Genomic DNA, 144179 nt, shown 5'->3' on the forward strand with positions numbered 1-144179 from the left:
GAAGTATTTTAAAGATGGGTGAATGGGAAAAGAGTTGCAAGAGGCAATAGGTGTGAAGTCACTCAGAGTAATATGTTTATCGAAATAATTAGCATGCCCGATCTGCTGAATGAACCTTTACATCAGACTTTACCAAGAATGGTATGACTGGAGGATCAGCATTCATGGATGTAATTGAGGTCCTAGGTAAGCTAACCTGTCAGAGGAGGATGGAGAATGGCTCACAACGCAATAATCCACCTGTCCCTGATCTGGTGCTTCCTAAGCTGCAGAAAGAAATGATGGATGAAAGGTCCTGATCATAGTATTTTTAAATGTCGTCAGATGCAGCAGTAGATGCACAAAACAGCACACCATAATGCCTTTACCATCGTTTTATGGGATTTTACCCAGGCCAGTCTGAAAAAAATCACTAAGCAATTACCATCAACATATCATTTGCAATACCAGAAAAAACAACACACTGGACCATTGCTACACCACCATCAAGAATGCCTACCGCACTATTCCACGCCCTCACTTCGGGAAGTCTGATCACCTGGCTGTACTTCTACTCCCTGAGTATTGGCAGAGACTGAAGACTGCAGCACCAGTAGTGAGGACCAAGAAGATATGGACCAGGGAAGCACAAGAGTGCTGACAGGACTGCTTTGAATTGGTGGATTAGACTGTATTCAGGGGTTCATCTTTGAACCTGGATGAGTATGCTGCAGTTGGTACCAACTTTATTAAAACCTGTGTGGATGAGTTCGTGCCCACAAAGATTTACTGTACATTCCCAAACTAGGAAGAACATCGCCTGCTGAAGGTTAGGTCCGTCGCATCCAAGTCTGATGACGCAAGTCTGCACCAGTATACCGGGTACGATTTGCAGAGGCCTATTTCAAGGACAAAGAGACAATTTCAAACGAGGTCAGTGGCAACATCAGGTGTACAACAACTCTGGCAGGCTTTGCAAGATATTACTTGCTACAAAGCGAAACCCAATAGCATGATTGGTAGTGATGCTACACTACCAGATGAACTCAACGCTTTCTATGCCTGCTTTGAAAGGGAAAGCATAACTATGGCTGTGAAGATTGCTGCTGCACCTGATGACCCTGCGATCTATGTCTCAGAGGCAGATTTTAGACTGTCTTTAAAGAGGGCAAACCCTCCCAAGGCGGAAGGTCCTGATGGAGTACCTGGTAAAGTTCTGAAAACCTGTGTCAACCAACTGGCGGGAGTATTCAATTACATTTTCAACCTCTCACTGCTATGGACGGAAGTTCCCACTTGCTTCAAAAGGGCAACAATTATACCAGTGCCTAAGAAGAATAATGTGGGCTGCCTTAATGATTATCACCCGGTAGCACTCACATCAACAGTGATGAAATGCTTTGAGAGGTTGGTCATGACTAGACTGAATTCCTGCCTCAGCAAGGACCTGGACCCATTGCAATTTGCCTATCACCACAATAGGTTAACAGCAGACACAATCTCAATGGCTCTTCACACAGCCTTAGACCACCTGGACGATGCAAACACCTATGTTTGTATAGAAAGCAGCCAGTGCGTGACTGAGCCAGTGAAGGAGTGGAGCTTTGAGGCTTTGACTCGAGAGGCTTCGACGAGAAGAGGCGGAGGACAAGCTAGCTCGCGGTTAGTTCTTACAATGTCTCCTGAGACGGTGATGTGCCTCTCATGTGAGATGTGGGAGTCTTGGGGGAACTCCCCTCCCCCGCAGAGTCACATCTGCCAGAAGTGCATACGGCTGGGCGATCTGGAAGAACATGTAAAGAATCTGGAACAGCAGCTGGATGACCTTCGACTCATAAGGGAGAATGAGGCAGTCATAGATGAGAGCTACAGGGAGGTAGTCACACCTAGGCTGTCGGAAGCAGGTCATTGGGTGACAGTCAGAGGGGGGAAAGCGAAGGTGAGCAGACAGGTAGTGCAGAGCACCCCTGTAGCCATTCCCCTGAATAATAAGTTTACCGTCCTGGATACTGTTGGCGGGGATGACTGGCCAGGTGTGAGCCACGGTGGCAGGGCCTCCAGCACTGAGTCTGACCCTGTGGTGCAGAAGGGTGGGACGGAGAAGAGGAGAGCTGTCGTCATTGGAGACTCTATAGTCAGGGGAGCAGACAGGAGATTTTGTGCACGTGAGAAGGACACCCGCATGGTTTGTTGCCTCCCGGGTGCCAGGGTCCGGGATGTCTCTGACCGGGTGCACGACATCCTGGCACAAGAGGGAAAGCAACCAGAAGTCGTGATACATGTTGGGACCAACGACGTAGGCAGGAAGAAGGATGAGGTCCTGAAGTGTGAGTTCCGGGAACTAGGCAGAAGGCTGAAGAACAGGACCTCAAGGGTGGTGTTCTCAGAATTGCTGCCAGTGCTACGTGACAGTGATGTTAAGAATTGGAGGAGACGGCAGTTGAATGCGTGGCTGAGGAGTTGGTGCAAGGAGCAGGGTTTTAGATTTGTAGATCATTGGGATCTCTTCTGGGGAAGGTGGGACCTGTACAGATTGGATGGGTTGCACCTGAACTCGAGAGGGAACAATATCCTTGCAGGTAGGTTCGCTGGCATGGTTCGGGAGGGTTCAAACTAAGTTGCAAGGGGGATGGGACCCAGAGTGATAGAGCAGTGAAAGAAGTGCATGGAGTAAAGCCAGATCTAACATACAGAGAGGCTTTGAGGAAAGAGAAGCAGAATAAACGGTGTAAAGACAGTAAGGTAGAAGAGCTGAAATGTGTGTACCTCAATGAAAGAAGCATCAGGAACAAAGGTGATGAACTGAGAGCTTGGATACATACTTGGAACTATGATGTAGTGGCCATTACAGAGACATGGCTGGCACCAGGGCAGGAATGGATTCTCAATATTCCTGGATTTCAGTGCTTTAAAAGGGATAGAGAGGGCAGAAAAAGGGGAGGAGGGGTGGCATTACTGGTCAGGGATACTATTACAGCTACAGAAAGGGTGGATAATGTAGCAGGATCCTCTTTTCAGTCAATATGGGTGAAGTCAGGAACAGGAAGGGAGCAGTTACCCTATTGGGGGTATTCTATAGGCCCCCTGGTAGCAACAGAGATACAGAGGAGCAGATTGGGAGGCAGATTTTGGAAAGGTGCAAAAATGACAGGGTTGTTATCTTGGGAGACTTTAACTTCCCTAGTATTGATTGGCACCTGATTAGTTCCAATGGTTTAGATGGGGCAGAGTCTGTTAAGTGTGTCCAGGACGGATTCCTGTCACAGTATGTTGTCAGGCCGACTAGGGGGAATGCCATACTAGATCTAGTACTAGGTAATGAACCGGGTCAGGTCACAGATCTCTCAGTGGGTGAGCATCTGGGGGACAGTGACCACCGCTCCCTGGCCTTTAGCATTATCATGGAAAAGGATAGAATCAGAGAGGACAGGAAAATTTTTAATTGGGGAAAGGCAAATTATGAGGCTATAAGGCTAGAACTTGTGGGTGTGAATTGGAATGAAGTTTTTGCAGGGAAATGTACTATGGGCATGTGGTCGATGTTTAGAGATCTCTTGCGGGATGTTAGGCATAAATTTGTCCCGGTGAGGAAGATAAAGAATGGTAGGGTGAGGGAACCATGGGTGACAAGTGAGGTGGAAAATCTAGTCAGGTGGAAGAAGGCAGCATACATGAGGTTTAGGAAGCAAGGATCAGATGGGTCTATTGAGGAATATAAGGAAGCAAGAAAGGAGCTTAAGAAGGGGCTGAGAAGAGCAAGAAGGGGGCATGAGAAGGCCTTGGTGAGTAGGGTAAAGGAAAACCCCAAGGCATTCTTCAATTATGTGAAGAAAAAAAGGATGACAGGAGTGAAGGTAAGAACAATTAGAGATAAAGGTGGGAAGATGTGCCTGGAGGCTGTGGAAGTGAGCGAGGTCCTCAATGAATACTTCTGTTCGGTATTCACCAATGAGAGGGAACTTGATGATGGTGAGGACAATGTGAGTGAGGTTGATGTTCTGAAGCATGTTGATATTAAGGGAGAGGAGGTGTTGGAGTTGTTAAAATACATTAGGACAGATAAGTCCCCGGGGCCTGACAGAATACTCCTCAGGCTGCTCCACGAGGCAAGAGAAGAGATTGCTGAGCCTCTGGCTAGGATCTTTATGTCCTTGTTGTCCACGGGAATGGTACCGGAGGATTGAAGGGAGGCGAATGTTGTCCCCTTGTTCAAAAAAGGTAGTAGGGATAGTCCGGGTAATTATAGACCAGTGAGCCTTACGGCTGTGGTGGGAAAGCTGTTGGAAAAGATTCTTAGAGATAGGATCTATAGGCATTTAGAGAATCATGGTCTGATCAGGGACAGTCAGCATGGCTTTGTGAAGGGCAGATCGTGTCTAACAAGCCTGATAGAGTTATTTGAGGAGGTGACCAGGCATATAGATGAGGGTAGTGCAGTGGATGTGATATACATGGATTTTAGTAAGGCATTTGACAAGGTTCCACATGGTAGGCTTATTCAGAAAGTTAGAAGGCATGGGATCCAGGGAAGTTTGGTCAGGTGGATTCAGAATTGGCTTGCCTGCAGAAGGCAAAAGGTGGTGGTGGAGGGAGTACACTCAGATTGGAGGATTGTGACTAGTGGTGTTCCATAAGGATCTGTTCTGGGACCTCTGCTTTTTGTGATTTTTATTAACGACCTGGATGTGGGGGTAGAAGGGTGGGTTGGCAAGTTTGCAGATGACACAAAGGTTGGTGGTGTTGTAGATAGTGTAGAGGATTGTCAAAGATTGCATAGAGACATTGATAGGATGCAGAAGTGGGCTGAGAAGTGGTAGATGGAATTCAACCCGGAGAAGTGTGAGGTGGTACACTTGGGAAGGACAAACTCCAAGGCAGAGTACAAAGTAAATGGCAGGATACTTGGTAGTGTGGAGGAGCAGAGGGATCTTGGGGTACATGTCCACAGATCCCTGAAAGTTACCTCACAGGTGGATAGGGTATTTAAGAAAGCTTATGGGGTGTTAGCTTTCATAAGTCAAGGGATAGAATTTAAAAGTCGCGATGTAATGATGCAGCTCTATAAAACTCTGGTTAGGCCACACTTGGAGTACTGTGTCCAGTTCTGGTCACCTCACTATAGGAAGGATGTGGAAGCATTGGAAAGGGTACAGAGGAGATCTACCAGGATGCTGCCTGGTTTAGAGAGTATTCATTATGATCAGAGATTAAGGGAGCTACGGCTTTACTCTTTGGAGAGAAGGAGGATGAGAGGAGACATGATAGAGGTGTACAAGATAATAAGAGGAATAGGTAGAGTGAATAGCCAGTGCCTCTTCCCCAGGGCACCACTGCTCAATACAAGAGGACATGGCTTTAAGGTAAGTGGTGGGAAATTCAAGGGGGATATTAGAGGAAGGTTTTTCACTCAGAGAGTGGTTGGTGTGTGGAACGCACTGCCTGAGTCAGTGGTGGAGGCAGATACACCAGTGAAGTTTAAGAGACTACTAGACAGGTATATGGAGGAATTAAATGTGGGAGCTTATATGGGAGGCAGGGTTTGAGGGTGGGCACAATATTGTGGGCCGAAGGGCCTGTACTGTGCTGTACTATTCTATGTCAGGATGCTGTTCATCAACTATAGCTCAGCATTCAACACCATCATTCCCACAATCCTGATTAAGAGGCTACAGAAACTGGATCTCTGCAATTGAATCCTCGACTTCCTAACTGGGAGACCATAATCTGAGTGGATTGCTGATAATATCTCCTCCTCGCTGACCATCAACACTGGTGCAACTCAGGAGTGTGTGCTTAGCCCACTGCTCTACTCTCTATATACACATGACTGTGTGGCTCGGCATAGCTCAAATACCATCTATAAATTTGCTGATGATACAACCATTGTTGATGGAATCTCAGATGGAGATGACAGGGTTTACCAGAACGAGATATGCCAACTAGTGGAGTGGTGCCGCAGCAACAACCTGGCGCTCAATGTCAGTAATACTAAAGAGCTGATTGTGGACTTCAGGAAGGGTAAGACGAAGGAACACATACTAATCTTCATAGAGAGATCAGAAGTGGAGAGAGTGATCAATTTCAAGTTACTGACTGTCAAGATCTCTGGGGACCTAACCTGGTCCCAATATATTGATGCAGTTATAAAGAAGGCAAGACAACGACTATCCTTCATTCGAAGTTTGAAGAGTTTTCGCAATACACACTCAAGAACTTCTATAGATGTACCTTGGAGAGCATTCTGACAGGCTGCATCGCTGTTTGGTATGGGGGTGCTACTGTACAGGACTGAAAGAAGCTGCAGAAGGTTGTAAATCTAGTCAGCTCCATCTTGGGTACTAGTCTACAAAGTACCCAGGACATCTTCAAGGAGCGGTGTTTCAGAAAGGCAGCATCCATTATTAAGGACCTCCAGCACCCAGGGCATGCCCTTTTCTCACTGTTACCATCAGGTAGGAGGTACAGAAGCCTGAAGGCACACACTCAGCGATTCAGGAACAGCTTCTTCCCCTCTGCCATTCGTTTCCTAAATGGACATTGATCCCATGAACACTACCTCACTTTTTTAATGTATACTATTTCTGTTTTTGCACGATTTTTAATCTATTCATTATATGTATACTCTTATTTATTTATTTATTATATTTTTTCTCTTTTTTTCTTCTCCTGTATTATGCATTGCATTGAACTGCTGCTGCTAAGTTAACAAATTTGATGACACATGCCCGTGATTACTAAACCTGATTCTGATTCTGATTCTGATCATGCTGGAGGATAGAAAAATTATACATTAAAAATAGTGTAAAGATAAACAATATCTTATCCCAATGATATTGGCCCATAGGCTGATTTAAAAGCACTTGCATGGAATTGTTAGAGACAAATTGTATCACGATGTTGGTTGAGTGAAATGTATTTCATGTGGTATATGGATTTGCAAAAAGGCACTTCATTAAGGTATGCCATAAAGATTGAAAGCCATGGAATACAATGCTGTGTAGTGGGATGGAATAAAAACTTATAAAGGAACTTGTAAAGGTTCTGATGAAGAGTCTTGGCCTGAAACGTTGACTGTTTACACTTTTCCACAGACGTTGCCTGCGCCGATCAGTTCCACCTGCATTTTGTGTGTGTGCTTGGAATTCCAGCACCTACAGATTTTCTCTTGTTTGTGGAAGGAGAAAGAAACGGTGTATTATGAAGTTGGAAATTAGAATGGCTGTATTTTTTAATGTAGAGCCAGTGCAGATTCAGTCATCTGAATGGTGACCATTTCAATTGTAACTGTCCTGCAGTTCTTTGAATTTGGAAACACACTTCATTTGAAAGGGTTTCCATTCCCCAAAGTCCAAGTGGTATGTGAGTGCATCATGCATGTTAATGTTGCATATATAGGCAGCTGTCATGATGTCTTTACCCTATGATGGGCCACTCATCATGGAATTATAGAAGCTGTTATGCTTTGTAAGTTCAAAACATTAAACTAATTCAAAAGAAGACATGGGAGTCTAATATGCTGTCTAACTTTGAGTTTACTTTAAGTGAGGTACACTAGTATCACATAGTAGTATGAGTATTTTTACATGTAATGCCTTGATTAAGATTTATATTGCTATGCTGTAGGTATTTTATTTTTGCAGTTTTCTGCAAAAGCAGTGTGTCCTACTAGTAGAATGATAAGAAGCCTGCTGTTCACCTTGGTAAATTGTGCCAGCCAATCACAATGATGGGATCTGGAGAAAATCCTAGAGAGAGCAGGGCAGAGAGAGATTTGTGGCGGACCGTAGTCTGGATTGGGGTCTTTTTGGAGCTGTGGAGAAGGACAGAAGGGAGGATGCCGCAGAATGCTGTGGAAAAGCAAGTCCCCGTTGCAAGAGTGCTTTATACAGATGAATTGCTCCAAGGAAGAGGGTCAATCCTCCTGAGTGAGAGCCAATTTGTTCGAGATGGACTTCAAGGGAAGTTCTGACTGTGGCAGGTGCTTTCACACAGACTGTGGGTTCGGCGCCATGAGTAACAGTTATACCCAGCTTTGGAAGAGACGAGCTCCAACGGTCATGTGCACATTTAGACTGGTCTAACTGTAATGGGCCCTTTTATTTATTTATTCACTTCTTTTTTAAATAACTGATCAAGCTTAAATTGATAAATATACTTTATAATTTTATGCGGTGTACGAACTCTCATTTCATAACAATCGATAACTGTGTATGGGCAATGTTTACACAACGTTCGCTTAAATTGAAGTTTCTTTAATTGGAACATCATGGCATTCCTGTTTGTTTGAACCCCAAATCATACCAACCCTAGACGTATATTGTTTATGAAAGGTTGTCTTCTCACTGCTGAGTCACGTGGCTGTCAGCAGACTTAGCTAACAAGCCAAGTTTGCATACGGGCCTGTTGAGAGGGTTACTTACACAGAACCCATACTTAATTAATTAAACAAATAAGAATGCTTAATCAAACAATATATATACAAAATCACTGAAATATTACTTAAATATTAAATACACAACCCTCCTCCCTGTTTAGTTATAAACTCCAACTCAACAGAGAATGTATCTGAACTATATACGCAGTATATTATCAAATACAACCATTATACATAGACATCCACAGCACAGTAATTTTTAAATTGCCCCATTCAGACCTAAATATCTAATTGCTCTGAAGGATTTCTTACTACCCTTGTGGGGTAACATCTTTCCTGAAAAGAGGGATCACTTGTGAGACTTCCAGCTGTGAAACAATCTCAGACTCTGGTGCATCCTCCGTGGTGATTGTAGGAGTTGACTCTGTGATTGCAGGAAGTGGATCTGATAGCAGTAGTGAACTTTCTTCTCTATTAATTGACTCTGCTCTCGTCAACTGATCAATGTGTTGTCTCCTGGTGATATCAGACTCAATCTCCATTGTGTAGGACAGTGCTCCAGTTCTTTCCTTGATCTTTCCGAGTACCCACATTTATCACCTCTGTAATCCCTCACCAGGACTGTTCGTCCAGGAGTGAAACTTCAAATCTCCTTGTTTGAGGAGCCATAAATTTGTCACAGCTGTTTGTCTTGCAACTTGCTTCTGAGATTGGGTTTGAGGAGATCCATGCATGAGTGCAAGGGATGACCCAGGATCAGCATAGTTGGTGAGCTGTCGGTTGTGGAGTGTGTCGCATTACAAAGTGCAAGGAGAAAATTGGCGAGGTTCTGGTTCAATGCTAGTATGGTGTGTTCTGCTTGCAGTGCATTCCTTAGACTCTGGACAAAACTTTCTTTCAAGCCATTTTAGCTAAGTGGTATGGTACAGATGTAATATGTCTTATTCCATTCATTTTTAGGAATGATTGAAATTCTTTTCCTACAATCTGTGGTCCATTGTCACTGACTATATGTTCTGGAACACCAGTCATTGCAAAGAAGCTTCTCAATGGATCAACAGTATACAAGGCTGTAGGGGAGGCTATTGTGAACACTTCTGGCCACTTTGTAGTTACATCCACTACTACCAAGAAATCTGTGCCTATGAATGGTCTGGCAAAATCCACATGAGTCCTCTGCTAGGGCCAATGCAGGCCATTCCCCAGGATGGAAAGGCACTGCTTTTGGCATCTTCTGGCAATGTTGGCATCCCATAGAGTGCATGGCATGCTGTATGATCTGCTGCTCTATCCCAGATCACTAGACAAAACTTCAAGCCTATATTTTTATTTTAATGATGCCTAGATGACCGGCATGTAGCTTCTCCAATGTATTATCTCTCAGCTTGGATGGTACAACATCTCCCAATCCCTGTCAAGGACAAGTTCATTCCAGCGCTGGTAAAAATGGTGAAAGTGGGATTTCTGTTGCATATTCCAGCCATTTTGGGTGGCTATGGAGACCTGAGGTAGTGCAGGGTCTTTTCTGTTTTCCTTTGGATTATCTCTGTCCTAACAGGGAGACTTTCGATTTGTATTAGGGAGAATATATCAAGACGAGTGTCTTTTATCAGTGAATTTTTCCAGTACTTCCTTTTCCAAGGGTGAACAGGATAATCCATCAACGTTTCCATGACTAGTCATCCTCTTGAATTCGATCTTGTAATTGTGTCCTCCAAGAAACAGAGCCCATCTCTGCACGTGTCCTGCTGCTATTAGTGGAGCATCCTTCTGTAGATTGAAAATAAAAACTAGTGGTTGATGATCAGTAACAAGAGTAAACTCTCTCCTGTAAAAATACTGGCTGAAATGTTTATACCCCAAACTAGACTGAAGACCTCTCTCTCAATTTGTGTGTAATTATTCTCTGCAGTGGTAAGAGAATGTGATGCAAAGGCTGTGGGGCGTTCACTTCCATCACTCATAACATGTGACATGTCTGCATCTCTTCCATAAGGGCAGGCGTCACAGACAAGCTTCACTGGATGATGAGGATCATAATGTATCAGTACATTGACTGAGGTCACCACTTCATTCACCTTTTTTGAAAGCTATCCTTTGTCATTCCTTCCCAAACTGCAATAATGAGTTCATGGGGTGGAGCACAGTAGCCAGGTTTGGCAGGAACTTGTTATAGTAGGTGACAAGTCCTAAAAAGGACTGCAACTGTGACACGTCCTTTGTCCTACAGGAATCCACCACTGTTTGAATGTTCTCAGCAGACGTGTGTAATCCTTGTGCGACAATCATGTGACCACAGCAAGTGATGCTTGGTCAAACAATTCACACATAAAGTATAGAACAGTACAGCGCAGGAACAGGCCCTCTGTCCCACGGTATTATGGCGAACAAGCTGCAATGCAAATTAAGAACACCGAAACGCTAAACTTTCCTTCTTACACAATGTCCATATCCCTCCATCTTCCTCACATCATGTGCCAATTTAAACACTTCTTAAAAGTCTTTAATGTATTTGCCTCTACCACCAAACCAGGCAACATATTCCAGTATCTAAATAAAAAATGTACCCCTTACATCCCTTTTGAGCCTACCCCTTCCCACCTTCCATGCATGATATTAGACATTTCAACCCAGGGAAACAGATACTCCCTGTATACTCTATCTATCCCTCTCAAAATGTTATAAACCTCTATCGGATCTCCCTCAGCCTCTGCTGCTCTAGTGAAAACAATCCAAGTTTGTCCTGCTTCTCATGATATCACATGACCTCTAAACCAGGCAGCATCCTGGTCAACCTCTTCAGCACCCTCTCCAAAGTCCCAACATCCTTCCTATAGCGGGGCAACCAAAACTAAACACAAAACTCCAGATGTGGCCTAACCAGAGTTTTATAAATTTGCAACATAACCTCCTGACTCTTGAACTCAGTGCTTCAACTAATAAAAGCAAACATTCCTTAAGCCACCTTAACTACGTTATTGACCAGTGTAGGAGCCATGAACATGGATCCCAAGATCTCTCTGCTCAGCAACACTGTTAAGGTTCTTGCCCTTATTAGTGTACAATCTCCTTGCATTTGCCCTACCATAAGTCAAGTAAGTCCCTTCAACCACCAGCATCTGTCTTCCATGCGCAAACTAGTTCTAAAACAAAACAGATTATTTGCCGTGGAACCCATGCATCTTAATCTTATGGATTAGCCTCCTATGAGGGACTTTGTCAAATGACTTACTAAAATCCATGTAGGCATCAATCACTGCCCTACCCTCATCAATTTCTCTCATCACCTTGTCCAAAAAAAGAATCGGTCAAGTTGATAAGACATGACCTGACCCACACGGACCCATGCTGGCTCTTCCTAATTAGGCCATGGGTTTCCAAATGCTCGTATATCCTATCTCTAAGAATTTTCTCCATCAATTTCCCTACAACTGACGTGAGACTCAGTGGTCTACAGTTCCCAGGATTTTCCCTTGTTCCCTTCTCAAATAGAGGTACAACATTAGCCACTCGCCAGTCCTCCAGGACTTCGCCTGTGCCTAGAGAGGACACGAAGTTACTAGTCAAGGCCCCAGCAATCTTGTCTCTAGTCTCCTTCAATAACCTGTGGTAAATCCCATCATGCTCTGGGGACTTCTTGTGTCGTGCCATAGTCTTCTAATCTTTTTAGTACCATCTTGAGGTTCTGGAGATTTTCCTTGTCATCCAGGTGCTGCAAGGCTGCCCAGGTAACATTGAGTACATGGCTTTCTGCTAGAGTGCAGGTGCAGATGCCACTCCAAGAGTAAGCTTAATATATCGATAAAGCCCTTTCTGGGTGTTTATGGTGAGAAATACGTTGGACTGTTCTTCCATCTCCATATTCAAGTAGGCCTCAGCTGAGTACACTTTGCTGAAGTGTTTTCCCTCCAAAAAGGTTTGCCAACAAATCCTCTATCCCGGGCAGAAGGTATTGATCTACGTTCAGTATAGGATTAATGGTAACCTTAAAAGCACCACAGATCCTGACAGACCCACCCTTCTTGGATACTATAACCACTGATGTTGCCCATGAGGTCCACTCAACCTTGGAAAGAATTCCTTCAGCGTCCATGCCATCCAGCTGACTGGCTACTTTATCACGGATCATATGAGGAATGAACAGATTTTGTAAAACCTGGGTGTGGCATTTTCATTTAACTCTGTTTTATCCTTGATATGTTTGAGTTTTCCAATGCCATCCTTGAACACTGCTGTGATATCTCCAGTGACTTTCTTAATTCGGTTTCAGTCAACTCTATTGTAGGGGATCTAGCATGCAAATGGTGAATGGACCTCCAATCAAGGTGTAATTGTCTCAGCCAATCACATCCCCACAACACTGGCCCTCCTGATTTTACAACATACAAGTTCAATATGACTTGTTGGTGGTTGTAATTCACTGTTATGGATCTTATTTCCACAGCAATTATCTTTTCTCCAGTATACATTGTTAGTTTGACTTCAGTTTGGTACCTTTCAAATGCCATTCAACCCTTTTGTGGAGTGACTGGAACAGCTGAACCAGTGTCCAATTCCATTTTGATCAATTTTCTGTTCACTTCTGGCCTATTATTAATCTTCACACTGTAATCTTAAGGCTGCACAATCCTGTGCCACTCGGCATTATCAGATTTTTCATCAACGATATGCCGATTAATGCTCTTTTTGAAACTGCAACTTGACTTATCAGCTTTTCTCTTCCGTACGCGGTCCATTTCTTTTTGTCTGCCTGCCATACTCTTTACTTTGCTGCATTTTCGGCGTTTTACCTTGAGTCTGCATTGGTCCGGTATACGTGAGCCCCAGCCAGAACGGTAACAAAAATTGACTGACCAGACTGGTTTATAGTTAGGTGCTGAAATTTGGTTCAGGTTCACTTTCATTCCTGACTGCAACTCAATTGTACCTCTGTCTGTTCTTCCCATTGAAACTACAATTTCAACTACTCTTTTAAGTGTAAGTTGTACTTCAATTAGAAGCCATTTTTGAACATTTTCCTGTAAGTTTCCACAAAATAAATGATCTCTCAGTATGTCATTAAGCCCCTTACCAAACTGACAATGCTCAGGCAGTCTTTTTAATTGGGCCGTGTACATTGAAAAGGACTCCCTTTCTTTTTGACTCCACTGATGAAACCTAAAGTGCTCTGCAATTAACGATGGCTTTGGTTCTAAATACTCCTGCATTACTTTGACAACATCAGCAAACCTCATTTCAGCAGGTTTAGTTGGAGCAGTCAAACTTCATAGCAAAATGTACGCCTTTAAACCCAATGCACTTTGGCACTCGCTTCTCATGGATTATTTCATTTGCTTCAAAATACTGTTCCAATAGCTCAGTATGCATGAGCCAATTACCTGTTGTGTAATCAAATTCATCAATTTTTCTGACACTTCTGCTCTTTTTTTATGATTATTGTCACCTGGTACTGACTCTCTATGAACTATGAATACATCCATTTCTGACCTTTTTAAAAAAACTCAAAATCTCTGCAAGTGCTGGGCTGCAAACGTTACTCACCATTGCTCTTGTTGCATCGTCTTTTTAGTTCGAACATGTTACTCTGCTTCAAGTCAGTAGCCATCTCGGGTTCACTTTAAAAATACCTTGTCGCCAACTTCAGAACTTTAAACTAATTCAAAAAAAAAGACACTGGAGTCCGAAATGTGGCTCTAACTTGGAGTTTACTTTAAGCGAGGTGTGCACGTATCATATGGTAGCATGATGGTGTATGTAATTGAAAGCCCTTTTTACTGGGTATCTCTGGAAATGCGGCCTGTTAGCACCCCTCCCCCACCCCCTGCAAACCGTCACGGAGTTTCACTGTGAGAAACCCACCTTTCTCAGGCTCCGTATGTCTAGGATGCATATGACTTTGCTCCCACCAAGTCTGTGAGGTTGGACTGTCTCGCCCACCCAAACCCCAGTTTGTGTGAATGCTGTGTGATTTACTGCCCCCGGCAATCACCCATCGGCAAGAAATAACAGGTCATACACAGCATACAATTGTAAGGGAGTATATTTAAGAATATTAACTTAAGCAAACAGTTATTAAAGTAAAGAAAAAAAAACAAGGGCCCATTATACTTGAACAGTCACATGTGCACAGTGGAGCTCAAATCTTCCAGAAGCCATTGTTTTCGATGTACACACTGCACCAACTCCTATTCACCGCTTCCAGGTAAAAGATCCCCTCTTGGGCTACATTGGGTCACCCATTCCCACTGGATCCAATGCTATGGCCAGTTCTCTCGAGCTTCTTCTCTCTCCATCTCCTGCCAAGCAAAGACCTCGACCCACCTCAGTGTTCATCACAAAAACTGCTCCCCCAGTGTTCTCTCGAACCTTTTCCCAGTTCCGCTCAACTGATTGGATGACATGCATTCCTAAGCATCCCTTATCTTTAAAAGTAACCCAAACACTGCCAGCAGATCACATTGCTTCTAGAGAAAGACCATTACATGAAATACCCTACACCTTAAAACCTTTACCAGGGCATTACACTCTGATTCTTTGTAGGAAATGGCTTGGGCATATCTGGTGTAGTGATTAGTGATAACCAAGACATTTGCAGTGTCGTTAGAATCAGGCTCTATGGAGAGGAAATGCAGACATACTAAATCAAGTAGCCCCATACTAAATCAAGTGACCCTCATAGGCAGAGTCTTCCTCTGAATACATCGAATGCTCGACTTACAGTACTCTTCGACCTCAGACTTCATTTGGGGCCAGTAGAACCAGTAGAACTGATCTCAGACCAATCCATAGATCCTATCAAACCCCAAATGACCTGAATCAGCATGAAGTAATTTCTACACAATCCTCCGATACTTCTCAGGCAGAACAAAATGGGAAAACTGAGGCCTGTCTGGAGGAGATGTGATCTGGTATAGAACCTGGTCCCTCAGCTCTAGTCTGTTCCATTCTCTCAGCAATAGAGTTATGGCAGGGTGTTTCATCTTAGACCATCTGATCACCTTTTGCAACAGCTGACCCAGTAACCTAAGGCCCGTCATAAGCTTCATTGGGCTTTCCGTTGTGCCAAAAACGCTTTTTGGCGCTTGCATGTAGCCCATGGAAGTAGCAAAGCGGTTTTCTGCCTTTAAGTACCTCACTACTTCAGTAACCAGACCTCTTAGGCTCTCTCTACCAGTCTTTTCACATTGTCAGAGCACTACCACTCATCCAGCATCTGAGAGATCTGCTCCACCCAAATCTCATATTCCTCCTCCCCCTCAGGGGTGGGCTTCACACCCGAGAATATTCTCAGCCTACGATAACTTTGACTCTCTGCTGGTGCACTTTACCATTTATCCGCCAGGGATGTAAGGGCTGATACAAACTTAGAATTTTCACCCCTTGCTGGAGGACTCATTAGACCTTCCACATCAGAGCACTCTTTCCTCTCACTCCACAGAAACAAGAGCAACTTGTCTTTAAAGTCTCCACCCTCAGCTACGGGAAACTCAACTTCCAATTTGGCACACTCGTCTACACTCCACTCTTCTCTGAAAGTATGGACAGCCCATGGCCCTGCATCTCTGAGTACTCCAACGTTACCAGGCAGATCCACTCCTGTCACGTCAACATAGTCTGAACTAAAACAACATTTTTGCCTGCCATTTGGTCAAACTGCCGTTTCGTGATTGTAACTTTCCCTAATACTTCGACATTACTTAAAATCCTAATTAACAATTCATCATGGACTGCGGATATCCACCCCGCTCAGAACGCAAGCATTAGTTAAGGGCAATCTCTTTGAATCGCATCATGACTTAATACCTACCTCATCCATCGCCACGTATCTTAATTACTTTGCCAGACAATAGTTTAGCACAGGCTTAAATGCAAACCACTTAATCAATTCTTAGTGCAATCAGATAGTGTTCAACAAATTCAATCCCAGATGAGCCCCCATAATGAAACCCCTTTTAACTGGGTGCCTCTAGAAATGCAGCTTGTTAACCTCTCGCTAACAGCCACAGGACTCCATGGTGAGAAACCTACCTTTCTAGGGCTTCATAAGTCTAGGTGCATATGACTTTTCTCCTGCCAAACCTGTGAGGTTGGAATGTCTTGCCCATCCAAAACCCAGTTTGTGTGAATGCTGTATGATTTACTACCCCTGGCAATCGCCCATCGGCAAGAAATAACAGATTATACACTGCATACAATTGTAAAGAAGTATATTTAAGAATATAAACTTAAGAAAACAGTTATTAAAGGAAAGAAAAAAAAAACAAGAAGTGCCCATTATACTTAAACAGTCACATGCACAGTGGAGCTTAAGTCTTCCAGAAGCCATTGTTGTCAATGTACACACTGTACCAACTCCTATGCACCACTTTCCGGTAAAAGTCCCCTTCTTGGGCTTCATTGGATTGGATGTTCCAGCTGGATCCAATTCTACGGCCAGTTCTCTCGAGCTTCTTCTCTCGCCATCTCCCGCCGAAGAAAGACGTCAAGCTACCTCAGTGTTCGTCACAAAAACTGCTCCCCCAGCTTTCTCTAGAACCGCCTCCCCATTTTACTCTCCTGACTGGATGACACATATTCTTTATCTTTAACAGTAACCTAATTGCTTCTAGCAGAACACACTGTTTCTACAGAAAAAAAAATTACATGAAATACCCTTCAACATTAGCAGTAAAACCTTTACAGGGCATGATATAATTAATGTACTTTTACATAGAACCCATATTTAGTTATTTAAATGACCAAGAAACTATATATATATATATATATATATACACAAAATTACTCAAATGTTTCTTACATATTAAATACACAACAGATGCACAGGACTAGCAATAGATTTAATGGCTACTTTTTAAAACTGTAATGTTCTAAATAATAATTTACCCCAAAGCAGATCTTGTGTTTATGTGAATTCTCATCAAGTGGGAGAGTAGACAGGACATTTTTGATTTCTGATCTATGTTGGTGCAACTGATCTTCTTCTCCTGTTAGATGTGCACTTTATGTTATGAGTCTTGAAATGTATATTTCCACCCACAATAACCTATATTGGAGTGCAAATCTTAGAACTAGGATCATATTGTGCTAAAGCTTCGGTTTTTCATTTATTGGGATGTTCTTGCAACATTGGGAGAACTGGCTGTGCACCCTTGAAATTGCAGTGTGCTCAAACACAAATGACAGTCCTTGTGTGGCTGAACTTTGCCTACAGGAAGGCCGATCCCATTCACTCTACTTCCACTCAACCCTTGTCCTGCTCTGGCCAACTTTAGCCTGCAGACCACTGCAGGTTGTCTGGCAAACTAGTTGTGAGGCTTGTGTATCTTCTTCAGAATTAAATCTCCCATTTAACTTTAATCTTTCCAAATTGATCTGATATAGCGTGCCTCTATCAAGAAGAAAATATTCAAAATCCCACTTCTGAGTTTGCAGAATAAGCAAAAGCTAATTGTTAATTCTGGACAGATGACCCAGCAGAAAATGGATCTAAAGTGATAGGGGCAAACAGCAACCATTCATGAAAATATTTTTGTAGATGCAAATGTGATGAATGAAGGAACACCACGTACCTCAGCTCTCTCCATTTTGCCCTATTCATCACATTCGTTTTGATCTCTGAAAACTGTTTGCCTTTAATTATATTTAAATTGACCCCTGCCACTCCTTCTGCCAGATTCTGTAAGCAAGTTGTGCTCAAAAGCAGAGCACTCCCAAAGCATATTAAAACTTATGTCCTATACTGTAGTCTCTGACGCTAACTACCCTTCTGCCTAATTATAGTCCCTGAGGCCATTTAGCAACATCTGGGATCCAGCTGTCTCAGTCTCCCATGTTGTTGCAAGATTCTAAATTCGAAAATTCATATTCAAGCAGTCTAGACTTATGTGATGGCATTTACACTCACAAAAGCCGGTACATTTAAATGAAGTAGGGATTTAGCAAGCTAAAATCTCAAAAGCAACTCATACCTGTTGGTTCTGATTTTAATGGAGAACAGGGACGGTAGGAGGAAACTCAATTTCGATTGAGTTGGTTATACATTTAAATATTGAATTGAGACTCTGTGTTTCAAGCTTGACATTCATTTTAATTTTAACCCAGAAGTAAAAGATAGGTTCTTGTATCTAACAGACTGATGTCAATCCATTTATGCCAGATCCAATCTACTTTCACCCCTTCAAAACTACGTTCTTCTCCAGCCACAATGTCAAGTGAGTCATGGTTTCTTCCTTTCCTTTTCATCTTTCAACCCTTCAAACCAGCCTCTCTGATCTTACCTTCCTCTCTACTCATAAGCTATGGCTTTCAACCTTCCCTTTCCCCTTCTCCTACAACCCAATTGCTGATCTCTTTTTTCCTGAGGCTTTTTGGTACCAAGTCACATCCTCTTGGTTCAAACTGGCTAACTTGGCTGAGGAAGCGGGGCCAAATTCAGTAACGTGCAAGGGAAACCATTCTTCAAAGTTTCCCATTTGGACAAGAACCTTACAGCTCTTGCCTCTGCCTCTGGGTTAACATCAGGGCCAAAGCCACTGACAAAAGCAGTACACACAGATTATGTCTATTTGGTTCAATATACACAAGCTGCTGGAGGAAATCAGTGGGTCAGACAACATCAATGGAGGGAAATAAACAGTCAATATTTTGGGCCAAGACCCAATCATCAGTATTGGAAAGGAAGTGGAGAAAAAGCCATAATAAAAGAGTAGTGGAAGATGAGAAGTGGGAGCTAGCAGTGATAGATGTAAAGGGAAAGGGAGGAGAGTAGGGGAAGGTGGAAAAAAGGGAATAATGTGAGAAACTGGGAAGGTATTGCTGGAGGTGAAGGGACTAAACAAGAAGTAACTTGATAGGAGAGAACAGAAAACCATGGAATATGGGCAGGAGGCAGCGAACCAGAGGGAGGAAGGTGAAGGGGATGGGCTGGTCATGAGGATAGGGTCGGCGGGGGGGGGGGGTAAGAAAGAGAAATCAGGCTACAGGGATAAAGGAAAATGCGGGAAGGGTGTGGCTGGAAAGTAGAGTGAAGCGGTTACCAGAAGTTAGAGAAATCAATGTTCATGCTGTCAGGTTGTAGATTACCAAGATGGAAGATAAGGTTGGAGGAGCATCGTCTGATGTTCTCCCCTGCCAGATTTCTTCTTCATCCCTTTGCCTTCTCCATTTATCACCTCCACGCTTCTCACATTATTTGCCCTTTTTCTTCTCGTGCCACTTCACCTTATTTCATCTATCACCTGCTCCTCCCCCTCCTCCTACTCTTTTATTTGTATTTATGCCCCCATCCTTTCTGTTCCTGATGAAGGGTCTTGGACCATAACATCGACTGTTCATTCTGCCCCATAGATACTGCCTGACCCATTGAGTTCCTCCAGTTGTGTATATGCTCACTGTTTCCAGCATCAGGAGTCTCCCTTGTATCTAAATATATTCATTTGGTGTGCCCCAGTGCTTCATTTGTGTTTTTCCTTCAATGGGATTCTAACACTGACTGATTTAATAGCACTACCCAATAAGAAATGACTATTATTCTTCATTATTCAAAGATTGCTGGTGCTGAAGGGTCCTTTTAAAAAATTGCACTGAGCACCATAAGCTTGTTAAATCATAATCCTGTCATGTAAAGAAACTACATAGTCATAGAGCAATATAGCTCAGGAACAGGCCCTTCTGTTTTGGTTGATGCTAACCCCAGTGCATGTGACCAGCTCACCAGCGTTATTTTCAGTTCCAGGTGAACCGCCCACACTGCATACTGGGAACTGAAGTTCTTTATTATGTATACACGTAATAACATATCTTCCCCCTTTAAAGAAAAGCAAACACAATACTATGTCCTCATCAACCTGCAAGACACAATAATGCTTTCCAACAAAGATATTTACATTAACTTCAATTGTAATGAGCAAATACAGTCCCTAGTTCAGTTAGTTACTTTCTATCCATTTCTGTGGTGGTTTAATGATCCCTATTGGCCTGCTCTTTGTTTCCACAGATGTATTGCTTTCATTTGCTGCATTAATGTTCGTGTCTTTTTGAGAACTTTGAACAGCAGGTATATTTCTCAGGCCCTTTTTGTGTACTAACAGATGACATGTCACTGCTATGGGTTGGAGATTGTGGTCATAGATCCACACAGTTCCTTCTCAGAGGTGTTCCTCGCTCCATATGGATCTGTTAGGAATGTGGAGTAACTTCCTCTTGCATATATCCTTGCATGGACCATGTGCCGGAATCATGATCTCGGATTCGCACTTGAGCTCCAGCTTTCAGGACTGGTAGACTTTTCGCAGTCATGCCCTGATACTGTTCTGTTTTCCTTTCACTTTCTTTTTAGCCAATCTGTGTGCTCCATTTGGTGTTAACAAGCTTTATCCGCTGGAAAGTTAGTGTGTATGCATTTGGTTAGTGTGCTCAGCATTTGGGCCGGTTTTAAGGTCATTCTCAGCAGCACACTTCTGTAAATCATCAGGACTTTTGTGGAAGCCCTTTCATCCATCTTGTGCCTTCTTCATGAGGCCCTTCAATACCTTCACTGAACTCTCTGCTAGGCCATTAGGCTTTTGGGTGATATGGGCTTGAAGTTGTATGTCGAAACCCCCAATCATTGGAAATGTCTCAAGTTCACAGCTCAAAAATTGTGTACCATTCTCTGATACCACTTCACATCAAACTCCATGTCTTTCAAACACAGCTTTCAGGAAGGTGATAGCCGCTTTGCTGGATGTTGATTGCAGTGTTATAACCTCTGGGTAATTGGAAAAGAAGTCGTTTACAACAATATGACTCCTCCCATTAAAATCAAACAAATTCAACTTTGAATAATGGCTTATCTGGTACAGGGTGTGGTACAGGGTGTGGCTTACTGCTTTGGTCTGTAGGTAAGGCATATCTCACATGAAGCAGTGGTCTGGCTGATGTCTTGGTTCATTCCTGGCCAGCATATCACTTCAGGAGTTCTTCATTTACATTTTCCCTCACCAAAATGCCCTTCCTGTATATTCTGGAGCATTTCCTTGTGTAGTGACTCTGGAATCACAAACCTGTTCCCTTTGAAGGTTATATCTTCCGCTATTGATAGTTCAGCTCTACATGCCCTATAATCCTGAATACTCATTGGACAGATTCTTCATTGCAGGCCATCTGTTCTGATTTGTCTCTGAGTACTTCCACTGTTTCATCTGTCCCTGCTGCTTTACTAATCTTCTCTGTTCTGTCAAGGGATACTGGAATGGAGGCGGCAATCATGTCAATATAGGCCTGTATGTCAGCGTTAATCTTTGGTCACTCTTTTCTTTCTTGTTGACTGCTCAAGACAACACATCAGCAGCAAATATATATTATTCCAGTGATCATGTTCATATCATATTTTTGCAGCCTTATCAATATGCGCTGTATCCTCATCGACAGTCATTCAGTAGTTTGGATGTAATTGGGGCCAATGGTTTATGGTCTGTCTCCACTTCAAAAGCTTATCCTTAGATATACTGATGGAACCTTTCATATGCGTATGTGCTGGCAAGAAACTCTTTCTTTATTTGTGCTTAGTTGGCTTCCACACTTTGTTAAAACCCTTGATGCATAGGCCACTGTTTGCCATGTGTCATCACGGTGCTGAAGTAGTACTGCTCCAAGGTTGTACCAGGGTGCAACAGCCGAGATCCCTAGTACATCTTTCCGGATCGTAAAACTTCAGTACAGGCTCATCAGTCAGAATTATTTTCAGCCTTGTAAGACAAAATCTATTCATTTCACTGTGCAAGGAGTGATCCAAGTGATGCTGACACAGTAGACAGTCGAGGGATGAACTTAGCCAGGTAAGTCACCATCCCCAGGAAACGTCTCACCTCCTCTTGGTTTAGGGGCCTCGCCTCTCCATGTTCTCAACGGCTGACGTCTTTCTTGGTTCAGGCTTCACACCCTCTTCCAATATGGCATCTTCTATGAAAGTCGGTGGCTTAGTACCAAACTCAGATTTCTCTTTATTTAATTTCAAATTGTCATTCCATGTCACATCCAGCACTTGTCTCAGTCATACATCATGTTCTTCCTTGATGGAGCCCCAAATGATGATGTCATCCATCATGGTCTGGACAAAGATCATGTGGATGGTTTTATGGAGACCTCCTGTCACAGCCGCGACTGTTAATTCCTCTTATTCTCCTAATTCCCTTTTCCCCGTGTTCTCCTGGGCTCCTTAATTGCGACACCTGATTCTCATCTAAACCTGCAGCATAAAAACCCCGGCTTTGCATCCACTCATTGCCAGATTGTTGTTTCTAACAGTGTGGTAATTCACATTTCCGGCTGCTTAGGATTGTATATTCTAAGTTTTACTTCAGTACTGAGGTTTACCTGTGTAACTCTGTCTCTCCATGTCAAGATAAGTATTGCCTGCCATTTGCCTTTCCATTTAACGCTCCGTGTCAAGATAAGTGTTGCCTGCCGCCTGTCTCCCATTTGCCGTTCAGCTCCAGCAACGCCCTGTGTCAAGAAAAGTTTTGCCTGCCTCCTGCATTTCTGTTTACCCTCCTGTTTGCCGTTCAGCTCCAGCCACGCTCTCGCCCTCGTCTGCATCCTAACGCAATCTCCGTGGCAGTGTCCTGCATTTGGGTTCACCCGTTCTCTGCAACAATTCCGGTGTGGACAGAATCCCATATGGTAACTGAAGGAAGTGATATCTTCCCTCTAGTGTGTTAAAAGTGCACAGTCTCAAACTTGCCTCATTAAGCTTCATCTGCCAAAACCCAGACAGTGTGTCAAGTTTGCTAAACCACTTGGCACCTGCACACTGAGACATGACCTCCTCCCATTTTGGCAATTTGAAATGCTCTCTCTTGATGGCTTTATTGAGATTTCCTGGGTCTAGACTTATCCGCAATGCACCATTTTTCTTTTGCACAATGACCAGTGAACCCACCCAGTCTGGTGGTTCTTCAATCTTCTGTATGATATTTGATCGTTCCATGCATGTTAGTTCTTATTTGAGTTTGTCTCCAAGTGCAAATGGAACTTGCCTGCATGCATGGACAACGGGAGCTACTGCTTCATTTATATGTGCTTTCTGCACACCAGGTATGGATCCATAAGAGAAGTGTGGTCATCTTTGGACAGTGAAGCCACTACGAAAACTCTCTTCACCAGGATGAGCTTCTCACATGCACTGAGACCTAATGTTGTCTGCACTTGCTTTTCAACAATCAGTAGCTGTGCTTTTAGCTGCTACCCCTTGGGCTTAGTTCACTATGCAGCCCCCCTTTACTGGAACGTTCTCCCCAGTATAGCCTGGCACTTTTTACTTCGCAGGGTAAATCTTGCTTTACACTTTGAGAGTCTTTCTATCATCCATGGACAAAAGATTCACCAGGGCTCCAATGGAATTATTTACTCATTCACAGTCACTGGAACAATCCATTCTGTTTTAGTAGCACCAGCAGTCTGTAGAGAAACCACAGGGCTTCCTCCGCTTCCTCAACAACCGTGTGCACCTTTCTTTTGGTAGCCCCAGCTTTGCAGCTCTTTGCAAAATGATTCTCCTTCCATCAATTATTGCAGGACTTTCCATAAGATGACATGTCTTTGGGATGTGCCTCCCTCCACATTTGCGGTTTGAAACTTTCTTTCTGCTTTGCCGCTGCTTTGGGAAATGCCTTGTGCTATGTCCCTTTGTTTTAGACCATAAGATCCTAAGATATAGGAGTAGAATTAGGTAATTTGGCCCATCAAGTCTGCTCCACTGTTCCATCATGCTTATCTTTTCTTCCTCTCGGCCCCAATCTCCTGCCTTCCCACCCATATCCCTTCATGCCCTGACCAATCAAGAATCTATTTAGGCAACCTCTGCCTTAATATACGTAAAGACTTGGCCTCCACAGCTGCCTGTGGCAAAGAATTTCACAGATTCACCACTCTCTGGCTAAAGAACAATGCATGCACTCTTGCTTCTGCCCTGTGCAGCACCTTAGCTTGTGATCTTGTGGTCTGCACTGCCCTACGTATGTTAACAGCTGTTTCCAGCATTAAATCTTTTTCATGGACAATCTTTCTCTGAGCCCATTAGTTGAGGTTCTGCAAGCTGTTTTGCCTCTAATCTCCAGAATCACAGGACTTACTCAGAGTCCAAACTCTGCTAAGTATTGGTCAAAACGAATATTTCGTTTCTGATCACAGGGAAAGAACCTGTAGCTCTCAAATGTGATGTTTTTACTTGGGACAAAATAATCATCAAATTTTGTCATCGGATTGTCCAACATAAAGTCTGTCTCATCAATCTGAAAGCTGTTGTGGATGTCCAAAGCATCTTCACCAATTACATGTAGAAATATAGATGCTTTCAATTTTTCATCTGCCTCTCTAGCTCTACTCACTGCTAAGTATATATTGAATCGCTGTTTAAAGAGTTTCCAGTTATCAGTTAGATTGCCAATAACCTGCATAGTTGTGGGAGGATTTCAGTTGGCTGTTTGGGGATCTAACCTGAATCTCTCTCAGTAAATTCAGTGAACAACGGCAGCTTCAGGACACAATGTGCTCTCCTGCCAGCAGCTTCTCTCTGTTGTAACCTGGCGTCTCTTTCTTAATCGTTTGCAGTACAGTTACTTTCTGTGTTTAGTCCTCATGCCAACTTCTGACATTGTGTTATGTTTCTTCTTGATAAAAGATAAACTTAGCGTGGGTAAAAACTAACACATTTATTTACAGGACACTTCAGTCATGGCTTTAGCCTGACACCAGAGCTTGCAACCAGCTCACCAACATCACTTCCGGATCCAGGTGCATTGCACACTGAAAACAAATTCTTTACTGTGTGCACACACAATAACACAGCTACCCTCTCTGCAAAGAAGCGACCTCTTACCTCATATTGGTGACCCAAGTTTTGGACTCCTCAATGCTGGGGAAAGGACTATGATCATCCACCTTATCTATACCCTTCATGCTTTTATAATCTTCTTTGAAGTCACCACTCACTCTCTTACACTCTGGTGACAAAACATCCAGTGTGGCGACCCCAACTTAGGCCCTCAATGCCAGATAGAATTTTTGTAAATCTCTGCTCCACTCTCTCCAACTCGACAATGTCCTTTCTATTACAGGGTGACCAAAACTGCACACAATTTCTCCAAGTGTGGCCTCACTAGTGTCTTGTGTAACTGCAGCATAGCGTCTGTTCACTGAAATGCCATGCCCTGCCTGATGAAAGACAAACCTTCTTCGCCATCCTGTCTGCCTGCACAGCTGGTTTCCGTGAACTGTATGCTTGTACTGCCAGGCCCCTCTGTTCCTCAACACTCATCACTTCCCCAATATTCACTGTAGAATTCACTTGTCACGTGATCTGCAACAATGAATATATCGAGTCAGGATTTATAAGCAAACAAACATTTATTAAACCCTGATAAACAATGAAAAAAAATGAAAACCCTAACCAGAAGTAAACGGCTATGTGGCCATTCAGTAAACCACTACACAGTACTAGTTCTTAAAACGATAAATGCGAAACCAGTTCTTAAAGCGATAAATTCAAACACAGTTCTTCGAATCGTAAATTTTAAAGTCCAAGAGATTTATATAGTCAATTAGGAGGGACTTTCATGAAGTAATGAATTTCTCGAAGACTTAATGTCACTGCCACTCCCAGCCGGATCCTGCCTCGTCCACAGGATTCATGACGACAGAAATAAAACGGTTTAAAAGGCACTGACCTTCCTCCTCCGTACAAAAGAGCCTGCACAGCCTTTTCTACCACTTTTAGCAGAGGCTATCTCATGCAGATCACTCTTTCTTGAACGAACTCAATAATGGTTGATCCTTTCCAAACCCGTCGAACGTCTCCTTCAGGGTCCCGTCTTCACTCTCCAATGTTATTGAAAAGATACATTAACAAACCTGGCAGCGATTGGTCAAATTGCCGGCTCAGACTGCTGTACCTTACATTAGAACATAAAACCCCATTTAAAATCAAAACTGCATCATAATGCAAATAAGCAGCAGAATGGAGTATCTCATTGGCGTTCTAACTGGAAAACTAACTACATCATCAGGGGTCTTCCCGTTTATACCCGTGGTGAACATGTCATCACGTGACCTCACATCGGCGGGAAAATTACATCAGGTGACCTCCAAAAAAACCATTACATCATTCTCACAAGAAAGTCACAAGACCTCCATGAGGTATGCAATACACTGCCCTATCCTCATCTTTCCCCTGGCGTGAATGTCTGAACTGCATAAAACTCACACTCATCTGAGTTGAAATCCATTAGCCATTCCTCAGCCCATCTCCTTGATCAAGATCTCTTTGCAATTCATTGTAACTTGCTTCACTATCAACAAGACCCCCTAAATTAGTATCATCTGCAAACCTGCTGATTATGCCATGTACATTCATATCCAAATCATTTGCTTGAATAATGAATAACAGAACTCCTAACACTGATCCCTATGGCAAACCAAGAGTCATAAGAAACCAGTCAGAGAAATGTCTTTCAACTATCACCCTCTACTTTCTATTGTCGAGTCAATACTGAATCCACCTCGCTGGCATCCCCTGAATCCCAGCTTAGCCTGCCATGTGGGACCTTGTCAAAGGCCTTACTGAAGTCCATTTAGGCCATATCCACTGTTCTACCTTCATCTATCCCCTTAGTTATCTCCACAAAAAATTCTGAAAGATTCATCAGACATGAATTATTTGCATGAAGCTGACTTTTGGTAAGTAGCACAACAAAAGCACTCTTCACATTGAGGTTAGGAGGAATTTCTTTAGCCAGAGGTGGAATTCATTACTACAAACAACCACGGAGGCCAAGTCATTGGGTGTGCTTCAAGTGGAGGTTGATTGGTTCTTGATTATTAAGGGTGTCAAAGGTTAGTAGGACAAGGTTTGAGAATAGGGTTAAATGGGAAAATAAATCAGTCATGATTGAATGATAGAACAAAATCTGGCCAAATTCTGTTCCTATGTCTTATAGTCTTTTCACCTCCCATGTGTAAAACTGTGCTGAGTATTGCTGAACAAGTGATAATAGATGTGATCTTCCCTGAGGCAGAACATAAAGGAGCACAGTGGCACCTCTTGCTGTACTCTCCAGTACAATTTCATCCTCTTAGATCTCTTGAATTCAAACCAAATAGCTTACATTTCTTGGAAATGCTGCACTTTAGTTTAAGCAGGGAAAGTCAATTGATTCACTGTAATCCTTCATTAAAGGGAATCCACCACAACTTCTTTGGCCGATTTAGATATATGGCTTCTGTTTCATTCTATGAGACAAATTTATGGGGTAAAATTGACTAACCTCTCCTCAATAATGGAATGAATGGGATCCACAGTGACTTTGCCATTTGGATACAGAATTGGCCTGGTATAGAAGACAGGGATCAATAAGTTCTATTCTGGCTGGAGGTCTGTGACTTGAGGTGTTCTATGGGACCTGTCTTTGTGAAATGTACAGTATGCATAACTTGGATGGGTGGGTTAGTACGTTTGCTTGATGGTATAAAGGTATCATTAGATCACTATCATTGTGGTATGTTATGTAGGACTAGATGTTAATATCCCTTATTTGCACTCCTGAGACATGCTGCCTAGATGCTGTGGGGTGCCCAAGTGAGTGGCGGCATCTTCTGGGTTATCAAGTGGGCGGCCTCTTTTCTCAGTGTTTCGCTGATAGGCCCACGACACCTCCGGAGGGTTCAGCAGTGAATCATTGTGGATAGGTTGTCAAAGGATTCAGTAGGATATATATTAGTTCCAGATATGGGTAGAGAAATGGCAGGTGCCATTTAAGGTGTAATAAGTAAGGCAATTGTATTTTGGGAGGTCAAATATAAAGGAACAGTTTGCAGTTAATGTTCGGACACTTAACAGTGTTAATGTACAGAGGTAAATTGGGGTCCAAATCCATAGCTCACTGAAAGTGGCTACACAAGGTGAAAGGTAAGGCATGCATGCCTTAATAATTGAGGCACCAAGTTCAAGAGTCAGGAGGCTATGTTGCACCTTCATAAAATATTTGTTAGGACGCATCTGGAATATTGCATTCATTTCTGGTCACCCCATTATAGGAAGTGTGTGGAGGATATTGTAGAGGGCTCAGAAGAGGCTTGTCAGGACGTTGAAGACATGCTATAAGGAGAGGTCAGAAAACTAGGGTGTTTTTCTCTGGGAATGGCAGAGACAGAAGGAAAACATGATAGAGGTTTATAAAATAACAAGAGGCATGGGAAATCTGGACAGCCATTTTCTTTTTGCAGGGTCAAAATATCTAATGCTTGAGGGCATATACTTGAGGTAAGAAAGCATCTTCAAAGGAGATTTGCTGAGCAAGTTTTTTATACAGAAAGGGTGAATATCTGGAATGTGTTTCCAGAGGTGGTGGTGGAGACAGATAAAATAAAGGCTGTTAGGAGTCTCTTGGATATGCACATGAATGCACATAAGATGGAGAGATATGGACCATGTGCAGGCAGAAAGGTTGGGTGCTGTTGGCTTAATTCAGCACAGCATCTTGGGGCATTGCAACTGTTCCTGTGTACTGTTCTATGTTCTTGCTCATTAAATATGAGCACACAACAAATTGCGTAACCAGTTGCTTTAAATGATCACTACATGCAGCCAATGCACTCCATCCTGTTCATTAATGCTCCTGGACTAATGTCTGATACTGCACTTAGATAATACAACCCTAAAATCGCCTTTTAAACATGAGAGGCGATATGATTTCAAGAAGTGGTTGAAGTTCCTTCAGAAGTGAGTTTGTGTTTGAATGAAGTCTGAATAAACTAGAAATTAAGTTCCAAAATGTTTGGGGATTTCTGCGGAGTTTAACAGTAGGATCAGAAAAGAGGAGCTTTCTAATCACAGAATAGCCCTTGAATACATGCTGAGGAGACAAGTGGATCCAGTCATAGCAGAAAAGCAGTCTGAGAGGTAGATTAACCATCAATTGGAGTATCAGTCAGAAAAACAAAGATTCATGCCAATATATTTCAACAATCACAGTGACATTTTGTTTTGGAGAGACGACAGATCACCTTGAGGATTAGCTTACAGAATGCATTCAGTACATCTTCTTGTTACAATCTGTAGTGGACATAGTCCAGAAGCAAATGAATTAGTGATCTGAGACTAATAGCACCTCAGCTGAAGAGGGGTCACGCTATGATATTTCTCAACTGTCACTTTGAGGGTGAAAACCTGAAGTGAATCTAGAGTCTTAAACTGTAAAAGCAATTATAAGATGCTAAGACATAGGAGCAAAATTAAGCAATTCAGCCCATCAGGTCTGCTCCACCATTCCATCATGGCTGATCCCGGATCCCACTCAACCCCGTACACCTGCCTTTTCATCATATTCTTTGATGCCCTGACCAATCAGAAAACGATCAACTTTCGCCTTAAGTATACACACGGACCTTGCCTCCACTGCAGTCTGCGGCAGAGCATTCCACAGATTTACCACTCTCTGGTTAAAAGAATTCCTCCTTACCTCTGTTCTAAAGGGTCGCCCCTCAATTTTGAGACTGTGCCCTCTAGATCTGGAAAAGCCCACCACAGGAAATATCCTCTCCAAATCCACTTTATCCAGTCCTTTCAACATTCAGTAGGTTTTAATGAGGTTCCACCCGCGTTCTAAATTTCAGTGAGTGCAGGCCCAAAGCTGCCAAACGCTCTTTATATGTTAACCCCTTCATTATCTAAGTGGAAAAGATATTGAGTAAGGTAGGTTGAGAAATTAGGTTACAAAGTTTGATAGTTTTTAAGCAATGGCAGGCAGTTAAAGAAATATTTCATAGTAATGAATAAATGTCCCTTTCACTGTGAAATAAAGAGTCCACAAAAATGGTAATCCATTGTTGGTTAATTAAAGTATCAAAATTAGGTTAAAGTCAAAGTTTCAAAAAGTAGTATTAGACTTTATGATTAGGTCAATCTTTAGAACTGGGTGAAAGAATAGAGGTAGAAGAGAGCACATTTAAGACACAAAAACAGGTGCTATTACAGAACAGAGGAATAGAGTAGCTAAAGTGAACACTGGTCCCATGGAAGATGAGACGGGAGTAAACAATATGAACGAAAAATAAATGCTGAGCAATTATTTTGTAACTACCTTCGTAGGAAAAGCAGGTCAAAAATGTAAATAACCAAGTGAACATGATAGATACAAAGAAACGAGGTGTTGTGGAGAGTGTTGAAGATTTCCAAATGATAGAGCGGATATATATATCAGTTGCAGATGTGGGCAGAGAAATGGCAGATGGAGTTTAATCTGGGAAAGTATGATAATTGCATTTTTGGCAGTCAAATGTAAAGGGAAATAACACAGTTAAAGATAGGTTCCTTAACAGCATTGATTTACAGAGGAATTTTGAGGACTCAGTCCATAGCTCCCCGAAAGTGGCTACACAAGCTGGTAGTTCAATAATTTAGCATATGGCATGCTTGCCTTTACTAGTCGATACACTGAATTCAGGAGTTATGTTGCAGCTTTATAGAACTGGTTAGGTCACATCTTGAGTATTGCATTTAGTTCTGGTCACCCAGTTATAGGAAGGATGTGCAGTCTTTGGAAAGGATGCAGAAAAGGTTTACTTGGATGCTGCCTGCATTGGAGGGCAGGTGCTACAAGAAGAATTTGGACAAACTACAGTTGTTTACTCTGGAGTGGCAGGGGATGAGGAGAAATGTGATAGGAGTTTATAAAATGATGAGAGGCGTTGAATAAGCAGCTGGTATCCTTCTCCCTAGGGTTAAAATGTCTAATACTAGAGGGCATGCATTTAAGGTGAGAGAGGGGAAAGTTCAAAGCAGATGGGTGGGGTAGCTTTTATTTTTTTTTAAGAGTGGTGGGTGCCTAAAATGTGCTGCTGGGGTGGTGGTGGAGGCAAATACTTCAGAGGCTTTAAAAGGCTCTGAGAGAGGCAACCGAATGTGCAGGGAATGGAGGGCTATGTACAGTATGCAGGCAGAAGGGTTGAGGTGTAATTAGTTTAGTTAGTTCAGCACAATATCTTGGGCCAAAGGGCCTTTCTTATGCTCTACTGTTTTGTGTACCGAGTGGTAAAAGAGAGTGCTTTACTAAAATTCTTATTCTCATTGAAGGGAGAATTTATGAGGCAAAGACAACCTTTCACAACTTGCAGGCTAAAGCTCAGTGCTAAACAATTAACAGCAGAGATAAGATGGTAACAACTAATTCACCCACATTTTCTCCATTACCCTTGTAAATTAAGTTTCCATCCAGTTTCCATTTTAGAAGCTTTGAGTGCTCTCCAACCTCTATTAACCTTAAAGGCTGTGAGTTCAGCATCAAAAGAGAATAAAATTTTTCATCTCATCTCCTCCATTACTACTGCCCATTACTTTAGATTTGTGTCCACTGGTCTAAGAGCCATATGCTAATTAAGTGTCATAGGAAAGTAGCAGTTAATCAAGGAAAAACTTGGAGGTTATTTTATAATCAGCAGAGGAAGCTGATATCCCTTCAGCAGTAAGCCATTAAACCAGCAAAATATATGTAATGGACAAATGAGGCACTGGAGTTGATAAAACAATGGGCTGTGGTCAGATCACAGGGGACCAATTGTTGAAATGAGCTTGTGGCAAATATGAATGCAAAATGAATACAAAAGTGGCCTAACAAGAAAGATTCCTAGAACTTCTGCTGACTTTAGCCAACACTGAACAGATCTAAAAGAAGATCTCCTAGATTCAGACAAGAAATTAGCTTTAAAGACCACCTTCTTCGTATCATGAATCTAGGCCCTCTGATTGCTGCAGCCCGTGATCTATCTGTAATTCACAAATCAACCTTGTACAAAAGAGTCCTTTATGAATGGCTTTGATAGAGGAAAGTGGATTTTCTCTGCCACACTGATCAATAGTATGACAGAAACCCTTAGTGTGATTACATTTCCCCGGTCTTCATACAGCTTGTACATTGTGCTTATGTTATTATCAATACTGCACTTAGTTCATTTTAAAATTCAGAACTCTGTGACATTAGAATTGTTGACACATTTACATCTGATGACTGTGACTTGTATGGCAACTAATATCAGTCTCAGTTAAAGAAACCAACAGTTTGACATAGTTGCTGGGAAACCTATACTGTAGGATGCATTCACAAACCCTCAAAATACTTTTGGTTAGATTGCTGTAATGCTAAATATTAAGTTTTCTCAATATTTTATTTTGATATCATGGATGTCATGTTTATAACAGTCTGTTAAATATTTGCAGTATATTAAAGACAGTCTCCTTGGGGAGATATTTACAGGTGACTGCTTGTCTGCAATGTAATTTTGGAGTCCAAGCCTTGCTGTTTAATATTTATAAATTATTCACAACCTCATCATGTTAAGGGTCTTCTCATACCACATACCAGCCACAATGTTGATCAATGTTTATATCATGTCGTCATGGAGTTTGTTCATTCCAGCTAAACAGGCCACACACATTTAATCACATTAGTGGTTTTTAATCTGTTTATAGTAGAAGAATAATCTTAAACTCTGGTATCAATAGTAATGGGCTCAGCTGTCCTCACTTAATAATGTTTATAGTTAGCGAGGGTATAAAGGGATGATATTTTAGGATACATACATCATCAATGAATTAAATCATCATTTTCCTGTATATCTCTTGGGAGATTTTCCATGGAACATATATTTAGCAATTATATTTGTTTTCAGCAGGTATCTGAAGCTGCTAATTTTAATTGTGTCATCAATTGTTATGTGGTGTTCCTGCAGGGAGGCATATCCTGGTCCTGATGTAAATAGTTGTAGAGTTGAATCCCTCAAGGTCCCTGGATTGTTACAGAATGAAAATCAATTCTCATTTCTCCACAGTACAGGACTTGTATCTCTTTTTCCCTTTCCTTTGATGACTGCTTCTCCATAGCATGGAGGAATTTGAGCACATCTCATGACCAATTGTGTCAGCCACTGGAAGTTCATCTTTTCAATCAAGTTGCTTCACTAATGCCAACAATTTGTATTGGTATAGAAAACAGTATAAGACTTTCCCAAGTTGTTCTTAGGAGTGTTTAAAGTCTGAATCTGAACTGAAGCAAAATGACATATTCATTCAAAGCACTTAGATTGACTAATTAGTTTGGCGACATTCTTTGGGGAAAATGGATATTTTTAACATATTCTCTCATCTTTCATTTTCCAGTCTATGTTTTGAAGGGCGAAACCACCTACCATTAATCAAAAGGCTGCCTCTTGAATTTGAACATCAAGGAAACATTTTCCTTATTTCTCAAACCTTATTGCTTTGTGGTACTGTGCTACTTGTAGGCTATTTTTTAAAATAAAACAGGAATATAATAATGAAGAGGACCTATGAAAATGAATTCATAGAATTTCTTTCCATAGGTCTACTTAATTATTACAATCCTTAAAGATAATAATCCTTTGAGCTTGGAATGGTATGTTTCACTTTTTCAGTCCTAATAGTGCTTACCTTGTCTGTGATTACACCATGGGCAAGCAGAGTCAGCAGGGAGATGAAGGGAACTCTTCCTGATGAAATCTGCGGTACAACACACATCTCATCTCATCTTCTTTCTAATCGTTATTCAATCCCAATCAAATTAGGAACATCAGTGAAAGGAGCATAGCTGTGTTGGATAAGCTGATGTGCTCCCCTTTTGGCATCAAAGGGTACTTTGTGGTTGTATCTTAGAGGAGTCATCAAATTTTTGAGTGGTACGGCAGTAGAATAGATGATCAATCCCCAAAATGTCAAATCCAGAAAAGGTAGTCTCCTGCACATGGACATCAATAGAATAAACCAAAAGCCATATTAGGCAGCTACTGCTTCAAAGTCTTAGTATGCGTGTATCTCATGCTGTTGTGATTCTGTGCAAGAGTAAGAATGAAGGATAGAAATTAAAGACTCTCTAGCAGACCTGAAGTGTTAACCTCATGGTATTCCTCACGCAAGCAAAGTTGGCTATGGTTGTCAGAAGTCTATCAATTCATTCGGAGGACATCATTGCAGGAGCTTCTGAGGTCAGAAACATACCCCAACTATCTTCAGCTTCTTTGACAATGATATTTCTTTTATCATGAGATTAGAAGAGGAATTTTCGCTACTAGAACATAGAACAGTACCACACTGTACAGGCCCTTCAGCCCACAATGTTGTGCCAACCTTTTAATCTCCTCTCAGTTTAATCTAACGCCACGCTCCCACATAACCCCTCATTTCTCCTTCATCTATGTGCCTGTCTAAGAGTCTCTTAAGTGTCCCTAATGCGCCTGCCCCGAACCACCACCCCGGCAGTGTGTTTCCCACTCCAACCATTCTCTGTGTATCACAAAGAAAGCAAGACAACATCTGTACTCCATTAAGAGCTTGAAGAGATTTGGTATGTCAACAAGAACATTCAAAAACTTTTATAGATGTACAGTGGACAGCATTCTAACAGGCTGCATCACTGTCTGGTGTGTGTGGGGTGGGGGGGGGCTACTGCACAGGACCAAAGAAGCTGAAGATGGTTGTAAGTTTAGCCAACTCCATCTTGGGTACTAGCCTACAAAGTTCCCAGGACATCTTCAAGGAGCGGTGTCTCAAAAAGGCAGCGTCCATTATTAAGGACCTCCAGCACCCAGGGCATGCCCTTTTCTCACTGATACCATCAGGTCGGAGGTACAGAAGTCTGAAGGCACACACTCAGCGATTCAGGAACAGCTTCTTCCCCTCTGCCATTCGATTCCTAAATGGACATTGATCCCGTGAACACTACCTCATTTTTTAAATATGTTATTTCTGTTTTTGCACAATTCTTAATCTATTAATTATATGTATACTGTAATTTATTTATTCATTTATTTATTTACTACTATTGTTTTTCTCTTTTTTCTTTATATTCTCCTTCTATATTATGTATTGCATTGAATTGCTGCTGTTAAGTTAACAAATTTCACAACACATGCCAGTTATAATAAACCTGATTCTGATTCTGATTCTGATAATGCCGGTGGATAGAAAAACTATACGTTAAAAATAATATAAAGATAGTATAATCTCTGGCAGATATAAAAGTGTGTGTGTGTGTGTGTGTGTGTGTGTGTGTGTGTGTGTGTGTGCGTGTTTCTGTGTTTTGTGTAAAGAACCGGCTATAGATGATACTAAGTAGTTTGTTGAGACGGCCACTAGTTGTGAAAGGTGGCTACTGACTGTTCAGGGTGTGTGTATCCTTGTTCCATGGGCAACAAATTAAGTGTAGCATGGCTACTGAGAACCCTTGGGTAGGTGGGAGGCACCGTTCGGGATGCAGATGGTGTGCGTATACTCATGCAGGAAATTGTTTATGTGTGTCTGACTGGACTGTGTGCGGGAAAACCTGAGAATCAAAGACCACAACACCAAAAGACATAGGAGCAGAATTAGGCCATTCAGCCCGTTGAGTCTGCTCCGCCATTTCATCACGGTTGATCCCGGACCCCACTCAACCCCATACACCTGCCTTCTCGCCATATCTTTTGATGCCCTGACTGATCAGGAAACAATCAACTTCCACCTTAAATATTCACATGGGCTTGGCCTCCACCACAGTCTGTAGCAGAGCATTCCACAGATTTACTACTTTTTGGCTAAAAAATATTCCTCCTTACCTCTGTTCCAAAGGGTCACCCCTCAATTTTGAGGCAGTACCCTCTAGTTCTGAAAACCCCCATTGTAGGAAACATTCTCTTCATATCCATCCCTATCCAGTCCTTACAAAACTCGGTAGGTTTCAACAAGATCCCCCCCCCACATTCTTCTAAACTCCAGTGAGTACAGGCCCAAAGCTGCGAAACGCTCCTCATATGTTAACCCCTTTATTCCCAAAATCATCTTTGTGAACCTCCTCTGGACTCTCTCCAGTGATAACACCTGTTTTTTAGGATATGGGCCCCAAAACTCCAAGTGCAGCCTGACCAGTGTCTTACAAAGGCTGAACATTATCTTCTTGCTTGTATATTCTATTCCAACATTGTTTGCCAACATTGCATTTGCCTCCTTTACCATAGACTCAACCTGTAAATTAACATTCTGGGAGTCTTGCATGAGGACTCCTAAGTCCCTCTGCACGTCTGATGTTTGAACCTTCTCCCCATTTGGATAGCAGTCCACACTCTTGTTTCTTTTACTAAAATGTCATGGATTCAGGAAAGGAGAAATTACGTAGACGAGTCAGGTTAAGCGAACACATACAACCTCTGGACTTCACAATGTGGCCCATGTAACCACAGTAGCCCTGCTAAACAGGCATTGGAGCAAGGAAGGTATGTATGTACTACTCTGTCAACAATTCCCAGGGGTAAGGGCCAGACAAAATCAAGACTGCAGCAGGTTAGAATCGACCCATTTAAAATAGAAGTGGAACTGCACAAACTTCGTAAGCAATACCCTATAAAGGCTGGTGCACTGGTAGCTGTTTAAAGTATAGTAAAGGAATTGAAACCACAGGGTGTACTGAAGGAGACCTCTTCGGTCACCAGCCCACCCATATGGCCAGTAAAGAAGCCAGAAGAATCCTACTGGTTGACAATAGATGACACTGCACTCAATTAGATTTCACCATGATGGCATCCCATTGTGGCTCGCCCAGCCACAGTCTGAAAAAGTCTCTCCCCAGCTCATGCAGTAAAATATTCAGCCCTATATGTTGCCATTGGATTCTGGGGCTTGTCATTAACTCTTGAGTCTCAGGACCAATTTGCCTTCACTTTAGAGGGACCATAGTATACATGGGCTAGACTACCCCAGGGTTTCTGCAATAGTCCTGCCGTCTTCCATAAGCATGGCACAGACAATGGGCAAGCTTGACGACGTCGTACAGTTGCAATGTGTAGATGATTTGTTAATTGCCTTTTGGACAATGAAGTAGGGCACTGTGGCAATAATGACTGCTTTGGAAGTATTACAGCACCAGGGATTTAAGATCAGGCCACACGCAGCCTAAATAGGAAAGTAAACAATGCAACACCTGGAACATGTTATCTCATGATGTACAAAGGACATGTTCGATGACAAAAGGGCAACAACTAGTTTCATTCCCCGTCCAAAGTGAGGGGGGTGAGAAAGGTAATGGGACTGTTCAATTATGCCACAACTTCATCCCAGGATTTGCGACACGGGTGGCTCCAATACAGGCTTTAGTCAAAGGATTTAAGGCCCCTCTGAATGAAGTAAAATGGGAGTCAGTGGAAGAGAAGGCCTACACCAATATTAAGCAAGCCCTAGTTTCTGCACCTGCTTTCAGATTACCAGATGTGGCCTACGCCAGGGGTCCCCAACCTTTTTTGCACCGTGAACCGGTTTAATATCGACAATATTCTTGTGGACCAGCCAATAGGAGTGGGGGGGGGGTGGTTGTTCAAGTAGGGTTGCCAACTTTCTCACTCCCAAGGGACAAAAGTAGCAGTCAAATATGGGATACTTGTGTTTACCCCGAGAAAGACTACCATGACCATGAAGCCTGGCGCGGGCACCTGTGTGCGCATGCGTGACGTGCACATACATGACGTGTGCATGCATGTACATGCCGATTTTTTTTCAACAAATCATTTTTGGCTTAATCTTCCCGATTCTGTTAAGTGAAACTACACTGTACATACATTATTTCTACTTTATATAGGCTGTGTATTTATCATAGCATTCCTGCTTTTACTATATGTTAGTGTTATTTTAGGTTTTATGTGTTATTTGGTATGATTTGGTAGGTTTTTTTTGGGTCTGGGAACGCTCAAAAATTTTTCCCATATAAATTAATGGTAATTGCTTCTTCGCTTTACGCCATTTCGGCTCACAACGGTTTCATAGCAACGCTCTACCTTAGCGGGGGAAATACGGGACAAGGGCAGTCCCACATGGGACAAACCAATTTAGCCCAATATATGGGATTTCCTGCTAATATGGGACAGTTGGCAACCCTATGTTCAAGTTCAACAGTGCGTGACAGGGAATGAGGAAAGGTGCAGCTGACTCATATCGTTTCATATCACCAAATCATATCGTTTCCTCGCGCCCGGTAGCACATGCTTTGTGGCCCGGTGGTTGGGGACCGGTGACCTACGCCTTTCACCTTGACTGCGGCAATGAGGACAACTACTACAATGTACTGCTGGCACATTACCACGGGGACACAAAAGACCATTAGCATACCATTCGACAAAAAGGATTCCTGTTTTAGCCGGACTTCCTGGGTATGTCACAGCCTTGGGCTGTGAGGTTTTGTGAGCCTGCAGTAACAGTGGGGCAGCTCATATTATACACTCCACACACCATTGCAAAGCTCCTGAATGCAGGGAGGCTGGGAGCAGTCACTGACAGTTGGAGGATAGCTGGGGAGGCAGTTCAAAGGTACATTTAATGTCAGAGGAATGAATACAATATACATCCTGAAATTCTTTTTCTTCACAAACATCCACGCAAACGGAGAAGTGCCCCAAAGAATGAATGACAGTTAAGTGTTAGAACCCCAAAGCCCCCCAACTCCCCCCTCCCACGCATAAGCAGCACCCCGCCCACCGAGCACTCAAGCGTGCAGCAAAGCATCAATAAAGACACAGACTTGTAGTACCCCAAGGACTACTCATTCACCCAGTAATTGGCTTAACACAGGCTCTCTCTCTCTCCCTAATAAGGAAAAAAGAGATGTCCCCGTTTCACAGCGAGATGGAAGACATAACTAAACAACTCGCTGATTTATGGTGTTAAATGTATGTTGTGTCATTCTTTCCGAGCTCTGTGCCCAAAGAACTCGGGCCTCTGGGCACACAGCCAGCAGCCAGCTCGCTGCTTTCAATCTTCCATGTACTCCTACGACAGCGGCACTGGCCTTGACTCCACTCACCTCCAAAGCCATGAAAATCCGGCACCCTAAAGGCGTGCTAGTCTTCCAGGTCGCGTCCTTGTCCTATTGAAAAGCGGCCAGTCGTGAGGCCCTGAGAACATATCCCATTTCCGCAAAGAACCAAAGTCAGCGTGTAACTCGAGGTCAGGGTCTTCAAAAGAAGCCTGAAAGGGAAGAAAAGAGATATCAAACATAGAAATGGAGCTGTTTCTGAGGATGCAAACAAAGGAGTTGCCGTTAGGTGCCATCATCCTCCTAAGCTCATCTCCAAAGACAAAACAGTAACGACAGAGAGAGACAATGGAGTGAACTCCACAATAAATATGGGCAGCTGAATGAATGTTTGCCAAATTGTAAATGTTTAACCTTAGGAACTATGCATCTGTAATATGCCATTAATGAACTCTATAACCTTTACTAAAGAAATAATGGATGACAGATAGTTTCCAATGGAGTAAGAAGCTAGTTATGAAAGACATACCAGAATCCAGAAGCATGTCAGACCTTTGCATTTCCCTTTAGTATTTATGTGTTACATACTGCAAGTTATAATTTCTGTTTCAGCAACCTGCTGGGTTATTTTGTTTTCTGGCCATTCGTATGGTTCATGCATTGGAAAATTACCTGACTCCACAGAGCTGAACACTTTAAGTCTCTGCTTGAACAAGTAAATAAGGAAAGAGAGGAGCTAAGATTAAAAAGATTGGCACAACATCGTGGGCCGGAGGGCCTGTGCTGAACTGCAATTTTCCATGTTCTACATAAGCCAAGCAGCCAAAATGGATGAGAACTTCACAGACTGAATACCAGAAAGATGTTGGAAATCTTAATAGTTCTAACAGGTAACTTTTAAAAAAAGTTTGCAAAAAATATAGTAAGTACAAAGCTATAAACTTTTATAAATATATTAAGGGAAAGCAAGTGGCTAAGAGTAATGTAGGTGCTGTAATGAAAGATACCATTAATACAGTAATTAGGAATTGAGAAATGGCAGGCTAACTAAGTAGCTACTTTGTATTTGTCTTCACGGTTCTAGGATAAGGATAAAGTACCAGTGATACAAATAAAACTAAAAATAAATCAAGACGAGAAACTAACCAGATCGATATAAGTAAAACAAAAGGTGATGCGGTAAGTAATAAGAATAAAGATAGAACAAAGTGCCTGCGAAGCGAGTACTATTTCAACATTTACTAAGCATCTTGAGGGGCACTTGCACTCCCAGTATTTCCAGCTATGGATCATGTAATAGTAAACAGGATTAGTATAGACATGAGGAGCCATTTAGCCAATTGAATTTCCTAGCTTATTCTCTGTCACATGCCTAATATTTGCCTCTGCCACCTACTTACACTTGTGCTATTTATAGTCGCTAATTAACCTACCAACACATGTTTTAGGAAGTGAAAGGAAGCTGGAGCTTCTGGGCGAAATCCATGTGATCACAGAATTCCACACAGGTCGCACCCAAAGTCAGGTTGGAACATAAGGTAGCTGGACGTTTGAGGACCAGCATTAACTGATGTTCCGCCATGAAACATTAAATTATCTAAAGGTGGAAGTGAGGCAACTGTTGATAAGGAGGTCATGACCTCAGAACTGTGTTTCAATTTCAGAATTATCCCCCAGGATGAAAAACTGCCTGTGCAACTTTGAGAAGAACAGGGGTTGTTAAACTACCGATTTATTAGTTTGTGGAGAAATGAGAAAGAGCTGTTATTAGGGTGTTAAAAGCATCTGAACAAATAGGTGATCAGAAAAAAATATGCATGGATTTATAATGGATAATTCTGTCTAAAGAATCTAGTTTATTTTTTCTCTGGCTGTAAGAAATATGGTGGATAAAGAAGTAGCTTTGGACAAGTGGATCGTTTGATGGACAGTTGACATGTAAGTAGTTGCTGGAGTGCATGGATCTGAAGTCAACTTTTGGCTTGGATGGGGAATTACTAAGGAACTAGAAGGCAAAGTGCAGAAGACAGGGTGTATCTTAAAATCGACAGCTATTCCCTGGGGATCTGAGGTTGGGTTCTCAGCTTGTAACCCATTCAGGTAAGTGAAGGAGGAGACAAAAATATGAGGTTGTTGTTGACTCCAAAGTGAATAGTAATGTGAGCTGAACAGTAGGAGACACAGTTGCGAAGGTATATTGATAGATTCAGTAAGTCCATACCCAGCCTGGCTTCCTTGGTTGCAGCCTTAATCTTTGTCTTTAGTACAATCTTCACCCTAACAACCATCGGGTTGGGATCCGAGCCTATATCGGCACCTGGATAAGTCTTGGCCATCCTAATACTTCTCCTGAAGTGTTTCCTCACTGCAATATAGTCAATTTGTCTCCTTCCAGTATCCCCAGGCTTCTTCCAAGTGTATAATTTTTGTTCGGGTAATTTGAACCATGTGTTTGCTACCATCAGCTCATACTGTTCACAAAATTGTATAAATCTTCCCCTTCTTTCATTTCTCTCACCTAAGCCATACTGACCAATGATATCTTTGTATTTCACGTTGCCCACTCTAGCAATCAGATCTCCCATAACAAAAAGTACATCAGAGCTCTTTGCATTTTTTAAAGCAGATCCTACGTCCTCATAAAACCGTTCCACCTCTTCATCCTCATGCTCACCTGTTCGTGCATGCTCTTGGACTATCGTAACATCGAAAGGCTTTCCTTTTAATTTTACCATTATGACTCTATCAGATATGAGCCAAAACCCATCCGTTGCATTGTAGATTTTCTTCTTCATTATAATTCCAATGCCATTGGCATGGCTCTCTCCTCCAGAGTATATCATCGCAAAATCATTCTTGTCAACTGTTCCAGCCTCTGTACAAAGGATTTTGTTTACTCCCATAATATCCAGCTTCATTCGAGATATCTCAAGAATTGCATTATCAAGCTACCCTGCTTGATACATTGTTCGAACATTCCATGTCCCTATCCGTAAGATACTTCCCCTAGTTTTCAGTCTATCATTAGTCAGTGCCACACGTCCTTTCGGATTTGGTGTGCCGCCTTCATTCTCAACAGACCTACAGTTCCCAACGTCGTTATCTTCTTCCTTGTGGCTATGTACAGCAGAATTGCTCGCAAGGGGCCCAGGTTCATCTGCACAACGCATATCTCTTCTAACTAAGAGCGCGTATAGTGAAAGATTTTCTGCAACGGTACAAAATAGGTTTAAAGGACTGAGAGTAGAAGACATGCAGCAGACACCAGATAACATGTGGTCAAACCTGAAGGACTGTATGCAAATGGCAGCTGAAGAATGTCTCCCCAAAAGAAGGCGGGTAGCTAAACAAGCCTGCATGACGGATCACATTATGAAGCTCATGGAAGAGAGAAGGAAGCGCAAGAAGGACACATCTAAGTAGAAGGAATTGGACCAACAAATAAGAGCAGAATGTGCAAAAGCTAAAAAGCAATGGTTTATCAAACGGTGTGAAAAGATAGAGACCATGGACATGTAGCATCATTCAAGGGATATGCACAGGGAGATTGCAGAGATGACCAACAGGAGCAAGAGACAATCAAGGACCGACATTATTCAAGACAAGGACGGGAACATACTCTTTGAGTATGACAAGGTGGAAAGTAGATGGATGGAATACATTATGATGCTAGAAATGATCAAGTGAGTGAGAAGAACACGGAAGGTCCATAAATTTTGGTAGCGGAAGTAAGAGCAGCCATTGGAAAGTTAAAAACTGGTAAAGCTTATGGTGTAGATGGTATTACAGCCGAAATGTTGAAATACCTTGGTGACTCGGAGGTTGAGGAGATCACGAGGCTTTGCAATACAATCTACTCAACAGGAAAGTGGCCAACAGATTTTGTGGTGTCGGAGTTTGTCATGATCTCAAAGAAAAGTAAGAGCATGAAATGCTCAGACTTTAGAACTATAAGTCTTATAAGTCATGCCTCCACGATCTTGTTATTAATACTTCTAAGCAGAATAAAGAGGACAGTTCTTAATGAAATTAATGAGTGCCAGAGCGGATTTATACCGGGTAAGGGTACTCGTGAAGGGATTTTAAATTTGCGAATGATTGTGGAACGAGGTCTAGAAAAAAAAAGACATTTACATGTGCTTCCTGGATTACGAAAAAGCTTTTGACCGAGTCAATCATGAACCGCTAGTCAATTGCCTGAACTCATTGGGACTGGATGGGAAAGATGTTCAACTGATTGTGAGTCTGTACTGGCATCAGAAGGCAGTAATAAGAACTAGTGGTGGGAATTCACTGGAAATTGAGATCCAAAAAGGGGTTTGCCAGGGCTGCATTATCTCCCCTTTATTATTTAACATTTACTCAGAGGTAATTTTCAGGGTGTTGAACGATGAAGCTGGTGTCCAAATTTGTGGAGTGACGATGAACAATTTGAGGTATGCAGATGAATCAGTGTTGTTAGCCGAGACTGAGGATGAGTTACTTAGAATAGTAGATAAGATAAATGCTGAAGAAAAACGATTTGGAATGAAAATAAATGCTGCAAAGACAAAGATGATGGTAGTATCACGGAAGAAAGAAGTCCCCAAAATCATTATCAAAATTAGCAGCGTAGGCATAGAGCATGTCAGGAACTTTGTGTATTTGGGACAGATGGTCACAGAGGATGGGAAATGTGATACAGAAATTAGACGAAGGATTGAGTTCTGGAGCCTCAGTGACATGCTGTGTGGCAAGAGGTTGGACTTTGGGCTGTGTTGTAGAACTTGGAAATGCTACGTCTGGAGCAGTCTGTTGTATGGAGTCGAATCGTGGACCTTATGCAAGAAAGCACAAAGACGACTGCAGGCATTTGAAATGTGGTGTTTAAGGAGATTGCAGAAAATTAGATGGGTGATGAAGGTCAGTAATATGGAAGTGGTGAAGAGAGCGAGGAGAGAAAAGGAGTTGCTGAAGAATGTGCAGAAAAGGAAGCTGGAATATGCCGGGCACTTGTTAAGAGGTGGTGGACTGCAGAAGTTATTGGAAGGGATGATAGAAGGAAAGAGGGAAAGAGGAAGGCAGTGAACCATTTGGTACGATAATGTGAGGCAATGGACTGGGTTGAGTTATGCTGAGGCCAGAAAAAGAGCGCAAGATCGAAGAAGATGGAGGTGCATAGCGGCCAACCCCGGATTCGGGACGGCACCTACTGACTGACTGACTGACTGACTGATAGATTAACTAATAGGGAAAAATTGGTAGACAAAACAAATTAACATGAATAAATCTGAAGTTATCTACTCAGGACATGAGAAAGGCGAAGATTTTCCAGATTTTGAGAGACAGCACTGTGGACTGGTTTGAGTGCAATACTCGTTAATGGTGAGTAGTTAGACAATTGTAAGTGAAATTTTGGTTATTATTTAAATGTTATTCGAACAGTAAAAGCAATCTGAGATGCTGTGACACATAGAGTAGCAGCCTGCTCCACCCATCCATTATATTCTCTCTGACTTCTGATTCCACCTCATTATTTTTTGGATGGTTTTAAGGACACATTTACATTCCCTCTACCCTTACTTTGTTATTTCCATCAGGGATGACAAATCGAGGATCCTGTACAAAAAAAAACACTATTGGAAATGAGATTTAACAGCAAGTCTACCTTCCCTTTCACCAGACTAAAATCTGTACACAGAAGGATCTGGATTAGACATGGGTAACATAGCCACTTAATGGTTGAAACAGTGAGCCAAGTCATGACATATTCAAGCCAAATGACACAGCTTCAAGTTCCTCAGCATCCACATCACCGAGGACCTCACATGGTCTGTACACACCAGCTGTGTGGTGAAAAAGGCAGAACAGAGCCTCTTACACCTTAGACAATTGAGGAAGTTTGGTATGGGCCCCCAAATCCTAAGAACTTTCTACAGGGGCACAATTGAGAGCATCCTGACTGGCTGCATCACTGCCTGGTATGGGAACTGTACCTCCCTTAATCGCAGGGCTCTGCAGAGAGTGGTTGTGGACAGCCCAGCGCATCTGTAGTTGTGAACGTCCCATGATTCAGAACATTTACAAGGACAGGTGTGTAAAAAGGGTCTGTAGGATCATTGGGGACCCAAACCACCCCAACCACAATCTATTCCAGCTGCTACCATCTGGGAAGCGGTACCACAGCATAACAACCAGGACCAACAGACTCCAGGACAACTTCTTCCACCAGACCATCAGACTGATGAACTCACGCTGATTTGAGTGTACTCTATATTACACTGACTGTTCTATTTACTATAAATTATTATAAATTACTATGATTCACATTGCACATTTAGATGGAGATGTAATGTAAAGATTTTTACTCCTTATGTATGTGAAGGATGTAAGAAATAAAGTCAATTCAATTCAATATTTTTCTCCTCTGGTAAAGTCCTTCTGAAATGGCTTACAAACCTCATCCTCAATTCATTGATACTATTCAAGCCATACACAAGAAAAAAATCAAGATTATGAACTCTTACACAAGTCAATCTGAAAATCAAGGTAGTATGCATCCATCTTAATTTACATGTTTAAAGTAAAATAGCTTTTCTTTGACTCGTCTTTTGATACTTGGAATGAGATCTGTATTTCTTGTAACTGGAATCTGCTCAAAAGTTATAAAGAAGAGGAGCATGTTCAATGCAGAAGAAAACACAGAATATACAGTTAAGGAAGTACAATACTGGATGTGATTAGAATGTGAAGCAAACAGAAAGGATGGCACAGTGAGTGAAACAAACTGGAGGAAAAGAGTGGCGTAAGGAAGGAAAACCTTCCTCCTCAAAAGCTGGTGGAAACACAGTTCCTCATTAAATGCCTCTGGAAATAAACTGTTCATTATTTTTTATGATATATCAAAATAGAGGAACAGAAACATTATATCACGTTAATAAACAGAATGGACAGATATGTGCAAATAAATAGCTTTTGAAGAACATATAACCATTGGTATTTTTGTACAGTGAAATCACTATTGCGTAATAAAAGGTAAAATGAGAAACAAACTATACAACTAACCCAATCTAAAGAAAGATTAAGCGTCATTAAAATATATGGTTTCTAGGAAGTCTGGTATCTGAGGATGTCCCTAGGATGAAGGAATTGAAGGCCGTGTGAGAATGTCAATAGAAAACAAAATAACACAGCAGATTTAACCTGAAATGAGTCACGAAATTCAAATAATTGCTTACCTGGAAATAAACCACAATCCAAGGCCACAAGACAGAGGTACAATGAACTATGGAGGTTCACCTCAATTTTATTGACAAAGATTTTGTTCACTAGTTCTAAGGGAAGCAGAAATGAGACAGGAAAATACAGAGAACATTTAGCTCTTTGAACTACCCCCATAATTCAATGAGAGCCTGCCTTTATAATCACTTCCATTCATATCCTTCTGAGATTTTTTCTTTAGTTACCCATCCTCACTAAAATGCTAGAAGTTATTCTGTTTTTATTTTGTTCTTTTGTTCAATAAAATGCTGAACTGAATCTGTAGTAGAGATGAAAACCAGAAACACTCAATATGTCAGGTAGCATTTGTGAACAAAAACTCCTACTATTTCGGGTCACACACATAAAAGTTGCTGGTGAACGCAGCAGGCCAGGCAGCATCTCTAGGAAGAGGTGCAGTCGACGTTTCAGGCCGAGACCCGAGACTTTTATGTGTGTTGCTTGAATTTCCAGCCTGCTGCGTTCACCAGCAACTTTTATGTGCGTTGCTTGAATTTCCAGCATCTGCAGAATTCCTGTTGTTTACTGTTTCGGATCAATGGCTCTTCATAAGAGCTTAATCTGAAATTTGACAGATTTATGGAAAAGCATATCTGTCTGACACCTCTTACTTGAACTCGTACCCTTCTAATGTTGACATTCTCAGAAAGGTTTCTAAAGAAAGCTATGATTTGAACAGGGGCAGCAATTCTTCAGGCTGGAGGTTCAATGTAAAGAACCTCCAGGATGCACAGAAGCTTAGCTTTAACAATAGTGATAAAGCTTGACATTGTCCAGGACAAAGCAGTTTTCTTGCTTGGTACTTCACCCCTTCCACTCCTTCCACTAGTGAACAGTAGTTGCAGTTTACACCATCTACAATTAGAACTGCAATTATTTGCCTGAGATACACTGACAATACTTTGTAACATAGAAACAAAAGATAGGATGATGTTTCATAACTCCAACAGCTTATGGAACCTGACATGAGGCTTTACAGGCTTTCAGTCGATACATGGCTTTTACACACATAATTTGAAGTTCCTTCTCATTATGGTTTATATTTTCCTTAATGTGCCATTCTTGTTAATGAATGAGTGATAAGGATATCAACAGCATCATAAGAAATCATTTCATAAAAATCATTCCAACAGTAAGGCAATAAATTGAAGAGTGAAGCATAAATCTTTGTATTCATATATTTGGAAGGATTAAATAGATATTTCAGCATTAATTGTATCTACTTATATTAAGGTAATTGAAATTATAGTTTACTAAATAGCTCAGCTGAAGTTATAATTCGGGAAAGAATTTGAATGGTCTGGATGTAGCAATGTAATCAGAGTGCCACAAAGCTTAAGAGTTCTGGGTACCTATAGACGGACGCCTGGAGACCTCCTTTCTGAATTTCCTTCTTGTACTGGGGAATAGGATTGAACCTGCATTCAACCAGAAATTATTCAGGAGGAATTATAGGCTGCAGAGATGAAAGACAAAAAGAAAATAAGTTAATTCTCTATATTATTTGTGATTCTTAAAAATACCTGTTCCCTTGCTCACTGTTCAACCTGCTTAGAATGCACATACTTCAAAATAGCTAAGCAACCTAAAATGTCTATGAATTTTAGTTGACTGTTCTGTTCTTTATCATGAGCAGGTGGGGTACTTATGAGAAATAAGTAAAGTTTTGCAAAGCTTTACAGAAGATTGGAGAAACTACATCTTGTGTCCTTATTAACAAGAGGTTTACTTGCATTGAAGGCAGTTCTGAAGAAGTACCCTTGATAAACATTGTAGTCAGAACGTGCCTGTAGTGGAAGTGGTTAATATTTAGAGGAGGTATGAAGTGCTAATTAATAAAGCTGCTTGGTCCTGGGTGCTGTTGACTTCCTGGTATAAAGAAATTGTCTCATGAGGAAAGGTTAGAGTCTGGTCTATGTTCATTGAAGTTCGGAAGAATGAGAGGTGATTTTATGAAACACCTCAGATTTTGAAATGTTTTCATTCATTCAATAACATTGAACAGCAGATTTTTTTTCGAAAGTGTTGCTTCCTTAGAATATTTTTTTTGTTTGTGATAGACTGTTTGAAGCTGAACACAAATATCATTTCAGACTACTTGTATCATGTAGGAATTTGGAGAAACATGAAAATAAATTCTATTGAATATAATGTGTTAATGCATAATGGCATTGATACATTGCAGTCGTTCAATGAAGCTAAAAATGTTTCATTGATGAGTTTCATTTATACTCAGTATCTGATGCTTCTTGCTTAAGTGTCCAACAATATTCAACCAGCATTGATAGATTCCAGTTGCACTGAAACCGTTTCTCCATGACTGCAATGTCCTGGTGAAACCTTTTACCATGCTTGTCACTGACAGTGCCAAGATCTGCAGGGAAGAAGTCTAAGTGGGAATGCAGAAGATGAGTCTTTAGTGACATGTTGTCAACTGGTTGCATGTAGTTTGGTGCTCCATAGTTGCTGAAAAAATTTTCAACAACATGCTTGAATGACTTCCAGGCGATTTTTTCTGGTCCCACTACAAGTTCTTTGAATTGCCTGTCATTGAAGATCTGATTGATTTGTGTACCTACAAAAATGCCTTCCTTAACTTTGGTATCAGTTATTCTGTCTTGAATTATAAATTGAAATAATAAATATATTGCAATTTTAAAAATAAATGGTGTGTGATAGGGAAATTTAATGGCAATTTTATTGATCAGCAGCCCAAAATCCACAAGATACACCCAAAAGTATTCAGGAAGCAAAATCTTTGTTGTCCAGTTTATGTAAGGATGTTTCCTGCTTGTTGCAATATGCAGAAATAGGAACATAGTTTCACAATAAGATGTCATCTCTTTAAAATGGAGATCCTAACTCTGAGTGGCAACATACGCTCTAATTTTTCATTATATAGCTGCATGAAACAAATATTGATCTGAGCAGGAAATTTTTACATGGTCTGTAAAACTGTGTGGCACTTTAATAAAACACTATATAAAAGGAAATTCCAGCTGAGCAGTAACAAAGGCTACGTGTGTGGGAACGTTTCAGTTACTATGCGGACGTGTACCCGTGCAGCTGAGAGGGAACAGTGCTGAGTGGGCTGCAGATCTTTGAAATCTTCTGTTTCAAGAGGCTGAGTCATTGAACGTATTTATGGATGAGGTAGATTTTTGGTCTAGAATTATGGGAGTAGGCAGTCTCAGGACTATCTAAGATCAGCTGACTCTCTTCTGAGAGAAGTCAAGATTGGACGAGATTATTTGAATATGACCATGTCTAAAGGATGCAATTGTTGACAACCAGCCATACTTTGCTTTCGCCAATGTTATGGATGAGGTCTACTGTTTCCCTTTCACAAGATCATCCATTCTGGAAATGAATCTTTTATCTGTCTTCTTAGTACTGAATGCCATCCAGGTCCTTGTTTTCAGACTGATCTGCTGTGAAGCAGGATTGTTGCACTGTCTCTGTCCTTTGAGATAGAGTAAGCTATAAAATGTTCCCTTCACCAACCTGATCAAGAATGGGGAAAAAGAAACAATTTTTTAAACTCTGTTTTAATGTGCAAAATAAATTTGAGCTTGTGCAGCTGCTTAACTGCTAAACCACACCATATATGGTTTGAAATCTGTTTACTTCCTTGCCGTACAAATAGACAAAGAAACATTACATTAACATTTTCGATGTCAAGTCTTGCATGTGCACTGCTAGCTGATTGGCTAGATTTTAGGAACTGGTTAACGGGATAAAAATTTTGCATATATTTTCTGAACATAGCTGAAATTGATGGGCTGTTCCTCAATTACTTTTTTTTGTATTGAAGTGTTTTATTTTTTGTTATATATTTCCTGCAACATGCTGCAAATATCTGAAACAAAGTAAAACAGCTGTAACAGCTCGAGGCTTTGTTAAGCTATCTACAGCATGATGCTGTACACTTGCCAATTTTCCATCTGCAAAAATGTGTTTGATTTAACCCTGAATAATTCAACAAAATCTCCAACAACAGACTGTGACATTAAAAAGAGCCTAAGAACATTTTCACAACTCATTTGCTGCTTTATTTTTCCAAACTTTAAAAAAATGTGCCAAGCTTTTAGTGGCCTGGAAAGGTTTTCTCTGAGGAACTTACTAATATCAGAAGAAAAGCTTGGCACCATCTGTTTAGATACTTTACATTTCAACATAATAGTTTTGTGAAATTTATTGAAAGCAAGCGAAGGACTTTGGAAGTTATTATTATGCATTATTAATTGTAACAAATTGTGATTGAAACAAAAATATGTTGTATCTCGGAAGTGTGTGTGTCATCATCTTCAAATATTACTTGTGAGCAGGACATTTAACATAATGAAAACTTTTTATTAGAAGACAATGAAGAAGAATAAGTAGTTGATTTTATTTCAGCAAAGCTTAAAATTATTTTTGCTTCCACAGCTAACGCTCTCATGTTGCATTTACAAATGTAATTACATCAACAGGAAACCCAAAAAACTGACCCGTGAAAAAGTAGTAAGGTAGGAAAAAATGAAGTAGGAAGTAACTGACTCCAACAACCCAGAAAAAGCCTAAGACCTTGTTGATTCATCCTATACATGGTTAAAAATTAGTTTTTATTTGTCTCATGTACATCGGAATATTGAACCATCAGAATCAGGTTTAATATCACTGGCGTATGTCATGAAATTTGTTAACTTAGCAGCAGCGATACATAATAAATATAGAAAAAAATAAGTAAATCAATTACAGTAAGTATATAGGTGTGTATTAAATAGTTAAATTAGAAATAGCACAAAAACAGAAATATTTTAAAAAAGGTGAGGTGGTGTTCATGAATTCAATGTCCATCCAAAAATCGGATGTCAGAGGGGAAGAAGCTGTTCCTGAATTGCTGAATTTTGCTTCAGGTTTCTGTACCTCTTTCCTGATGGTAACAATGAGAAGTGGGCATGTCCTGGGTGACGGGGGTTCTTAATAATAGACGCTAACTTTCTGATGCACAGCTCCTTGAAGATGTCTTGGGTACTATGGAGGCTAATACCTATGATAGAGCTGACCAGTTTTACACCTTTCTGTAGCTTCTTTGAATCTTGTGCAGTACCCCGCCCCCCCACTCCAGTTCCAGACAGTGATGCAGCCTGTCAGAATGCTCTTCATATTACATCGGTGGAAGTTTTCGAGTATTTTAGGTGACAAACCACATCTCCTCAAACTTCTGATGAAATATACCCACTGCCTTGCATTCTTTATAGGTGCATTGATATGTTACTTACATTGAAATGTGTCATTTACTTCAAATCAAATCAGCAAAGATTGTGCAGAACAGCCTGCAAGTGACGCCTTGCTTCTGGCACCAACATAGCATGCCCACAATTTACTAATCTTAATCCTTTGCCATTTCTGGAATGTGAGAGGAAATCAAAGCACCTGGAGTCACAGGGAGAGCATAGAAACTCCTCATAGGCTGCAGCGGGAACTGGATCCCGACTAATGATGGTTAGGGCTGTAGAGTGATGTGCTAACAAATAGACTATTGAGCCACCCATTTTACTTAAACCACAACAGGTTAAATTTATTAAATGCAAGTTACTGAAAATGGAATGAAACTCCCACATTGTGATGATGCTCCTTAATTGAATCCACTTGCGTGATCAATCTTTTTACAGGTACTTGGGTTTCATAGAACATAGAACAGTACAGCACAGGAAAAGGCCATTTGGCCCACAATCTTGTGCTGAACCAACCAAAAATCAAAACACCCAAATGCTAATCCCTCCTATCTACAACTTCTTTAAAGATGATTCCAGTGATGAAGTTTAGAGCATTGCTTTATTCCTTCAGTAGCATAATGTCTGTTTTAGACTTACAATTGCTGGATGAAAAGGGATATTAGCTATATATTTAACCTCAGTTGTTTGGAACAAATATGCTGTTTCATGGCAGCAACATTATAATCCGGTTCTGAGGCTAACTTCATTGAGAGTTTTGAAGGTAGAGTGCAATGCATTTTCATGACTGTATAGTACAATTAATGCTACTGCCCGGGGTGAATTACTATTATTTCTGCTCTGGTTCAAAACAAAAGTCACAGGTCAGGTAACAATTTAATTCCTCCGCTTGCATTTATTTGCAACCTTCCTTGAAACAGCACAAATGGGGGCTGCAGTTGGACTTGATACAAAGAAAATCTCCAATGTATTTGGGAATGGCAATATAGTATAGATCTATTGATGCAGCTGAATTTGGTACTTCCAGCAAAAACGGTTTTGTTTTTATCTGGGGAGATCAATTCTTGGTAATGAGTAATCTGATCTTGAACAATTGGCAATTTAAAAAAAAATGTTGAACTATTTGTGGTTGCATGGGAGTCCTGGATAAACTAAGCATCATTTGATATATTAAAACAATGAAAATTTGCTTCCTGTTGCTTGAACATAAAAGAAAATGAATATAATTTTAAGATCTTTCCTGATCTTTCTGACCATTATTACAATTAATAAACATTTATATGTTCAACTTGAATTCACAAATAAGTTTTGTGTGTGCTGAAATGGGCAAACTGAACCAGGGAAGATATCAGAACATTTCATGGTTTTTGGTATTAATTTTGTATGAAGTTTTCCAAACTTGTGCCACTAGTATTTATGACAGGTTTACAGTAGAACGTTTCAGCATCGTTCAGAAAAATAACTAGGATTACATTTACAGTATATCATACATATTTTTGCAAAGGTTAATGTAAAATGTTTATTGCGAATGGCTCAAAACATGAGCTATGTTGTGTCCAGTTGCAGAAACTTCCAGTGTCCAGCTGACCCCATGCAATGGGATTTTAGAGCTTCTGGGGTTTCTCGATATGTAGATCAGACCAGAAACAATTTATTAAAGTATTAGTTTATAATATGCTAAAAAATACCATGGTATTGTCCCCACACAATCACTACCGGAAGTTGAATTTCAGTTAAATCAGGTGACAAATTGCTGAACATTGGCCAGGCCTAGAGAATCAGTTCTGATGGAAACCCTTCAATAACTTTGCTTTTCGACAGTGGCCAGTGTCAGTGACGGGGAAAACACTGCTGAAAGAGGTCAAAATGAGAAAAGGAAAGAAAGCCTTGCAAACTGAGAAGAAAAAAAGATTAACCAATCCTAAAAATAACTTGTTTTTTTAATGTATTTCATCAGAAATCAACTCATACAGAAAGTCAGTGAGGTTTTAGTAATCCAGCAGGTCATGATGTGAACTCTCCTTTCACAGGACCAGTCACCTTTATGTGATGTCAGTCTGATATGGCGGCAGGGATTTAGGGTTTGCACAACTCATAACATTTTTGGAGAGAGTGAGAGAGCAGGACGGGCAGAGAAGCAAAGTCACAATTCACAATTTAGTGCCATGGTGTGGACAGAGATTTAATGATTACGCCTCGTCTCTCCGTGGCAGGTAAGCTTTCACAAAGTCACAGCTACACTCTGCCAGCAATTTGAAATTTAGTTCAGCAACTGTCTGGCCACTTGTCTAAATAGTACCCTGAGGAAACAAAATCATGGTAAAGCCATCTTTCTCAGAGCACATATGCTGCCTGTCACTGTCGCTATCAAATGAGAATTAAATCTGATCACAGAACAGTGGCAGACAGCTTTTAAAAATAGACCAAAAAAATCATTTTAAAGCAAAGTGTATATTGTGGGATATGAATATGCCGCCAGTACTGCTGCTTTCCTCTGGCTGTTCTGAAATCCACTGCTCGGAGCATGTGTTCAGAGAAATTATCTGAGATATGTGTGAGATATATATCTCAAATGAGGATGCAGAATAAATCAACTCTATTTCCCTTCCATCTGGGCTGGGAAAATAACAAACAGGGCACTGAGGATTCCCATCAGTTTGTAGGTCATATGGGAGTGAAAATAGAAGCATGACACAATATATGTTATCTGTTGCAGAGATTTCTGACTACCCTTGTTTTGAGTGACTGCTTGTCTGACATTGTTCAATTTCTTTGATGGTTGGTTAAAGATTTCACTTTATCTTCATTTGTCTCAAAGCTGACCTTCCTCCCAGTCCCTCTTGTATTGGTACTGTCATAACCACAGTGTTCTTCAGCTACTGGGCACCGTGCAGCCACGAGCTGTCTATAGCAATATGAGTTCAGCTTGTCAATGGCAGTGCACAGATATTTGCTATGATTGAGATATTGGATTTCTGGAACTATTTAATTGTTGTTGGGTCTATCATTCAGTATACCATTGATTGTCAAGCTCATTCGTTACGTTCTGGCGATAATAAGATTCATAGAAGTGCATTGAAATGCACATAGTTACGAGATATAGCAACCGTCTCCCGATATAAATTATGCTACTGTGTTAGAAGAGCTGGTCTCACACCTCTGCGGTCATGGGATTAAATCATGCATTTCTTGACTTGCAAGCTTCCTAACAGTATGCATGACTAAGTTTTGTTTGTTTTTCAGCCAAGCTGTTGGAAGGATACTTTCTCCAGGAGGAGAACATAACAGTTCAGTATCACCACTCCAGTTCTGCACACTTCCTGTCAGCTGATGCACAGGGCCAGAGCCCAAAGCCTGGAGTTTTTTTTTCCCTCAACTTATTGGTTGAGCACAATGAAAATGAAGGGGAATTTGTAATACAAATATACATAGCTGAAACATAATGATATAAACTTCTTAAATTCTTGATGACTTATTGTACTTGGATTATGTTATTTATGTACAGAGAATTGAAAGCAAAATGCATATTTTTTTAAATGATGAAATGTTGCAGGAACATAGAGCCATCAACAAACACTTCATATATGCAGGCTAAATTAATTTGGTTTGGGTAATAGTGTTGGTTAGATCACTTGAAACCGAACAATGCAATGAATAGCTTCAACTATAACACTCAACTTTCCAGACACTACTTCTCTTTAATTCCCGTACAAATACTGTTCCTTGTTCCATTAGCTTAACTTCTGGCAAAATAACCCCAGACTAGTTATAGGACGATGCTGTTTCTTTCTGTTGACTGCAAGGAATAGCAAATAGATCAATTTATATGAACAAATACTTGCGTTGGGAATTCACTCTCTGTTCTGTGCACTTGACATGGGATATAGTTAACTACCCCACCCCATCTATTATTTCAGTCACTGCATTGTAAATATTCTAATATATTTTGAGAAAACTAGAATATAAAAGCAAGGATGTAATGCTTGGTCAGACCGCAATTGGAATATGTGAGCAACTTTGGGCCTTTCTCTAAGAAAGGATGTCCTGGCAATGGAAAGGATCTAGAAAATGACCCAAGGAATGAAACGGTTAATGTATGCGGAGTGTTTGATGGCTCTGTGCAAGTACTCACTGAAGTTTAGAAGAATGAGGGGACATCTAATTGAAAGACCTTGATAGAGTGGATGTGGAGACGATGCTTCCTGTAGTGGGTGAGTCTAGGACCAGAGGGTACAGACACAGTATACCAGGACATCCCCTTTAGAACAGAGATGAAGAGAGATTTCTTTAGCTGAAGGGTGGTGAATTTTTAGAATTCGTTGCCACAGATGGCTGTAGAGTCCAAGTCATTGGGTATATTTAAAGTAGGGGTTGCTAGACTCTTAATTAAGAAAGGTGTCAAAGGTTATGGGGAGAAAGCAGGAGAACGGGGTTGTGGGAAATAATAAATCAGCTGTGCTGATATGGCAAAACAGAATCAATAAGCCAAAAGCCCTAATTCTGCTCCTACGTCTTATGGTCATATATTTACATTGTAAATACATGCTGGTATTTATGCACCACTTATTCCACATCCATATTTCTAATGTTATTTTATATAACTTATTCTTTATATTGTTGAACATTGTTGGTTTTTGTACACATCACAGCAAATTTCTAATAGATGTAAATGTGTATGGCAAATAAAGTTAATCCTTGATCTAACAGTGATTCAGGGTCTGGTTCTGAAATCTGGATTCTCTTGAAGTCACCGAGACTGAATTTTAGAAATAGAGTTCAGCTCATAGACGATATTTTATGTTTATAGTCATTGTTCTGCACATTAATATTTCCCGTGATACTGATCTGATTTGGGGCAAAAGTTTAGTGAGTGCATGGCATGGGGTCCCTACTGACGTTGGTGTCAGTCCACTTCCCACACAGGACAGGATCTATTAGCTTCCAAGTAAGCATGCTGAAAGGGTAGTTAAAGTCCAATGATTCCATGCTCTCCCTTTTGCTGTTAACTGCCAGTGATTTAGAAAGAAACCGCAAATACCTGTTTATTTAAATATCAACAAGTCTGGGATTTCACTCTTTGACAGAGATTCGAAATTTGTTCCTTGATCACTTTTCCCTAAATTTTCAGCTTGCAAGCTGAAGAGCTTATTTGGGTCTTATATCATGATAGAATGGGAATTGTAGGGATTCAGGAAAGAAAGGAGTGTTTTTTTAAAATTATTTTCACATGACCACATCCTTCTGTGTAGAAAATTTTGCCTTTCGGTTCTCCTTTAATTAGTTCCCCTTTCACTTAAAGCCTCCAGTTTCACCTCGGGGAAAAGTACTCCAACTAACCATGCCCCTCAAGTCAAGTTCATTGTCATGTACGCAAATACAGAGAGGTAAATATGCAATGAAAAATTGCTTTCAGCCGCATTGCTGACACACAGATAACACACAGACCATGAATTATACATAACTTATAGAATGCAGTGAAGATAGACAGTGCTTTGTTTACACTGATGTTTTTCACAATCATAGACAAGCCCATGGTGGTGTAAGAGGTGGTCCAAATGTTCCATTGCTGAGATAAGGTTCGAGTGATCAGATCAGCCCAAGAACATGATGGCGGTGTGGGAATAGTTGGTGTTTTCCTGATGGAAACATCTAGAAGGGGATATGACCCAGACAGGGCAGATCCTTGATGATAGATGCCACCGCCTTGAGGCAGTGTATCTTGTAGATGTTGTCAATATTGGGGAAGACTGCCTATGATTTTTCAGGCTGTGCACACTACTCTCTGCAGCCTTTTGCATTCCTGTGTTGGAAATGCCTTACCAGTGAGGATACTTACCCTACAATGCAAAATAAGTTCATTTGTAGAAGTTCGTTATAGTATTTTGTGACATGTCAAATCTCTCTTGTACCAGGTCCAGGACGGGTCATCAAGGTACTAACACCCAGTAATTTGAAGCCAATTATTCTCTCTACCTGCCTTTCCAAGTGAAGATAAATCCTGTGCCTTAAAACTTCTAATTATTTTTCACAATAATTAGCTTATAGATGCCTGTCTTATCCCTAGATTTAGATTTTTAAAAAGAATATTAACTGCCTTCTAGTCTTCTGTTATCTCACTCCAAGCTGACAAGGGTGCAAAACATCTCCATAAGTTCCACAATTGCTTCCTTTGCTTCCTATTGCATCCTGGGATACATCCTGTCAAACAAGAGAAAATCCGCAGATGCTGGAAATCCAAACAACACACACAAAATGCTGGAGGAACTCAGCAGGCCAGGCAGCATCTATGGAAAAGAGTACAGTCGACGTTTTGGGCCTGGACGTCAATTAGATTTTTGCATATAGTGAAATTAAAGATTATAGGGAAAAGTCAGGGAAGTGGAGCTGAGTTCTTGAACAGATCAGCCATAATCTTGTTGAATGGTAGATCAACCTTGGTGGACCAGATGGCCTAATTCTGCTCCTATGTCTTATGGTCTTAGGTATTTCAGTCCCCCTTTCATTCCCATAAACAAATCTTTTTTCGTTAGAGCACTGTGAATGCTGCTACAAATCGTAGACTGCTGACATATGGGAAACCAACAGATATATTTTTCTTCATTTTTCTGCGGTCATAGATAGATTTGTTCAAAGAGAGATGGAGAAACTAGAGCAGATTTCTAGTCAGTGGCATCTCAATGTAAACAGGACTTGTCCGTTCCCAGCCCAGTCAAAGTGGTGAGATGAATGATTAGTGAAATGATGCAATGATTTTAGAATCTCCTTGGAATTATTTAGCCTGATCATACCCAACCAACTATTCTCTAACAACCTTGAGATACATGGCCAAATCCACTTGGCAGTATCTGTTATCACGCCCCATCTCTGGAATCCAACTGGAGTTCAGCAGTGGAGCCCAGTCCTGTTGAGAATCGAAAACATCAGTGGGTGAAATTGCCACTCAGTTCTGGTGCAGGAATGAAAACTTTGTTCCTTTCAACGGTATGCAGAATAAGGTAAGTAATTTGATTTTATTTTCAATTATTTTCCCTTTGTTTAATGTTATTAAACCAACATTTAATATTTTACATATTTTAATAAATTAGAGTTACATTTTTAAATTAGTTTCATTAATAATTTTAAATGTCTCCTGAATGTCAGTGGCATTTAAAGATTGTTGCAATTTGCTTCACAGCTTTGACAGAAGCCACAGCTTTGCCTTCTGTCAGAAATGTTCTAGGGGTGGGGTCTCAGCAGTACACCACCTGAGGCTTAGTTGCAATTGAGGCCTCATCCGGCTCATTAAATGCCTCCAGAATCCAGAGGCACAGCCAGATTCCACGTATAGATCCTTGCCAGGATACGTGTGGGTGTGGGAAGAGAATGGACACTGATTCTGGGCAGTGGCCAGGTTCAACAGATCCAACCCAATGACATATTTTCAACCGACTTCCTCTGCAACACTTCAAGGGATTCTTTCTCATAGAGAGCCTGGCATTTTGAGGTTAAGTGGCACCCACGTACAGATACTCTCTGTTTATTTTAATGGGCTATTGTATTCAAGGAGAAGAAAGCATGCCATGTTGGCTTCAATTATCAATACTTTCAGTAAATTTGTATGTCAGCAAAGCCTTTTATTAGAATGGGGCTGTAGCATCTAGCAACTAAATGCATGAATGCAAATATTCCTTATGACTCATAGTTGCAATGGTGTTAGTGAAACAACACATTCCAGGTAAAGCAGAGTGAGCATATAACTAAGTGGATGTTAATAGAAACAGTATGTGTAGGTCTGGCATTGTCTGTGTGATAATGTTTGGTGCAATGCATTCTTTATAGAATTCAGAGGCTGCAAACACTAGTTCTACCCAGGCTGGTGAGTAAAATATTTTGAAAGTAAAAATTATAAACAGAACAACGGGAAATACTCGTAGGTTAGGCAACAACTGTTGAGAGTAAGCATTTCCTGTCAATGACGATTTAAGTATGGTATATTTTAACAGTGAGGTATCAGTCTCCAGGGTTTTTGAATTCACATTGTGTTATCAGAATCAGAATCAGGTTTAATATCACCAGCCTATGTCATTAAATGTGTTAACTTTACAGCACCATGAAAAATACATGATAAATAGATATAAAGAAAAACCCTGAATTATATAAGTATATATACTGTATGTCTATTAATTGGTAAGATAAAATAAGTAGTGCAACAAAAAAACAAATAAAAAGTAGTGAGGTAGTGTTTATGGGTTCAATATCCATTTAGAAAGGGGACGGCAGAAGGGAAGAAGCTTTCTCTGTCTTTCTCCTCTGGTTTTGCAGCCCTCATTAGTTTGCCTTAAGAAAAGTCTTCATTATTTTCCAAACTTCATGCAGACCACTTGCATAATAACTGAGATATCTTTACTTTAGAGCAGATCTAAATAAAGCTTTTATCCTAATGCTGAAACACCATGGCCTGCTTTTTGTTGGAAGCTTCAACCTTGGCTCAGGGTGAGCATTCTTGCTTTGAAATCAGAAAGCGAAGGGTTCAAGCCGCATAGCAGATACACAAGTGTGTAATTCATGGCAATGTCTCAGCGGTATACTGAGAGTAAGTTGAATTATTGAATGTCTCATTCTTTGGATGAGATTGCAAATGCTCCTTTCAAAGAAGGTGAAACACTTGTAGCATTCTGGCCATTAGTAACTTATCAAGCATCTACTAAAAGCAATTTATCTGTAGTTATTTTATTGATATTTGTAGAGATTGCTGTTCACAAATTCTTAAATGACTAATTTTCATTACTGGTTCATTGATCATAAAGTACAAGGAACACCCTAAAGTTAACAAGGAGAAAAAGTGAAAGCCAATTTGTGGGTTGTTCTTTTCTCTTAAAATTTATTCTGACCCCACCAGAATGGCTCTGAGGAAATGACAGATCAAATGCTCTTCTGACTCTGGTGATGATCTTGCATGTGGTCAGACATTCATAAGAAATGTACAAACCACATTTTTCAGAGAGTGTGGCCTTCTTCAAGCTTACCTGATTTCCTATGCTTGTCCTGTAGTACGAAGCACACAAAGGAAAGCCATTTCTGGCATAAGATTTATTTAGTCACCAAAGGTACTTGGGATATTAATATTGTAATAAATGTGCAAGAATACCCAACAATAATTCTAGGTGGAATTGTTTCGTTAACAGCAATACATGCATGGTTTAATAACATCTCATTACCTTCTATGATGACACTTCTTGCCCAATTGGGCCAGCTGGAACGTGGTTGGCATTTTAGAGACAAGTAACTTTTGTCCTCCTAGCATTCCTTAGAATAATTCCACATCCTGCCTAACATTCCATGATAATTGGAGAATTAATGGGCAAATGAACTAGCAACAATGACAAACAAATAGAACCATAGTTTCAAGCTATAGTTTGTATCTCAAAGGAAACCATGGTTTGTATCTCAAAGGAAACCATAGTTTGTATCTCAAAGGAGTTTTATTTTTGTAACTAAGTAGGCCTTACTTTGTGAAACAGTATGTTTATTAAGTGTTTGCTCAAGAAAGTTAGTGCAGATTGGAATTCCCTCCATCCCTAAAAAAGGAAAGAATATTCACCAATTTTAACATCCATACCGTAGTTACCATATTGCAAAGCTGGTATTACACCCAAAGGACAGTATGTCTGGATTTGGAAAAATCATACGTACATTGCTTGAGCAAAAAAAACTTGGTTAAACAGTTACTGTGCGTGCTACAGGAAAATAAATTCCAATGCTAATATAATTATCAAAATATATGCTGGAATAATGCCAATTTTTTCCCAATTAGTTTTACTTTTCCGTGATGACTTGATATGAAAAATTACAAATTTTTTAACAAAATTGGAAGCGAGCTCAAGTTCTGAATTAAGAATTAAATTTCTTAAAATTTGAATATTTAAGGATGAATCCACAGCGTTTGTGTTTTCAACAAAGTAGATAAATATATAAAGTATCAGTCTGAAGATAATTTGGATATAGTAAACTTAAAAAAAATGTTGGGTTACAGCAAACATCTGTTTTTTTGTGAACTGGATGCAAGGTATTATTTTACTTATTACCTGTATATTAAGAGAATCAGGAAGCAATGTTGAAAGGAAAAGGTTATTCTGCTATAATCTACCAATAAATAATAACCTCATTAAATTTCAGTACTAATATGATTCTGTCACACATAAAGGAACTACAACAGATTGCAAGAGTTTAATGAATCACAGCAGCAGTGCACTGTCACCAGATTAATTTCAGAACGTGCTCAGCTCATCTACAAATTCCTCGGAGAATGAGTGTAAAATGTTCTGAATAAGTGTGTAATTATGACATCTGTTTCATTCTTAGTATCTTTTCGAAAAATACTGACAAAGGAATAACAAGTTTAAAGACGTGTTAACACTTTGATAGCTAATGTAATTGAAATTTAACTAAAGTGTAATGAAGATAGAATTGGGCTTATCTGCCATAATAAACCACAATTTGGGCAAGTTATCATGTGTAGAACTGACCAACATTTGTTGCAGAAGGTTGCATGATTAGTTTTTATTACAAGAAAAACATTCAGTGGTGCTAGTTTTAATAAAACATACAGAAGTTCATAGATTTTGTCAAGAATTTAACAGCATTTTTACATTTTTTAAATGTTTTCATGATATCCACTTTTCAAAATTTGTAATATTTTAATTATATACATAAACATATATTTACTTTGTGACTGATTTTCAGTCTACAAATATAAAGACCTAAAATGAATTTGCTGAAATCCCCAGTTTTGAAGCCAATTTCAGCATTGTGGAAGCTTATAAAAGTACACCTCTTTTAAAACCAGTCCCAAGAGAAAATGTTCCAGAAATTTGTTGTCTTTATCCAAAGAAAACTTAAGGTTGGAAAATAAAAGGAATATGATTAACTTCACAAGCACATACAGTAGGACAAATTATTAAGATAATTCATTTAAAGAAAACTTTTTCTTAATCAAGTTTTTTGAGTTGTGATCTGAGTTATTCTTGTTATGTTTCTCCAGGTGATTTTCACTTCATGTGATGTCACAATATTTCAAATGTTGACTAACAAATATTATTCAGGCTTAAAAGAAAGATTTTTTAAAAATTTGGAGCCAAAAGCCTATTAGTTACATTCCCATACTCGATTACTCCAATGATAAATCGATGGAATCAGTAAATCATCATTTACACACTCAAAGAACAGCATCGGACATGCAAATTGTCTTAAACACATTTTCGCCAGGTATTATTTCTTTCTGCACATTCTATGGTATCTTAAATGATGTATGTTAAATTAGTTTTTCCTACTACTTAGGCTATTTAATTTGTTTTTGAGCACAACTTGAGCCCACACTCATCAATGGGTCATATAACTCGATGTGGACAAGGAAAATTAAATTATGAGAAATTAGCCTCCTCTGCTTTTGGTATAAAATGCATGAACAGCTGAGAACCCAGTTGAAACCCTAATAGCCATTCCATTTTGTCCCCCATTCCATAGACGTTGCATGATATTATGAATTGTCACCTTCTGCTTTATTTTCCATGCCAGTTTTCAATCAACTCCATTAATGTCATGTCTCTTAACTTCAAGGAGTTGAGAACTACCATACACCTTCTAAAAATTAAGACTAATTGTATTTACTGATTGTGCCACATTCAGTGACTTTGTTGAAATTGCTGGTGCCCTTCTCTCAAAGGTGTCTTTATGACGCAGGAGCTGTTAAAAGTTAGTACAACAGGAAAGACCTGTTTTAAGTGGATATACTGTTTGTCTTTCAGTGCCGGATTTTGCTTTAAATGCAGAAAATTGCATGGGAGAAAAGGCAGCCCACCCTGGATTCAACTCCTCTTAAATACACATGCTGCTTTTGTAACCATTGTATTTGCAAAGGCAGGGGGAGGGTAACTGGTATGGAAATCGGAAAATCAGCAGTACTTCGTTTTTTTTAGGACCAGATGGCACCAGATTCAACCTGAAGGGAAAATTCAGGCTAAAACACCTTCCATATTTTAATATATTTTTTAAAAAAAACCTCCTGGGACCTAAAATAAACACAATTACAAAATCGCCCTAACGAAGGAAAAATTAAAGTGCAATGACAAAATGGCTGATGGCAAGAACCTAGAGAAAATTTTATGAATGAAAAGAACTGAAACATTATTACTGTGCATTGTGTTATTGACTATGCTTGGCTCCTTGCAAAGCTTCACTGAAAGTAGTTTTGTCAACTTATAATCCATTTTAGATGAGATATTCAATTTCAACAAAAAACTTGGTAGAATGATTTTACATTTTCTCTCCTGCTTAGAATTTTGTTTGCCATCACCTTATATTACTTTAGCCTTGATTTTTTTTTCACCTTTTGTATTCTTGTTGGCATACAAGGAACTCAGAAATAGCCTGAGTCCAACCTTGTAATGGAAATCTTAAAAATGGTCCTTCCACAAGACTACAATAATAAATGGAAAAATGCATTTGCTGAGCAATTTCATCCTTGGATGTAGTTTCTGATCAGCAACCTGCCTAGGAAGGGATTCAGTGTGACTAATAAATACTGTTGAGGTATTGAAAATGTCAGGCCTTTGATCGTGTCAGGAACTGATTCAGTAAACAAAATGAATCAATGAATCAGTCAATCAATTTTTATTTATACTTGGTATCCTAGTTACATGAATGGTGTTAGGGATTGTCCAGCCTTGGGGACTTATTGTACTTAGGGCTGTATTTCTAACGGAACACGGGGAAGAGAAATTACAAAATCACAGCCAATTCCATTCACTAAATGCCCAGATCGCAAAAAAAAATGCATGTCCAATCTACATGTTCGGATGCTCTGATTTGTCGTTCTGTAGTAATCCTTTCAGGATAATTAATGGGATAGAATATTGTATGCAAACAGTATTGCCATGCAGTTTGGGACTTCTAAATCTAAATTTCCAAGCTGTGACTTGTCAAAAGCAGTCTTGTCCTGATCTGTAGAGTTGGAGTTGAGTTCCCAATGTAGATTGCAAACAATCCCCACAGTAAACGTTCAATATTGTATATATATTCTCCTTGTTTCCAGAACTATATCAACCATACCTTGCTAATTGTCCCCAGTGTGAATTGAATGCGTCTGAGTTATAGCCGTCATAGAAGTTTTGACGTAAAACAATCATATTCTTCATTTTGTTAAATACAACTGAAGTGCTCAAATGGTTTTACACACTGCTGTTGATTCTGTGTTAGATAAAGGGTGAATGATATGGAGCAGGAAAATGTTTTCAGCTCAGATACATGAATACAACAGTGGACACTATGTTGTGCACAGCTCTCCCGTGTTGTTAGAATAATAGGAAGAGCCTCATTTAATGTTCTAATTATTACAACAATGTAAAGTCATTCATTAAATAAACAAATTTTATTTAGCTCAAAGATTCAAAGCTTCATTTATTGTCAAAGTATACAACTCTGAAATTCTTCTTCTCCAGATAGCCATGAAACCGAGAAGAAGAAGAATGGCAGCACCTCCTCAACCCCCAAATCCCCCTTCCCTGCACACAAAAAATGAGAAAGATTGGATGAAGAACATAGAATTAAAAAAAACTAAAAGAATGAAAAAGAAAATCCAAATCCATATCCAAAATACAGAAACCTGGGTAACATTCTCCTGGTACAGTGGCAGGGCTTTCCCTCTCTAGCAACAGAGCAATCCTACCACTGATCAAAAGGCAGTCTCCTCTCTCTGGTAGCAGAGCGATCCCCCAGTGATCAAAAGGCAATCTCCCCTCTCCAGCAGCAGAGTGATCCCACCAGCGATCAAAAGGCAAATATGTATTCATTATATATGGTCTCCATTTGTTAGGTTAGCAAAACTGCATTTTCCAAATTATTTTGCTACACCTTTCACTAAATGAGAATGACACACTGTCTAATCCCTGATTTATCCTGCTGTGTAAGACCTTGAGAGCTTAGTAGAGGCTCTAAGTGTGAAACCTTTGCTTGGGCCTCTTTCAGATATCATGGTGAGATTCAGCTAAAGCCATAGACTGTTATGGCCCACTTTTGAATCTATTTTGATGCCTCCTATATTATTTGAACCTTAGTTCCAAATATTAGGTGTTGGTTTTCAATATAGTTTTAGTAATATATTGTTCCTAACTATCCCACTCAGCTTTACAGAATGTGAAATCAATCCAAGGTAATTTATTTTCAAAGTAAATTTATTTAAGTAATTCTCAAGTCACTACATGGGAAAAAATGATCAATTCCTCTCTGCAAAACCAAAGGAGCAATGAACTTTGTTTGTGGCCGGTTATTTTCACACATTTAACTGCATTAGAAATTTTGCAACTCAAGCCAGCAGGTGGTGCCAGATGCAGGCTGTGGGATTGATCGATTGGGCACATTATGAAGGGGTTAAGGGGACAAAAACAAATGGGAGTATGAATATATTGGTCAAAAACAAGCTCATATTCGTTTAGATCTCACGGCAGATTTCAATTAAGTGTTACACCAACCGTAAAACTTGCACTCATTGGGATTGTGTCTGTGCTAATTCTTAATGTGCTCAAAGTCACTCTTCACTGTACTTCGTTCGTGCATTTGAGAATGTGGGGGATTACTTCAAAAAGTATGTTGCAATCCAAGTAACAGTCTACAAATGATTTTTCCAGCTTTTTTCTTGTACCACTTCTACTGCATATACTTTACAACAGATATACACATTTTAAACACTTCTGCTTTGATTGGGAAAGGTAACAGATATTAAGAATAAAAATACATATGACCTGGATCTCTTCGAATGAAATCTTTGTATTAACCAACGCTAAGTTTTAGGTTAATTCCAGAGGGACTGGGAGGAAGTGATATGGGTCTTCAGGAAGCAATCAGACTTTGGGAATTAATGAGCTGTCATTCAGGTATATGTTCATTTGATAGTTACTGGACAGCATTATATAGGAAGTATTTTGTGGATCATGTGAAGAGTCAAACACTTCAACAATTCCAGTGTGACTTCAGCATAAAAGATCCTGCCTTACAAACTTGTCTCAGTTCTTTGAGTACTGTGTCGAATTGAGAATACAACATAAATAATTGCAAGGTCATAGTGGCAGAATAGAGTAGCAACTTTGGGCCAGACAATCATACATGGATGATCCAGAAAGATTCTAGTGGGTCATAGATAGGAGCTAATACAGATGGCATCTGTTGGTCATCAAGTGGCACAGATGATTACAAAATCGATAAAGAAGTTGCTCACTCAATGTCAAGGATATCATTCACTTAAATGTTTAACTTTCATCAGAAAACTGCACATGGTGGCTCCTTTCCAAGGAGCTCACTGCAAAATTTTCTTTTCAACTTTCCCCATGATCGGAATGCCATCCAAAGTTTGTACTTCCTTCTTTCTAAAAATGAGCTGTTGAACAGGTTTGACAAGAGTGTCTATGGAAGAAGAATGAGTCAATAGTAGTGGCGTGGGAGTGGGGGCAGAGGAGGATATACGGTTATGTGACATGCTCCCTCCCATGAGAAATGGAAACACGAGTGGGCTCACCAGCCCTGCAGTCTGATCCACCGCTCAACAAGATCATGGGTGATGCATCTCAAACACCATTCTCCCGCCCTATCCCCACATTTCTTGATTCTTTTTCTATCCAGAACCTTCTGTTTTGAACACAGTTTATAACTGAGCTTCCACAGCCCTTCTGAGGTAAGAGTTCAAAATATTTACCGCCATCTGAATGAAGGAATATTTCCTTACTTTTTTTGTAGATGGCCTTACGGTGCCCTTATTTTGACCTGTTGTCCCTAACTTGGACTTCTTAACCAGGAGAAATAACCTCCCATATCTATCCTATCAAATCCTATTAATAATTTCAATGAGGCCATCCCTCATCCTTCTAACCTTAAGAGAATACAGCCCAAACCTACTCAATCTCTTCTCATACAATAGACCCATCGTCTTTGAAAGCAGTCTGAACAATATTTGCTGCAGTTCCTCAATTACTGGTAAATCATTTTTTTAGGTAAGAAGACCAAAATTCTATGCAGCAATACAGGTGTGATTTCACTAAAGCCCTATGTAATTACTGTTAAACAGCTTTACTCTTATTCTCAATTCCTCCAGCAATAAAGGTCAACATACCACTTTACCTTCCTGATGGCTTGTTATACCGGCAGCTTTAGTTTTCAGGAATAAGGACACCCAAGTCTCTTTAAACATGAACATTTTCCAGTTACTGGAAATATTTGCACTTGTGTTTTTCTATCAACGTGGGTAATCTCACAATTGTGCTATCCATCATGTAGCTGTCTATTCATGAAGAATGCCTGAATCCCTTTTGCATCTTCATCACAACTCAGATTCCCTCGTGGTTTTGTCTCATCATAAGCTAAAAGACAGAAGTATTCTTGTTGAACAATAAATGCTTGTCAGTCACTAATTTTCTTCCAGTTTAACAGATGCAGAATTTTAATTGAACATTGTTTGTTTAAAATGTTGCCTCTGTACATTGTTTTAAATCAAATAGAGGACATCTGAACACATTTTTGTGTTAACAAAGGTTACTATATATAGAAAGTTTTAAAATAATGCATTTCTTTACAATTTTGAAAAGTATTATAATTTAGATTTCTTTGTTTCAAAAGTTTTCTAATTCCTACTTCAACTTTTTTACAGTTTATTAATTTATCAACTATGTAATATATGACAAATATTACATTTTTATGTCCTGGTTATATATTTTTTTAAACTTAGCAAGCATATATTTAATTTACAGTTGATTTGACTTTCATAAATGTTGGCCTGAAAGAACATGAATTTTTTTAGGTTGTCTTTATGCTTATATGCCTCCACAGACCTGTAAGTGAATAGGAGAGAATGGATCTTTTTAATATTCAAACTATTTAATTGTTTTTACTCAAATGTACCAAAGCTCTTATAATATATTTAGCTGCAGGTCCAACAATGACTTTAAAATCTCCTTAAGCTTTTGGTCCTCTGTGTCTCTCTGTAAGCCCTTCTGCTTTAATACTGCCAAGATATTTTCAATTGCCTAATTCTGGTCAATTGAGTGTATTCAGCTTTAATCAGTCTACCAGTGCAAGGAGCCATGCTTTCAGCTGTCTGCAGTTCAAACTCCAGAACACACGCCCATTCATTTCTGTTTACCTTGTTTAAAAAGTTTCTTTAAAACCTTTCTTATACAGATATATTAATTATCAATTTTAATACTTCCTTCCATGGCTCATTTTCAAATTTGATTTCACAACATTCATGTGAAGTACCTTAGGATCTTTTACTACGTTCATATAACTAAATTGTTGCTGCTCCATTCGATCTCACATGCTGAAAAGCATCAAGAGCAACTGAAAGCATATTCATAGAAATTTATTTTGTTGCATTTTGCAATCTTCCATAAATTTATAAGTTAAAAAAAATGGAAATATTTGCCTTATGAAGAATTCTCTTTTGGCCTGGAAACTATTTCATTGTGAGGTTCCAGGGACTCTTGAAAAGGGTTTAAGGAATTGTTTAAAAGGTATAAAGCAGAAGGAAGCCTTCAGCTCAGAGTACCTCTGTCAGTCAGTAAAGTGGAAATCAGCCTTTCAGAACCAGATCTATGGCCCTGTTGGTCATACATTTTCAAGCTTCCTTTAAATTCCTTTTAAATATGGTCAGGATTTCTGTCTCTCTGTCACACTTTTCAGGCATAGAGATCTTGACAGTATCCTCTAACCCAAGGGTTCCCAGTCTGTTCTCTGTCATGGAGCCTTACCCCATTAACCAAGGGGTTCAAGAACTCCAGACTGGGAAAACCTGCTCTAATCCTTCCGGTTCCCCAGACTGAATTCCATTTGCCACTGTCCACATCTTCCTGCCAACCACAGTGCCAATTATTGCACCATCCCTAAACTTCTTTATCAAGCCTTCTAAACCCATCAGGTTTAAGCATAGCAGCCATTGTGGGAGCAGCCATCGTGTGAGTGGGGCGGTGCTAGAGCGGAAAACTGAGGCTTTGGTTTGAGAGGAGGTTGAGGTTTCTTTTTCTTTGTTTATTACTACCTAGCTAGAGTAGTGAGAATGGAACCCCGGTAGCGGCGTGTCCTTCATGCAAAATATAGGAGATCTGGGAGACCCCAGTTTCCCTGATTGCTACAAGAAATGTAGAACTGTGAGAAGTGCATTTTGGTGTCAGGGAATTGGAGCTGGAGCTGGATGATCTTCGGCTCATTCGGGAGAATGAGGAGTTGATAGATAAGAGCTACAGGAAGGTAGCCACACCTAAGTTGCAGGAGGCAGGTAGCTGGATGACTGTCAGGAGAGGGAAAGGGAATAGGCAGTTAGTGCAGAATAACCCTGTGGCCCTTCCCCTCAATAACAAGTATACCACTTTGGATACTGTGGGGGAGATAAAGAAGAGAATGACTTACCAGGGGAAAGCCACAGCAACCAGGTCTCTAACACTGAATCTGGCTCTGTGGCTCAGAAGGGAAGGGGGAGGAGAAATGATGTGTAGTGGAGAGTGAAGGCACAGAAGACATCACAGTAATCCACTGCAACCTACGGTTCATGATCCTTGTTTGTACAACTGGACCTGGACTTCCAAGGTCGAGAAAGTGGAAATGGCCAGTGCAGTGACTTTTCCATTTTAAAAACTTTCCTGCACTGGTTTTCTCTCATTATCAATGGGAAATCATGACAGCTATGCAGATGGATGAAAGAAATATGGAGAGTTATGTGAGAGGGAAGGGTTCAGTTGATGTTAGAGTAGGTTAAAGATTCAGTATAACATAATGGAACAAGGCCTGTACTGTGTCCCATGTTCTATGTTCCATTTATAGTTACTACAGAAAGCAAAACACCAAGATCTAAGGCCTGTGGAGCTCCAGTAGTAGCAGCCTTCCAGATTGTGTTCCATTCACATAAATAGGCGGAGTAATCATACACTGTTCACAACACAGTGATTCAACTGTTTAGCTAAATGGGAGGACAAGGTGATATGGTAATTTTGTTGGATGAAGTATTTTGTTTTTCCAGTAGTAGTCCACTTATTGTCAGCTATACAAGGAAAATTAAATCAAATCCAGTCAGTTTTGTGAACAGTACAGATACAATGGCAGATGCTGAATTAATTGCAGACAATGTGATATAATCCTGGAAGTACATTTAACAAACTACTTCACAGTGCAAATTAATTGTGAAATGAGTTGAAAATCAACAAAAAAAAACATGTTCTGACCTACTAACTTTGGAGACATAGAACGTACAACATACAACAGATCATAGTATGAGCCATTCAGCCCATGATGCTGTGCCAACCTTGGAGACCTGCAGAGGTGAGCCATCCAGTTGGCATAATGCTGGAGAACAGATAAAAGTACATAAACAAAATCCAGTCTGTATGCAAATACGATGCCGAGCAAAGCCCCATCATCAATAGATATTGTGTTCATTTATCTGTTATTTGCCCAATTGGCATGTGCAGATAAAATGATTTAGATCTCACTGGCATAATGTGCTCGTGTCTAGGAACAGAATGCTGTGAAAGAGCAATTTATGCAGTTAAATTCTGTTGGAGGTAACAGCCAGGCTATTCAATGTGGCCAATCTGTGGATGTTCACCAATTTTACGTTGTCAAGCATAGAGCAAGCTCTGGATTACATGTGTCTCTATTAATGCGGAAGTTACTGTCAGGAACACTCTTTCTCTTTAGGATATACTACACACAGAATCACAGAATTTTAACAGTGTGGAATGAGGCCATGCAGACCATCTAGTCTACACCAGCTCTTTGTGAGAGCAATCCAGTCATTGCCAATTCCCTTCCCTCAGAGTTTTGCAAAATGTTTTCCTTACGATAAAACCATAAGATATGGGAGCAGACTTAGACCATTTGAACCATCGACTCTGCTCCTCCATTCTATCATGGCTGGCTCAATCCCATTCACCTTCTTTCTCCCTGTAACCTTTGATGCCCTTACTAATCAAGAACCTAACAAGCTTTGCCCCCAGCCAAAGAAATTCCTCCCCATCTCTGCTTCAAAGGGATATCCTGATACCGAAGCAACTCCCTTTTGAATGCTACAACTGACCCGCAGAGCATTCCTAGCTCTTCCCACTCACTGGATTTCCCAATGCCCTCCTCTGACAGAAACAATTTCTTGTTATTTTCTCTACCCATTGTCTAGCTTCTCAAGTCAACTATGTTACTAAGTTTGCTGCTGTTCACGCTACTGGCTCACGACTCACTGTCTGATTCGGTTCAAACCACATCAAGTTCACTGATGATTCTACAGCAGTTGACCTCACTGGCAACAATGATAAGTTGGCATACAGAGAGGAGGTAAAGAGGTCTGTCAAACTGTGCAAGAACAACAATCTGAGTCTCAAAATGGACAAGGCAAAAGAGATGATTGTGGACTGTAGGAAAGCACAGGTTCACCACACTCCATTGCATATCAATGGCTCTGCTGTGGAGGGAGTGAAGAGCACAAAGTTCCTTGGTGTGCACATAATGGACCATCTAACCTGGACCCACTACACTGCCTCACCAGTTGAGAAAGCACAGCAGCATCTAAACTATCTGAGCAGATTGAGGTGTGCAAGGCTCCCTGCCCCCATTCCAATTACTTTCTACAGGAACACCATTGAGAATGTCCTGTTTGGTTGCATCATTGTGTTGTATGAAAGCTACAAGGCATCAGGATACGGGACCCTACAGAAGACAGTAAAATCAGCCTGGAGGATCATAGGTGTCTCTCCCTCTGACATTTACTGGAAGCGCTGCGGATGAAGGGCCCAAAGCATTGTTGAGGATCCTTAGCAGCCAACCCACAATCTCTTTGACCTATTACCTTCAGGAAGGAGGTAACAAAACATCAGGACTAGGACTGACAGACTGGGTAACATTTTCTTCCCTCAGGCTGAGAGACTAATGAATACCCTGCCATGACTGGTCTCATCACTAGGATAGTGAGCTGTTCACTGTACTGTTTACTTTTTACTGTCTACCTACACTGCACATTACTACATGCATTTGGAATGGTATTTTATTGAGATATTTGTGGTATAATATTTTGGTTCATATGCTGTGTGTGATATATGTTGTGTAGGTGCACTGTGGTCCAGAGATACTTTGTTTCATTTGGTTGTGCATATGCACAGTCAAATAACAATAAACTTGAACTTAAACTTGAAGTTTCCTGAGCCCTGGAGTCATTTTAGCTCATTTCTACACACATCAATCGTCTACTTCTTTCTGACAGAGCTGGGACTCTTTGAAATCTTCCTACCAAATTGTAACCCTTAAAAAATAGTTTATGACTGTTCAACTCTGTGAGTTCAACTTCCCTATTTATTGATTAGCATTTCCTTAGCACAAAAGGCAGTGTACATACATCTGTTGATGCTTCTGGACACATCTTCAGTGATGTTCCTGGAATCATCGGGTGTTTCGGGTCTTTCAACATCATACAACGTCCTCCAGGTGACCCAGCCGGGGCTGATCAGACCCCAGCTTGTGTCCAGATGGCTAGCTACTTATGACTCCATGGCTCCCCTCTTTTGAGCCACAGCCATCTTGAGGCCCTCTCTGCCGCATCGGTGGTACTGCGGATGGCTCTCCTCTTCCTCTCTCCCTCGATGCCCAAAATGCTGAAGGCTCTAATTAAAGAATGAGCTACGAATCCCCTACAACCAACCTCCACTGGGAGACACCTCGCTCTCCATCCAGCCTGCTGACAGTTGCTGACCAGTCCTGCTTCCTTTCAAAGGCCTCTTCCAAGTTATCTTCCCCTGGGAATGTCAGCTCCAGCAGCACCACTTGCTTAGTCGACTCAGATGCTAGGACAACGTCTGGTTGCAGGGTGGTGGCTACGATATGGTTGGGGAACTTCAGCTGCCAGTCCCTTGCAGAGGTCAGAATGCCTGCAGATGTTCTTTTGGCAGGTATTGGCTGCTCCCCAGCTCTGACAAAGACAATGGTCTGCTTGGAGGGTCGGGACAGCTTCGCCCACTCAACTCCTGCACTGACGGCTTCAGCGATGGTCTTCAGGACCTGATCATGCCTCCACCTGTACCGTCCCTCACCAAGTGCCCTTGCACAGCCACTGAAGATGTGCTCCAGGGTTCCTCGCTTGGAGCACAGAGGCCATGCAGATGACTCTGCCTTGTCCCATGTGTGCAGGTGTGATGGGCTTGGAAGCACATCGTACACTGCTTGGATGAGAAATTGGATGTGGTGTGGTTCAGCTTTCCAAAGATCAGCCCTGGTCACTTTCCTCTCAACCGCATTCTTCCATCTTGTCCAAGCTCCCTGTTGCTTCATTCCCACTGCCTTGCAGGCTCTCATCTCCTCCACTACTGCTCTCACCTCCCCATGAACTAGACGATGCCTTTCCTTCCCTCTGGTGTCCATTTGGGAAGTTGGAAAGGAACCTAGCCCAGCATGGCCTAGTGTGACCACTCCCACCAGCCTCCTGTGACGCAGCCTCGCTTCTGCCTCCTGAACAGCTTCCTCTGCCCTCCACTTCCTGCCAGTACTTACTTGGATCCCTGCTCTAGCCACCTTTGGGTCACTTGAGTCCCTATACTGTAGCACTTTTCTGGCTCTTGTTACCTTGAATTCTTCCCCCAAGGATTTGAACGGCAGTTGCAGTTTGTTGTGGTGTCCATAGAGTGCGATGCTGCTCAGACTCTTTGGCAGCCCCAGCCATCTCCTGAGGTGGTTGCTAACCCTCCTCTCTAAGGTTTCGACTGTCGAGATCGGGACTGCACAGACGAGGAGGGGCCACAGGATTCTGGGAAGAATGCCATGCTGATACACCCAGGCTTTAAACTTCACAGGTAGGCCAGACTTGTCCACAGATTTCAGCCAACCATCCAACTCAGTGCAGGTCGCCTGAATGGATGTCGTGTCCCTTAAAGAGCTGTCAAAAACCTTGCCTAAGCTCTTGACTGGCTTTTCTGTGATGGTTGGGATGGCTGTGCCTGTGATGCTGAACCGGAACTTGTTCTGCACCTTCCCTTTCCACAGCACCATCAACCTTGATTTGGCAGGTTTGAAACGCATCCGGGCCCACTCCACCAGCTTTTTGAGCCCCTGCAGAATCCACCGGCAGCCTGGGACTGATTCTGTGGTGACTGTGAGGTCATCCATGAATGCCCTGATAGGTGGTTGCCGTTGAGCAGAATTCATTCTGGGCCCTCTGCACTCTGGTTCAGCAGACTTAGTGAGCATGTTCATGGCGAGGGAGAACAGTGTCACTGAGATAGTGTACCCTGTGATGATGCCGACCTCCACCTTGTGCCAGGTTGATGTATGACTGAAGTCTCGTCACTAGGATAGTGAGCTGTTCACTGTACTGTTTACTTTTTACTGTCTACCTACGCTGCGCATTACTACATGCCTTTGGAATAGTATTTTACTGAGATATTTATAGCATAATATTTTGTTTTATGTGCAGTGTGTGATATATGTTGTGTGGGTGCACTGTGGTCCAAAGATACTTTGTTTCATTTGGTTGTGCATATGCACAGTCAAATAACAATAAACTTGAACTTAAACTTGAATTTTCCTGAGCCCTGGAGTCATTTTAGCTCATTTCTACACACATCAATCGTTTACTTCTTTCTGACAGAGCTGTGCTTTATAGAGACTTAAATGATTTCCTTGTTCTTGTACTATCAAGATTCTATATATGAAGCGCAGAATCGCCAATATTTTTTAACCATTGTCTCAAGCTACCCTAGCTACCCTATTCCTTTCAAAGAATTGTGCACATATATCCCTAACATAGCACTTTTAGAATTTTGTCCCCTATTAAGTGACTCTTTGAAATCTTCCTATCAAATTGTAACCCTTAAAAAATAGTTTATGACTGTTCAACTCTGTGAGTTCAACTTCCCTATTTATTGATTGGCATTTCCTTAGCACAAAAGGCGTAGATGTGGCAGAATTTGTTTGGTGTGTCCTGGTTAGATGCCTGGTACAATATGTAAACAGGCTGACTAGAGTAGAGTCCATACTGGATCTAATACTAGGCAGTGGACCTAGTCAAGTCACAGATCTCTCAGTGGGTGAGCATTTCAGAGACAGTGACCACAACTTCTTGACCTTTACCATAGCTTTGGACAGGGAGAGGAGTGGACGGTATGGAAAAGTATTTATCTGGGTGAGGGCAAATTATGATTCAATTAGGCAGGAACTTGGGAGAGTTGTATCAGAAGCACTTGCATGGGGTTTTGCATAGGTCTGTCCCTGAGGCAGGGAAAGGATGGTATGGTGAAGGTACTGTGTTTGACAAGAGATGTGGAACATTTAGCCAAGATAAAGGAAGAAACGTACTTCATAAGGTTTAGGAAACAAGGATCAGGCAGGGTTCTAGAGAGATACAAAGTAGCTTAAGAATGGACTTAGGAGAACTAGAAGCAGTCAAGAAAAGGTCTTGGCAAGTAGTAATAAAGAAAACCCTCAAGACTTTCTACATGTACATGAAGAACAGGAGGATGACTAAACTGAGGGTAAGACCAATCAAGAATGAAGGATTGATTGCCCTGACTATCAGGAAGTAGGAGAGTTCTTAATGAATACTTTATTTCAGTAGTCACCAGTGAGAGGGACCTTGATGAAGGTGAACCAACCTATGGGAACATGTCAATGTTAAGAAAGAGAATGTGCTGGTACATTTGGAAAACATCAGGATAGGTAAGTCCAGGGCTGGATGTGCTATACCCTAGTTTATTGGAGGATGGCAAATATTTTTCCTTCGTTCAAGTAAGTTACCAGATATAATCCAGGGATTTATAGACCAGTGAGTCTTAAATCAACGGTTGTCCAACTATTAGAGATTTGTAGAGATAAGAATTATGAACATTTGGGGAAGCGTAGTCTGATTAGGGGTAGTCAGTATGGCTTTGTGAAAGTGGAAATTGTGGCGGGGGGCTTTCCACAAGGATAAATCCCTATCTGACTCCCTTGTCCACTTTTTCCTCCCCATTGATCTCCCTCCTGGTACTTATCCTTGCAAGCAGAACAAGTACCTCACTTATCCCTACACCTCCAGCCTCACTACCATTCAGGGACCCAAACAGTCCTTCCAGGTGAGGTGGCACTTCAGTTATAACTCTGTGGGGGTCAGCTACAGTATCCAGTACTCCTGGTATGGCCTCCCGTAGATTGGGAGACCACTTTGTTAAGCACCTTCGCTTCACCCGTCACAAAAAGTGGGATCTCCCGGCGACCACCCTTTCAACTCCACCATGTCAGTCCATGGCCTCCTCTACTGTGACAATGAGGCTACACTCAGGTTGGAGGAGCAACACCTTGTATTCCATCTGGGTAGCCTCCTACCTGATGGCGTGCACATCAATTTCTCAAACTGCTGGTAATTGCTCCTTCTCCTCTCGGTTATCATTCCCCATTCCTATTTCCCTCTCACACATTACCTCCTTACCTGATCATCATCTCCCTCCGGTGCTCCCCCCCTTTCCTTTCTTTCATGGTCTACTGTCCTCTCCTATCAGATTCCCCTTTCTCCAGCCCTTTATCTCTTTCACGAATCAACTTCCCAGCTCTTTCCTTCACCTCTTCCCCCTCTCCCGGTTTCACCTATCACCTGCCACCTTGTACTTTTTCCTGTCCTCCTCCCACCTTCTTATTCTGACTTCTCCCCTTCGTACCCATAGATGCTGACTGGCCTGCTGAGTTCCTTCAGCATACAGTGCTCTGCTGTTCGGTGTCACAGTTTTGTCCCAATCTTTAATTTGGTCTCTGGATTTATACTTTATTGTCGCCAAACAATTGATACTAGAATGTACAATCATCACAGCAATATTTGATTCTGTGCTTCCTGTTCTCTGGATTACAAATCAATAGTAAATATTAAAAATTTAAATGATAAATCATAAATAGAAAATAGAAAAATGGAAAGTAAGGTAGTGCAAAAAAAAAACGAGAGGCAGGTCGGGATATTTGGAGGGTATGGCCCAGATCTGGGTCAGGATCCATTCAGCAGTCTTATCACAGTTGGAAAGAAGCTGTTCCCAAATCTGGCCGTATGAGTGTTCAAGCTCCTGAGCCTTCTCTCAGAGGCTGGGTGGGTCGTGTCCTTGATTATCCCAGCAGCACTGCTCAGACAGCGTGTGGTGTAAAGTGAGTCCAAGGATGGAAGATTGGTTTGTATGATGTGCTGAGCTGTGTTCACGATCTTCTGCAGCTTCTTTCAGTCTTGGACAGGACAACCAGGTTGTGATGCACCCTAGAAGAATGCTTTCTACGGTGCATCTATAAAAAATTAGTGAGGGTTTTAGGGGACAGGCCAAATTTCTTTAGTTTCCTCAGGAAGTAAAGGCACTGGTGGGCCTTCTTGGCAGTGGACTCTGCTTGGTTGGACCAAGTCAGGTCATTTGTGATATTGACCCCAAGGAACTTAAAGCTTTTGACCTGTTCCACTTGTGCAACACCAATGTAAATTGGGTCGTGCGGTCCGCTACTCCTTCTGAAGTCAACAACCAATTCCTTCATCTTGCTGACATTGAGGGATAGGTTATTGTCTTCTCACCATGCCACCAGGTTCTTGATTTCCTCTCTGTACTCAAACTCATCATTACCCGAGATACGGCCTACAATTGTTGTGTCATCAGCAAACTCATATATCGAGTTTGATGGAAACTTGACTACACAATCATGGGTGTACAGGGAGTACAGCAGGGAGCTGATTACACAGCCTTGTGGGGCACCGGGGCTCAGAGTGATTGTAGAGGAGAGCTTGTCCCCTGTTTTTACAGCCTGGGTCCTGTCTGTGAGGAAGTTGAAGATCCAGCTACAGATCTGAGTGCTAAGGCCCAGGTTCCGGAGGTTTTAATTCAGAGATGTTTTGCTACCTACTTTGCTATCTGTGATAATTTACATTGTGATTGGTTGTTCAGCCTGTGATATGAGATATTATCATTCCTACATACAGAGTATCCACAGCAACTGTCATCTGACTGAAACCAAGGGTGGAAACCTAACTGAGCAGCACAGTGAATTGCTGAAGGCAGCATCTATGGAGGGGAGAAAATAATTGCTGTTTCATGGTAAAACCCTTCATCACGGCAGAAGCCAGAGAAAGGTGGTGGGGAGAGAGAGAGGAATACAAGCTGGCAGGTGAATCCAGCTGAGGGAGAAGGTGGGCCGGTGGGAGAAAGACTGAAAGGGAATGATGTGAGAAGCTAGGAAGCGACAGCAGAAATGGTAAAGAGCCATAGAAAGAATCTGATAGGAGAGGACAGTAGATAATGGAAAAAAAGGGAAGGACGTGGGGAATCAGATGGAGGTAATGAGAGGGTCATCAGGGCAGGAGAAAGGAAGAAAATGGCTGAGAAGCCCCCCAGAATGAAGGAAAAATACAGTGGGGAACACTGGGCAGTAGTTATTAGAAGTTAAAGAAATTGGTTATGATGATCAGGTTGCAGAATCTCAGCACCATCAATTTATCAGTGAACAAAATCAAGGTTTATTTATATTTTACTGCAGAACAAGCATTCTAGCAAATGCTGATCAAAACTTTGTTTTTACCAATAGCCTCTAAATGCAATATGGGTGTACAGTGTGTATGGCTCCAGGCATTTCTAACATCTTAAAGCTGGATTACCAAAGTTTTTCAGGCAACATCCTGTGGAATTCATTGCCACAGATGGCTGTAGAGGCCAAGTCATTGGATAAATTCAAAGCTAAGATTGATAGGTTCTTGATTAGTAAAGGTGCCAAAGGTTACAGGAAGAAGGCAGGAGAATGGAGTTGATAGGGGTAAGAAATCGGCCATGATGAAATGGCACAGAGACTTGATGGACTAAATGGCCTAGTGCTTCTTCAATGTCCTATGGGTATAAATTTAAATAACTTTAATATGACTATGAAAAGAAATTTGTTTTACATGTATTTATCATTTCAGTAGTTAGAACAACATAATCTTAAGTAATTGATTCCAAAGAAATAATACATGCTCTATAAATAGCCTTTTATTTTTATTGCCTTCAGAAGCCTCAACAAGATCAAGCCAGTGACCTTATTTCAGTTGCGAGATCCCTAAATAATCTGTGCTTTTATTTCTTACTCTGTTCTTTGCTTCGCTCATACGAATCTGATTCAAAAATTTTTTTTCACTTTTATGCTATAATCCTGCAACTCCTTGTCTAATTAAGGGCATGAATTAAAGGAGTGAAATTATTGCTCATTAAGGATTTGGGACATTCGGAGGAAAACTGTTTCCCTCAGCACAGAATCAGCATGCGGTTTAAAAGTCTTCCTTGGCTGCAAATCAGTGGTTAATTCAGGGCAAATAAATCAGCAGTCTCGATCAGCTGTGTCTGTTTGCGTACTTTTTTCTCCATTGAACACAATCCTGCAGGGCATCAGCAAACAAGGCATCAGTCAGAATGGACTGGTGAGGTCAGCATAAACTTTAATCCTCAACTGACAAATTAGCTCTCAACTAACAAAAATAACTAAAATATCTAACAAGCAAGAAGTTGCATTAATGTAGATAATTCCACATCCAGAATTGTTTGGACTGAATGATAAAAAGAGAATACATTAATTAAACTAAATGAAGAATTTGCAATTCCAATTTTGTACTACATTTTCAGCAAACCTCGAGTCATAAAATGCAGGGAATTAAAATAGGTGACCAAAGAAATAACTTTGGTTATTTACCTGTTTGTATTGGGGTTTTGGAGTATATTGTCAGCTGCTTTTTTATTTGACTTTTTCTTTAACAAAGATGCAGAATTATCCTTTAGCCTTTTGAATGCTGGCAAATATTGTCTGATTCCCATGAATTATGAGACACATTTTTCTACAGGATTTTTCAGTGATTCAGGTAAAGGGTAGCATTGTTTAACAAAGAATACTTTATTTGAAGTCGCTTGCAAAGCAAATTGAAACAAAAATGATATTCATATGTGAGCTCAATGCCAGGCATTAGATGACCTTGAAGCATTCTCTATTTAGGGCCATAGTTCCATAATAGCTACATAATGAGATCCAATGGGGAAGTCTATTTCCTAACCAATTATATCACAGATGCCAGAACATCTGTGTGAAACAGGGCAAAACACACTTAGATTTCAAATATGTACATAGGAATAATATTCAATGCAAAGACAGATGCTTCAAAGAGTTTGGAAGACTGTACTCTGGAGAGGTCCATAAGTACTTGAGAAAGAGGCAGCAGTTTGAAATAACAGAACATTAAGAAATTTTATAGAGCTTATTTTCTCCCCCTGGTTCATCCCTAATGCCTATGGTTGTGAATCTCGCAATACTCTCCTCCAGTTAGTCTGTGGAATCGAGAGGCATCCAATCCCCATTCTTCCTTCTTCTTCACCTGGTTGAACTTGTTCTCATGTAGACTAACTTCAGCTTTGCCTCCACTGATGCCTCCTGCAAGAAATCTGTTCCTTTTCTTTTGGCTTCAATGTCTCTATTGCACTGGTTGTGATAGTCCCATTTTCCAAACTGGTATTTCCAGTATCTCCCACTGGTGATTCCCTCAGCTGTGTGAACAAGGCACTCAGCTGGGTCAGTTGTTTTCTCATGTTTCTAATTTCATCTGTACTCCCTCCTCCCCTCCCAGGACCTTCATGGCCCTTAACCCCACGCCCCAAATTGCAGCTGCCTTCACCATCAGTCTCTGCAACCCTCCAGCATGATAGCATGACCTTCTCCCCACCTTTCAAAGGCACCATTAACTCCATGAAACCTTAGCTAGCTGGTCCATCGTTCCCCTTCGCACAGCATCTTCCCACACAAGTGCACAGGATGCAACACTTGGCCTTTTAAGCTTCCTTCCCACAGTTGAAAATCTGAATTTTTTTCCAATTCACTGGTAATTTCAATTTAACGTGTTGTAATTTCTACTTACATTGCTGTCACTTCTACACTGAGAAGACCTAGAAGCAGTTCAGTCTGCAGCTAGGGCTCTGAGAATCCAAATTTTTGTCATTACAGTTATCTGAAAGTCTTCCCATTTTGATTTCTTTGTTCATGGACTGCTATGTACAGGGTATGTCAGGATCAGATTCAGATTTAATATCACCGGCCTATGTCATGGAATATGCTGCCTGGCCTGCTGCGTTCACCAGCAATTTTGATGTGTGTTGCTTGTTTGGAATTTGTTAACTTCACGGCAACAGTACAATAAATACATGATAAATAAATATAGAGAAAAAACTGAATTACATTAAATATATATATATATGTAACTATTAAATAGTTAAGTTAAGATAAATAGTGCAAAAAAAAAGAAATAAAAAGTAAACGACAGGAATTCTGCAGATGCTGGAAATTCAAGCAACACACATCAAAATTGCTGGTGAACGCAGCAGGCCAGGCAGCATCTCTAGGAAGAGGTACAGTCGACGTTTCAGGCCGAGACCCTTCGTCAGGACCCTTCATCAGAAATAAAAAGTAGTGAGGTAGTATTCATGGGTTCAATATCCACTTAGAAATCAGATGGCAGAGCAGAAGAAGCTGTTCCTGAATTGTTCAGCCTGTACCTTCAGGCTTCTGTACCTCATGTTGGAAATGCTCTGCCTGGATGGCACGCAGAACAAAAACATGTTGCTGTTTCCTCGCATTTGTAACAATAATAAAGCAAGAATCTATCTTATACAACTGTAGCTGAGCAGAGGAACAAAGAAATGACAAAAAAAATCAGATCAGAATCAGATGCATTATCGCTGATATATGACACAAATGTGTTGTTTAGCGGCAGCAGTACGGTGCAAAACATAACTTTTCTTTAAATTACAAACATGAACAAATAATGCACATACAAAGTTCATGGACCATTCAGAAACCTGATGGCAGAGGGGAAGAAGCTGTCTCTGAATTGTTGAGTGTGGGTCTTCTGCAACTCCTCCCCAATGGTAGTAATGAGACAAGGGCATGTGGCGAGAGTCCTTAGTGACGGATGCCAATCGTCACTGAAAGATAAACTGACTCTATTTAGCAGATCAGGAAGGCTGGTAGGTAGGAGATAGAGGGAGCAAAAGAACTAGAGATGGCCACATCAATAACTCTTTACAGAGAATCACAAACAAGAGATAATCTGCAGACGCTGGAAATCTGAGAAACACACACAAAATGCTGGAGGAACTCAGTAGGCCAGGTAGCATCTATGGAAATTAGTACAGTCGATGTTTCATGCTGAACACCTTCATCAGGACCGGAGAAAGCTGAGGAATAGATTTGAAAAGTGGGAGGAGGGGAGAGAGAAACGCCAAGCGATAGGTGAAACTTGGAGGGGGAGGGATGAAGCAAAGAGCTAGGAAGTTGATTGCCTTTTTAGGTATTTAGTTTTTATTCATAGAAAGAATCATTTATTTAGTAGGTGTTCTGTGAAATAGAATTCTCTCATTTGTATTTTTTTTTGCTAATCCTGCTCTGGAAGAAGTTTAACTTTAAGGTACTTCATGTTGTACTTGCAATCATGAAAATTTTTTTTCATTTTCATTTCCATTCATTTTTATAAATTATTCTATTTGGAAAGGAATCTTCTTAAGAAATGAGATCGATTTTAAACTTCTTTTTGGGCATAAAACTGGAATTTCAGATCGGTTGTTATTTACAGAAAAAAGTAATTTCATAAATCTCATATCCCTGATGAGTCTAAGCCAACTCTCTAATATTGCCACATCTTTGAGATGGGGTGGGAGAGAGCTGACTGACCACAGAATCTGGCTGGAAGGCATTGTGCAGCTTGTGAGCACTGCTCAATAGCTGCAAAAGTCTGATTCACTGACAAGATCCTTCCCATCTTAGGGACGGGGTTAGACAAATGGAGGGAGGTCTTACAAGCTCTGTCACTCAGGATACATACCATAGCTGAGATGAGATGTGCGTAAAATGACAAGAGAAATCAATACCCAGAACGTCCAACCATAACGTGCAAAATGTGGTATGGACGACAATGAAGGGCTTCATTGGTTACTCAATGTGACAGAGGGCTTGGTAATAAAGGGAGAATCTATGTCCTAAAAGGCTCCATTCTATACTTCAGTTGGCGCTACAGTCACAGAGGCAACAACTGACCTTTCCTTGATATACTATACTTTAAATAACCTCTCCCACAACCCTGTCTTTACATGCAAAATAGAGCCATGGTTTCTGAAGGTCTCTGGAGAAGTGGTTGCTTTTTCAAACCCAACAATAGCTTGGTTAAAGATATGCTCTATTTAATTGTATTCCCTAGCATAATTTGGGGGATGAGGATGGTGGTGGTGGTGATGCTGATGGACTGAGCATTGTGGTATGGGGTAATAAGCAAGTGTTGTGTCCCCCACTTCTTGTGATCAGAACTAGTGGAACAATGGGCAGTACATTTAGCATGAAGCAGACAAAAACATGTAAGATTACTGTTGTGTATTTACAACCTATCTTAGTACTTAATTAGATAGTTCATATGTCATGATATGATGCTTCATGCTCTGAATGTGTCTTTATTTCTCATTCTCACTTTCATGCTCTCTCACATCATGTTCTGTCCCACACTGATGACATCATCACTGTACCTGACAAGGTCAGACAACATTAACTGACCTTACCATTTCAATACATGACATCTCTCCTTCCTGAGAAATGAAATTCAATGTTTCAGAAGATATTTAACTTGCAGCTTTAACCATTTCTATTCAACACATATTCTCTGATATATATGACTATAACCAACATTATAATTCATTAGCACTAGTATGGGCCTGTGAAAGACTTCAACTGTATTTGTGTGGGAGAAGAACAGAGAATGTGCGACATGTTCCACACTGTGAGGATACAATGCATGGCAAAAGGAAAGTCTACTAGTACAGATGAAAGGAAATGTTACAAATGTGGGAACATAGATCACCTGAGTAGAGACCCAAAGTGCTCAGTTCATGGACGGACGTGCTCAGAATGTTCTGGAAATGACCACTTTGCAAAAATGTGCTGGACAAAAGGATTAAAGATACAAAAAATGAATAATGTTGAGGATGTACAGAAGGTATTTGCATTTGATGTTAATAAGACAGAGTCACCTGAAAAAAAAACTTTTTTGTGTAATGGGTGTAAATCTGTGCATGTTAGTAGATTCATGAGCCAGAAGTAATATACTGGGTGAAAATGTTTGGGTAAAACTTAAGTCCACGAAGATAAAGTGCCATTCATATATTCCTAAGCAGAAGAGAAAACTGTACCCATATTCATCTAGCACATCACTGGAGGCTGAGGGGGTATTTCAATGTGAAATAAGTATTGGAAATAGAACAGACTAGGCATAGGTTCATCATGAGAAAAGGCAACAGTGAACCATTCCTAGGCAGAGAAACAGCTACCAAATAAGGTGTGTTAAAGATTGGAGACAATGTGTCAGTAGTGACAGGCATTAAAGAGTCACCTGAGCTGCAGTACCCAGAAGTGTTTGAAGCAGTAGGAAAGCTGAACACTAAGCAGATCATTCTCTACATTGATACAAAGGTAAAACCTGTCTCCCAGACAGATACCTTACAACATGAGGGAGGATGTTGAAAAATAGATTGAACAGCTAATAAAAATAGGCGTTATTTTTAATAATAATGCTCACAATCTTGATCGATAAGTTACAGAACCTGGACCTGTGTACCACCCTCTGCAACTGGATCCGCGACTTCCGAACCGGAAGACCACAATCTGTGCAGATTTGTGCTAACATATCCTCCTCGCTGACGATCAATATTGGTGAACGTCAGGGGTGTGTGCGTAGCCTACTGCTCTACTCTCTCTATACCCATGACTGTGTGGCTAGGCATAGCTCAAATACAAGCTATAAATTTGCTGATGATACAACCATTGCTGGTAGAATCTCAGTTGGAGATGAACGGGCATACAGGAGTGAGATACCAACTGGTGGAATGGTGTCGCAGCAACAACCTGGCACGCAACATCAGTAAAACAAAAAAGCTGATTATGGACTTCAGGAAGGGCAAGACGAAGGAACACATACCAATCCTCATAGAGGGATTAGAAGTGGAGAGAGTGAGCAGTTTCAATTTCCTGGGTGTCAAGATCTCTGAGGACCTTAACCTGGTCCCAACATATTGATGCAGCTAAAAAAGAATGCAAGACAGCAAATATATTTCATTAGGAATTTGAAGAGATTTGGTATGTCAATAAAAACACTCAGAAGCTTCTATAAATGTACCATGGAGAGCATTCTGACAGGCTGCATCTCTGTCTGGTATGGGGGGGCTACTGCACAGGACTGATAGAAACTGCAGAGGGTCGTGAATTTAGTCGGCTCCATCTTGGATACGATAGACAATAGACAATAGACAATAGGTGCAGGAGTAGGCCATTCGGCCCTTCGAGCCATCACCGCCATTCACTGTGATCATGGTGACCATCCACAATCAGTATTCAGTTCCTGCCTTATCCCCATGACCTTTGATTCCGCTATCTTTAAGAGCTCTATCCATCTCTTTTTTGAAAGCATCCAGAGACTTGGCCTCCACAGCCTTCTGGGGCAGAGCATTCCATATATCCACCACTCTCTGGGTGAAAAAGTTTTTCCTCAACTCCGTTCTAAATGGCCTACCCCTAATTCTTAAACTGTGGCTTCTGGTTCTGGACTCACCCATCAGCGGGAACATCCTTCCTGCCTGCAGGATGTCCAATCCCTTAATAATCTTATATGTTTCAATAAGATCCCCTCTCAGTCTTCTAAATTCCAGAGTATACAAGCCCAGTCGCTCCAACCTTTCGACATATGACAATCCCGCCATCCCGGGAATTAACTTCGTGAACCTACGCTGCACTCCCTCAATAGCAAGAATGTCCTTCCTCAAATTTGGAGACGAAAACTGCACACAGTACTCCAGGTGTAGTCTCACCAGGGCCCTGTACAGCTGCAGAAGGACCTCTTTGCTCTTATACTCAATTCCCCTTGTTATGAAGGCCAGTATGCCATTAGCTTTCTTCACTGCCTGCTGTACTTGCATGCTTGCTTTCAGTGACTGATGTACAAGAACACTTAGATCTCGTTGTGCTCCCCCTTTTCCTAACTTGACTCCATTTAGATAATAATCTGCCTTCCCATTCTTACCACCAAAGTGGATAACCTCACATTTATCCACATTAAACTGCATCTGCCATGCATCTGCCCACTCATCCAGCCTGTCCAAGTCACCCTGCATTCTCATAACATCCTCCTCACATTTCACACCGCCACCCAGCTTTGTGTCAGCGACAAATTTGCTAATGTTACTTCTAATTCCCTCATCTAAATCATTAATATATATTGTAAACAGCTGCGGTCCCAGCACTGAACCCTGCGGTACTCCACTGGTCACCGCCTGCCATTCCGAAAGGGACCCGTTAATTGCTACTCTTTGTTTCTGTCAGCCAACCAATTTTCCATCCATGTCAGTACTCTGTACTCAATACCACATGCCCTAATTTTGCCCACTAATCCCCTATGTGGGACTTTATCAAAGGCTTTCTGAAAGTCCAGGTACGCTACATCCACTGGCTCTCCCTTGTCCATTTTCATAGTTACATCCTCAAAAAATTCCAGATTAGTCAAGCACGACTTCCCCTTCGTAAATCCATACTGACTCGGAATGTTCCTGTTACTGCTATCCAGATGTGTCGTAATTTCATCTTTTATAATTGACTCCAGCATCTTTCCCACCACCGACATCAGGCTAACCAGTCTATAATTCCCTGTTTTCTCTCTTCCTCCCTTCTTGAAGAGAGGGACAACATTAGGCACCTTCCAATCCACAGGAACTGATCCTGAATCTATAGAACACTGGAAAATGATTACCAATGCGTCCATGATTTCTAAAGCCACCTCCTTAAGTACCCTGGGATGCAGACCATCAGGTCCCGGGGACTTATCAGCCTTCAGACCCAACAGCCTATCCAACACCATTTCCTGCCTAATATAAATTTCCTTCAATCCATCCATTACCCTGGGTCCTTTGGCCACTATTACATCTGGGAGATTGTTTGTGTCTTCCCTAGTGAAGACAGATCCAAAGTACCTGTTCAACTCCTCTGCCATTTCCTTGTTCCCCATAATAAATTCACCCGCTTCTGTCTTCAAGGGCCCAATTTTGGTCTTAACTATTTTTTTCCTTTTCACATATCTAAAGAAGCTTTTACTATCCTCCTTTATATTCTTGGCTAGTTTACCTTTGTACCTCATTTTTTCTCCGCGTATTGCCTTTTTAGTTACCTTCTGTTGCTCTTTAAGAGTTTCCCAATCCTCCGGCTTCCCACTCGTCTTTGCTATGTTATACTTCTTCTCTTTTATTTTTATACTGTCCATTACTTCCCTTGTCAGCCATGGCTTCCCCTTACTCCCCTTAGGATCTTTCTTCCTCTTTGGAATGAACTGATCCTGCACCTTCCGCATTATTCCCAAAAAACACTTGCCATTGCTGTTCCACTGTCATCCCTGCTAAGGTATTGTTCCATTGAACTTTGGCCAGCTCCTCCCTCATAGCACCATAGTTCCCTTTGTTCAACTGTAATACTGACACTTCCGAGTTTCCCTTCTCCCTCCCAAATTGTAGATTAAAGCTGATCATATTATGGTCACTACCTCCTAATGGCTCCTTTACCTCGAGGTCCCTGATCAAATCCAGTTCATTGCCCAACACTAAATCTAGAATTGCGTTCTCTCTGGTAGGCTCCAGTACAAGCTGTTCTAAGAATCCATCTCGGAGGGACTCCACAAACTCCCTTTCTTGCGGTCCAGTACCAACCTAATTCCTCCAGTCTACCTGCATGTAGCCTACAAAGTACCCAGGACATCTTCAAGGAGCGGTATCTCAGAAAGGTAGCATCCATTATTAGGGACCTCCAGCACCCAGGGCATGCCTTTTTCTCACTGTTACCATCAGGTAGGAGGTGCAGAAGCCTGAAGGCACACACTCAGTGATTCAGGAACAGCTTCTTCCCCTCTGCCACCCGATTCCTAAGTGGACATTGAACCATTGGACACTACCTCACTTCTTTAATATATATTTTTTTCTGTTTTTGCATGATTTTTAATCTATTCGATATAATGTATACTGTAATTTATTTATTTATTTATTTACTTACTTATTTTCTTCTTCTATATTATGCATTGCATTGAACTGCTGCTATTAATTTAACAAATTTCATGACACATGCCGGTGATAGTAAACCTGATTCTGATTCATTATTGAGAAAATTGAAGGCCCAACTCCTTGGGTTAACCTGGTATTAATTTCACCAAAACCCGACAAGGACATCAGAATATGTCTAGACATGAGAAGGGGAAATGAAGCAATTGTGAGAGAGAGACATCCCACCCACATTGCCACTGTTGTGTATTTGCATCTATCTTAGTACTTAATCAGACAGTGCATATATTATGACACGATGCTTCATGCTCTGGACGTGTCTTTATTTCTCATTCTGGCTTCCATGCTCCATCACATCACATGTTGTCATGTCTCCGATTGATGACATCATCACCGTACCTGACAGGTGTCAAACTACATTAACTAACCTTACCATTTCGATATATGACAATTACCTCTAGAGGATCTTGCAATACAAACAACAGAATCTTGCTTTCATGAGAACATCAGCCCCCTTGTAGAGGTGGGAACTGTACTCCCTAACATAGCTCCATCTTTGAAGGAGCCATGGACAGCAGGGATGTTCTTGTCCCATGAGTTACCTGTCATTCAGTGCCGTGACCAAATTCTAGTGGATTTGGAACTACTTGAGGATACAGGCATCATACACTCTTCCCAGGTTTGTCGCGTCAGTCAATTTAGCAGTGTCTTATGCTTGTACACTATGTGATTTCAAAGTGTGATCATCTTCCATGAAAAAAGTCCAAGTTCACATGTAATATGTTTCTAATGATAGAGGGCATGCCTTTAGATGTGCAGGGAAATTTCACAGATTTGTTGGGCAACTTATTTTTACACAAATGGTCTGGAATTTGCTGCCAGAGATGGCTTTGAAGGCAGACACAAAAAGAAGCATCTAACAGGTTCTTGGATAGGCATATGAATATACAGAATAAAAATTGTATATGATTTATTTATCATTTATCTTTTCATTGGAATACGCTTGTATAATGCCATGTGCCTGAGATGTTGCTGCAAGAAAGTTTTCATTGCACCTGTGCATATGCATGTACTTGTGCACATGACAATAAACTGGACTTTAACTTTGAAAGAGAATGGATGGATATAGATCATGTGCAGGAAGGAAGAATTAACGTAGTTGGCCATCGTTACTTTTGTTAGTTTGGTACAACATCGTGGGCAGAGGGGACTATTTCTGTGCTGTATTGGTCTATATTCTATGTGGGAATTTGAATACCTAGAAGTGCCTCCTGTTGGTCTCTGTCCCTTTGGGAAAGTATCACCCTGGAAAATTTGTGTTCTTTCCTTAGGTGAAGAGTCTGAATCCATCTCTGCTTGAATGGACAGCATTAGTGGCATCCCATAAATGACAGTGAACTGCATTCTATGAATTGTGATTGCAGTTAATCTATGCTGTCTGGAATGTGCAGAGGCTAACTGGTTCAGGGGTGATAGCTATTTTGACTTCAAGAGGCACAGATCAGCTCATGCATCTGAGTGGCTGGAGTTCTATTTGCATATCTCTTGATAGAACTATACCCTCTAGAAAGAATACTTCGAAGAAAGCATCTCATGACTGATTTTTTTTACCATTGTGTCAGGTTTTGCTAAAGTTTTAGCTTTGTGGAACTAATCAAGGCTAACCATCCAGTATAATACCACACAATGCTGGAGGAACTCAGCAGGTCAGACTGCATTTATGGGGAGGAATAATCAGTAGATAATTCAGGCAAAGATCATTCTGAGTTCGCCCAGCATTTTGTGTGTATATATTTGGATTTCCAGCGTCTGTAGAATCTCTTGTGCTAACCATCCAGTGCTGCACTGGGAGACGCTGTGATTTCAGAGAAGGTGTTAAACAAAGCTTCACATGATTCTTCAGCTGGACATAAAATATCACATGGCACTTTTCAAAGAGCAATAAAGTTCATTCCATTGTACTGCAACAGCTATTGCTTAACCAACATCTACAACAGATTACATGATCAATATTACATTGCTGTTTGAGGGAACTAGCTTCCTGCAAATTAGTTGTGTTTTTTTACATTATGACATTGACTTCAGTTTAGGAGCATTTCATTGAATGTAAAAAACATTGTCTTGTGACGTAAAAAAATTATTTATAACTGTTCTTCCTCTTTCTTTTTTGACCAAATGCTGGTCATCTGCCTAATATGTAGCTGTGTGTCAAATGGTGTTTAAGATCTTTCTCTGTTAAGTGATTTGGAAAGTTTTATTATCTTAAAGTCACCATATAAATGATATAAGATGGAGCAATTTACTCTTAATGAAGTTTGTGTTATTTTTATTAGCTGGATTACCAAGATACAGCTCGTAATGTTCTGAGTCTTGAATGTAAATCAGTTTGTTCTTAAGAATGTTCTCATAAATTTCATCACTGTAAAATGTTTTCTCTATGTTGTTTCTTGTAGATTTTAGGAGCTTATAATAGGTATTAACTACTATTGCAATCTGCATATGAGACAATAAGCAACTTACACATGTATTGAAGGTACAGGTTGCAGAAGTTACTTTGGACCTGCCAAACAAATTGATGGAACCTATCACTGAAAAATTTAAACTACATTTTTAAAAGAGTGCTATAAGGGAAGTTCTTCATTTCTTTGTATTTTTAAGTCCTTGAAACTACATGCATCTGAATGGAGTGGTCATTCCCTTGTAGTTTGTACCTCCTGATGCTGATTGCAATATCAGGTATCCATTGTCCTTAATGAACAAGAGGCCCCTCGGTTTTTCTGTTGCTTCATTTTAGTAGGGCAATTTTCACATGAAGCAGGGAACAATATACTTATGTATACTTCTGAATTAATTTTGCACTTCTGAGTTTTGGACATAAATAATTGCTAATGGCACAACCATCTATCCATATCATGGCAAAGTAATAATTCCGACTGTCTTTATATCATTAATTTCAGTGAATATTGTTTATAGGCAATAACACACCAGTTTTAAGAGTATCAACTTCATGCATATCAGTATCAAATGAGAGCACAATTATTGGAAATCATGGAAATAAATTTAGCAATAATCTCCCATAGCTTAATTAATATCCAGAAATCTGACATCCTCAAACTGATTTAGCATTATGGATGTATAATTTTAAAAAGAATCTAAACCAATTTACCTTGTAGAAATCTCATTAGTAAATGCTAATCATCTATTTTGTCACGTCTATCAGAATTTATGAATCTTTTGTTCTACAAACTTTAAATCGGATATATTTAAAAATACCTTGATACATGATACATACATGGATGACTCTCAGGAATGCCAGGTGTCCACCAATTCACTTGAAACTGCCTGTGAATTACCAGTAAAGCAGGAAGCAACCGATACAGTTCACCCCATCTTCACCTCTTATAATTAAATGGTGTTTGCTCAGATTAGTTTTACTATTATAATAGGAGGCCAGCCTCCTCGTTTGTGATGTTACTCATTAATAGAAGAATACCTGGCTAAATCAATAAAAAACAAGCCAATTCTAAAACATTTAAAACGAGTTGAAAGTCCACAGAAATTTAAACAGAATTGTAGAATTTTGATATGTTGGTTTAAAAAATTATTAACATTGATCACCAGTTCACGATCTGCAATATTCCATTTGAAATGATCTAAAAGCTAATTTTACAGTTACATTTCCAGTTAAATGTATTGAATGAGCTCCCCAAGATATCTATTTGTCCTACCTGAACTTTTCATTCGAACGTCATTTTGACTCTTTCTCCATCATTAGGAATCAACATTGATTTTAACTAGTATTTTTAAGATGAATTCCATCGTATGTTAAGGTAATCAAATTCTTTCTGCTTAAATGTCAGTTTACAAGAACCAGAAATGTGAAGCTGACTCAAGTTACCATGGCTCACTCTAATCTGAATTCTGCTTAAAGATTCTCAATTAAATTTTAGGTTGTGACATGTCATCCATGATGCCTGTGCTGTAGTTTATTAACTGGGCACTTTTGAAACAGGTTCTGCTTGATCTCACCTAAACAGGAAGCAACATTAGTCTCCATGAAGGTAGAATTTAACTGAGATTATTTATACATGCACTTCATTTGAACAATTTTATTTGAATGAGAAAAATATGCCCATGTAAATGAGACCAAAGACGAACAATCAGCAACACCTGCTCTAGAGCTGCCTTGTGCGACTGATTCCTGAGGGGAGAAAATGCTAAACATTTCGTACCATCAGGATATGTAATTGAAAATAAGTTCATTAGGGATTCTGAATTGCAAACCATACTGCAATGATTCTTTGTTAATTTTGGTTTAAAAAGTTAATGTCATCTTGTTATCAAGTCTTTATGATGTGCATCAAGGTTTTGCAGATAAATTCGGAAAAAGAGGGATGGGGAAGCAAAACTCGGGAGCTTCTTCAGAGATGATCCAGAGATGAACCAACTATCTTCCAGAGTGGTAATTTCTGGATTGCTGCCTAGCCATGTGCCAGTGAGGGTAGAAACAGGAAGATTTGGCAGATAAAGGCATGACTGAGAGGCCGGTGCAGGGGGCAGGGCTTCAGATTCTTGGATCATTAGAATCTCTTCAGGGGGAGGCATGAGCTGTTCAAAAGTGACAGGTTGCACCTGAACCAGAGGGGGGCCAATATTCTTATGAACAGATTTGTTAGAGCTGTTGGGAGGGTTTAAACTAATTTGGCAGGGGGTTGGGAACCAAAGTGATGGAACTCAGGATGGAATGGATATTAAAAAAGTAAAGATAGTGTGCAGTCAGAATGTCAGGAAGGGCAGACAAGTGATGGGACATAGTTGCAGACAACAGGGTGAGTACCAGTACATCAGGGCTGCAAAATCAAAAAGGGTAGCAGATACGGTACACAAGGTGTTGTATCTCAAGGAGTGGAATATAAGAAATAAGGTGGATGATCTTGTTGCGCTGTTACAGATTGCAGAGTATGATGTTGTGGCTATCACTGAATCGTGGCTGAAGGATAGTTACAGGCCTCTCAACAGTGGCTGGGAGGTGGACCACAGGTTACAAAAGGAAATCGAAAAGGCGAGTCAAAAGGGCAATGTTATGATAGTCATGGGAGATTTTAATGTGCTGGTTGATTGGGAAAATTAGGTTGGTAATAGATCTCAAGAGAGTGACTGTTGAATGCCTAAGAGATGGCTTTTTAGAGCAGTTTATCATTGAGCCTACTAGGGGATCAACTCACTGGATTGTGTGTTATGTAATGAGCCGGAGGCATTAGGGAGCTAAAGGTAAAAGAACCCTTATGAACCAGTGATCACAATATGATTGAGTTCAGCTCGAAATTTGATAGGGAGAAAGAATAGTCTGAGGTAGCAGTATTTCAGTGGAGTAAGGGAAGTTACAGTGGTATGAGAGAGGAGCTGGCCAAAGTAAATTGGAAGGAGCTGCTGGCAGGGATGTCAGCAGCGCAGCAATGGTTTCTGGGGAAAATGAGGAAGGTGCAGGACATGTGTATTCAAAAAATGAAGAAATACACAAATGGCAAAATGGTACAACCATATCTGACAAGAGAAGTCAAAGCTAATGTAAAAACAAAAGAGAGGGCACACAACAAAGCAAAAATCTGTGGGAAAATAGAGGATTGGGAAGTTTTTAAAAACCCACAGAGAGCAACTAAAATGATCATTAGAAGGGTAAAGATGAAATATCAAAACAAGCTAGTAAATAATATCAAAGTGGATAGTAAAAGCTTTTTCAAGTGTGTAAAAAATAAAAGCGAGATGAGAGTGGATATCAGACCACTAGAAAATGAGGCAGGAGAAACAATAATAGAAGCCAAGGAGCTGGCAGATGAATTAAATGAGTATTTTGCCTCAGTCTTCACTGTGGAAGATACTAGCAATGTGCTAGATGTTGTAATGTGTGAAGGAAGAGAAGTGGGTACAGTGTCTGTTACAAGGGCAAAGGTGCTCAAAAAGCTGAAAGATCTAAAAATTCAAAAGTCACCTGGACCAGATGAACTGCACCCTAGGGTTCTAAAAGAAGTAGCATTAGCGATTGCGGTGGCATTAGATCTTTCAAAAATCATTGGACGCTGACATGGTACGAGATGACTGGAAAATTGTAAATGTTACTCCACTTTTTAAGAAAGGAGGAAGGCAGCAGAAAGGAAATTATAGACCAGTTAGCCTGACCTCAGTGGTTGGGAAGATGTTAGGGTCAGTTGTTAAGGGTGAGGTGATGGAGTACTTGGTGACACAGGAAAAGATAGTACAAAGTCAGCATGGTTTCCTTCAGGAAAAATCCTGCCTGACGAACCTATTTGAATTCTTTGAGAACATTACAATTAGGATAAAGGAGATGCCGTGGATGTTGTATATTTGGACCTTCAGAATGCTTTTGACAAGTTGCCACACGTGAGGTGGCTTACCAGGTTATGAGCCTGTGGTATTACAGTGAAGTTACTAAGGTGGTTAGAGCATTGGCTGATTGGAAGAAAGCATTGAGTGGGAATAAAAGGATCCTTGTCTAGTTGGCGGCCAGTGACTAGTAGTGTTCCGAGGGGTCAGTGTTGGGACCACTTCATTTTATGCTGTATATAAATGATTTAGATGATGAAATAGATGGCTTTGTTGCCAAGTTTGCAGATGATACAAAAACTCGTGGAGGGGCAGGAAGTGTTGAGGAAACACTAGATGATTAGGAGAATGGGCAAAAAAGTGGCAAATGAAATATAATGTTGGAAAATGCATGAACATGCACTTTGGTAGTAGAAATAAATGTGTGGACTATTTTGTAAACAGGGAAAAAGTCCAAAAATCTGAGATGCAAAGGGACTTGGGATTCCTTGTGCAGAACACTCTAAAGGTTAACTTGCAGGTTGAGTTGGCGGTGAGGAAGGCAAATGCAATGTTAGCATTCATTTCAAGAGGTCTAGAGTACAAGAGCAGGGATGTAATGCTGACACTTTATAAGGCACTAGTGAGGCCTCACCTTGAGTATTGTGAACAGTTTTGGGCTCCTCATATTAGAAGAGATGTGTTGGCATTGGAGAGGGTCCAAAGGAGGTTCACAAGGATGATTCCAGGAATGAAAGGGTTATCATATGATGAACATTTGATGGCTCTGGGTCTGTACTCGCTGGAATTTAGAAGGGTGAGGGGTGATGTCATTGAAACCTTTCGAATGTTGAAAGGCCTAGACAGAGTAGATGTGGAAAGGATGTTCCCCATGGTGGGAGAATCTAGGACAAGAGGGCACAGCCTCAGGATAGAGGGGTGTCCATTCAAACAGAGATTCAGAGAAATTTCTTTAACCGGGGGTGGTGAACTTGTGAAATTTGTTGGCACGTGCAGCTGTGGAGACCAGGTTGTTGGTTGTATTTAAGGCAGAGCTTGATTGTACAGAGCATCAAAGGTTACGGGGAGAAGGCCGGGAAATGGGGTTGAGGAGGAGACAAAAAAGGATCAGCCATGATTGAACGGCGGAGCAGACCTCAATGAGCCAAATGGCCTAGTTCTACTCCTATATCTTATGGTCTTATGATACTCAGCAGTCAGCACTGATGATTTCCCTTGTTCCTCACTGATGCAGCTTGTCCATCGCGTTGGTCAAAATATCTAACTTGCCAGTTGCAGACATCCTGACAGAATCTGGAAGGAAATCCTATGCCGTATTTGTTTCTTCAGCATGTATGTGAGGTTACGTACTGTATGTGTCCCTCATGTGACATGATGCCAGCATTAAAAGCACATTCCCGCCACCCCCAGAAACTTCTTTATTAATTTAATAATAAATGTTGATGAACGTGGAATTTTTTAAGAAGTTCCTTGCACTCTTGGCACGTCTTATGAATATAGTAAAAATGTTCTATCATTTACGTAATGAATCTTTAGAATTAGAATCAAATTTATTATGACTGTCATTAGTCATGAAATTTGCTGTTTTGTGGCAGCAGTACAGTGCAAGACAAAAAAATGACTAAGTTACAAAAACTTATTTGAAGAGAAATAGTGGGATAGTGTTGATGGGTTTATAGATCAGAGGGAAAGAAGAAGCTGTTTGTAAAACATTGAATGTGGGTCTTCAGGCTCCTGTACATCCCGATGATAATAAGGAGAAGGCGTATCACTGATGGTGGGGTCTTAAAATAAGGATGCTACTTTCTTGGGGCACTGCCTTTTAAAGATGTCCTTAATGGCAAAGAGAGTCATGCTCCTATCGGAGTTAACTGAGCTACAAGCCTCTGCAGCTTGTTGCAATCCTATGCATTGCAGGCTCCATACGAAGGGGTATGTATAAAATACGGTCGTATTAACAGATAGAATCCTAAATTACATTATTAAAACCATTAACCTGGCCAGCTCTTCTAGCTGCAACACCCTGATAGAATATAAGAAGGTTTTATTTCTGGTTTCCGTGGCTGTGTAAGTCTAGGGAATACACACTCTGGTCCCACCAAACCCGAGAGATTGAGACGGCTCTCCCACCCTAAATCCTGGTTTGTGTGGACGCTGTGTAATTTGCAACCCTGTTACAACCCAATGCCACCAAACAAAAGACAGCACATTGCATACGATTAAAGGAATTGTATTTAGGAATCTTAACTAAAAGGTTAGTAACAGAGAAGAAAGAAAAAAAACAAGAGGCCCATTATAATTAAACAGTCAAACGTGCATCAGTTGGAGCTGAATTCACCAATTCTCAGTCAATCTCAGCGCCTGGCTCCATCGAATCACTATCTCCCCACGGGTTGTATCCTATGACCGGTTCCCTCAAGTATCTTCTCTCTTCATCCCCACTGAACAAAGAACCCTGCTCACATTCCAAAGCATCCCTTATCTCTCCTATACCCCAAACACTGCTTCTACAAAAGACCATTACGTTAGCAGTGAAACCTTTTCCGGGCAGTTACAATAGGAATATAGAAAGTATTTAAATAAGTGCACAAGGGCTAGTGCAGACTTAGTGGGCCAAGTGGCCTGCTTAGTGCCTTACGGCCCAATGATAGCTATATCTAGAATACATGAAATGTAATCTAATTTTTAAATTGACATTTGAAAACTCTCCCAAAACAAAAATGCATTCAGCAGGGTCTCCTGCTTTGTTGATCACATTAACATGTTCATTTTTTTTCATGGAATTTGACAGCAATGTCTCTTTGCTGAAAAAGTCAAGTGTACATATCCTTCTGTGTATGCTGCTTCCTGAGGATTTAAATCTCTGAAGGGGATTACCCCCAATTAATCTCATAAATAAAAACAAAGCCACCTCAGTGTGAACACCAGGCAGAATGTAAGCACATACTTTCACCAGCAAAGTCCATGTTTCATATCTTCCTCACTGAATTTAAGCAAAATTGATTTTTCTGCACTCTGCCCCTATCTGTGAAAAGTCGGGATTGCTAGGTGTTGTGTGGGATGTGGATGAAGAGACCTGTGATGCAGATTGGTGCCTACCCTGCCAAATATTATTCAGTCATTGGTATGTCAGTCCAGGACAACAAACAATTGTTAATAAATCTTAGTGGCCTCTTGATTGGATAAGTAAGTAAACGATGTTGTCAATAAAGATCAGATTTTTCAAGATATAGCTCATCTGGTCTATCCACTGCCTTTGTAAATCCTAACTGAGTCAAAGACCCCATTTATTCCCAAGGACTGTCTCAGTCGGAGATATTCTTCACTCCAAACCATTGACCATAGGTCCCAAACATACATACTATATATCACTGCATGAGCAAACATTCTCAAGCAAGTGCCAAATCACAAATCTCTCCGGGATCCTCTTCTGACCTTTACCCTCTTGTAAGGTATCCGACTACTGCAGTAGCTTTGGTGTGATGTGGCAAACGGGCAATACGTTTCAATACAATGGGTTCTTGTCATTTGAAATAAACACACACACACAATTTTACTTCCACTTGGAAATCCGGGTAAATTAAAGTTACAGGATGCCTCCCTCACTCCCCCACAATCTCCCTGCCACACTTGTCTCCATTGCTTCCCTTGGTGAGACTATAAAATATCCTGTTAATAAGTAGAAATTTTTGCCGTACGATACTACAGAGCCAAAGGCGTATTCTAATCTCCCAATTCTTCCTTTGGACAGGTGCTACATACATAATGATCATCTTTTGGATTGTAATTATTTCATATGTAATTTTTTTAGATGCAGCACTTATAACCAGCACACAGCCCACCTGACCATAATACAAAATTACACATCAGAATGGTTAGAGTTTGTCAGTCCCTGGCCCTTATGGTGGGAAATAAACTGTGCGACAGGCAAGGTGTCAGCAAAATGACATTGTCGGGTCAGGTTTGCTCTGGGTATGAAAAGGAGATCTGGGTCTTTGTCACCCCTTTTCTCTGCAGGGCTAAGTTCCTAATTTGGACATTCTGCACTTCACAGCTAACAAGGGAGGGGAACAGAGGCCAATACTTTTTTTACATAATGTTCCTCCTCTGTTCCTTCCCTAGTATGCAGAGTTCCTTATGTGAATTTTCGATGCTGTTGTAAATATTAACACAGTACTATATTAAATGCAGTTCTCTCAGCAATCCACTACCTGACCCCCCGATGAACTCTCAGACTGAACCACAGAACCTGTTCCTTCCCAACAGCAAAGTTGGGTTTCTCGTCATTTGCACACATACGAGTGCAATTAAAATTTTACTTGAAGCAGTGTCACAGACACATAGCATCACACAAGCAGAGTTCACAAGAAAAACAAATTGAATGTGAATTACACATAATTTTTTACAAGAAAACACAATTAGAACAAAAAAACATTTTAATGCAAAGTGACCAAAAGAAGTCATAGTTTTGCTGAGCTACAGTGATCAGTTGTTTTAAGAACCAAATAGTAGAAAGTAAGTAGCTGTTCTTGAACCTCCTGGTGTGAGACTTCTGTACCTTCGACATGGTGATTCCTGTAAGAAGATGGCAAGGGCCAAGCTTCAGAACTTGGCCTCAAGACCTCCTTGTGCTTGATCCCTGATTTTCTCACTCACAGACCCCAGCCAGTTTGGATTGGTAACATCATGTCCTCCACAATCTCCATCAAGACAGGAGCACCACAAGGCTGTGTGCTTAGTCCCCTGCTCTACTCACTTTAAACTTATGACTATGTGACTATGCACAGCTCCAATGCTATAGTCAAGACTGCTGATGACACCACTGTTGTTGGCAGATTAAAAGGTGATGACAAATCAACATATAAAAAGAGACTGAAAACCTGGCTGAGAGATGCCACAGAAACAACCCCTTACTCAGTGCCAGCAAGACCAAGGAGTTGATTATTGACTTCAGGAGAAAGAAACCAGGGGTCCAGACCTCATCAGAGGATCAGAGGTACAGACAGACACACAAACAAGTGCATACACACGTGAGATCAGGGGTGGAGAGGGTCAGCAATTTCCTCAGTGTTACTGTTTCAGAGGACCTGTCTTGGTGCAGTTACAAAGAAAGCACAGCAGCATCATTATTCCTTAGGAGCTTGCGAGGATTCAGCATGGCATCTAAAACTTTGATAAACTTCTATAGGTGTGTTGTGGACAGTATATTGACTGGCCGCATTGCAGTATGGAAACCCCAATACCCTTGAATGGAAAATACTACAAAAAAATAACAGATACAGTCCAGACCATCACGAGTAAATCCCTCCCCAGCACTGAGCGCATCTTCATGAAGCATTGTCACAGGAAAGCAGCATCCATCATCAGGGACCCCCACCACCCAGGTCATGCTCCCTTTGCACTGCTGCCATCAGAAAGCAGGTAAAGGAGCCTCGGGACCCATACCACCAAGTTCAAGAGCAGTTACTACTCCTCAACCATCAGGCTCTTGAACCAAAGGGAATAATAACTTCACTCAACTTCACTTGCTCTGTCATTGAAATGTTCCCACAACCTATGGACTCATTTTCAAGGATTCCTCATCTGATGTTCTTGATATTTATTGTCTATTTATTTATTATTATTATTTCTTCCTTTCTGTATTTGCACAGTTTGTTGTCTTCGGCACACTGGTTGAATGCCCAAGTTGGCACAGTCTCTCATTGATTCCATAATAGTTATTATGAATTTATTGAGTATGCCCACAAGAAAATTAATCTCAGGGTTGTATATGGTGACATATATGGACTTTGATAAAAAATTTAATTTGAACTTTGAACTTTGGTGGGAATCTTTGACAATAAATGCCGCCTTCTAGAGGCAGTACCTCCTGTAGATTCTACAAGTGCTCGAGAGGGTTTTATTGGGCACAGTCCACAACTCTCTACAGCTCCTTTCATTCTAGTGCATTTGAATTGTCATACCTGACCATAGCACAACCAGTTAGAAAATCAGAATATGAAATCTCAATACTCGACAACACAGAACATCTCACTGGAGCTTGGATCACTGTTGCAAGTGGCAGGGCATTCCTTGCTGTTACTGGACAGCCACTGAGTGGGTGAGCGACTGATGCAGATGAGCAGAAGTTCCCAGCCCAGCAAGCAGCAAGCTATTTTATGGACCTATGCCTAAGCCAGGAGGAAGATAAATGCCAATGTCCATGATCTATAAATAGGCCTGATAATTCAGCCCTTCATCTTTTAATGCTTCCTCCCCTTCTCTGGTAACTGATTATCTGTCATCATGATTTGATTTTTAACCACGATCTCTGTAGTTAGCTTCAGTATGCTAAATCTCACTATGCTGTGTCATAAATGCACCTTGTTAGTTGCTACTTTATTTGTGTTGATATTACTTTCTGTGTGGTGAGTGAGTTCTACGTACTGTGTTGTGCATCTTGGTCCAGAGGAATGCTGTTTCGTTTGGCCATATACATGTATATGGTTGAATATTACTGATTTGTTATGCCTGCACTGTACTGCTGCCACAAAACAACAAAAGAAATTGCACCTTATTTCAGTGACAATAAATCTGACTGATTCCACTGGTACAAAGTATTGCAGACTTGAGGAGAATAGAATCAGGATCAGGATCAGATTTATTATCATTGAAATATGACATGAAACTTGTCGTTCTGCGGAAGCAGGACCACTGACAGCACACTGCTCAGAAAATATCCTTGAAAATTTTGATCGCTGGCAAAACCAGCTCAATTTTGCCAGCTGTTAAATCTATGACTCAGTTAATCTCCAGTATTTGAAGACACTTAAAAACTATTAAATGGAGTAAGTGGCAAAAATACAAATAATCAGAAATATATAAAACTTGATCATGACAATTTAAACACATATATAATTAATTCATGAAGCTAAGCCAGAAAGGGACTTGCCTTCCCCTTGCTGTTTATCTGGAATCCATCCTTGTGAGAGATTTGTAAAATGGACTCTGCAACTTGATTCCTCAAGGTTGCCATAGCTGGGGGTGGTGGTGGGGGGTGGGGGAAGGAGAGGGATAAGCTCCCACTACCTATGGTGCGTTTCAAATAGCCTCTGACAATCAAGTCCAGCTCCTGGCCTTCATGTGTGGCTTAGCCACTAAGCCCGGCAGAACAGTTTCTACTGATAGGGGAAGGGGCGAAGATGAGTTACTGGCACCTTACAACCAGTCATCTCTTGCAGATGGGGCTCACCAGCTGTGGTTGGCAGCTCATCTAGGAGAAGGAAAACTCTGGTTTTAGACCTCCACTGCCTTGTGATTATACCCGCTCTTGGAGAAGGCTTCGGGGGTAGAATTCCGAGGAAAAGTTGGGAGCTGGAGTCCCTAAGGCGGTCTTATGTTGAGTTCAACACTGATTGTCAACTGCTGCTATGCCGGTGGTGCCAGACTGTAACAGTGTCTGTCTTTCCTTTGGATTCATCAGCTGTGTGGAGAGGGGTAGCGTGCTGCATGGACAACAGTTTGCCCTCCATGTCGTACTACCTTAGCTGGCGTACTGGCTTGCGTATTGAGTGTAGACAGCTAGGAAGCAACAACCATAATTGACCTTGACAAACGGTGTGTCTCCCAAATCTGCCTGTTAATTTTGGATTTCTGCGCTTGTAAAGGCATGTGAAAAAGTCTTAGACTTTCTTGCACTTAACTGGTTGAAATACAAATGGTTCCATTTTGAAGCATTGACGTGAAACAGAAGGCCCTGGGCCATAGTTACAGGCATATCCTTGACACTTATGTTCGGAAATCAACAATATCAAAGCTGCTTTAGCACTGTTATCAAATCTCATTCCTTGTCAGGATCTGCACTGGTGGTCAATGTTTTGTCATGGAGAGTGTGAAGATGCTTGAGCATTCTGTATCAAGTTGGTACAATCAATGAAGATGCAACTTTTTCAGCATTGCTGACATTTACTTCCTCTGCTTATCTGTAAGTTAAATGCAGATGAAATTCTAGACAAGATAAATAATGTGTGGCTGCACTAGAACAAATCCTTGAAGTAATTCTCAGTAAGCAGTGGCTGAAATTCAGTAGGCTTACATGTTTATTGAATTATGCAACACAAAGCTGCTTTTATTATTATAACATAGCTTGACAGGAGGTCTGTTATTCATGGTAACTTAAGTTTTCTCCCAGGTGTTTCAGTTCACCACTTAACAGGAAATTACTTTTCACACCTACTTTAATCTTGAGTTCCCCAGCATTTAAATGTACACTGTGACCCTTTAATGACTAACACATTGTAAGCAGATCAGTTGCAATCTCACACTGGAGTGGCAAATAATCAAGTGGTAGCTAGTGCCTTCTTTCACTCACTCCCATCTACTGCAGGTGTCTTGCAAAAAACTATGCATTTTAGGGGGTTGTGAAGGTGGCCCAGTGAGCTATATCCTTACAGCGTATCAACTAAATTTTTCAAATAATGATTACCAATGCATCAATATGCGTGTGTATCTATATAGGAGTAAGGCACGTAAAAGTGTGTATTAGCAGCAAATGTCAGACTGGAATTGATTCTAAATCATGAACCTGTTTACCAATTCTAAATATTTTGTTTGCGTAAGGAACAAATGAAATTACATTTGGCAACCATCACTTGGGTGAGCAGCCATGCAATAACTGAAAGGCTCCCGTGCACATAGCCCTTGTTGCCACGCAGCTGGCATGTAAAAGCTTCCTGCTCAGAGCAATGGTTAGGCCACACAGCAGTGAATCAAATTTAGAAGGAACCTTTGTGACCATAGCTGCTGGAAGACGCAGTTTCAATTTTTGTTCCCATGATAACATTCTGTGTGTTCTATCAAAACTAAGATCTGTGCACATGTCAGTGGAAATAAAAGCATATAAAAGAATAAAATCAACTGGCAGGTGACAAAACCACAAAAAGCTTGTAGTCTTTCAGTAATAAAACTAGTCAAACACAGAAACCGGTTCTTCAACCCATCAAATCTCAGCTAACCATCAAACACCTTTTTAATCTTATACTGATCCCATTTTAATTTTTCTATATTCACGATGACTTGAAATGCAGAATTACTGTATAGATAGGCAGTGTTTGGACATACGAGAGCTCTAAGTAGACAATGTAATAAAATCACAGAACTAACTGACTTCCTACTGCAGTTCTCCTGGATTAACATGATCTGGAGGATTACCCAAATTCAAATGACCACCAAAAAAGATATTTTTCCTGGATTATCCACAATACTGTTCTTTTAAATACATACTGATCCTCAGGAGCTTCTAACAGAATGAACAAGGATAGTTTAATTGAAAAGTTCATTTTCTTTTGGCATGTAGGTGACACTGGCAATGCTGCATATCTGGCATTTCCTTGGTTGTGTTGCTTGCTATAACTATTGCAGTCCGTGTAGTTGTATCAATAAAAAGATGGTTGTTAACAGTAAATTAAGGATTATTAATGCAACAGCAATAAAATACGTATCCAACTTGATCTGGTATCTGCTGTGGAGGAAATGATGCTCCTGTGGAAAAATAATTATTTATCTCACTTGGAAATAAAAGCTGCTCGCAGGAAGGAGTTACTGAATCAACCTTGGCAGGTGGCTGTTGATCTCACTTAAAATTCTTATAGTGCTCGGATTAGAAGCAACTTCCTTTAATAATCTCAAATAGCATTATTATTTATGAAATTATTGAAGGTAGATTTTTATCTTGATTCTTTATTAGAGTGGATTTCATGAAAATGGTGTTCAAGCTGTTTGGATATTGTGTGGTCAAAGGGAAAATGGTCATTTCACATTTCTGAATTCATAATGTAATTAAAATTTGAAAATGCTATTTACTGGAAAGCAACCAAAGTCCGATGCTTATTGAATTAACATGATTATTTAGTGAAGGGGCAGCAAATCTTGTTTTAATACTTATTAATTCAGCTTCAATTTCTCACAAAGGCCTTATAAGGGAGAAAAGGTTCTGAGAAATGCAACTTCTCTGAGAAATGTGACACACAATATGAACTTATCCACTGCAAAGGAATGTTCTGATTAACTTTGACAGAAAACAATAGGGGTACCAGTGGTAGTAGGGAAAAAGCCATAGACTATTTCCTGAATGGGGAGAAAATTCAAAAATCTGAGGTGCAGAGGAACTTGGGAGTCCTTGTGCAGGATTTCCTAAAGGTTAATTTGCAGGTTTTGAGTCAGTGGCAAGGAAGGCATTTTTAGCTTTTTGAATATTAGCTCTGGAACAGCTGGTGTCATCATGTTCAAGAAGTTGTACTGTTGTCCCAGTATTCTTGTCATTTATTTTCCATTGTAAAAATATATAAAACCATAAGACATTGGAGCAAAATTAAGCTATTTGGCCCATTCAATCTGCTCCACCGTTCCATCATGGCTGACTTATTATCCCTCTCAACCCTAATCTCCTGCCTTATCCCTGTAACCGTTGACACACTGACTGATCAAGAAACTATCAACCTCCACTTTAACTATACTCAACGACCTGGCCTCCACAGCCAGTAGTGGCAACGAAATCCCCAGATTCGCTACACTCTGGCTAAAGAAATTCATTTTTATCTCTGTTCTAAATGGACGTCCCTCTAGACTGAGGCTGTGCCCTCTGGTCCTGGACTCAGCCACTTTAGGAAACATTCTCCATACATCCACTCTAACAAGTTCTTTCAATATTTGATTGGTTTCAATAAGATCCCCCTCATTATTCTGAACTCCAGTAAGTAAAGGCCCAGAGTCATCAAACACAACTCATCCATTAACCCTTTAATTCCCAGAATCATTCTGAGAATCTCCTCTGGGCCCTCTGCAATACCACCTTTTTGTAGATAGGGGGCCCAAACTGCTCACGATACTTGTGGCAGTCTGATCAATGCCTTATAAAGTCTCACCATTACATCCTTGCTCTTATATTCTAGTCGTCTCAAAATGATGCTAACATTGCATTTGCCTTCCTTGCCACTGACTCAACCTGCAAATTAACCTTTAGGAAATCCTGCCCAAGGACTCCCAAGTTCCTCTGCACCTCAGATTTTTGAATTTTCTACCCGTTCAGGAAATAGTCTATGGTTTTTTCCCTTCTACCAACGTGCATGACCATACACTTCCCCATACTATATTCCATCTGCCACTTCTTTGCCCATTCTCCCAAGCTATCCAAGTCCTTCTACTGACTCTCTGCTTCCTTAACACTACCTGTTCCACCACCTATCTTCATATCGTCTGCAAACTTGGCCACAAAGACCTCATTTCCATCATCCAAATTATTCATTTTCATTAAAATGTGAAAAGAAACAGTCACTACACCAACCTCTGAGGTATACCACTAGTTATCATAAGCCAACCAGAACAAGCCCCCTTTATTCCCATTTCTTTCTTCCAGCCAATCTTCTATGCATCCTAGTGTCTTTCCTGTAGTATCATGAGCTCTTAACATTTTTAAGTACCTTGCTAAAGGCCTTCTGAAAATCCAAAGAACCAACATCCACTGATTTTCCTTTGTCTAACTTGCCTGTTATTTCCTCAAAGTATTTTAACAAATTTGTCATGCAATATTACTCCTTAAGGAAACCATACTGACTTTGGCCTTCTTTATTATGCGCCTCCAAGTACCCTAAAACCTCGTCGTTAATAATGGACTCCATCATCTTCCCAATTACTGAAATCAGGCTAACTGGCCTATAATTTCCCTTCTTCTGCCTTCCTTCCTTATTAAAGAGTGGAGTGACATTTGAAATATTCCAGTCCTCTAAAACCATTCCAGTCTTGAACTATTCTTGAAAAATCATTACTAATACCTCCACAATCTCTTCAGCTACCTCTTTCAAAACTCTAGGGTGTAGTCCATCTGGTCCAGGTGACTTATCTACCTTCAGACCTTACAACTTCCCACGCACCTTCTCCTAACAACAGCACTCATTTCTGACCCTGACACTCTCAAATTTCAGGCATAGTGAAGACCGACACAAAATACTTATAAACTCTGCTATTTCCTTTTCCCCCAATTACTACCTCTCCAGCATCATTTTTCAGCAGTTCATTGCCTGCTCTCAAGTCCCTTTTACTCTTTATATATTTGAAAAACAACTTTTGGCATTCTCTTTTATGTTATTAGCGAGTTTACCTTCATACTTCATCTTCTATCTCCTTGTGATATGTTTAGTTCCCTTCTAGTGGTTTTTGAAAGTTCCCAATCCTCTAACTTCCTAATTTTTTTTGCTATATTCTATGTCCTTTTCCTTGCCCTTCTCTGCTGTCTTTGACTTCCCCTGTCAGCCATGGTTGCCTCATGCTCCCTTTAGAACATTTCTTCATCTTTGGGATGTATCTATCCTCTTTCCAGGTTGTCCCCAGAAACACCAGCCATAGTTATTCTGCTGTCATCCCTGCAAATATCCCCTTCCAATCAACTTTGGCCAGGTCCTTTCTCGTACCTCTGAAATTCCCTTTGCCCCACTGTAATACTGATACATCTGACTTTATCTTCTCCCTCTCTAACTGTGTGGTGAATTCTATCATATTATAGTCACTGCTTCCTCAGGGTTCCTTTATCTTAAGCTCCCAAATTGCCCTCATGGGCTCAACCTAAAAAGGCATCTCAGAGGCATTCTACAAATTCCTTCCCTTGGGATCTACTAGCAACCAGATTTCCCCAATCCACTTGCATATTGAAATCGCCCATCACTATTGTAACATTGCCCATTCTACATAGCTTTTCTATCTTCCATTGTCATTTATATCCCACATTCTGGCTACTATTTGGAGACCTGTATACAATTCCCATCAGGGTCTTTTTACCCTTGCTGTTTCTTAACTCTACAAGGATTCTGCATCTTATGATCCCATATCATCTCTTTCTAAGGATCTGATTTTATTTTTTATCAACAGAGCCACCCTATCCCCTGTGCCTACCTGTATGTCTTTTCAATGCAAGCTGTATTCTTAGGATGTTAAGTTCCCAACAATGATCTTCTTTCAGCCACAACTCAGTGATGCCCACAACGCGTACCTGTCAATCTCTAATCGCACTGTAGGATCATTTAGTTTATTCCCTATACTGCATGTATTCAAATATAACACTTTCAGTCCTGTATTCATCACTTTTTTGATTTTGTCCCCATACTACATTTCAACTTAACCCACTGACTGCAAGTTTGCTCTATCATCTGCCTGTCCTTTCTCACAGTCTCACTACGCACTGCATCTACTTGTATACCAACTGTCCCAACTTCAGCCCTATCATTCCGGTTCCCAACCCCCTGCCACATTAGTTTAAACCCTCCCTAAAACTTCCTGCCAGGATATTGGTTCCCCTCGGGTTCAGGTGTAACCTGTCTTTTTTGTACAGGTCATACCTTCCGCAGAAGAGATCCCAATGATCCGGAAATCTGAAACCCTGCCGTATATAATGCTTTTGTCAATGAACAATAATAAAATATGAGCCATCTGACTCACGAGGTATCCGATGATTAGGTGTCTTTTGTCTGAAAGGGGGAAGCAGCAATCCTTCAGAGATGATTAATATTCATTTTAAACAGTAATCAAGATCACACACCAGCTTATGATTCAGCAGCAATAGCTTTAAATATCTCCCTTTCTGAAAAGAATTGGTAATTGCTTGGAGTTTGCTGTCAAATATAGTTAAGAACGATTGATTTTAATATATAATACTGCACTTACTAAGTACTTGTCCCAGCCCACTTACTTTGGACAAGGTTACCACGTTGAGGAGGGATATCAAGCTCTGTAATTCCCTCTGTGCCCTCTTCTACCTCCATTTCTTTACTTTCTTCAAAGTTCAAATTTATCATCAAATTATATGTACCATGTACAACCAACCTTGTGATTCATCTTCTAGCAGGCACCCACAAAACAAAGAAACGCAATAGAATTCATGAAAAACTACACACAACAAAGACTGACAAACATCCAATGCGCAAAAGAGGACAAATTGTGCAAACAGTGAAAAAAAAGTAAACAAATAATACATAGAACGTGAGCTGCGGAGTCCCCGAAATTGAGTCCTCATCCACGGAGTCAGTTCAGCGGTGAGGTGAGTTCTCCCAATCCAAGAGCTCGATGACACTGATGCCAATCTCCATGAAATGCCTTGAACGGCTGCTATCAGCTGGCCGTCGCATCGTTGTTGGTGGTGAGCCCCACCGCTGGCGAACATGACAGCGTGATTACTGGTGTGTTTGGCAGCACAGTCGTGTGTGAGCTGAATGTACAGCAGTAGGCTCAGCACACAACCCTGGGGGTGCATCTGTGTTGAGGACGATGGGGAGGGAGGAGCATTCGTTCATTATGGAAATTTTTAGACATCCCTTAAACTATTCCTCTATTTCTTACCTTTATGTCAGACACCTAGCATCTTTTTAGAACAGTGCCTGTTTTTATCATTGATTAAGCCCCTCAGTGAAAGGCCTTGAAACCTCATTCAGTAATATTATCTTGAAAGTCCTTAAGGTACAAAACATCCCCTCGCCTGTGGGCTTTATGTATATTTCAGGCAGAGGTTGATAGATTCTTGATTAGTCAAGGCATGAAGGGATACGGGGAGAAGGCAGGAGTTTGGGGCTGAGAGAGAAAATGGATCGATCGGCCATGATGAAATGGTGGCGCAGAGTTGGCCTAATTCTACAGCTATATCTTATGATCTTATACGAGAGGAATAAAAATATTCTGTCTGCCCATGTGCAGCACTGGTCCGAGTCAGTGACTGGGCCTTGCCTTTGTAACCTGAAAGCCTCATCTAGAAGCAACATTGTAGATTTGTGACTGAAAATCTGATGACCCAAGGTCCTGAAGTGAGCAGTCAAATAGATTGCTGGGAGCTGTTGATTCTTCGGGATGGCAGACACCCCACCCTGCAAAAACTCATTTCAGGGAGGTAGCACCATCAATGTGCGGGAGACTCCTGGGGGAGGTGGGATGTCTGCAATAGAGTAGCTCCTTAGCAGCTAGCCAGCTAGTTTAAATAACGTTAGCTATGCTAATGAACCAATGACACCTGTTAAACTCACCTCAACATGTCTTTTACAGTCTTAACCCACCATGGGCAATAGAAAAGTCACTGTTGCAAACAGTGCAGCGAGCAACACTGTCATTATTTTTGACCCCTATTAGGCAGGGGTACACTTTAGTGTAGTCTGGGGTGACGTACATTTTATATTTACTTTTTTTGGAACACTCTCGCTCTTGCTCTCGCTCGTGGTCGCTCTCACTTGCACTTGCTTTCTCTCTCGCTCTCACGCTCTCTCTCGTGGTCGCTCACTCGTGCTTGTTTTCTTGCTCTCGCTCGCTCTCACACTCTCTCGCTCCCTCCGGTGGTCGCTCTCACTCGCGCTTGCTTTCTTGCTCTCGCTCTCGCGCTCTCTCGCTCTTTCTTGTGCGTTCTCTCACGCTCAAAAAATCAATTTCTGGGACATTGTATATAATTAGTGGGCATCAGGGAGCCACTATTAATATGTGGGAGACTCCCGGAACTTCCGGGAGAGGTGGGATGTCTGGGATGGGTCTGTGTGTTGGATGGCAGTGAAGACGTTTTTTTTCTGAAGCCCATGTTAGCATTTTCGCCTAACAGAGTTACATTAAATGTTAGATTTCAGGGCTAGATGTACACCTGGTTTTACTCAGCAGAGTTCCCATGGCTGAACTCTCAAATTCAAAGCCTCTACCACCCGGAGGAAGTGTTGCAATGGGAACACTTCCATTAAATAACATAAAATCCTGGCTAAGAATCCATTGTAGATCCTTCATTGCTGCTGGAATGAAATCCTGTAATTTGCCTCACAACTTGCTACTTTCATGAGAAGGATGGCAGCATTTCAAGGAGGCAACATGCCAACAACTTCAGAAGGGCAGTTAAGTTAGCCTGCCAGACGTGACCAGATACTGAAAAATGAATAAATAAACAAATACTCTGTTCAAAAATCAGCACTTGTTACCTTGAAGTCAAGAGACTCTGCAGATGGCGGAAATCTTGAGTAACAGACTCAAAATGCTGGAGGAACTCAGCAAATGAAGGAGCATCTATGGAGGAGAATAAACAGTCAATGTTTCCGGTCATGACCTTGTTACCTTTAGGTGTTAATGACACCATTAGGATTCTGTTTTACACAATATTAATTCCTAGTCTGCTTTAGGAGGTTATCTGGCCTGCCATTGAAAACATTTGGATTATAACTTCATTTTGGCCAATTTCTACAATTTAGAATGTTAAAAAAGTCCCCTGATGCTATCTCAGTCAGATAATCAATGCTAAAATTGTGGCATTTTATCTTTATCTTATCATTGTTTAAATAATACATGTGCAAAAGTTTGCAGCTAGGTTTTTATCCATCATAACCTCAAAAAAGTTATCTTGATTTCCCCAGTAATGTATTAATGGTAACTTTTGCCCTGCAGTTACAGTGCACAGTGCAGTGGCCATTGGCATGAAATTCCCTATTCTCCTTTTTTTAAAAGACCAATTTTTTATCTCTGGTAAACTGTTGAATTTTCCAGCTCCTTTTTGCACTCAAATTTCAAAGTTCAAAAGTACAAAGTAAATTTATTATCAAAGTATATATGTCACCATATATAGAATTCTGAGAATAAATTCCTTGTGGGCATACTCAATAAATCCATTAACCGTGACAGAATCAATGAAAGATTGCACCAACAGGGTTCAGAACAAGTGTGCAAAAGATGGCAAACTATGCAAATACAAAAAGAGAAATTTAAAAAGAAATAATAATAATAAATATCAAGAAAATGAGATGAAGAGTCCTTGAAAATGAGTCCATAGGTTGTGGGAACGGTTCAGTGATGGGGCAAGTGAAGTTAGGTGAAATTATCACATCTGGTTCAACAGTCTGATTATTGAGGGGTAATACGGTTCCTCAGTCTGGTGATGTGAGACCTGAGAGGTTCCTGTACCTTCTTCCTGACGGCAGCAGTGAGAAGAGAGCATGTGGTGGGGGTCCCTGATTTTGGATGCTGTTTTCCTGTGACAATGCTCTGTGTAGATGTGCTCAGTGGAGTGGAGGAATTTACATGTGATGGACTGGGCTGTATCCTCTACTTTTTGTAGGATGTTCCGTTCAAGGGTAGTGGTATTTCCATACCAAGCTGTGATGTAGCCAGTCAATATTGTTTCCAGCACACATCTTCAAAAGTTTGTCGAAGTTTTAAGATAAGATAAAACTTTATTTAGCCCGAAGGAAATTATTGTTGCAAGGTTGCTCAGTCAGAAATATGTACTTTAAAATGTAAGCATTGAGGTATAAAAATATACAAAATGTGCATTTAAAAGTAATAGTGCAAAAAACAGATGTGCAATGAAACGGTATACTTATATAGTTAAGGAGGAGGAGTTGTAAGATCTTATGGACACAGGGAGAAATGATCTCCTGTGGCGTTCAGTGGAGCACCTCGGTGGAATTAGTCGGTTACTAAAGGTGCTCCTCTGTTTGTCCAGTATGTCATGGAGGGGGTGAGAAGGATCATCCATAATGCTCCGTACCTTCTGCAGCATCCTCCTCTCAGACACAACCACCAGGGAATCCAGTTCCACACCCGGAACAAAACCAGCCTTCCTGAAGAGCTTATCGATCCTCTTGGCATCAGCTGATGCCCCAGCAGACTACAATGTAGAATAGAACGCTGGCCAGCACTGAGTCATAGAACATCTGCAGCACAGTACTGTGGATATTGAATGACCGGAGACTCCTCAGGAAGTACAGTTGGTTCTATCCCTTCTTGTACAGAGCCCCTGTATTCTTAATCCAGTCCAGTTTATTGTCCAGGTGAATTCCCAGGTATTTGTAGTCTCAGTTGACTTCCACATCCGATCCCTTGAGGGAGATGAGAATGCAGGTTGTTTTCACCTTCCTGAAGTCCACCACCAACTCCTTTGTTCAGCTGCAGGTGATTCAGCCCATGGCACTCAACAAAGTTGTCCACCATCTTCTGTACTCAGCCTCTTGATCCAGGTTGATACGGCCCAAAACTGCCGAATCATTTGAAAACTTCGGCAGGTGGCAGGAATCCGAGTTGTACCTGAAGTCCAAGGTGTAGATGGTGAACATTAAGCAGGACAGCAACACACATCAAAGTTGCTGGTGAACGCAGCAGGCCAAGCAGCATCTGTAGGAAGAGGTGCAGTCGATGTTTCAGGCCGAGACCCTTCGTCAGGACTAACTGAAGGAAGAGTGAGTAAGGGATTTGAAAGTTGGAGGGGGAGGGGGAGATCCAAAATGATAGGAGAAGACAGGAGGGGGAGGGATGGAGCCAAGAGCTGGACAGGTGATAGGCAAAAGGGGATACGAGAGGATCATGGGACAGGAGGTCCGGGAAGAAAGACAAGGAGTGGGTGGGGGGGGACCCAGAGGATGGGGAAGAGGTATATTCAGAGGGACAGAGGGAGAAAAAAGAGAGTGAGAGAAAGAATGTGTGCATAAAAATAAGTAACAGATGGGGTACGAGGGGGAGGTGGGGCCTAGCGGAAGTTAGAGAAGTCGATGTTCATGCCATCAGGTTGGAGGCTACCCAGATGGAATATAAGGTGTTGTTCCTTCAACCTGAGTGTGGCTTCATCTTTACAGTAGAGGAGGCCGTGGATAGACATGTCAGAATGGGAATGGGATGTGGAATTAAAATGTGTGGCCACTGGGAGATCCTGCTTTCTCTGGTGGACAGAGCGTAGATGTTCAGCAAAGCGGTCTCCCAGTCTGCGTCGGGTCTCGCCAATATATAGAAGGCCACATCGGGAGCACCGGACGCAGTATATCAGCCCAGTCGACTCACAGGTGAAGTGTTGCCTCACCTGGAAGGACTGTTTGGGGCCCTGAATGGTGGTAAGGGAGGAAGTGTAAGGGCATGTGTAGCACTTGTTCCGCTTACATGGATAAGTGCCAAGAGGGAGATCAGTGGGGAGGGATGGGGGGGACGAATGGACAAGGGAGTTGTGTAGGGAGCGATCCCTGCGGAATGCAGAGAGAGGCGGGGAGGGAAAGATGTGCTTAGTGGTGGGATCCCGTTGGAGGTGGCGGAAGTTACGGAGCATAATATGTTGGACACGGAGGCTGGTGGGGTGGTAGGTGAGGACCAGGGGAACCCTATTCCTAGTGGGGTGGCGGGAGGATGGAGTGAGAGCAGATGTGCGTGAAATGGGGGAGATGCGTTTAAGAGCAGAGTTGATAGTGAAGGAAGGGAAGCCCCTTTCATTAAAAAAGGAAGACATCTCCCTCGTCCTAGAATGAAAAGCCTCATCCTGAGAGCAGATGCGGCGGAGACGGAGGAATTGCGAGAAGGGGATGGCGTTTTTGCAAGAGACAGGGTGAGAAGAGGAATAGTCCAGATAGCTGTGAGAGTCAGTAGGCTTATAGTAGACATCAGTGGATAAGCTGTCTCCAGAGACAGAGACAGAAAGATCTAGAAAGGAGAGGGAGGTGTCGGAAATGGACCAGGTGAACTTGAGGGCAGGGTGAAAGTTGGAGGCAAAGTTAATAAAGTCAACGAGTTCTGCATGCGTGCAGGAAGCAGCGCCAATGCAGTCGTCGATGTAGCGAAGGAAAAGTGGGGGACAGATACCAGAATAGGCACGGAACATAGATTGTTCCACAAACCCAACAAAAAGGCAGGCATAGCTAGGACCCATACGGGTGCCCATAGCTACACCTTTAGTTTGGAGGAAGTGGGAGGAGCCAAAGGAGAAATTATTAAGAGTATGGACTAATTCCGCTAGACGGAGCAGAGTGGTGGTAGAGGGGAACTGATTAGGTCTGGAATCCAAAAAGAAGCGGAGAGCTTTGAGACCTTCCTGATGGGGGATGGAAGTATATAAGGACTGGACATCCATGGTGAAAATAAAGCGGTGGGGGCCAGGGAACTTAAAATCATCGAAAAGTTTAAGAGCGTGAGAAGTGTCACGAACGTAGGTCGAAAGGGATTGAACAAGGGGTGATAAAACCGCGTCAAGGTATGCAGAAATGAGTTCGGTGGGGCAGGAGCAAGCTGAGACGATAGGTCGGCCAGGACAGGCAGGTTTGTGGATCTTAGGTAGGAGGTAGAAACAGGAAGTGCGGGGTGTGGGAACTATAAGGTTGGTAGCAGTGGATGGGAGATCGTCTGAGCGGATAAAGTCGGTGATGGTGTGGGAGACAATGGCCTGGTGCTCCTTAGTGGGGTCACGATTGAGGGGTAAATAAGAGGAGGTATCCGCGAGTTGTCGCTGTGCCTCGGCAAGGTAGAGGTCAGTACGCCAGACTACAACAGCACCCCCCTTATCGGCGGGTTTAATAATAAGGTTAGGATTAGTGTGGAGGGAGTGGAGAGCAGAGCGTTCCGAAGGAGTGAGGTTGGAATGGGGACAAGGTGCGGTAAAGTCGAGACGGTTGATGTCCCGTCGGCAGTTAGCAATAAAGAGATCCAGAGCGGGGTGTCCATGAAGAAGAGGAGGGTTGAAGACGGGAGAAGGGGTCATCGGTGGGGGTGGAAGAGTCCTTGCCGAAGAAGTAGGCTCGGAGACGGAGACGGCGGAAGAAAAGTTCCGCATCATGGCGAACACGGAACTCGCTGAGGTGTGGGCGAAGGGGGACAAACGTGAGGCCCTTACTGAGAACAGAGCGTTCTGCCTCCGACAGTTGAAGGTCGGAGGGGATGGTAAAGACCCGGCACGGATGAGAGCTGGGATCAGAGGGGGGAGGGGGGAGGCTGGTGGTGTCAATGGAGAGGGGAGGGTTGGGGTGAGAGGAAGATGGAGCCTCTGAGGGCCCAGGAGTTGACGGGTGGGATCTGAGGAAGACGGGGCTGCGGAGTGGTGGTGGGGGAAGGGGAGACGGGAGTCACAATAGCAGCACATAAAGACCCGGCCTGGAGTTCAAGGCTGGCGTCGCAGTTGGTGGTTGCGCAATTGCTGTGAAGGTGTTCATGGTCGTTGCTGGAGTCCGGGTTTTGAATATGTCCTGAGGTGTTGGAGCCGCCGAGATCAATAGCAGCAGCCGCAATCTGAAGTTCATGCCTGCTAGCGTCGGGGCCGGCAGGCTCTGGAGTCCGTAGATGTAGGATCTTGCGATCTTTGCCTAACATGACAAAGTCAAAAAAACGGCGATTGGAGGCGCGAATCCGACGGAGGATGAAATAACGGGTAGGACCATTACAGATAGCAAAGAAAGTGTCCCAAAGGTGTGGAAGGGTCTGGGATAGGGACACCAAATACCTCCTCATGGCGGAGAGAGTCGCCTTCAGAGCTTGACGGGAGAAGCGGCGAGAGGCAGAGTCAATAAAATGTGAGTACCTGGGATCCTCAGAAGGTCCAAATTGAGAGGCTTGGAAACGAATCCTAAAGCCAACTGGAGTAAGTTGGCAATGGAGGCACGTTCCAAGAAAGGATATATGGCTGTGATAGCGAGTCTGAGTCAAAGTGTGGTCGAAGCAGGACAGGACAGTCCCCTGAGGTGCCTCCGTGCTGCTAACCCCAGTATCTGAACACAGCTCTGCAATCTCACATACTGTGGCGGTCTGGACAGGTAGACTGCAATCCAGGACACTAGTGGAGCATCCACCTATATCTCGGTGAGCTTACTCCCTAGTAAAGCAGGTCGTACGGTGTTAAAAGCACTAGAGAAATCAAAGAAAATGATTCTCACAGTGTTGCCTGTCATGCTGGATCTTCACAAACCTCTGAGGAAGTAGACACGCTACCATGCTTTCTTCATAATTGCTCTTACTTGTTGGTCCCAGGACAGGTCCTCTGAAATGATAACACCGAGGAATTTAAGGATACTGACCCCATGAGTTCATGTGTGTGAGTGTGCGTTTGTGTGTCTGTCTGTCCGTATCTGTGCCTGTCCTTCACTGACTTTAACCTAAGAAGTCTTGCTGAAACTTGTGGATTATCTTAGTGCCATCTCTTTTGAACTGCCAAGATTCTGAGGTGGAATGAATATCAATATTATCAGTCAGCATCCAGGTTGTTAATTTCAGTAGTTTCTTTTTTTACCTTCCTTGCAGTAGTTTAAACTATTGAATATTGATCTGTAAAGACTCTTACCCATAATTGACCATATTTTGAAATCTATCACTATACGTATATGTTATATCTCTATGACAGCACTCTCCATCATTAAGGACCTTCAGCATGTAGGCAGAGACTAAAGCCATCAGCATTAGTGGTGAGAACCAAGAAGGTATCATCAAAGGAAACAGAAGAGCACTTACAAGACTGCTTTGAGTCAATAGATTGGACAATATTCAGGGATTCATTTTTGAGTCTAAATAATAGCGCTGCAGTTGTCACCGACTTCATGAAGACCTGTGTGGATGAGTGTGTGCCTTCATGAACATACCTGGCATACCCAAACCAAAAGCCGTGGATGACCCATAGACAGCTGAGGGCTAGATCTGTAGCATTCAGGAATGATGATCCACAAATATACTGCAAGAAGTCCAGGTACAACTTACAGTAGGCTATTTTAAAGGTGGGAAAACACTTCTGGTTGAGGTTAGAGACAGAATTTCATGCACCTTGGCTCTGGCAATGTTTGCAGGTCATTACTTTCTATAGAGCAAAACCTAACATCAAGAATGGCTGTGATGCTCAACTCCCAGATGAGCTCAGCACATTTTGTGCACACTTTGAAAGGGAGAATAAAACTACCATCTGTGCAAATCTCTACAGTATCTGGTAACCTTGTGATCTCTGGTTCAGAGGCTGACATCAGAACATTGTTCAAGAGGGTGGACCTTCGTAAGGGGTTGAACTTCTTCACTTACAGAGAAGGCACGATAGCGGCTATATTTCATTAGGAATTTGAAGAGAACTGGTATATTACCAAAGACTCTCACAAATTTCGACAGATGTACAATGGACAGCATTGTAACTGTTGCATCACCGTCTGGTAAGAAGGGGTCACTACACAAGATCAGAAAAAGCTGCAGAAAGTTGTACACTCTGCTGACTCCATCATGGGCACTCGTCTCCCCAGTATTGAGGACACCTTCAAAAGGTGAAGCCTCAAAAAGGCATCATCTATCATTAAGGACCCCATCACCCAGGACATGCCCTCTTCTCATTGATACATCAAGGAGGAGCTACAGGAGCCTGAAGACACACACTCAGCGTTTTAGGAACAGCTTCTTCCCTCTGCCATCCATTTTCTGAATGGACAATGAACCCATGAACTCTACCTCAGTATTTTTTCCTCTCCTTTTGCACTACTAATTTTACTTTTTACAAAGTATATATCTCTTATTGTAATTTATATCTTCTATTATTATGTACTGCAATGTAGTGCTGTCACAAAATTTCACGACATATGCCAGTGATATTAAACCTGATTCTGATTCATTGGGGATATGCTTTCTTGCTGCAGTTACTACCATGAAAGAGGATCTACAGGAGCCTGGAGACTCACACTCACACACATGGACAGCTTCTTCCCCTCCGTCATTAGATTTCTGAATGGTTCATGAACCCATGAGCACTGTAACATTATACCTTTTTGCGCTATTTGTTTATTTTGTAATTTATAGTTATTTTAACTCTTTGCACTGAACTGCTGCCACAAAACAACAAATGTCATGTTGCCTAGGCAGTGATACTAAACCTGATTCTGTTTCTATTCCTTTACCCTAAACATTGCATCCCTTTATCACCTGAATGCCCATTATCGTTCACTTCCTTGTGCTTAGCTGGTATTAGGCCATTCCACTTTTCACATCAATTTCTTCATTCACACCATGGTTACCTCCAACCCATTCCCCTTGGGCACTTTCTATGGACTTGAATAAAACTTGTACCAAACTTCTTACAAAGACTTTCTTTCATCTGTTCCTCTGCTTTTTTTGATTTGTTTAGCTTCACTGTTTTTTGGTTTATGGAGATATTTATTTGTCTTCTTATTTCCTATTTTTAAAAATTTACCCTTTTATTCTATTATATCAATCAGTACATTTATAGATTTCAGACTATTTCACCAACTTTATATCCCTTATTCTTGCCCTGAAAATTATAAAAAACCTTATGCTGCCGCAAGTGAATTCATTTAAGGAATATTACCTGCTTCCATGAATTTTCTGCTAGAGATAAAGAAAAGCGTGAGTGTTTTGGTACTTCGGTTCATTAAACCAATGTTTCACACTGCAAAATATTGTTTAGGTTTCTGTTCCTTTGCCAGACTTAACCCCCCTTGGATGAGGCATTCTCCTCTTGTCGTTTCTCTTGTAAGTGAAATTTAATTTGTCTGTCAGACATGGCATCAGATCTGACATAGATTGACAGACAATGTTTGAAGTTGTCAGTCATCTATTTACTAACACTCGTAGGATCAGCATGGAGTAATGGTTGGTACTGTTGTCTCATAGGTTCAAGAACCTGTGCATGATCCAACCCCAGGCGCTGTCTGTTTGGATTTTACATGTTCCTACCATAACCACATGGGTTTCTTCCCACCTTCCAAGGACGTGCTGGTGGGTTATTGTTAAGTAACAATAGATCAAGGGAAGTTGATGGACTTATGAGAGAAAATAATATGCAAGACAGCAGGGAAATAAGGAGAGGGGAAATAGGACTGAAGGGATCATTCTTCTATAAACTGCCATAGGACCAATGGACTGAATCACTTTACTATGTTATAATAAGTTAACAGGTACGATATCTTGCAATCACTTTTGATAACCTAGTGCATAATAAATTACAATACAGCCTTCTTAGAATAGAACTATGGGGTGCCATGTGAGAGAATAGGGCCAATCAAGTGTGACAGTGGAATAGTGTGTATGGATCCGGAGGAGATGGCAGAGGGACTTAATGAATACTTTGCTTCAGTATTCACTATGGAAGAGGACCTTTGTGATTATAGGGATGACTTACTGTGGACTGAAAAGCTTGAGCATGTAAATATTAAGAAAGAGGATGTGCTGGAGCTTTTGAAAAGCATCAAGTTGGATAAGTCACCGGGACTGGACGAAATGTACCCCAGGCTACTGGGGGAAACGGGAGAGGAGGTTGCTGAGCCTTTGGTGATGATCTTTGCATCATCAATGGGGGATGGGAGAGGTTCTGGAGGATTGGAGGGTTGCGGATGTTGTTCCATTATTCAAGAAAGGAAGTAGAGATAGCCCAGGAAATTATAAACTAGTGAGTCTTACTTCAGTGGTTGGTAAATTGATGGAGAAGATCCTGAGAAGCAGGATTTATGAACATTTGGAGAGGCATAATATGATTAGGAATAGTCAGCATGGCTTTGTAAAAGGCAAATCGTGCCTTAGGAATCTGATTGAATTTTTTGAGGATGTGACTAAACACATTGATGAAGGTAGAGCAGTAGACGTAGTGTATATGGATTTCAGCAAGGCATTTGACAAGGAACCCCATGTAAGGCTTATTGAGAATGTGAGGAGGCATGAGATCCATGAATTGGGGACATTGTTTTGTGGATCCAGAACTGGCTTGCCCACAGAAGGAAAAGAGTGGTTGTAGACAAGTCATATTCTGCATGGAGCCCGGTGACTAGTGGTGTGCCTCAGGGATCTGTTCTGGGACCCCTACTTTTTGAGATTTTTATAAATGACCTGGATGAGGAAGTGGAGGGATGGGTTAGTAAATTTGCTGATGACCCAAAGATTGGGGGTGTTGTGGATAGTGTGGAGGGCTGTCAGAGGTTACAACGGGACATTGATTGGATGCAAAACTAGGTTGAGAAGTGGCAGATAGAGTTCAACCCAGATAAATGTGAAGTAGTTCATTTTGGTAGGTCAAATATGATGGCAGAATATAGTATTAATAGTAAGACACTTGGCAGTATGGAGGATCAGAGGGATCTTGGGGTCTGAGTCCATAGGACACTCAAAGCTTCTGCGCAGGTTGACTCTGTGGTTAAGAAAGCATATGGTGCATAGGCCTTCATCAATCTTGGGATTGAGTTTAGGAGCCAAGAGGTAATGTTGCAGCTATATAGGACCCTGGTCAGACACCACTTGGAGTACTATACTCAGTTCTGGTCGCCTCATTACAGGAAGGATGTGGAATCCATAGAAAGGGTGCAGAGGAGATTTACAAGAATGTTCCCTGTATTGGGGAGCATGCCTTATCAGAATTGGTTGAGTGAACTTAGCCTTTTCTCCTTGGGGAACAGAGGATGAAAGGTGACCTGATAGAGGTGTATAAGATGATGAGAGGCATTGATCATGTGGATAGTCAGAAGCTTTTTCCCAGGGCTGAAATAGCTATAATGAGAGGGCACAGTTTTAAGGTGCTTGGAAGTAGGTGATGTCAGGGGTAAGCTTTTTACGCAGAGAGTGGTGAGTGCATGGAATGGGCTGCTGGCGATGGTAGTGGAGGCGGATACGATAGGGTCTTTTAAGAGACTCCTGGACAGGTACATGGAGCTCAGAAAAATAGAGGGCTATTGGGAACCCTAGGTAATTTCTAAGGTAAGGGCATGTTCGGCACAGCTTTGTGGGCCGAAGGGTCTGTATTGTGCTGCAGTTTCTCTACGTTTCTATCTTTCTATGAACTACTAAATTTATAATTTAAATTTTTAATATTTACTAATTTTAACTATTTTTAATATTGTTAATATTTAATATTTGTAATCCAGGGAGTGGGAAGCGCAGAATCAACTATCGCTGTGATGATTGTACGTTCTAGTACCAATTGTTTGGCGACAATGAAGTATAAAGTATGAAGTATCTTATTTTCCTACAATGACATAAATAACTAATCAGGTTAGAGAAGGAAGCATACCTGACTTGAAGAGTTATGTCTGTGAAGAACTTGCATGGATCTGAAATGTCTTCCCTTACTATTTAAAAGGTAAATGATGAGCCATTCAAGTTATTTAATAAAAATTCTGAATTGTCTTCTTGTTTTCAATTAACGTATCATATGTGTGTATTGTTAAGTATTATTTAAATGCTTACATTTTGTTTATTGAATATTAATGCTAATTATTTGGATAAATATCAACTGTTTTTATTTCTGAAAATCAGAGATATTTAAAGACAGTTAAAACAATCTTTGAGAGCAACAGCTGCAGTAGCAAAACCAAGAGGAGGTTCAGAACCTAAAGGCCTCAGGCTGTAGGATGGACTTGAGCACAGCATGGGGTTGGCACAAGCTGTGGTCACGAACTGTGACCAGCACCCCGTGTAGGCAGGCCCACCCCAGAACTGTCAAAGTAGTATTTATGTAGCAAGTCAGAAAAACATCTATAACCGATTAATTATTGATATTTGATGTATTCATGCTTCCAAGAATGATAACCTGGAATGGTTTTAGAATATAGATCCTATAACATAGAACACAAGAGCACAACACAGACCCTTCAGCCCACAACGTTGTACTGACGTTTTAGCCTACCCTAAGATTAATATAATCCTTCTCTCCTACATAGCCCTCCATTTTTCTTTCATCCATGTGCCTCTGTGAGCCCTGTATTGTATCTACTCCTATTAACCATGCACTGTGTAAAGAACCTATCTCTGACATACCTCCTATATCTTAAATATATTTTGATCACTTTAAGATTATGCCCTCTTGTATTTGAGATTGTCAAGAGGCATCGAATATCCAGTTTTGGTTTAGAAAAATTCTGTGCTTGATGAGCTGGTTCTGAACTCACCCTATTATTTATTGACTTAGACAGGCAGATGTGAGTGACACAGAACATCTTAAATTACTCAAGCATTGCTTTGTTGTGTCTGATTGTCATGTTCTTTAATGTTTTAGGCCAATGGTTTGGAGCCATGATTTGTCAACAAAAAAGCTAAAGGAAACCAAGTTGATCAGTAAAGATAACAGGAAGATGTTAATGATGGTAACTTTATAGGGCTTTTTATTATAAGGTTAATCAGTGGTAGCTGCAAGATGATAAGGGGGTAGGTTACCACACTCTCAGGAAACTTATTTTAGTAGCTATCCCAAAGCAGCAGATTACTTGTTCTTCTAGTTCACTTTTAAATGTTAACACTTTTGACTTGAGAATCTTGTAAAGCATTTGATATCATAGAAGATATTTTCCTTGATTTAGTAGCCAAATAGCATCAGAACATTGGCATTTTGCACAGGAAAAATGGGCTTTATTCCTTTGACTCCATATCTGAATAGCACTGTCAGTGAATTTCCTATACGGCTTTTCAGGTGGTTGCACCTGACTGCACCTTAAGAGAGAACAGAAATGTAAATGAGATGGAAATAAATGTCACACAGCTCATATTTCCTACCACAGCACAGAATGTAGTTCAACACCACACTGCCTTCCTTCCCACAATAAAACAAACAGCTATTATAGCTTCCACAGCTGCACTTAAGCTTCTGCCAGGCTGCACTTTTCAGGAAGGTTCTTTTGCTCTTTAAATTCAAGAATAACTTTTCCAAATTCAGAAATCTACAGCAAGAAGCAAGGAGCAATTACTACAAGCCCTTTTAGCAGGAGTTCAGATGAATCTTGGACTCTCTATAGATGCTACTTGACTTGCTGAATATGTCCACTTTTTGGTCTTTGCTTCCCTATAATAGGAGCTGATAATATTTGTTTGGCATTTTTCAGAGCTACTGTAAACTGCTTTGTCAAAAAAAAGATAGAAATTGCCATTCTATTTTTCTATATGATAGCTCCATTTAGAAACAATATGAAGAGGATTTTGGTCACTGATCTAAACTTCCTCTGCCTCTTTCCAATTTGATGTGAGGACTTGCTCAAACTTCTATAGTCACATATTGCACAAGTTGCAAATACTTCCTAATATACTACAACTGCCAATTTTCTTCTCTCAATACTTGAGATTTTAGATGATGCCAGGTAGCTTGCTTTGTACAGCGCTGTTTGTTGACCTGTCACATGAATAGTTTAACATCTTCCAGCTGGGAATAAGCCTGGACTTGTCCAATCTAATTTTACAGAAACATAACCCTGGGATTGATTTGATCAAGTGTCATGTCGGTCATGTCAACCTCATAATATTTTTGACAGTAGATTAAGAAAATCAAAATAAATTAAAACCAACACAAAACATTTGCGATAGCTAGAGTTGGATTTATTTTTGTTTAATCAGTATTCCTTGTCTTTGTACAATACAGTCATAGAATACTATCTTTGGCCCATCTATTCTGTGCTGAACTGTTATTCTGTCAATCTTCACGTGGGACATAGTCCACTGTACCCCCCTCATCCATGTACTTATCCAGACTTGCTTTAAATATTGTACCTTCATTAGCCAACAGGCTACCTTTGTATCCTTGTCTTCTAGCACTGTGGCCCGAGTTGGTGCTATGAGGGTAGCTTCCCCCAAGACAATACAGTGCTCACACAACTCCGCATTCTCATCCTAAAGACCTGCAATCTGCTTGTGTTGATGCTTTACCACGGCTGCAAGCAGCCATAAAGCATCCCTTCGGCTCCCCTTTTTCCTGGGAAACCCTAACAATTATGGACAGGATGTAGTATCTGTTTTCAGCCTTGGGGAAATCAAACAGATCTAACCAATTCTCAGGCGGTCCGTAACTCTGCATTAGGTTACCGAAGCTACCAAATCCTGCACCACTATCTGGCCAACCCACCCAGGTGGGGGGGTGTTCTCTCTTACTCATCTATCTAAAAATAATCATCTTCTGTCCCAAACACTGGATCCTGCCATGACTACGTCAAATGTAACGTGGGAGAGCAGGTTCGAGGATCCAATGAGTGAAGCAGGAGACACAGATTTTAAAATAGGTATATGAGGTACTTACTTAAGAAATGAACAGTGAAACACTAAATCGGGCATCTAGCTAAACAAATATTCATCCAAGATACCCAGAACCACCACATCGTACATTCAGTTACCTTTAAATGAACGGATACTCTGCTAAACCTTCTGATTTATAAAACCCAAGAAGTCAGCATGCTCCAAACAGATATTTAGCTAAACAAACTGCGGGATGGGGGGACGAGGGAGTCATCTATGTCTGTAATGCTTTCTCTCAAGAGGTCCTTCAGGACTGGTCGCGAATTCAGGCTGATAAGGCGGAGAGGAGAAGATGGTGGCGCGACGAGAGCGCGCGGCCACTCCGGTGGTGATATCTGTTATCTGTCAAGTAGGGTGCCGTGCACAATTCTGACTTGATGGAGGCAGACATGAGAGCATGGAGGAACATCTGGTGAAACTTCTGAAATGCCTGTTTCGCTGCCGCTGCTACTGTGTGATCCGAAATGTCTGGAGGGGAAGGCCCCGAGTCCTTGGTTTTGCCAGTTGCTCGGCGGCCGGGGTGGGGTCAAAGCGCTCGGCAGAGATGGTGCTCGGTGCTCGGTGCTCGGTATCGGAGGGCTGGTCGGAGGCTCTATGTTTTCGGAGGAACTCAGAGTCAGCTGTGGTCGGGCGCTTCCAGGATGCTGCATCGGCAAGTTTGCGGTGCTGGAGGCTCATGGCAGGGAGAATTTCTCCCTTCTACTGTCTGCGTGAGATGTTGGGGCTATCGGGACTTTGAGACTTTTTTTTTACCGTGCCCATGGTCTGCTCCTATCAAATTACGGTGTTGCTTTGCACTGTTGTAACTACATGTTATAATTATGTGTTTTTTGTCAGTTTTAGTCTTGGTCTGTCCTATGTTTCTGTGATATCATACTGGAGGAACATTGTATCATTTTTAATGCATGCATTTCTAAATGTCAATAAACGAGGACTGAGTGTCCTCATAATCTAATCTAAAAATCTAAATCTAAAAGTCCAGCCTCATGGGTAGTTGGAATTGAAAGAGAGTGAACCCTCTGCACATGATATCCTTTATACCCCAGGGTGCCCGGAATCGGAGATGGGCTCTTTTGTATTAATAAGCCAACCAATGGGAAAAGAGCATCACAAACTATAAGCAAACCAATTAACACGATGGAAGTGGTCCTTGAACAGAATAAGCCATGCCCGCAAGAAGACAACAATTTGTTAAGTTGCATTTGTTTGAATTCCTTACTTTCAAAATCAATCGCCTTTCAAAATAGGGGTGTTAAAAGTCAATCACAACTTCAAGCTGACAACTGATGATATTTTAACGTTCGTAAAGCAAATGTCTCTTATTTGTTGGGTGTATTTCATAACTTTCCATTATTCCTGTCTCATCTGTCTCCAACACCTCCTATTGTGTAAAGGGAAGCTATTTTCTTCCAGCTTGATTAAATCCTGCCATTGTCATTCTGACCTATCTGTCTGTAGTAAGCAAGCCTGGCTACAGCGGTCTCACTCCAAAAATCTCCCTTGTCTGGATTTGACTACACACCACTGCAGTCATCCTCACCTGGATGTTGTCTTTAACCCTTGCCTTAACACTGCTTCTACACTCCCTCTTCTTGTCCTGCAGAGGACAACGTAAATCTTACAGAATTTCAATAGCACAGAGTCTCTACAACTCTGCGTGAATTTCACCTTGACATACACGGAACACTCCTGGCTAATAGTGGTGCAGGTACCGCCTCTCTTAGACACCAGAAAGTCCTGTTCTAGTCGATTTTGAAGGGCCATGGTGCAGATTACCAGCATTTCAGCGGCAATGCCATTGATGGCCTGGGTTGTGTCATGTAGTGCAAAGCCTGTGTTGGTGGCAGTTTCTCCAGCAGAGTTGAGGCCATGGTAATGCTTTCATGAGCCAGTCTGGCAGGTTCCCAGAACAGAAACACTACAATTGAGAAACACTCAGTCTCTGCAGTCCTTCGACAGCAGTCCCTCTCAGTGAGATGCAGAGAGAGAACAGGCAAGTTAGACATCTATGGTACTGTACATAGGACAGATAACAACAACCCCTCTATGGCTTTGGTTTAGGCCCAAGATCCCATTTTAGAAAGGGTAACCCTGGCAGCCAGTGATAACCTGAAGGCTGAATACCTGTAGGGCGATGTAACTGATGGAAACATACATAGTTCACAACCACCAACTTTGACTTGGGGCTCACCTTAAGAGGCTGGTCTGACATGATGACATAATTACGTTAAGTACTTTTACCGCACTTTGAGTTCAGTGTTTGGGGTACAATAAATCAGTTGTTACAGTTTTTCACAAACCTAAAATGCCTCTCCCGGTTTTATTTGTGAAAAACTACATACCCGGTAAGTACTGTTAATGGGTTGTTACCTACGTCTAGACCTGCACCTTGATGGTTGAAGTAACATACTTCAGCCTATCCCCATGAAGCAGCTTTAGAGCAAGGAAGGGCTATGCAATTGAAGTAAATAGGTTGATACGAACACTCAAAACAATTACATCGAGAAGAGTCATTCCTATGGGTAGTGTAGTTCCTTGTTCCCTTACAGTTCTAGTTGTGTTATCAAAGTAAGACACAAAATCAAATTCACTATGACTCAAAGTATAAGCACATTGACAAGCCACCTGCTGAATGTATAGGTGTTCTCTACAGTACATCGAACAACCTGACCAGTTAGTACGCGACACACACAAGATGCTGGTGAACGCAGCGGGTTAGACAGCATCCATAGGAAGAAGCATATTAAACGTTTCAGGCCAAGACCCTTCGTCAGGACTAACTGAAAGAAGAGACAGTAAGAGATTTGAAAGTGGGAGAGGGAGGGGGAGATCCAAAATGATAGGAGAAGACTCTTTTTTCAGTTAGTCCTGACGAAGGGTCTCGGCCCGAAACGTCAACTGTGCATCTTCCTATAGATGCTGCCTGGCCTGCTGCGTTCCACCAGCATTTTGTGTATGTTGCTTGATTTTCCAGCATCTGCAGATTTCCTCATGTTTGCAGTTAGTACACGAAGCATGTTCACAAGTAAGGTGAAGAAAAATGTAAGGAATATTAGTGTTGTGAAATACTTCTGCATTTACATAGGTGGAAAATATATGTCCAGATTACCAAAACTTATAATGCATTAAGTGATTACTTAAGGTGGCAAATAGCAAAGAGCAAGGGTTCTGTCCATCAGTCCTGATCGTCAACATTCTTCTGGCCACCAGTTCCCTGCTCCAGTGGCACTGTTGGCTTAACATGCAAAGCATGTATCCAAGTCGCCTGTCCTTGGACATTCCAACTGGTATATGTGGTGAGCAACACTTGGAATGGACCTTTCCATGGAGACCCCAGGTAGAAACAAGAGAAAGTCTGCAGATGCTGGAAATCCAAGCAACCCTCACAAAATGCTGAAGGAATTCAGCAGGCCAGGCAGCATCTATGGGAAAGTGTAAACAATCGACGTTTCAGGCCGAGACCCTTCAGCAGGGACTCCAGGCAGTTCTTTCAACGGTAGGCTCTCACCAGTACCCAATCTCCTGCCCGGTAGGTGTGGCACTCTGCAGCCAGCACAATCTTCTTGGCTTTAAGTACATGTAGATAGAAACCTTTAAGATCTTATGTTAGAGCAATACATTAATGCAACATTTCTTCCACTCATAGTAACAATGTCCATCTGTTTAATTTTAAGTGCTCCAGTGTTGATTGTCAGTAAGGAGATGTTATTTTCAATCCACACTGACTGTGGTCTCCCAATGAGGAAGTCCATTTGCAGAGGGAGGTACAACGAGAGGCACAGATTTTGGAGCTTGTTGATTACTATTGAGGATATGATGATGTTGAAGTCAATAAACAGTGGCCGAATGTAGGTATTTCTATTGTGCAGGTGATCCAAGGTAGAGTGGAGAGCCAGTGAGATTGCGTGCACTCTAGACCTATCGTGGCAATAGGCAAATTGCAGTGGGTCCATGTCCTTACTTAAGCAGCAGTTGATTCTTGCCATGACCAACATCTCAAAACATTTCATCATAATGGATATAAATGCCATTGGGCAATAATCTTTGAGGTAGCTCACCCTGCTCTTCGCCCTCTTGAGACAGGGGGGAGCCTCCAAATACAGCAGTGAGAGATTAAAGATGTCCTTGATCACTCCCACAAGTTAGTTGGCACAGGTTTCCAGCACCCTACCAGTTACGCCATCAGGGCCTTACACCATTTTTAATTATACGTAACTTTTTCAGGCAGGAACACAATTTTAGAACAAAAAAGAATGAAGTCCATCAAATTTGTCAGCTGCTGTTGAAAGCACATAAGCTACTGTGCATTGTTTGGATCTAGTTAAGGAATGTACACTTGGATTTAAAACAGTGCACAGAAAGTTCACCAAAATGATAACGACAAAGGGGCTGATGTTAGAAGAAAGCTTGACTCTAGTCCAAACCTCATTGGAGCATGGAAGAGAGAGAAATAATCCTATTAAAAAAACATACAAGATTTTGAAGGGGATTGAGAAGTTGGATGCTGAGAGGTTCTTCCTCCCAGTGGAAGTATCTAGAAATAGGGGGCATCAATTCAGAAAAGCCAGTTACCCGTTTAAACAGAGTTGAAGATGAATTTCTTCTCTCAAAAGATAGTGAATCTTTGGAATTCCATATACCAGAAAGTCATTGAATATATTCAAAGTGTAAATGGAAGATATTTGAAGTAAAAGGGATTAAGAAATATAGGAAAAGCGCGGGAACATAGTGTTGAGGCCAAGATCAGATATGCCATGATCTAATTGCATGGCAGTGCAAACTTGAGGTTAATTGACCTAATCCTGCTGCTGTTTCTTATACCTGCATGGAGCATGAGGTTTACCATTAACTTCTGCATGGCTGACTTTGTCTGTCTTGGAAGTAGTGGGATCATTCAAGTTGAGTATGACGTTTTCCCAAGGGGTTATTCCCTTAGTGGAGGACACCTACGCGTGACTTCGTTTAACGTGGGGAGACTGATTATAACCATATAACAATTACAGCACGGAAACAGGCTGTCTCGGCCCTTCTAGTTCATGCCAAACTCTTACTCTCACCTAGTCCCACTGAACTGCACTCAGTCCATAACCTTCCATTCCTTTCCTGTCCCCTCCAATTTAACTCTAAATGACAACATTGAACCTGCCTCAACCACTTCTGTTGGAAGCTCGTTCCGCACAGCTACCACCCTCTGAGTAAAGAAGTTCCCCCTCATGTGACCTCTAAACTTTTGCCTTTTAACTCTCAACTCTTGTCCTCTTGTTTGAATCTCCCCCACTCTCAATGGAAAAAGCCTATCCACGTCAACTCTATCTATCCCCCTCATAATTTTAAATACCTCTATTAAGTCCCCCCTCAACCTTTTACGCTCCAAAGAATAAAGACCTAACTTGTTCAACCTTTTTCTGTAACTTAGGAGATGAAAACCAGGCAACATTTTAGTAAATCTCCTCTGTACTCTCTCAATTTTATTGACATCTTTCCTATAATTCGGTGACCAGAACTGTACACAATACTCCAAATTTGGCCTTACCAATGCCTTTTACAATTTCAACATTACATCCCAACTCCTATACTCAATGCTCTGATTTATAAAGGCCAGCATACCAAAAGCTTTCTTCACCACAAACGCCTGCATGTGGTGTGACTTTGTGGTGTGACTTTGTGGGGTGACTTTGCTTAATGTGGGCAGCCACCACACAGTCCTTGGCAGATCAGAGTCAGTGGCATGGAATATAAGACGACTGGGGACCCTTCTCTGCTCCAGCCTTCCTCCACCTTCGTTGTTGTTGTGACGTGTCATCACCTTCCGCCAGCTCCACCACTGAAGTCTTGGTGGGATTGCTTTTTGCCTGGAACCACGCGCTTGATCTTCACTGCCAGGGGTGACACTACCAGGAGCTATGCTCCATATGGCATCCCTCTCGAGATCTCAGGAACTCCCAGCCTTTCCAACACAATCAGAATCAGGTTTATTATCACCGGTGTTAGAATGAGTTTTCGGGTAGGTGATTCATTTACACTTAAATGACTCTGGCCACCAGTCTTCTGTTTGACAAAGTACTGTGGATTGAGTTCACAACAATGCATTTCCTAAAAGCTGTGGATATCAGAATACTAGCCTGATGCTGCGGATGGAAGTGTGAAGTTTACAGGTAGTTTGGAAGACAGCATTATCCATACTTCATAAATATGAATTACCCTCTATGTTAGCACGCAAAATACCAAATAATTGTATTGTGGATTTAACTTGCACTCCTAAGGCTGTGAGTACCAACCCAGAGATGCAGGCATCTGGAGGAGAGGGTGAAGTCAGAAGGTGTGATGTTTTGTATGTAGCTTCAAAAGAAAGCATTGCCTATGCATTGTCTATAACTTTGTAAATAGGAATTGCCCTTTCTTTGTGTTTAGCATATAAATATCAAACCCACACTGGGCTAGCAAGCCTTTCCACTGAAAGTATCTCCATCCGTATGATGCCTGCTGTACCTTGTTGTGTCGAATAAAGAAGCTGCTTTGTATCTCCCAGTGACTCTGTCTCTCCGATGATTTCGTCCACCCCACAACAACTGGCATGTATCGTGAAATTTGTTAACAGTAGCTGCACTTCCATGCAATACATAATATAGAAGAAAAATTAATAATAAATAAATGAATAAATAAATAAATCAGTAATAAGTAAATAAGTAAAGTAATAAAGTAAAGTAAATCTTATTCAGTATACTTTATACAGTATATGTATATTGAATAATTAAAAATCATGCAAAAACAGAAATACTGTATATTAAAATAAATAGCAAGGTGATGATTGTCAGAGTGGTATACTGCTATGATAATTATATGATTCAGTCATACACTGTGGAAATTTTATGAACAGCAGTAAAAGGATGCAGGGAGAATGAAGGTGAAGGGCAATGGTGGTGGTTGCCTGTCGTGTCCGATGAAGACAGAACCTGTGTGGAACAGTTTTTAATGTGGAAAAGCCATTGCACTGGGGCATTTCCACTCTCTTGACCTTAGAAGCCCAAGTCCAGTGGTATGAACAACCATCACAAACTAGGGTCTCACTTGGTTGCAGTGGATGATCGTGATGTCTTCTGTGCCTTGGTCATGCCCTTCCCTCTCTCCATGGAGTATTGCAGTACCATTTTCCTGGCCATTGGCTTTCACTGTATCTCTTCTGGGGAAGGTGGGACCTGTACAGATTGGATGGGTTGCACCTGAACTCGAGGGGGAGCAATATCCTTGCAGGTAGGTTTGCTAGCATGGTCGGGAGGGTTTAAACTAATTTGCGAGGGGGATGGGACCCAGAGTGATAGAGCAGTGAAAGAAGTGCATGGAGTAAAGCCAGATCTAACATACAGAGAGGCTTTGAGGAAAGAGAAGCAGAATAAACGGTGTAAAGACAGTAAGGTAGAAGGGCTGAAATGTGTGTACCTCAATGCAAGAAGCATCAGGAACAAAGGTGATGAACTGAGAGCTTGGGTACATACATGGAATTATGATGTAGTGGCTATTACAGAGACTTGGCTGGCAGCAGGGCAGGAATGGATTCTCAATATTCCTGGATTTCAGTGCTTTAAAAGGGATAGAGAGGGCGGAAAAAGGGGAGGAGGGGTGGCATTACTGGTCAGGGATACTATTACAACTGCAGAAAGGGTGGGTAATGTAGCAGGATCCTCCTTTGAGTCAATATGGGTGGAAGTCAGGAACAGGAAAGGAGCAGTTACTCTACTGGGAGTATTCTGTAGGCCCCCTGGTGGCAGCAGAGATACAGAGGAGCAGATTGGGAGGCAGATTTTGGAAAGGTGCAAAAATAACAGGGTTGTTATCATGGGTGACTTTAACTTCCCTAATATTGATTGGCACCTGATTTTTTCCAAGGGTTTAGATGGTGCAGAATTTGTTAAGTGTGTCCAGGATGGATTCCTGTCACAGTATGTGGACAGGCCGATCAGGGGGAATGCCATACCGGATCTAGTACTAGGTAATGAACCGGGTCAAGTCACAGATCTCTCAGTGGGTGAGCATCTGGGGGACAGTGACCACCGCTCCCTGGCCTTTATAATTATCATGGAAAAGGATAGAATCAAAGAGGACAGGAAAATTTTTAATTGGGGAAAGGTAAATTATGAGGCTATAAGGCTAGAACTTGCGGGTGTGAATTGAGATGATGTTTTTGCAGGGAAATGTACTATGGACATGTGGTCGATGTTTAGAGATCTCTTGTGGGATGTAAGGGATAAATTTGTCCCGGTGAGGAAGATAAAGAATGGTAGGGTGAAGGAACCATGGGTGCCAAGTGAGGTGGAAAATCTAGTCAGGTGGAAGAAGGCAGCATACATGAGGTTTAGGAAGCAAGGATCAGATGGGTCTATTGAGGAATATAGGGTAGCAAGAAAGGAGCTTAAGAAGGGGCTGAGAAGAGCAAGAAGGGGGCATGAGAAGTCCTTGGCGAGTAGGGTAAAGGAAAACCCCAAGGCATTCTTCAATTATGTGAAGAAAAAAGGGATGACAGGAATGAAGGTAGGACCGATTAGAGATAAAGGTGGGAAGATGTGCCAGGAGGCTGTAGAAGTGAGTGAGGTCCTCAATGAATACTTCTCTTCGGTATTCACCAATGAGAGGGAACTTGATGATGGTGAGGACAATATGAGTGAGGTTGATGTTCTGGAGCATGTTGATATTAAGGGAGAGGAGGAGTTGGAGTTGTTAAAATATATTAGGACAGATAAGTCCCCGGGGCCTGATGGAATATTCCCCAGGCTGCTCCACGAGGTGAGAGAAGAGATTGCTGAGCCTCTGGCTAGGATCTTTATGTCCTCGTTGTCCACGGGAATGGTACTGGAGGATTGGAGGGGAGCAAATGTTGTTCCCTTGTTCAAAAAAGGTAGTAGGGATAGTTCAGGTAATTATAGACCAGTGAGCCTTACGTCTGTGGTGGGAAAGCTGTTGGAAAAGATTCTTAGAGATAGGATCTATAGACATTTAGAGAATCATAGTCTGATCAGGGACAGTCAGCATGGCTTTGTGAAGGGCAGATCGTGTCTAACAAGCCTGATAGAGTTCTTTGAGGAGGTGACCAGGCAGATAGATGAGGGTAGTGCAGTGGATGTGATCTATATGGATTTTAGTAAGCCATTTGACAAGGTTCCACATGGTAAGCTTATTCAGAAAGTTAGAAGGCACGGGATCCAGGGAAGTTTGGTCAGGTGGATTCAGAATTGGCTTGCCTGCAGAAGGCAGAGGGTGGTGGTGGAGGGAGTACATTCAGATTGGAAGATTGTGACTAGTGGTGTCCCACAAGGATCTGTTCTGGGACCTCTACTTTTCGTGATTTTTATTAACGACTTGGATGTGGGGGTAGAAGGGTGGGTTGATAGATGACACAAAGGTTGGTGGTGTTGTAGATAGTGTAGAGGATTGTCAAAGATTGCAGAGAGACATTGATAGGATGCAGAAGTGGGCTGAGAAGTGGCAGATGGAGTTCAACCCGGAGAAATGTGAGGTGGTACACTTTGGAAGGACAAACTCCAAGGCAGAGTACAAAGTAAATGGGAGGATACTTGGTAGTGTGGAGGAGCAGAGAGATCTCGGGGTACATGTCCACAGATCCCTGAAAGTTGCGTCACATGTGGATAGGGTAGTTAAGAAAGCTTATGGTGTGTTAGCTTTCATAAGTCGAGGGATAGAGTTTAAGAGTCGCAATGTAATGATGCAGCTCTATAAAAACTCTGGTTAGGCCACACTTGGAGTACTGTGTCCAGTTCTGGTCGCCTCACTATAGGAAGGATGTGGAAGCATTAGAAAGGGTACAGAGGAGATTTACCAGGACGCTGCCTGGTTTAGAAAGTATGCATTATGATCAGAGATTAAGGAAGCTAGGCTTTACTCTTTGGAGAGAAGGAGGATGAGAGGAGACATGATAGAGGTGTACAAGATAATAAGAGGAATAGATAGAGTGGATAGCCAGCGTCTCTTCCCCAGGGCACCACTGCTCAGTACAAGAGGATATGGCTTTAAGGTAAGGGGTGGGAAGATCAAGGGGGATATTAGAGGAAGGTTTTTTACTCAGAGAGTGGTTGGTGCGTGGAATGCACTGTCTGAGTCAGTGGTGGAGGCAGGTACACTAGTGAAGTTTAAGAGACTACTAGACAGGTATATGGAGGAATCTAAGGTGGGGGCTTATATGGGAGGCAGGGTTTGAAGGTCGGCACAACATTGTGGGCCGAAGGGCCTGTACTGTGCTGTACTATTCTATGTTCTATGTTCATCTGCCCAGCCAACAAGAGCTGAATTAACATGCTGGGACAGGCGTGTCCCTAACTCACTGGGCTATGAGGCTGCCTGGCCACTCTCACCTGGATTAGCCTGACTGTCGAAGCGGTATACCAAGGTGTGGCCAATGTCGCATGCAAACAGCTACTTGGAGCCACAGGTGAGAGCTGGGTTTCCAGGGGGGACCAAAGGTGAGTGTCAAGCCCCTTCACCTAGACACACCATACACCCCAGTAAGATAGTCCAGTAAAACATGAGTACAAAACTACAACATGGATTTCTTTGATGGGCTTCTTCAACATTTTACTGAAGAAAATATATTAACATGCTTCTGGTCTCCTAGTTAATGATGGTGCAGGTCACTAGGGAAAAATTGGGGAGGTGCTGTTGAACACTGATTTTCTGTTATGCCAAATGAAATGAAGTATTCTACCATATTCAAAATGTTTCTGTCAATGGGATCACTAAAAATGTACAGATTATTTTCATATTGTGAAATGGAATTGAATTAATTGAGTGCTATGGCAAGAATAAAAATTATAGACAAGGAGCTGCAATTGAAGTAAACAATTTGAATCTAACTGTAATATAAGTTAGTATTTGCAAACATGAATCAGTGATACTTACATTTTAATGGCAAACCAGGTGTAATTTGGCCTGGAAATTAATAATCTAAAGTAATGTAATCTGATTGATTGTATTCAACTGCTAATTATTTAAATGAGTTCAAAGTTGCAAAAAATCTTTTTTTCCATCCATGCCTACTTTATTATGACAAGCAGCCTTACTGTTTGAATTTTGGATCTAAAAGAGTGTATGTAATATTCATTTCATTAAAGTACTCCATTAGTATCCAGTAGAGTGAAATGTGTCATTTGAGTTAACAACCAATGCGAGCTGGGGACAGTCCATAAATATCGCTACTCATTCCAGCGTGCCCATAATGTTCCATACAAACAGAACACAAAGCACATGCAGGCATGCGCGTGCACACACACACACACACACACACACACACACACACACACACACACAAACACACAATCAGCAAAGTTCAAAAGTACATTTATTATCAACCTTGATATTTGTCTCCCAACAGAGCCACAAAATAAAACCCATTAGGTTCATTAATAAAGGACCGTCAAGCACCCATTGTGCGGAAAAAACAAACAATTATGCAAACAATAAAAGAAAGCAGAAAACTGAAGCTCACGAAAGTGAGTCCACAGCCATGAAGCCAGTCATCACTGAAGCCAATCCAGTGGCAGGCCACAGGTTCAGTTCAGTGCAGAGAAGAACAAACCTCGCGGAGCAGCGAGCTGAACCCTGGCCTGTCCCATGCCTCAGGCCCCATTGTCCTGACCTTTTCAATCTGGCCCAGCTCTTAAAGTGGCCAAACCTGGGGTCATCCCTCGCTTTTGAACCCGGCCCCACACCCCGCTGCCTTGACTGTGCCTTGCCTCTGTTCACCTCACCTCAGCTCTGCCACGTTGAATCATCTCCAACTCTGCTCCAGCAATAGCCAAACATTGGTTCCTCCTCCACTCTCGAGCCTGGGCCCTGTCGCTTCAATTTGGCCCGTACACTCCATGCTGCAACTGTCTTGTGCCTTCGAGACTTCAGTTCACACCACAAAATGTCAGATTGTACAGGTGGTTCAAAATCTCACCTCCAGCAGGGATGTTGCAGGCTATTGAATGCAGCGATTGAATCTGGGAAAACGTATAATTAATACAGTAATGTGTAGTTTTGTTTGCTTTCAGCAAGTTGTTTCTGTGCTTCACCAGTGCCATCTTAAGCTAGAAGTTTAACAACAATGGAACAAAACAAGACAATGGTGAAACAACCCCCACACCCTCCCTCCCACCCCCTTATACAATGGGCCTCCAGTCACGGGTCCGGCTACCTCCGGGCCTCCAGTCCCTGGCCTGAACTCTTAAACTTGCAGACATCGGACCTCTACCCTCCAGTTTCTAGCCCGGACTCTCAGACTTGGAGATGTTAAGCCTCTAACCTCCAATCTGGGGCCCAGACTCATAGACTTGACCATTGTGCCTCTACTTCTTGGACTCACTGGACTTATCTCGGTCTTTGACCTTTTGGTCTTTCTACCTCCAGACTTGCCGAACCCTGGACTTCAGCCTTTCACTTTACCCTCCAGACTTCACCGACCTCTGGGTATCAACCCCTAGATTCACCAATCATGGTTTTAATCTTTGGGCGTTGACCAACCCGAAGTCTGGGATCATTGACCTTCGACCGCAGAGTGCGTCAGGCCTCAACTTTTGGATTTGCATGGACCCCCGATCCCAGTGGCCTGGGGGTCAATGGCCCTTGTGACTGCCATCCTGGGTTTCACCAACTTGAAATCGCTGATGTCCTCAGTACCTGTTGACCTGACCTGACCTGATCCAAATTCTGGAACACTGACATTCGACTGTAAAGCGTTCTAACTGGTCAAACACAGGCTCGTGCCCTTGACTCTGTATTCTCCCTCATCCTTAAGCCCTAACCTGACTCCTAACTCCCCTCACTGTCCCCAAAACCATCCCTGCAAACCTTGAAAAAACAACCGTCTGAGCCACAACATCAACAGACATCTCAGTTCTTCAGCTGTTAGAGCTTCGGTACCATGAAACCAGTCAGAATGCTTTCCACTGTGTAGCTATAGAATCTGCAAAAGTCTTTGGTGACTTATTGAATCTCCTCAGAGGTGAACACAATAGATTCATCTTTAAACAGGCAGAGCAAATATCCTTTCCTTTATAGAAAAATGAGTAAACTGTAATATTCAATGCAATGATGAATAAGATTCAAAGAACAGAATAAAATGAAGTAAATGATAGTCTAAACTAGAGAAATAAAAGAACCAGAATGAAGATATTTTTTTAAAAATTCTTTAACTATCTCCAGTTTCCCAGCCAAATCAGTATGGCAGCTGTTGTCAGATCAGGGCCTGGACGAAAGGAGCAAAAAACAAGCAGCTCGTAGGATGGGGGAAGAGGCAGAATGAGCCTCTTGTTGGATTTGGAGTAGGCGAGAGGAGGGAAGCTGGAAGCCAGGAGTAGATGGACCGTGATTTGGCCACCACTGCCAGCCCACCAACTGGAGAGTGTCGTGGTTAAGGGTCGAAACACTCGGTGAAGGTTGGGAACCACCTGATGACATCTGCTCCTGGATGAAGGCTACAGTTACCTGATAAGGTAACTGGAGAATGCACCCTAACAGGTGTATGTAACAAGCAAGAAGCCTAGTAGAATGATATTCCACAATTCCGAAAGTTAATTTTCAGTATCAGGGAAATTATTTAGCTGTAATTAACATCTATTGCACTATTTAAAATGTACCTTCTTTAGAAAGGACTCTTCTTAAATCATTCTGACTGGTTTTCTGTGTGTCAAGCAGGCAAACATAGGAATTTGAAGCAGTTCCATGTATTTTAATGCCGAGTGTTTTCATTAATATCCAGGAATAATGCAGCTTCTGAATGAGTAGGACAAATTGGATAGAGGTTTTCTGTTTCCTCAGTTTGATTACTTTTGGACGCTGAAAATTCATGTCTAATATGCTTCCTAATAGTAATGAGCAAAAATGGCATCACCACTGATCTTACTGCAAAATTGACCCCTTAACACAAATGTTTTTAACGTGAGCATTATGTATGTGGAAGCCACTCACTAATGAAATTTACAACTAACCCTATTGCTTTGCTCACTGTGAACAGGCTTCTGTCTTCTCTACTTCAAATAGTGAGCCAATTCTTCTCTTGGAGATGGTTGTTGTTTACATCAAGGGTACTTGTAAAATACATTGTACTAAAGCATTGGCCTACATCAGGACATTTCTCTTAAACCTTGTTCTTTTATTATTAAAAAACGATCTGCTAAATCTCCTCCAACTTTTTTGTGAAATACTACTTTTGTCAAGTAGTTCCTCTGAACTGTTTTTGATATCCAGTGCAACGCTGCAAAATGTGCTTTGTTTTCACAATTGTTCTAATGTAATAAAACATTATTTCCTATTGCCTAGAAATTCACGCTCACAAGTTTAACATATTACATAATGGCAGCCGTGCCTTCTACTCTGCTTCCAAATTTCAGTTTTATTGATTTTGGCTGACTAGAAATAATTTTCTAAGTAATACTTTTGAATGATAAATTTTACAAGAAAGCAACTGTGCCTTCATCAATTCCATTGTGCAAATATATAATGATTTTGAGAATTATAAGACCATAAAAACTGGGCTGAGAAGTGGCAGATGGAGTTCAACCCAGATAAGTGTGAGGTGGTTAATTTTGGTAGGTCAAGTATGATGGCAGAATATAGCATTAATGGCAAGACTCTTGGCAGTATGGAGGATCAGAGGGATCTTGGGGTTCAAGTCCATAGGACACTCAAAGCTGCTGCGCAGGTTGACTCTGTGGTTAAGAAGGCATATGGTGTATTGGCCTTCATCAATCATGGGATTGAGTTTAGGAGCCAAGAGGTAACGTTGCAGCTATATAGGATCTGGTCAGACCCCACTTGGAGTACTGTGCTCAATTCTGTTCACCTCACTACAGGAAGGACGTGGAAACCATAGAAAGGGTGCAGAGGAGATGTTGCCTGGATTGGGGAGCATGCCTTATGAGAATAGGTTGAGTGAACTCGGCCTCTTCTCCTTGGAGCGACGGAGGATGAGAGGTGATCTGATAGAGGTGTACAAGATAATGAGAGGCATTGATCGTGTAGATAGTCAGAGGCTTTTTCCCGGGCTGAAATGGCTAACATGAGTGGGTGTAGTTTTAAGGTGCTTGGAAGTAGGTACAGAGAAGATGTCAGGGGTAAGCTTTTTATGCAGAGAGTGGTGAGTGCACGGAATGGGCTGCCGGCGGTGGTGGTGGAAGCGGAAATGATAGGGTCTTTTAAGAGACTCCTGGATGGATACATGGAGCTTAGAAAAATAGAGGGCTATGGGTAAGCCTAGGTAGTTCTAAGGTAAGGACATGTTCGGCACAGCTTTGTGGGCCGAAGGGCCCGTATTGTGCTATAGGGGTGTATGGGGTGGCAGGGAGGGGTAGCACCTCTGGTGGGGGAACATGTCGCATCCTTTTCAAGGCGGTTAGTCCACCTTTGGTCCCCACCTGGCACTCAGCCCTAACCTGTGGCTCCCCGTATCTGTTTGCATGTGACAGCGGCCACACACCGGGCATCAGCTTCGACAAGCAGGCTAAACCAGGTGTGGGTAGCCGACGGGTCTCAAATCCTCAGTGAGATAGCGAGTTGTCTATCTCAGCATGTGAAGACAGACTGCGGCGGACTGAGCAGATGAGACCAATGGAAGTTCCAACAGTCAAGAAGGTGGTCTCGGCAAGCATCGTGGAACGTGTAGAGCAGGACAAGACACAGAAGACGTCCTGGCCATCCACTGCACCTAGTCCCATCTCCAGCCATCTCGACTCTGTCTTGCCACTGGATCCAGATGGGAATTGGGAAGAGAGAGTGAGACACACAATCAAAGCTCTCAATGTGTTATCAATAGGTAACTGCATCCCAAAGAGTAACACTAACCAGAGACTGGCACATCTGCTTTATGCTAATGAGGTGATGTTTGAGAAGAGGATTGGTAAACTCAAAAGCACAAAGGCCAGAATTGAACTGGATGAAGCAGCAACACCAAGATTCCATAGAGCACGTCCAGTGCCTTACGCACCACGTCCTAAAGTAGATGCTGAACTTCAGAGCTTGGAGACATCTGGAATTCTCTCCAAGGTTGAGTGGAGCAATTGGGCCATGCCTATACTCCCTGTTATCAAGAAAGGGAAGACTGGAGCTGTTTGCATATGCAGGGATTTCAAAGTGAGCATCAACCCTGTGCTGCGTACTGTGCAGTACCCTATGCCATGAATAGAAGACATTTGTGCATCTTTGACATGCGGGGATATGTTTCCAAAGATCAACTTGTCACAAGCCTATCTTCAAACAGAGATTGAGGAGTCAAGCAGGAAGTTCCTCGCAATCAACACTCACAAGGGACTATTCCAGCAATTTGGCAAAGAGCGATGGACCAATTGCTCCAAGATATCGAAGGAACACAACGTTACTTTGATAACATCATTGTGACTGAAAAGAATGATGTAGAGCAGCTCCAGAGCCTTGCTAAAGTGCTTACCAGGATGAATGAGCACTGTCTGGTCATACCAATGAAGTCAACCACATCAGAGCAGACTGTTTCCACTCTGAGAACTATCTTCTCCAGAAGTGTCTTACTAGAACAAATTGTGAGTGACAAAATACATGTCAGAAGAGTTCAGACTATTCATGAAGAGAAATGAAAAATTTGGGAAGTGTAGAATAAACAGTTTAGTCAGTTGCCAAGTGAATCTGCAAGGAACTTTGAGGTTGGACAGGAAGTCCTGGTGCATGATTACCAAGAAGACAAGTGGACACCCAGTAGGTTAGCTACAAGAACTGGACCACTGATGTACACAGTTGATGTTGGAGATCATACATGGAGACCTCATGTGGACAAGATACTGGATACTCAGCTGAAGAACACACTTGAATCGGCTGCATGCAATAAGATGGACTCATTATGGCCATTGGACCTACCACTGAGTGATGATCAGTCTCTGACAGCAACAGGGAAGCCTGATTTTAACAAGACTCTGGTCAAACCAAGTGCTACTCCACCAGTCCAGAGATGCAATCGAACATTATTGTTGACAAGACACCTGCCAAACCTGAAGTCATTCCACAGGTCCAAAGGCGCTATCCTGAATGAAATAGAGCACCACCCAAAAGAATAAGTCTTTAGTTTAGTGAAGTTAGTTAAGGACTGTTATTGAGAAAGCATTCTATTTGAATATGAGTCATTTAGGGAAATTGAATGTTTTGTTACATATACCATTTTATGATGTTGTGGCCATCACGGGACCATAGCTGAAGGATGGTTGTGGTTGGGAGCTGAATGTCCAAGAGTACACATTGTATCAGAGGGATAGGAAGGTAGGCAGAGGGGGTGACATGGCACTGCTGGTAAAGAATGGCATCAAATCAATAGAAAGATGTGACATAGGATCAGAAGATATTGAATCCTTATGGGTTGATTTAAGAAACTGCAAGGGTAAAAGGATCCTGATGGCAGTTATATGCAGGCCTCCCAACAGTAGCTGGGATGCAGACCACAGATTTCAACAGAAAATAGAAAATAAGTGTCAAACAGGCAATGTTATGATTGGCATGGGAGATTTCAACGTGTAGGTCGATTGAGAAAATCAGGTTGGAAATGAATTTCAAGAGAGTGAGTTTGGTGAATGCCTGTGATGTAGCTTTTAGAACAGTTTGCTGTTAAGCCTGCTAGGGGATCAGCTGTACTGGATTGGGTGTTATGTAATGAACCAGAGGCAATAAGGGAGCTTAAGGTAAAAGAACCTTTAGGAGGCAGAGATCACAATATGACTGAGTTCAACATAAAATTTGATAGGGAGAAAACTCTGACATTGCAGTATTTCAGGGGAGTAAAATAAATTACAATGATATGGGAGAGGAGTTGGCCAGAGTAAATTGGAAGAAGCTGCTGGCAGGGAAGAGCTTCTGGGGAGGAAGGTGCAGGATAGATGTATTCCGAAATTGAAGAAATACTCAAATGGCAAAATAGTACAACCGTGGCTGACAAGAGAAGTCAAGGCTAATGTAAAAGCAAAGAAGAAGGTGTACAACAAAGTAAAAAATAGCAGGAATACAAAGGATTGGAAAGCTTTTAAAACTCTACAGAGAGCAACTAAAAGAATCATTAGGAGGAAAAAGATGAAATATGAAGGCAAGCTAGCAAACAATATCAAAGTGAATAGTAAAAGCTTTTTCAAGTATGTAAAAACTAAAGAGAGATGAGAGTAGATATCAGACCACTAGAAAATGAGGCTGGAGAAATAATAACGAGGGACAAGGAGATGGAGGATGAACTAAATGAGTATTTTGCATCAGTCTTCACTGTGGAAGACACTAGCAGTGTGCCAGATGTTGAAGGGTGTGAGGGAAGATAAGAAAGTGTTCAAAAAGCTGAAAGACCTCAGGGTACATAAGTCACCCGGACTAGATAAACTGCACCCTAGGGTTCTGAAGGAAGTGGCAGTAGAGATTGTGGAGGCATTATTAATGATCTTCCAAAAATCATTGGATTCTGGCATGGTGCAAATGTCACTCTACTGTTTAAGAAAGGAGGAAAGCAGCAGAAAGGAAATTATAGATCAGTTAGCCTGACCTCAGTGGCTGGGAAGATGTTGGAGTCAATTGCTAAGGATGAGGCTATGAAGTACTTGGAGACACAGGACAACATAGGGTAAAGTTAGTATGATTTCCTTAAGTGAAAATCTTGCTTGACACATCTGTTTAAATTCTTTGAGGAGATTACCTGTAAGATAGATAAAAGAGATGTAGTGGATGTTATATATTGGGACTTTCATAAGACCTTTGACAAGGTGCCAAGCATAAGGCTGCTTACCAAGTTAAGAGCCCATAGTATTACAGGGAAGTTACTGGCATGGTTAGAGCACTGGATGATTGAATGGAGGCAATGAGTAGTAATCAAAGTTTTCTTTTCTGGTTGGCTGCCAGTGAGTAGCGGTGTTTCACAGGGGTTGGTGTTGGGACGGCTTCTATCTATGCTGTATATCAATGATTTAGATGATGGCATAGATGGTTTTGTTGCCAAGTTTGCAGATGATTAAAAGATTGGTGGAGGGGCAGGCAGTGTTGAGGAAATAGGTAGGATGCATAAGGACTTAGACAGATTAGGAGTGAGCAAGAGAGTGGCAAATGAAATGCAATGTTGGATGATGCATGGTCATGTGCTTTGGTAGTAGAAATAAATGTGCAGACTATTTTCTAAACGGAGAGAAAATCCAAAAATCGGAGATATAAAGGGACTTGGGAGTCCTTGTGCAGAACAACCTAAACGTTAATTTGCAGGTACAGTCAGTGGTGAGGAAGGCAAATGCAATGTTAGCATTCATTTCAAGAGGTCTAGAATACAAGAGCAGGGATGTGATGCTGAGGCTTTATAAGGCACTGGTGAGCCCTCACTTTGAGTACTGTGAACAGT

The 144179-nt window shown here is 41.4% G+C and overlaps 1 long non-coding RNA gene across 3 annotated transcripts; it reads right to left on the minus strand.

Moving 5' to 3' along the window:
* Positions 1-13914: 13914 nt before the first annotated feature.
* Positions 13915-92136, minus strand: LOC134356487 (uncharacterized). 3 transcript variants are annotated; one of them, XR_010020365.1, is made up of 4 exons: positions 92046-92136; positions 47781-47884; positions 39217-39380; positions 13915-14006 (listed from the first exon to the last, which is right to left on the minus strand). It is a non-coding gene; the product is annotated as an uncharacterized LOC134356487 (long non-coding RNA). The 3 variants fall into 3 exon arrangements; XR_010020364.1 differs by lacking the exon at positions 13915-14006 and adding an exon at positions 33842-34134; XR_010020363.1 differs by lacking the exon at positions 13915-14006 and having other exon boundaries at positions 38918-39380.
* Between the last annotated feature and the right edge of the window lie 52043 nt (positions 92137-144179).

This window comes from Mobula hypostoma, chromosome 14 (genome assembly GCF_963921235.1).
Source record: "Mobula hypostoma chromosome 14, sMobHyp1.1, whole genome shotgun sequence".
Taxonomy (NCBI): domain Eukaryota; kingdom Metazoa; phylum Chordata; class Chondrichthyes; order Myliobatiformes; family Myliobatidae; genus Mobula; species Mobula hypostoma.